The 144,179-nt window shown below is 43.2% G+C and overlaps 1 protein-coding gene across 2 annotated transcripts; it reads right to left on the bottom strand.

The window, feature by feature from the left end:
* Positions 1-36,741: 36,741 nt before the first annotated feature.
* Positions 36,742-109,887, bottom strand: LOC147440196 (ATP-dependent zinc metalloprotease). 2 transcript variants are annotated; one of them, XM_086529979.1, is made up of 7 exons: positions 109,326-109,887; positions 109,169-109,228; positions 108,826-109,074; positions 79,434-79,498; positions 37,651-37,727; positions 37,436-37,568; positions 36,742-37,337 (listed from the first exon to the last, which is right to left on the bottom strand). In XM_086529979.1, exons 1-7 carry the CDS (start codon positions 109,756-109,758, stop codon positions 37,170-37,172), a joined length of 1,185 nt encoding a protein of 394 aa, XP_086386105.1. In that variant the 5' UTR covers positions 109,759-109,887; the 3' UTR covers positions 36,742-37,169. The 2 variants fall into 2 exon arrangements, with proteins under 2 accessions (XP_086386105.1, XP_086386104.1); XM_086529978.1 differs by having other exon boundaries at positions 79,434-79,510; positions 109,326-109,882.
* Positions 109,888-144,179: the final 34,292 nt, after the last annotated feature.

Genomic DNA, 144,179 nt, shown 5'->3' with positions numbered 1-144,179 from the left:
TGTGAGTTAAGCACATCAAGGGGAAGCTACAGTGCAATTTTGAGCTGAAACAGAGCAAAAAGACATCCTACGCGTAGGATGTCTCCAGGGTCATAAAGTGGTCAAAATTCTACTTTGGCCATATAGGGAGGTTCTAAGTGTCTCAAGGATTCCAGAACTTTTTTCAAAAGTGAATTTGGACCTTGTTTGACCTATTTACCAAGCAAAGACAAGAATTGTCAGACATCCTACTCTTGGAGTGCACTAGAAGCTCTTGCAGCCTAAATCTTGACCTATTGGCATCCAAATTCAATTCTAAGCATACCATTGTGTTGCTGAGCACTAGGAGAATCTTGGGATCAAATTTGGACAAAATCTGAGCAAAAAGACATCCTATGCGTAAGATGTCTCCAGCTTGATTTAGGACTCCAAACCAACACATACGGAGTCGACTGTCAATGGAGATCTATAGTTGTCGACAAGTATGGACGAGAATACAGAGTTGTAGAAAGCACAAATCCACAGACTATACTAGAAAGAGGTGGATATTTGGTCAATGAAGGACCACAAATGCCTCCACCAAACACGAGAATTCCTATAGAAGTTCCAAGAAGAGAGCCACCAGGATTCCCTTCAAGAGCGATAACGAGAGAAGGATTGGGAGAGTCTCTGGTTAGACTTGTAGACAATCGGCGAGTCAGACCATCCCAAGTCCAGAAATGGGTAAACAGAAAATACTCCGGAGATAAAGATCTGAGAGATCACCTAGCGGCTTTTAGAAGAGTGATTAGAGCAGAGGAAGTTTCAGATTTTGCGACACAGTTTGCGGGATTTGTATTGACTCTAGAAGATGATGTAGCTACATGGTTCGACTCGGTGGAAAAATGGGATTTTGAGACCCTAGATGAGCTGTTTGAGGAGTTTATTGAAGAATTCTCACCAAAAGGCATTGCTCACAACACAGTCTCGCAAATCCATAGATTCAAACAAAAAGAGAATGAATCAGTACGCAAAGCATCATTACGGCTCAAAAGATATGTTAAGCTTTGTCCGAGAGCGGAATTACCTACGTAAGCACGAGGACTGATGCTGATCTTTATCCAGGGAATGAGACATGCGAGCCTTCAGAAGGATCTGCATATGATAAGGAGGATGACGCTAAACGAGTTGATCAAAGAAGCTTTTTATCTAGTGGATAATTGTGAGGCATACAAAGAAAACGACTTAAAGAGTCAAATAGATGACACATCCTCTCAGCACAGTGTTTCACAGATAAGTGAGTCCATTGCCAAGCCAACGGCACCTATTGATCAAGAAAAGCTTATCGACGACTTGGTCAAGAGGTTGATTCCTCTTGTAAGGTATAATTCCGGAGAGCCGAAGTGGTGTGAAATTGAGAGAAAATGGACGAACCATACGGGGGAAGAGTGCTATTATAGCATGGAAAATGCTAGGGAGAGGTATGTACAACCTGTTCCAGAAGCACCTACTCCACCTAGATACATTACGGGGAATGCGCCAAGACCAGTAGGAGTTTTAAGGCCACATGTTGTCTTAGGACAACAACCTCCACTGCCAGGTGCTAGAAAGCCAGTAGACATGAGATACATGCCAATGATGGAAGCATCAAATAAACCAATGACAGTACCAGCTACAATGTGGTATAGCAATCAAAGTGGGTACTACCCTTCGGAGCAACAAAATGTGAGAGAAACACATGGAGTGGTGAGGCCGGTACAACCTCCACCTCCTGGGTTTCAGTCGAAAGAAAGAAGGTATGAAATGGACGAAAGGACATTGCGATTCATTGCAAATAGCAGCTTATTTAGGTCAAAGCTTGCTTATAGCCAAGAGGAAATGCTAAAAGAATCTCCTCAACCAGAGACAGATTGTCACAAAAGTCGTGACAACCACTTGGTCAAACAATGTCCTCATACGGAGATCATTGAAGTAAATGCCTATTTTCTTGAGTGTGGCATCACTCACTGAAAAAACCAAACCAAATCAAGAAAATCACGACAAATGTATCAGGGATTGTTCAGCTACCTAGTAGCTCAGAAAATGAAAATGTCGTACCAGTTCAAGTAGTTACGAGAGCACAAGCTCAAAGGAAAGCTGATGAGAATCTAGAGACAAAGAACATGGAAAGTGACATGAGTCCAAAGACAGATGATGAACCAAAGACAGACGCACCTAGTCAAAAAACCAAGAGCAAACGAAATAGTTGGAAAGCTAGAAAGACTAGGATGAAAGCACACAGGTAACGAGAGCAAAAATCCCTAGCTGAGAAGCTTATCGAAGCTGAAAAGAAGATAAAACAACATGAGATGGTTAAACCTCTAGAAGAACCATCCACGGAGGAGAAACCGAGAAGTGCTAGTTCAGGAGGATCTGTGTTGGCAGAGAAGGTTAATGAGACATTAGATGCCCTCTTGAAAGCCTATGATGTGAGGCTCAAAAACAACCAAACCCAAGAACACACATGGATGACATATCCCTATGCAGAACTAGAAAAGCAAAAATTTGAAATGGGCCAGAAAATGATTCAAACAGCCCAAGCTTTACTAGAACCACCAGTTGCAAAACCTGAGGATGTGATCCGTGTCATGCCTACACAAGTAATCCCACCAAACCAGGAACTAAAAGAGACAGATTCTAGTCATGAGCACAGACCAAACCTCAAAGACCCAGCATTAGAACCAAGGATAGTAATGAATACCACGGATAACTCTTCCGAGGGATTTCACCAAGCTATACCTGAGGATTGTAAAGAGATAGATGGTCTTGACGAATTGTGGAAACAAGTTAGAGAGGCCAATGAATCCGATGACCTAAGAAGACGAGTAGACAAGACTAGTGATGAACGAGGAGTGTTTCTACCACCAATAGAGGAATTTGAGACTCGATCTCAAACGAATCTAGACGTGCAATCGTATTGGGGCGAGAAAGAATCTGTACAATCTATGGATAGTCAACCCCATTCGCTAAGAACACTACCATCCTACATGGGAGAGTACGAAACCAAGTCAGATGTGGTTGCAGTCCCATCACAGAGACTATCTCCCAACAAGGCCATCGATTCAAAGCGGCTAGTAGATATTTTATCTACCCCAGTCACCTGTACAATAATGTTAGTCGAGTTTCTCAGAATAAGACCAAACATGTGGGCTAATGTGGGTAAATTTCTAGAGAAATTTGGTGTAAAAACCCCAATGACTCAAATTGAGGAAGGCATCAAAGAGCTTGAAATGCCTCAACTAAATACTAGGCCAGTGCCATTAAACAAGGTAGGCGAGTATTACGAGGGAGAAGAGGGAAACACCACCCTTCCTGTGGAATTCAATAATGTAAAAACCATGGCAATCCTTGACAGTGGAGCTGGTGTGGGAAAGCCTAAGGAACTGTGGATGTATGGAGCTTCACAATGTGGTAGCTTGAAACGTGAGGAATATATCCTAGAGCGGGTTATAGAGGATATGGACTATATCCCAGAACCATTTCCTGAAGAAGAGTTAGAGCCTTTTGGATGGGAACACATCTTGGCTACTCTGGACGTGTGCGCCGTGAAGGATGCTCCCACAACAAAGTTTTGTGATGAAAATGGCTATGATGTCGTTCCTTATTTTGCAGTGAGTGTAATCCAAGAAAACGAAGAGAACCAGACATCAACAAGCTCTCAACATAAGGAGCAAACAAAGAAATGTGGAGAATCAAAAGATGAAGAAGACGACGAGTTCTATGACTCTGTAGAACACTTCGAGCTTCAAGAAGATCAACGACCCGGGAATCAATGTCATCGCTACACAAATAACGTGCATCAAAAGTGGATTCCAAAGTCCTCGGTGAAGACACAGCCACCACAAGCATCCTCATACATGGCTCCTAATAAGGATGCAAAGACTCAGCTAGGAGAAATACGACCAGAGCAACGAGCTAACAATGCTCTAATCAATGGGCTAGAAAAGTCCTCCAAGAAACTACCACCCACGAGCAAACAGACAGTAACTTTCCACTACCAGCCAAAAAATCAAGGGAAAGTACAAGAAGTCAACCTTGCTGAGGATAGTAGCGATAGTGATGAATCTTACGACATCCCCTATCATCAACTCAGGCCATCACTATCACCAACCCCTTCAGCAACAACCATGACAGGTCAAAAGAACAGGACAACAAGTCAAAGCCAAAAAGCTCGACAAATCTGGATACCAAAAAGCCAGATCGGCCAAAAACAGATATGGATCAAGAAGACCACTGAAAGATCTCTAATGACAAATCACAAGATCCAACACCAAAACAAAAACAAGGAAAGCGTGCACGAACGGGTAAGAATATCACAAAGTTGCAAGGTTTCACAACTCCGGTTTGGGCTCCAAATAAGTTGATTCAAGCACAAAAAAAGTCAGGAATTCATTTGGATTCCAAAACAACCACAGTATCAACTTTCAAAGCCTGAATCCCGTCACCAACCAAGCGTACAAGGGCTGAAGCAAAGACCACTGTTGACTCACACAACAGAAAGGTGGATCCCAAAGAAGTCTCTTCAAACACAAACGAAGCACGGGCAAGTATGGGTTCCCAAACGAGAGCCAGCAACAAAACGGCCAATAATCGCCAAGAAATGGGTTCCAAAGAAGAACAACAAAACTGCTGTAAGTGCATCATCGCTTGAATTCTTACAATTCTTCCTGTGATTACAGTACAGTTAGAAGAGAGCAAATCGCTTCAATCAAGCAACGATACAGGAGCATCAAAGACCGTTATATTGCTTAGAATAGGAAGCCTCGCCAACAAATGCCAATAAGCAAATTGCTTATACCCACATCTTGCACAACATAAATCTTTTCCATGCATTGACTGCGTATGCATAATAGGGCTACATTACAAGGCCTGCATAGGCACAAATTTTAATTGCCCAAGCCCAACACATACCCTTTGCGATACCCTGTCGTAAAGGATGACTCCAAATAGGAAGGGGGAAGGCATTCTGAATGCGGACCTAACATTATGACTATTAGAGGGCAATGTTTTGTGAGATGCATTGAATTTTTGCGTTTTATTGTGATAATTGTTTTGATGAAATTTAGAGTATATGCCCTCATAGTAGTGTTACAGAGGAGTATGGGGACAAAATCCATATATGAGCCCCTAGGGACATGTGTAGTGTACAGAGCATTTAGATTTCTATTTGAATGATTTTTCTTTTGTTAAGTTGTTTTAAGATTTTCTTTGTTTATTATTAAGAAAAAATTAAAAAATCCATAATCCACATGAAGAAAAGACTGACGAGAGGCCTGAGCACTACAAAGAGAAGAAGGTACAGAAAAACGATGAAACTTCATGAAGTATGTCTCAGCAGCCACTACAACAGCCGAAGAACTTGTCACAAAGTAGTGTCAACATGCAACCGACAAGTCATACAAGTCAGAGTCGAGTAGCTAAGCCACAAAATGAGTGAGGTGTTAGTCCCAAAGCTTCAAGTAATATTCTCTGTGGTCTAAGCGTCTTAGCTATTCTAGGTACTGCTTAAGCTGGAAGAGTTGAGCATATTTACGTTGTGTCGCTCATGCTGGTATAGGTGAGCAAAAGAGTCGAAGTCTAAGTACTTAAGTCTGGTGAAGTGAAGGAGAAGGTCCAAAAGACACTCACGTACTGAGCACAGTGAGATACGAGTGGAGAAACTTCTACATCGAAAACCCTTCTTGGAAAGGTGGAAGCTATTGAGACATCTTTTGATGTCACATGTGCTACATTTATTCCTCGAAACACCCATCATCTCCTTCTTTCACATTGCATGCTTTTGTTGACAAATTTCTCATATGCATATAGAGTGTCCCATAATTGGCACTTGCATCAGGCACTCTTTCCGTGTTTCACCCAAGAACTCACCTTTCATGAACATGTACTTCAAGTTCAACTGCTCAACTCCAATAAGAGCGTATACCAAAGGCATTTTTTCCCACCGTGTTTTTTCCCTTTGGTCATCCAGGTTTTAGACCCTAATCTAAGGACACCTATCACCATCCTCTTTTACGTATTCCTTCTACATCAACAATAAGTAAATGCTACTCAAATCAACTGACAAATGAATTGGAGCACCAATTTCATATCATAGCATACTTCTCCTCAATGGCGAGTCGAAGAATGGCCTACAATGACAAAGCTGCAGACAACACTAACAACATGATTGCACAGGAACAAAGAAGTCCCAAATGAAGAAGAGCAGACATAAAAGTAATCAAAGGATCTCAAAAGATGAATGGTTATGATGATAGATGTACGCTCTAATGGATCATAGTTCTTGTTGTGGTTCGACAAAGATACAAGCAGTGCAACAAATGAAGCCAAAACAACAGCAAAGTGTTGACCGCTGGGTCAACAACACAACATAACTCAAGAACAAAGAAGTCCTCAATGACAAAGAGCAGACATAAGGGTAATCATAGGATCTCAAAAGCTTGTCCTTGATAATGCGCATCGAATGCTCGGCAGGGTTTTGAACCTCAAATTAGAATAATTAAGTCCTGGATTCGGCCTGACAGACAGACTTTGCATTGGAGTGCAACTGGGCCTAAAGAAGTTAAGGGTTTAGCCATACAATTTCTACAAAATCCTTACAAAGTTGTTATTGGCTCACAAGATCAGAAAGCCAATCACTCAATTCTACAAATTGTAGAAGTTGTTTCTAAGAATCACAAATACTCCGAATTGACAGATTTGCTGGAGAAAGTGATGGATGGAGCTTTCTCTATCCCTGATGATAAGATTCAAGTTAAACAACATTGGGTTCTTTTTGAATTTAGATCTGGCAGTAGACCTATAATGACAGAAACAAATGCTGCAGCTCAGAGCGTGGATGTGAAAGACATAAAGTCCGTCATCAATTATGATTTTCTTGAATCATGTGAAGACTATGTACATCGGATTGGACGAACAAGACAAGCTACTGCAAAGGCTATAGTCTATACTTTCTTTACAACAACAAAACGACAGCAAAGACCACATCGCCATCGACAATCAGGTCATGTCGGGGACGACATGAACGCGAAAGGGGGGAATGTTGACCGTTGGGTCAACAACACAACATAACTCAAGTTTCGTACCAAAGTCTTATCTTTTGCGAGTTATGAAATGCTGTGGATTATGGCTGTAAACATCATTTGTAATGAGTAGTTATTCTAGTTTTAGAAGCCGGGGTGCAATGGCACTTCCAGATTGTAAATACAAAGCCATTTGACCCTTTCAACCCCATTTTTGGTTAAACCTAAGGTAGCCTTAGTATATAAGGTACCTAGGTCATTTATTAAAAAGACTTTTTATCATAATCAAAAACTTAGCGCTGCTGTCTACTGTGTGTGAGAGAGAAAGAGAGTGAGCGTGAGCTTCATCCTCTTGCTATGCCCAGCTCGCTCAACACATTGGAGATCCGGATACACCATTGTTGTAGGCTCGAGGAGAGCTACACGACAACGCCAAGCATTCCATGTGAGACGAAGCGCACACGCCGACGCATCTACGAGCTATTTGTGGCCGTAAGTGTATCAAACGATGTCTTTTTTTTGCGTGCTAGTAGTCTATAGAATCGTGACGACATAAGCTACGCATAGGTACTCATAAATCACAGTTTCGGGCACTTTCAAAATTCGGCTCTGTCATCCTACGCGTTTTTCGCAGATGGGTTTAGAGTGAGGGTTTTGAGTGTAGAAGCTTAGGGACAGGTGTATCCTAGTGAGGGGATGGTGTTCCTTAAGTTTTCTACGAATCTGGCATGATTAGGTGAGTTGCCTTCCGTATGTGTGTATGTGGCTAGGTGGTGTAGTTAAGAGCAGTGAGGTTCTTGATTGTGGTTTAGTTGGCCTTCCAGAGTGTTGTATGGGTAGGATGGTCTCAGCCTGACAAGCTACAGAGATTTCCTCCGTGTGCCTATCGTGTCATCTATGTCGTCGATTGACATTATGTTGATCTAGGTAGTGTTTGCATGCACTCCATGGGTGTGTGAGTTGCTCCCGTCCAACACTTAGCCTTGGCATTTTTTTGTATGTGTGTGTTTTGGAAAGTTGAGAGAGTGTAGTGAAACATTGCTTCTATTGATTGGGTTGAGCATAACCATCCGTCACATTTTGGTGCCATAATCACTATGATAAGAGTTTTTTTTCACTGTCGACTGTTGTGGGTATTTAGTATAGTTTGTAACTAATTTTTTTTATTAAAAAAGGGATACATTGATGTGTGCAATGTGGGATAGATTGAGAAAATGCATCTCCATCCCCTTGGATTTGATTACAAGAAAGTTTTTTTGAGTTGTGTTGCCCTAAAATTAACACCTGTGTGTTTTAGTGGCTAACTTTCCTATGCTAGAATCTCAAAATTTGCTTGACAGTTTGTCACCCTAAGATTGGTATTAGGTTGTGGCCTCGACACTACTGGCCGTCCCCTTAGTTTGTTAGCAAGCAATGTTTGGTCTAAGTTTTTTATTTTATTTTTAAAGGGGTTTTTTGATAAACCCGTAATGGTGGTGGCACTATTTGTTGGCTTGCGTTGAATTGTGTCTTGGAGGATATATATATATATATATATATATATATATATATATATATATATATATATATATATATATATATATATATATATATATAATTTTATTTTATTTTTTGATGCATTTATTTACTTTGACCTTGCATGATTTGGGGGAGAATAATTGTCAATTTAATTATCACTTACTACAATTAAAGTGCTCTTAAATTTTTCCTTTAATACCTAAATAACTCATCTCCTATGGAACTTACATTAATAAATAAAATACACATCCTGGCTCACATGATAAGGCATAATAGTACTTCTATCTGACATACAAAATAACCTATTTACTTAACTCTACTTACTTAACTTGCTTGCCTAGAATATAGCTTATGAATTACCTTAAGCTTGGAATGAATCAAACTAGCATATACCATAATGGAATGTAATTGTTTTTTTTTTTTTACATACTATATATGGATCCTTTTTACAAGACTAGTTTTTTTTTAAAAAAATCCCCATATGGGAATGGTAGGCTTCTCTACCCCCCAGGATACTTAAAAAACATAAATCAATTGAAAGCAATTGGTTTTGCATCATTACTTTAGAGAAACCACTTCTTCTCACTCAAATGTGTTTTATACTTTCCCCAGTATCATGTGCATTCAACTTCCGTTGTGTTGTTACTTCAAGCAAAAAAGACACAGCTTCTTGAAACATATCACCAATTACAACAATTTACAAGATTGACAAATCACATTTAGAAGAATGTACAAGATAGAGAGACAATTCGGAATATTTTTTATTACTTTCAAAAAGGTGAGTTTACATCATGCATCTAAGGAGTTCATAATTTTCTTGACCATTTCCTGGCGCCTATCTTGCGCGTAATGCAACTCCCCAGTTAAGAGGGATTGCGCTATGGCCTTTGGGTCAGTTGAGCCAATGGAAGCATGTATCCCTATCTGGGCAAGCACTTTACCACGGAAGCCAGTGCCAAATGCTGTGCATACAAGGGATCTACGCACTAGGAACACAAGATGCGCAGTTTGAGCAATGGTGCTCAAACACCAAAACTTGCTCAAAGCTTTCAACAACCAAGTCATAAAATGGACTTGGGGAATAAATTCATTATGGATAATGGCCACATCACCAGGGGGGAGTTGTCCTAGATAATGCGCAAGGGAAGACTGAGGTCCAAAGCCCGTCTGCTTGCCACCCGTCCTTGCAGCAAAATCATCAACCTCCATGACGTCCCGTCATAAACCAATGAAGGTTGAGAAAAAAGACAATGAAGGATAAAATATTAACATGAAAATTAGGATAGAGTTTACTTCCTGCTCCTTGTCATCCTCCTCCCTGTTGCCCTTTGCATCCAAGTCAATGCTCCCATGCACCGCAGCTACGAGCTTTGGATCATCAGATGGGAGGTTGCATAATCGCATAGACATCCTAGCGGCCTCAACCTTGGCTTGCATGGCTTGAAATTCTTCCTCAGCCACGTGCAACTGCTCTACTTCCAGGACCTCCGCACATACAACTGCAATAGTGTCAGCAACAGAGTCCCCAAGTGGCAAGAGCTTGCTTTTTAGGGCATCTGGTGTATTGTCTAAGGGACATTTGGTGTTGTTTCATAGCACGCTCAAGCATTCATCCATGCACAGGACAAATGCTTTCTCCAAATCATGCATAAACACATACTCCTCCCCATCCACTACCACTGAGGAGAAGCGGTTGATTTCTACCTCTGGGATAGCCACATCCGTCAATGGTAGTGGCACTGGAGTGTCACTAGGGCCAGCCACAATGATGGATTTCTCAACCACTTCCTCAAGCCCCCTGGGGTACTCGAGCCGAAGTGTCTTTCCTTTCGCTGCAAGGTTCATGGGGATAACCTCCTGCTCCTTGGTGTCCTTGATAAAGAACCCAACCTGAAGGTGTGGTAAGTGGAGCTCCTCCAAATCAGGTTCTTTGCTCACCAAGAAGATAAATGTTGCTAGCCAAGAAAGGTACTCCACCCCCAACTTGTGCTTCTTGAGCGCTGACACCCCAGGGGCTTGCTCGTCCAAGAAATGGCTTGCGTCGCTGGCAATTTCTTGGAATCATCGCAATCGCTTGGACCTTTGTGTATGTAGCGCAAAAGATCGCAAGGCACCCAGATCCCTGCATGGGGGGAGATAGATACGGAATATTTTATGATGTGCTCCTCCATGAACGCAAAAATCTCGGCAAATGCATCCATGTGAAGGGCAATTGTGGCGTCAAGGTCAGGGAGACGAGTAAAAAAGGTGTGGAGGTCCAACTTCCCTTTGTATTTGGTGTCCTCAAGGAAGGGGATGAAGCGTGACAAAGGGGTGGATGTGGGTGCAGATGCAGAGGCTGTGGAAGCGTCCATATCTAGCTTGGGGTGTAGATAGAGAATGGAGGAGCTCAAGAGTTGCAAAAGTGAAAATAGTGAATGAGTTATGCGGCCCCCTTTTATAATGGTCCCTTTTTTAAAGACATTAAAAAAAAAGGCACTTTCACCAAAAAATGATCTCTCATCTCAATGCGAAAAATTATATTCAAAGACATGATTTGCCGAAGCAAATCATGTTGATTACATCGGGGATCGTTTTCAAGATTGCAAGAGTTACAAAGTTATAAGAGGGATAGCATAGTTCCATCCATCCCCCAGTCCTCCTCGACCTTCAATTTGTCTTCCATTCTCTTCCCAATCTACGGACATTCATTACAATAAGCATCCAATGATCGACAAACTATGATGTATTGAAAATCTGGTGGAAGGATTCTCACCTTGTGACCTTGTAAACGACATTGCATCGTTGGGCATCTTCACTGCAATGTCAAATCTTGCAATAGCACCGTCTACACTCTGTAAGGGAGTCCACACTCCAAGCTTGCACATCGAACGATCATAATAAAATCGTATGTACAAGGAGGTGCGGGATTTCAAATAGCACATTCCAATACCTGAAGTTCCAACCTTACAACGGTACCTGTCCCCATTGTGCATGCCCTCCACAAAAGCCCAGTCCTCTTCTAAAAGCCTTCCTAATTCCTCATAATGCACATCTTTACATACAAGCATTGTGGTAGTCTCCACAAATCCAAACTCTTTAAAAATGTGCACAAAACAATGAATAGGCAAACACCAACTCAAGTCCACAGACCTAGAAGCTTCAGAGTATTTCAAAGAGTTTTGGACATCTATTATCATCTTTTGCTTGAAAGATGCTACCGACCACAAATCTGGCATCGGCCACTCCATACTTAATAAGGAAGTTACTTTGATGGGTTCAAGCGTTCCAAACTCTTGTGTAGAAGTAGGCACAATATAGGAGTGAGAATAGAAGAAAATCCTTCTTTGAACCATTTTGGTTGGGCAAAGATGTGCGAACATTGTTGCTCCAATATCCGCATGTATAGCATTGAATGTGCCATAGAGACTATGTAGTGACTGCTCCTCCACCGACGTGGATGGAAATATGACTATAAATGCATGGAAAATCTTAAGTATGAATCCATAATAACGTTACACTCTGATTTCACACCTAGCTTTGTATTCTCAAAACATGTACTTACAATGTGTTGGAAATCAAGGTGGTTGTTGCAATTGCATGCTTGACATTGAGAAAACATGTTGCACAATGGCTACGGTCCCCTTGTCTTTGCGGTTCTTGAAGCCAAGAATCTTTCCTTTACAATGATGATCCAAGTTTGCACGATTCCACACACGATCAGGGCCAATAGCACATGGTTGCATGTATACCCAAGCACCTTTGGTGAACTCTTGTGGCACCCACTCATCATCTATACCTCTGGTGTTGTGGCATGCAAGTGATGTGACCTCATCCTTTGGCCGCCTTTGCGAAGTAGAGTTGGCCATGGTTGAGCAAAGAAAATTAGAAGGAGGAGCAGGACCTTGCTTGTTGCTACAATGTAGGTGGGATAAAGTGATAGGAGAAGGTGGTTAAGCTTTGCTTGGTGTGGCAATGGGAGGAGAAGGTGGATAACCCTTGCTTGGTGTGGCAATGGAAGGTGGTAGGGGAGAAGAGAGGAGCTTCCTTGCTGCAGCAATGGAGATGGTGTAGATGTTAAGTATGGAGCCCTGATTTACCCTTTGTAATTTTCTGTGGTAAAAGCGCACATTTGTAAGGCCCCCATTATGAGGAGAAGCCATCGTGCGTGAAGGAAAATCACTCACCGGAAACCAAAATTTTCACGGACAAGAATCAGGGGCAACTTTAAAGGCCGGACGGAATATTATGGCCGGACGGCGGCCGGAATATTATGGCCGGACGGCGGCCGGAAAGTGGTCGGAAAACAACCGGTCGGTTGGCCGGTGGTCGGAAGTCAATGGCCGGTGGCCGGTGGTCGGAAGTCAATGGTCGGTAGCCGAATTCAATGGCCGGTGGCCGAATTCAAAAGCGGACTTGTCTTCTCAAGGACGGCCACACATGGGCGGATTGGAGGGTCCGATTTGGACTTATTCGCACAAGGGCGGCTACACATGGCTGTCTCTCATAAGAGAGGGCAGCCCTTTTGGCCTATAAAAGGAGGCCATTTCTACACACATTTCATAGTGTGAAGTTGATGCAACAAGGTGAGTGTGAGGTGGTGAGAGTGAAGCAAGGCGGGAGCTCCATTAAGGGTATAATCCCTTTGTAAACTACTTCTTGTTTTGAAGTACTAAAGCCATTGAGTGGCTGCTTTCCCGTGGACGTAGCCCACATTGGGTGAACCACGTATATCGTGTGTACTCTCTCTCTCTCTCTCTCTACTCTATAATCTCGTGTATATAAATCTGTCTCTCTCCATTAAGTAATCTACTCAATCATCTATTTAGCTACGTCTTATTTCCTAACAACTGGTATCAGAGCAAGGTTTGCTCGTAGCTAAATTATCTCAAGGAAAGGATTCCTTGAATTGAGTGGGAGTTATGGCGGAGGAAGGGAAGCTCAAGATTGAGAAGTTCAACGGCAAAAACTACCAACATTGGAAGATGCAGATTGAAGACTATCTCTACCAGAAGGACCTCTATTTGCCACTAGGCGGTCTTGCGAAGAAGCCCGCAACAATGGCAGATGAAGCATGGATTGTCCTTGATCGAAAGGCACTGGGAACAATCCGGTTAAGCTTGGCGTCAACGGTGGCCTTCAATGTTTCGGAGATGAAGACCACGGAGGACTTGATGAAGTCACTTGACGACTTCTACGAGAAACCATCGACATCCAATAAGGTATTTCTTATGAAGCGCTTGTTCAATCTAAAGATGGCAGAGAATGGTTCAGTTGCAGAACACCTAAATGACTTTAACACAAACATAAGTCAACTTCGATCAGTGAAAATCAATTTCGATGACGAAGTGCGAGCTCTCCTTATACTATCATCTCTACCGGATAGTTGGGACAGCCTTGTGATGGCTGTAAGTAATTCTATCTCTGGCACAAATACTCTTAAGTTTGATGATGTTGTGGGTGTTCTCCTAAGCGAGGAAATGCGAAGGAGAAGCACAGGAGAATCATCAAGTGCTGCACTATCAGTGGAAACAAGACGAAGGCCTAAGGAGAGGTTCAAAAACCAAAAGGGTTGTGATCGCTCAAGACTGAGCAAGTCACGAACAAAGTCAGTTCTTGAATGTTGGAACTGCGGCAAGAAGGGCCACGTCAAGAAGGATTGCTGGTCCAAGAAGAAGAAGGAGACAAAGTCTCAAGACAACAAGCCAACATCGGAGGCCAATGTGGCAGGTAAAGTAGAGCAAGATGCTCTAATTCTCTCATTAGACAATGTGTCTAATTCCTGGATAGTAGATTCCGGGGCTTCATTCCATGCGACACCACACAAGCAACATTTCCAAGACTACACCAAAGGTAATTTTGGGTATGTATACTTGGGAGATGATGAAGCTTGTGAGATTGTCGGCAAAGGTACAGTTTCTGTCAAAACTACTAACGGAAATGAATGGAAGCTTAAAGATGTTAGGCATGTTCCTTCTCTTCGCAAAAATTTGATCTCTACAGGACAATTGGACGATGAAGGTCACAACATTGCATTCGGAAACAAACGGTGGAAAATCTCAAAGGGATCTTTGGTGGTTGCCAAGGGTGAAAAAGTCGGTACACTTTACTTGTGTACTGTTAGCACGCAACCTTCAGCTTGTGCAACAACTACAGAAGTTGACAGTGCAGTGTGGCACTACCGACTTGGACATATGAGTGCCAAAGGAATGCAAATCCTTCAAACAAAGAAGCTTCTACCAGGTTTGAAAGAAGTGGACTTAGAGTTCTGTGAAGATTGTGTTTATGGTAAACAAAAGAGGGTAAAATTTCAAAAATCAAGAAATGAAAGAAAAAATAAAAAACTTGAGTTGGTTCATTCTGATGTTTGGGGTCCTGCAAGTACACCATCACTTGGTGGCTCATTGTACTATGTAACATTCATAGACGATGCGACTAGAAAAACATGGGTTTATGTCATGAAGAATAAATCCGATGTATTTTCCATATTTCAAAGGTGAAAAGCCTTTGTGGAGAATGAAACAGGTACCAAGGTTAAATGCCTCAGATCCGACAATGGAGGCGAATATTGCAGCCAAGCTTTTGAAAGCTTTTGTGCTAGCAATGGCATTCGGAGGCAAAGGACAACCCCAAGGACACCTCAACAAAATGGGATTTCGGAAAGGATGAACAGGACAATCATGGAACGAGCACGAAGCATGCGGCTACATGCAGGCCTACCGCTTGAGCTTTGGGCAGAAGCTGTAAGTACGTCTGTGTACTTAATCAATCGGTCACCCTCAACGGCATTGGATGGGGGAGTTCCAGAAGAGGCATGGACAGGTAAACCGGTGAATTATGCATTTCTCAAAGTGTTTGGGTGTGAGGCTTTCATGCACATAGATAGAAGCCTAAGATCAAAGTTAGATGCAAAGTCCAAAAAGTGTTTCTTCATTGGCTATGGAGAAGGAGACTTTGGGTATCGCCTATGGAATCCTGAAGATGGTAAAATCTTAAGGAGTAGGGATGTAATTTTTAACGAACAAAATATGTACAAAGATTACTTGGAAAGAAAACAAACAAAAGAAACAGGTGATGAGTACATGGAGCTTGAGGACGGTGAAGACTCAAGGACTGCAAACGGTGACAATGTGCAACAACGTCAACCAAATGAGGAGCCTCAACCTATTCCCCGAAGATCTACAAGAGCAAGTAGACCTCCAGAAAGGTTTGTTCCTTCCTTCAACCATCTCTTGATCTCAGATTCTGGAGAGCCGGAATCATATGAAGAAGCTATGCAACATGAATCAAAAGAAGAATGGACGAAGAGCATGCAAGTGGAGATGGACTCACTACATCACAACCAAACATGGGAGTTGGTTGAGTTGCCTAAAGGTAAGCGGGCACTTCAAAACAAATGGGTGTACAAGATAAAGGAAGAAAAAGGTAAGGAGAAAATGGTTTGCAGATTAAAGAAGAGCTTGTATGGTTTAAAGCAAGCATCAAGACAATGGTACTTGAAGTTTGATCGATGGATGTTGGATCATGGATTCACAAGATGCAACTCGGATCACTGCGTCTACACGAAGAATTTGGGAGATGGGAAATTCATCATCCTAATGTTGTATGTTGATGACATGTTGATTGCAAGTGCTAACATGCAGGACATCAAAGACCTAAAAGAGGAGCTGTCCAAATCTTTTTCAATGAAAGATTTAGGTGCTGCAAAGAGGATACTTGGTATGAAAATATCAAGGGACAGGACGAAGAAGACAATAAAGCTATCTCAAGAAGATTACATCAAGAAGGTACTAGAAAGGTTTGCAATGCAAAATGCAAAACCAGTTTCTACACCTTTGGCTGGTCATTTTAAACTAACGAAGGATATGTGTCCAAAGACACAAGAGGAGATAGCCTATATGTCTAAAGTTCCATATGCTGCAGCGGTAGGTTCTCTAATGTATGCTATGGTCTGGACAAGGCCAGACATTGCACATGCAGTGGGAGTTGTGAGTAGGTTCATGAACAACCCAGGTAAAGAGCATTGGCAAGCTGTGAAGTGGATACTTAGGTATCTAAAAGGGACAACAACAAATGCTTTGTATTTTGGAGGAACTGATATTTTTCTAGAAGGGTATGCTGATGTAGATATGGCAGGTGACAAAGATACTCGAAGGAGAACTACTGGCTATGTGTTCACGGTTGGAGGCACAGCAGTAAGCTGGGCTTCAAAGCTGCAGAAAGTGGTTTCACTTTCTACCACGGAAGCAGAGTATGTAGCAATGACGGAGGCAAGCAAAGAAATTCTGTGGCTTCACAGATTCTTAGAAGAGCTTGGATTCAAACAAGACAATTGTGTCTTGTACAGTGATAGCCAAAGCGCTATCCATCTAGCGAAGAACTCAGCCTTTCATTCAAGGACAAAGCACATTGAGGTAAGATATCACTTCATACGCACTCTTTTGGAAGAGGGACAACTAAAGCTAGGAAAGGTGCATACAAGTGAAAATCCTGCAGACATGTTTACAAAGGTGGTCAACAAGGAGAAGTTGAGCTTTTGCTCATCTTCAATCGGCATTCAAGGATAAGAAGCCACAATGGAAAGCAGTCACAGGTTTGGTTTGGAGATCAGTCTCCAAGTGGGAGATTGTTAAGTATGGAGCCCTGATTTACCCTTTGTAATTTTCTGTGGTAAAAGCGCACATTTGTAAGGCCCCCATTATGAGGAGAAGCCATCGTGCGTGAAGTAAAATCACTCACCGGAAACCAAAATTTTCACGGACAAAAATCAGGGGCAACTTTAAAGGCCGGAATATTCTTTTCGCCGGAATATTCTTTTTCGCCGGAATATTATGGCCGGACGGCGGCCGGAAAGTGGTCGGAAAACAACCGGTCGGTTGGCCGGTGGCCGGTAGTCAATGGCCGGTGGTCGGAAGTCAATGGCCGGTGGCCGGTGGTCGGAAGTCAATGGCCGGTAGCCGAATTCAATGGCCGGTGGCCGAATTCAAAAGCGGACTTGTCTTCTCAAGGACGGCCACACATGGGCGGATTGGAGGGTCCGATTTGGACTTATTCGCACAAGGGCGGCTACACATGGCTGTCTCTCATAAGAGAGGGCAGCCCTTTTGGCCTATAAAAGGAGGCCATTTCTACACACATTTCATAGTGTGAAGTTGATGCAACAAGGTGAGTGTGAGGTGGTGAGAGTGAAGCAAGGCGGGAGCTCCATTAAGGGTATAATCCATTTGTAAACTACTTCTTGTTTTGAAGTACTAAAGCCATTGAGTGGCTGCTTTCCCGTGGACGTAGCCCACATTGGGTGAACCACGTATATCGTGTGTACTCTCTCTCTCTCTCTCTCTCTCTCTCTACTCTATAATCTCGTGTATATAAATCTGTCTCTCTCCATTAAGTAATCTACTCAATCATCTATTTAGCTACGTCTTATTTCCTAACAGTAGAGAGAGAGTGTTGGAGTAGAGGATGAATGTGATGGTTGCAACCAAGGAGGGGTTGGAAAAGGGGTTCTAGAGAGAGAAAATCACTTTTTGCCTAAGGACTACTTTGGGGGGTTTCTGGATAGTAAAAAAATATTTTCAAAAGTTTTTTAAAAAAATTGAATTTTAGGGTTTTTGTGTACACGTTTTGATTTTTTGAGGTCAAAAAATGCTTTTTTGACCATAAAATAGATTTATGGGGGTTTTAAGAATATAAGATTTGAGTTTTGAAATTTTTAAAAAATTTCAAAATTTTGGGATTTTTTCAAAACTGGATAAAAAAGAAGGGAAGTTGGAGGTTCCATATGGCCCACTCCCCCCTCCCCTTCTCACTAAGTAAGAGCCCATTAAGAAGTGTTAGATTACTTTGTCCCCCTACATTTTTGAGGACATAGAGTGTGTCCACCACCCTCTTCTCATTGGCTGGCCTCTAATTAACCTTAATCCCAAAGGGTCCCTAGAGGGTTCATATTTCTCCTAATGTTGCCAGATGATCTCTTATTGACCTGGCATGTCTAGTTTGGTATTTTATGGGATAATATTGGCTTCTGAATTGTGTAGTTTGGTATTTCACTTTTTGAAGACCAACCTCTAATCTAATTTCGCCACGGCAGAAGGTTCTCCTTGAGTCTTGTCTTTGCTCGTGCAACATTACCCTCTGCCCTGTGAAGAGTTAGAAGAGAGATAACTTGAGGACCTTCATGGAGATCAGGGGTGAAGGATGACTCTGATTGTTCATATCAAAGGATTGTACTTCTCACCCAGTAATACGGAATCCTAGCAATATTTGATATACGGTTCTCTCTATGCAGAATCCCATTCAATTGCGGTTGGAATTTGAGCATATACTATGATCAAAGCACTCAAAGGAATGAGCCCAATTTACACCCTACGAGGTGATTTTTTAGCAAGAGGGGATTTTGAGGACGTTTTATGCCTTGTGAAGAGCACCATATTTGGCATGTATGTCCAGAGGCCAAAAAGATTATAGCTTGCAATGTTGCAAGAAGGGATCTTTTGGTGGACACTTTGCAATTGACAAAGAGCACTACTGGCATAAATAGGAAAAAACGATGCTCCTCATATTCCACCCTTCAAAATCTTGTCAAGGTCACTCTTTTTCTTGAAAATGTAGACAAGATGCAAACATAGGTCACTTCATGAAGACAAACCTCCTCTCCTTGTATTTGTTTCATTCAGTCCAGAGCTTGCTGGCTTTGTCTGTTGAAAGCTTTTCCTGCAATCAGCCCACAATAATTTTCACTTGGCCAAGGCCATCACAGTTGGCACGCGTGTCCACAAGGGCACCATCAAGTGCACTATGATGTTGTAACAGATTCTGGTTCTGTTCAAAATGATTCATAGTTCTTGGCCTTGCTCATTTTGAGCAAATCTTGGAATGTGGGAGCTTGTCAAGGACACTTAAAACCCGATGAAGAGCACCACTCCTGGCATGCATGTCCTTGAGAGCACCATTCAGCACAATATGATGCCAACAACCCCTGCCTCAACATCTCATTAGTAACTTTCTTTCTGCTTGAGTCATAAAACAGGCTTTGAGGGCACATACATGAGTCATACACTGAAGATCGATACCAATTTTTTTTTACAGCTAAGTTGCAACGCTACTGAACATTATCTCTCAATAAATAAGAGACCTTGTAGAAAATTGTTCGTAACGTTTTCACAATTGCACTATAGATAATTGCAAGTTTTATGTGCAAAATAATTTGCCTAAGAGTATATAAAGTATATGAAGTTCTACGTGCTCGATATAGCCATTTCAAGCATATCATTGTATACAAAGATTGTTTTTGATGTATTTTTGAGTTTTAGAAAGTGATACATTGCTTACCCTCTCCATTGAGGACTCAAGGTGGCAAGTCTAAGTACTTTGGTAAGCAATAATTATTGGATCATTTCAAATGTTCAACATTGTGCATAAGAAAAAAATTTATATTTTAATTCTTGAGACATAAGCATTTAAACTTTTCACGTAGATCAACTAAATCAAAGTATATGGAAACAAATGGGACACCTAAAATCTTGGTTTCAATGTCTCAAATAAATGTAAACTTTCCACGTTGATCAACTATATGTGTCAAAGTATGTGATATAGACACAATTGGGCCACGTAAAAACCTAATTTCAATGTTATTGCAGAGGACTCAAGATTTTCAAGAGATTTTACACAATAAAAAAATTCAAGAGAGGGTTCCAACAACGAGATTTAAGTGAGTTAGGGAGCCAAAAAAATATGTAGTTTCTTGGTTTCGACATATAAAGTCATTTGTAGTTGTCAAATTGCACTAGGATAGCCCCAATTTCATGAGAGGGCCTTTGGAAGGCCAAAATTATGCTCTCAGTTCAGCACTGCTCAAGTATGTAGTTATGTCTATAACTTGCAAGTACTTCTTGAAGGGTATTGCATTGTTTTGTAACCGTCTAACGCTTGGCTTTTACAAGCATTAAAAAGGTCATCTCTACTAAAAGATATGAGCATTTTATGATTTTTTTGGCAAAACATCTCTTAATTAAAATAATCTCTTGTGGTTTTTATACAACTTCTTTGCATCGCCTACTAATAGCTTATGTTATGGGGCTTAACCCTATCATAGTAGTTATGGAAGCTATATTTCAATTGATAGTAAATTTCTCTTTAATTAGATATTTCAATCACATTTTACTAGTCTTTTTTGAAAAATTACAAGCAGCAAGAAATTCGATAATAGCCTGAACATGAATCATGTTACCTTAACAACGTGTAATATGTCTCTAAAAGGGCTTAGTTAGATTTCATCTTACTAGTGAGATACAACCTTCACACCTCCTTCACAATGCATGTAGAGCAAAAAAAAGTAAAATTATTAGTACAACAAGATTAACCATTCTACCTCTTTGATTATGATCAAATACATTGATTTACTCAATTTCTTATTTTAAATTACACAATAAAAACTCATCGTGATTTTTAGTTGACTAGCTGCAATTAAACCTTGAAATTTAGTCCACAAAAATTCTTGCCATGATGCATTCGATTGTGTAGATTCTCTACAACGTTTGCAAGACAGTGGGCACCACTTATGGCATCGCCGATCACTTCGAGCTTCAATGGAAAGTTTGACTTTGCCTCTTCTTTGTGTAGATGGTGATGGTGATGGTGATGTAGAAGGAAGCTATACAACCTCTCCACAAGCTTTCTCTCTTGTGTGTGTAGTATGCAAGAGAAGGGGGGGTCAACTAAAGCAAGGAGGAGCAGAGAGAAGTTCCCCCACACTATGCAAGAAAGAGGTCAATTTTTTCTTTTGGCCCCTCATTTCAATTTCATAGGATTATCTCTTTTTGCATGCATTATTCCCAAATTAGTGCTTATACTATGTCATGTCTCATTTTTTCAATCATAAAAGAAATTTTTATGAATTCTAACACACATATCTCAATCACTCTATGCCAAGTCATGTGATTCCTGACAACTTACTCATAGAGCCCCATCATGTATAATCATTTTGTTATGGAGTCTCAAGGTAACAGATTATCACTCGTCGTAAATCCATACAACAGTTTAAAATACTCGCACTTGTGATCTATGAAATTCAACAATTTAAAATGCTCATTAAAAACAAAAGATATAAAACTTGAAACTCTATATTTTACTTGATGCATTTCTGAGGATCTTACACTTCCATTGTGATTGGCAAGGGCATCTCGTCAAATGAATGCCGAAAGAAGAAGAATTTCAAAGAGGCACTTCCTCCACAACTGTCTTTTACAACACCCAAAGAGTTCAAGGAAGGTCCTCAAAGAGTTCAACCCTCCCAAATCTTCCCCTCAAAAAGACAAGAAGAATGACAACAGGTTTGCACGCTTCTTTGAAGGAGGGATACCATGTAGTGATGACATTTCTACCATGTAGAGATGACATTTCTACCATGATCAAAGTGAACCTGAGGTGTAGAACGGTATTGCAAACTCAAGTGTCTCACGGTCATGACTTGGCTAATGGCAACAAATTCCCTGTCACTCCACTACCACACTATGTTCAAGAAAGATTTTGAACACAAGCCTAAAAAATGATTCCTCTCTTTTGTATCCTCGACTATAAGAACTTTAGCTCTCTATGCAAAGGGCTCCATCCCCCTCTTTTTGTATTATGTTTTGTGGTTTTTGCTTTCTAATATATCCTTGCTTGTTTGGTATGGAAATAAAAGAGATGTAAAGCCAAATGATGTGGATGCCACTCAATGGTACTTAAACACGCATAAAAAAGCACGCATGTACATACACATGTGCATTGAGGAGGAGGAGGAGGAGAACACAAAGTGTGGTGGTGCGTTGTCCTCAACACAACACTTAATGGGTTCCCTAAGTTTTTTATAACAACAAATAGTTGTTTAGTTAGTCAATGATGGAGCAAACGTGTATGAATAAATCTTACATTTTAGTTGGAGGAAATAAAGCAATATATAATTGGTTACATAATTGCAAATTTTGTAGGGGATGTGGAAAATAGGGTTCACTTTAGGCTCCATGTCACATTTACAGCTCAGTCAATCTCATGGATCTCTCAGTTAAAGCTCACATGTCTTTGTCTACCACCTTTGAATCTAAGCATGCACTTCCATACGAGGCCACTAAGAAATTCATTTGTCTTGTTCATCTAATAGCAGGCTTCAAATTCCTATGGTCCTAGTATTTATTAGAAGTTATTATAACATTGGTAATTTGATTGCATAGCACACTTATGGAAAAACAATAAGTGTTACATAGAATAAACATGCATCTTACTACTCTATACTTGAGAGAGAAGTGGTTATGTAGTTGTATAGCACATGGTAAGTGTTACATGGTAATAATAGATGCATCTTAGGCTCGTGCTTCTTGAAATAATTATATTATATTGGTACTATCTCATATAGCATGCCAAGAGTGATATTATATTGTATGTAGTGATGCGTCATAACCATTGACTTAAATAAATTGTTATCAAGGGTACTTTTTCTGTATACTGTTGTGACAAAGCAAAAAATCCTTTGTAAAGGAAATTGTATCTTAATTGCTATTTGTATATGATGCAACATAGAAATTTTTTTGTACATGTCAAGAATCTTTGTAACTTGAAAAGGGCTAACATTTCCATCATGAGATTCAAAAACATGCATTTACCCATTGACATGCATGCATTGTTAAGAGTGCTACCAAAGTTCTTGTTATTTGGTAGCATGTACTTTGATCTTCTTGGGCTCTATTATTAACATCTTTTGAAATAAACCTTGTTTTGAAATGCTTCATGATTTCTCATTGCATCTTGTTTATCTCTCCTCTCATAGATTGTATAGAGATAGAGAGTGAGAGAGCTTGAGCTCTTGCAAAAGAACACATGCACATTACAGAGCACACAGCATAGATGGAGGATAAAATGATAAAATAGCTCTAATAAGTATTTTGTACAACATAATGAAATGGCTATATACAACAAGCAATGTAAAACTATTAGTGGGAGAGCTAGAAAAATAGGGGAAATCACTCTTTGTAGGTAGACCATGTTGGTGAAGTCCATCAATAGTATCACTAGGGCTGCTCCTTGTGTCTGTTAATTTGTGCCAATTATAAATGTAGGCAAGATTCATCAATGCAAACCTTGTGTCTCCTAACTTGTGCCAATGATAAATGTAGCCAAGATTTATCCATGCAAACCATGTGTTATGCTTGGTATTTCAACATTCCCCATCAAGCTTAATGCCATCTATCATACCTCCAAGAATCACTTGAGATCATTGTAGTTTTTTTGCTCTTTGGTCATTGAATTTATTTGCAATCCGATCATTTGTTTTCAAGTACTCAAGGCTGATGTTTCCAGTGAAGATCATATCTTTGGTGAAGTAGTAGCAAAACACAATGTGCTTTCTCCTTGAATGGCACTATGAAAACCATCTCGATTGTATGATGTTGAAGTTGCCAGGGTAAATAACAGGTGACCTCTAACCCAGTACCCTCATATCTCCTAGTAGCATCTGCAACCATGATATCTGACATGTTGCCATTACAACACCCACGTACTCAGACTCTAGGTTTGCCAAAGCAACTATAGGTTGCTTCTCAATACTCCATGGAAGGAGTTGGACACTGTTAGATAGCTATTCTAGGCTGGTAGTTAGAGTTAGTTCAGACCAGATACGAGACTTCAAATCAAATAGTATACTGAAAGAAATAACTGGAACTGAAAAGAGATTGACACAAAAATTGGGAACTGAATTGGAATTGTATTAATCAGATCCATAAGTGTACATGAGTCAGAGTAACAAGTGAGCTTCCAGTTAATGAGAATTACAAAGTACAGCAGCTCTTGGCTTAAGATACAAAGATACTAGGCTTGGGATTGGGAACTCAGGGATCGGATCCCCAAAATGAAGTAATGGGTCCTATTTATAGTCTTCCTGACTAGGTTCTGACTAGTGGTTGCACATTGTATCAGTTATCGTGGTAGCTATCCATAGTTTACTGCTTCTAGAAGCCTCTAGTCCTGCCATCCATCTGCATTCTTCCTCCCCTTTCTTGAATTTTGGTATGTATGAAAATTTCTAGAAGTCAGCTGCTTTTATCCAGTGTCTGTCCATCTAACTTTATTACTATCTGGTGTCTTTTTTCTTAGGGGGTTTGTGAAGTACTTTGAAAGGCTTGGGAGCACTCAAACCGATGTTATCTTTCTGAATTATCCTATAGAGAGCTTCTTGCTCCAATAGTCTTTTCTAACTATTTTCATTTCTACTTCATATGGTATCAGTGAATTCCAAGTTTTGGTGTCAGGGTCATATCATGTGTGTTTGCCCCTAGTAAGCCTAGCCCTAGCCCTCACCAACTTATGACAATAGGAAGTTGTGTGCATCCATCCCTGAGGCAATGGATGATTGCATATAATCCGGGCTTCAAACAAAACTTCACCGATCTCTTTGAACTCAAGGTTAGAGGATGTTTTGTTAGCCAGGTCTTTCTCAGGAAGCTTTGAGGCTTCCATTGTTAGCTAAAGGAGTTGATTCGTAATTTTGATTAGTCGTCTGAGTTGCACTTTCTTCTGACCCATGAGTAGCTGAAAATTCTGAAGATCTTCAAGTAGCTCATTGTCCTGGTTCTTCTTCATAGCATCTTGCAAGACATGGTTCTAGGCCAAGCACTCAATAGTGGCTTCCTCATACCATTCTCTAGTCCATCTACTATCTGATGTATCGTTGCTAGTTGGTTGGCTCTGTGTGTGGCGGGTAGAGGGCTAGAAAGAATTGAGGAATCTCTTCTTCCTTTGCTGGAATGGCATAGAGAAGCACTGGGAAATCTGGGACAAACTCCAGAAAATTCATCACCATTTGATTCTCTTACAGCATCATCTTCCTAGTGATCCGAACCATATGAAACAAACTCTTTAGATGGAGTTCTTGCTCTCTAAATGTCATAATGCTTTTACTTCATCGGGACGTTATTGAGCATGAGCAATTCAATGGAATGTGTATGGCTAGGCTCAAAGTCAAATTCTATAATGACGTTCTTGCCTTTAGCATACTTGTGCTAACTCTAAGCTACCTATTATCCATTTGTCTATTTGGTTGGTAGGTGAGTCATGTTGCTAGGAGTTAGTACTTGCAGGAGTTAGTACTTGCAGGAGTTAGTACTTGCTAGGAGCTAGTACTTGCAGGTGGTTCTTAATCTTTATTTTTCCCATCTCTATCTTGGTCTGAACTTTGTCCCTCCTATTGATGCAATATCGCCTACTGTTGACCTTGGGGCATCATCCTTGTCATCGTCATCATTAGCATTTTTGGGATTGTATCTTCCTGGTCATCATCCTCCTTCTCATATTCTTCATCTTTGTTCTTCTTATTGTCCAAATACTCAGAAAGAGCCTCATTGATCAGTGTTGTAGAGTGTATTCACTAACTTTTTCTTGTAAATCATACTGGATTGATTCGATTAGATTTTCCAAGTCACTCAGATTTAATGTCAGATTGCCATCCTTATCCATTATCCATACTAAAGATGATAAATATACTTCTCCAATATGGCTTCTTTCATCACGTGATGATTTTCGTGAAGCTTCTTATAATTTGTATGTTTCGCATTCAGTATTGATTTGAAGGTTCAACTGCTTGCTGAGCAATCCTTTTCTCCTCCTCCATGACAGTGTTTCCATTGGTTGATTTATCTATCTTCTTTTGAAGAGTGTCCACTTCTCTGTTGTGTTATTGTTACTGAAGTTGTAAACTTAGAATCTGTTTGGCCCATTAAACGCCTTCCTTTTTTAGTGATTCCAAGCTTTGGATTTTTGCAGTTCTTCCTTTAAGGTTGTCCACTTTGATACTGGAAATGGATTCATGTGCTTCCATTATCTTGCCTATAGAATTTACGATTGTGTTCCTACATAGCTGTAGCACACCCTTGTGTAATGAATTTTGGATCTATCTTATCTCATAGACTATAATGGGAAAAGCATAGGGGAGTGAAACCCTATCCGGATTCCTCATAATCAGTCATCCTTTGAGTGGCTTTTTATGGAGGTGTTGAAGCTTATCCAGTTTGACAATTGGCATTTGACTAGTATTTGGGGGTGGTTCAGAATCTCTACCCAATGCTTGATTCTTCTCTCCATCTACGTGGGACATTGGCTCGAGCCTGATATGTGTTAGTATCTTTGCCAGTCGTCTCTTTAGACTCTTGTTATGCATTGGTATGTCCTTGGGCCGTATCTATTGGTGGCTCAGTGGTGCTTACTGGCTTATGTGTTCTAACCTAGAAGTTTTTCAACAAATCCGTTGTCTTTTGTTTTTTATTGGATGACCCTGTCTCTAGTAGGTTGATGGTCTCTTCGCATGAGTTTGTACTACCCCTTTTCCTTTCTTGTCTCTAGTAGGTTGATGGTCTCTTCGCATGAGTTTGTACTACCCCTTTTCCTTTCTCTTCTACTGGCGCCTTTGTGGCAATATCTTTTTTCTTTTTTCCTTTGTCCTTTCCTGCGTCTTCTGCTTCTGTGTTCTCAGAAGATGCTACTATAATCTTAGGTGCTCTCTCTTTTTTCACCTTGTCCTAGACCATTTGAACATTAGAATGCACTGGAGCCAAATTTGCCCAGTATAAGATCTGCCATACATACCAAGCTTTGAACATGCTTCTGGACTTAGCTTTGGAATTTTCTTGTAGCACATTGGAATATAAGAACTGGCTGATATTGATGTTGGCCTCTGAATCTTAAATTTTGGCCAATAGCATAGCAAACAACTTTTTATGAAAATATGTTGGGTTGTTTTTCAAGCTGATGGTTTCTACTGTGAACCGATATACTGAGATACATTCCTGTGCAGCCACTCAAATGCCTTGTGCTCCATCCTTTCTCTCATGCTTTGATTGTACCTCTTGGCACCTGTTATGCAGAAAATGGCACTAACAGAAATTCTGCACAAAATGACGAAATAGCTTGCATAGACATGCTTGTGGTGGAAACGGAGGCCGAAATGAGCCCGAATCTGAAATTTGAGCAGACCTGCAAACGCTCGCCTTGCGAACGCTCGCCAAACCTCACTGTAATTGGAGAAAGTGAGTAGGCATATGCTGGAGCAGCTGGCGACTAAGCCTAGGAGGACGTAACTTGCTCTGATATCAATTGTTGGAATTAGGGTTGCAGAGAAACACACACAACTTGGAGAAGACAAAGAAAGCTCAAGGCACACAATAGAGAGTGTGTTACTTGGTGTGCAATGGAAAAGATAGATAGCCGTAGAGTGATGGGCGTATATACAATGCACGGGGAAAAAACCTCCTAAAGAGGGAAAAAATGCCCCGGCGGTCCTAGTGTGTTCACATACATCACTACCACATGTATATGGTAACAATATTTGGATTGCCCAAATCTATCCATGGGAATACAGGAATATGGACGATAGTAGACAGGTTTAGCAAACAAGCACATTTCATACCTGTCAAAAAGTCTATCAAGGCCCATCAAATGGCAACCCTCTTTATATCACAAATCTTCAAATACCATGGCTTGCCAAAGTCTATAGTGTCGGATAGAGATCCTAGAATGATTAGATTATTGGAAGGGTCTCTTTGAGAATTTAAGTACAAGGCTAAACTTCTCTTTTTCCTATCATCCCCAAACGGATGGCCAAAGTGAAATAGCTAACCTAACAATTCTTGATCTACTAAAAGCTTATGTCACAGAAGTAGATCAAAATTCCCAATGGGAGAAGTACTTACCCTTAGTGGAGTATGCTTACAATAACACTATACATACTTCCACGGGAAAAGCACCTTTTGAGGTGATAGAGGGAAGATCAAAAAGTCCCCTGCTACTCAAAGTACATGGGAATATCTTCACCGCAAATGAATATAGCCGAGACCTGCAAGAATATTTTCAAAAGGTTAATAATGCTATATACATCTCTCAGCAAAGGCTAAAGGTTGCTGCTGATAAGCACAGAAGATCCCTAGCCTTTAAACAAAATGATTGGGTCTTGCTTAAGTTTTCTAAGGCTCGATTAAGGCACACAACGGGCAAGAATCCTACAGCACACCAAAAGTACTTTGCTAAGTTAGCAAAAAGGTATTATGGTCCCTTTCAGGCCAATCAACGAGATGACCTATAAACTCAAGTTTCTCGACCATTGGCTCATACACAATGCTTTCCACGTGTGCCTACTAAAGCCTTACAAAGGAGAGCCACCTCAAGAAACAATCATTGAAGACCCACCGAAGATCAAGGACCAAGAAGAGGTGATGCAACCCAAGTCCATTCTCCGACACGAAGACAAGGTAGTACGAGGCGGTAAGACTATCCGAAGATATCTTGTCAAGTTTAAAAATTATCCTTTTGAAGATGCTACGTGGATGCAAGGCATACAATCAAAGGATAACCTAAACCTTGTCAATGTTTACAATGATTCCCTAGAGTAAGCAAATCTAAATATGTATAAATGAACAAAGTTTTTCTCTTATAAGACTCTGTTTTTCTTTATTGTGCACGAATGTTAAAAAGTATGCATGCTTAGGATCATGTTTGTGGAGACGACGTCTCCCGAACACCAAGTGGAGTTTGTCACTCTACTATGGAAGATTGATATGGACTAATGTGAAGACATGCTTGCGGTAGCTAAGGCTCTTAAGCACCAAATGGACTAGTCATCCATTCTAGAACGGTGTCGCAGGGTAAAATAGGGATCTTCTATCCGCTAGCAAACGGACTAATGACTAGATTTTATCTTCTCTACCTCATAATCGACAATGACTATGATTTCAAGAGAGACGTAATGTCATAAAAACTAATATCTAATTCTCCCAAATGATTTTCTCATGTTAAACAGATCATTTAATATGGGGAAGTACCAGGGGAATAAAAGCTAGAATATTGGTAAGGTTGCCATACCGGTCTCTGTCAGGGATCCAAAGGAGAGAAAATAGCGATCCAAAGGGGGACAGTCTGCAAAAGAGCAATGTGCTTCAATGGGGCTTAAAAGACCAAGGTTCAGCTCCATTAATACTTCCATAGGCTAAAGTTCTTAAATTTAATTCAACTGTCCAATGGCCAAAGTAGGGGAAAATTGGATGGTCATGGGAAGACTAAAAAGTCTTCCCACATCCCTAGGAATGAGAGGCGGAGCCCTAATGGTAGGGGATGAGAGAGAAACACACACACACACACTCCCAAGCTCTCCCAAAAGGGAAGAATGGACACATGGCAGGATCCTAGGGCAATTGCCCACAATTTCCCCTCAAATCCTATTGAATGTCCATAGAGGTGGACCAATGAGAATTAGGCTAGAGTATAATTAGTCTAATCAATTTAAAAATGCTTGATAAAAGAACCAATAGAAATTAAGCTCCCTAAAAGACTATTGGACAGTCTACCAAGGGGTCCAATGAGCATCCAACAGCCCAATGGCTTGCCTGATTCCTATTGGCCAGAAGGCTAAAAGGTCCAATGAGAGTTTAAATGAATTATTTAATTACCTAAACCTCTCACAAAAGAGGAAAGGGAGAAACATGTCACAAGGCTATCAATTATGCTTCTAATTTGTGATTGGCTAAGCTTTGCATGAGCCAATGGGAAGCCAGCAAGAGAAAAAAGCAAGAGGGGTCGACCAAGTAGAGAGAGAGAGTGGGCATTTTTAGTCTAACACTTTGCTACACACACACACATACACAACTTACGTGTTGAGCAAGAACTCCATCTACTTCTCCAAGCATTGCGAAGTAGAGGCCTACACCAACAACTCTTGGCTATGGAATGCAAATCCTACCAAGAGCCAAGCTTCAATGGCATGCTCATCTCCTCTACCATGCTAATTACTAAGCTAAGCTATGCTAACTAGAGTGATTATGGGAGGAGAATACTCCTATTCGTAAGATACATCTTCTTCCTCTCAATCATCCTCAATCCCTGCTAGCTCTCACCATTTTTAAGGTTTGTGAGGTCTTGGGACTGACGCTAGGGACACTAGGTTTGTTTTTCAAGCATAATTTGGTGCATGAAGCTTCCATCTTCATTGCACCAACTAGTTTTGTCAAGGAACACAAGAATTGTATTGTACAAAAGTCTCCTTTGATGGGAGAAGCTATAATACAAAGCCTTTATGGAGGGGGGGACGCCTCCATGTAAATTCGTTCCTCAACTGTTGTCAATTGTTCTATTTCTCTCTCTTTTCAAGTAATGTCTATGCCAAATTATCTAGGTGTAAATTACTATGTTGCTTGCTCAAATTAAGTACTCTCTCTATGCTCATTAGGAACTTGTTCTTAATGAAATGCTCACTATGTTACCAATTTTCGTTACACACAAGTTACCAGTGCATTAAATGTTACACTTACTGTACCATTGGAGAATACCCAATCTACTTCATAGGGTCCTAACCAATCTATCTTCAAATTTGGCTTCTTTGGTCCCAACTTTGACTGGTAAAGCAATACCAAATCACCCTTCTTGAACTCCCTTACCTTGATATTGTTGTCATACCAATACTTCCTCATGTGTTGGACAACTTCCTTTTCCAATATTTCCCTCTGTCTAATCTCATCCAACTTCAATAACTCATATAATCTGCTCTTTAGATTTGATTATAGTACATTCCATGTTCCACAGTCATTCTCAGACTAGGGATGGAAAACTCTATAGGAACTACCGCCTCTTTTCCATACACAGTTCTAAAAGGTGTCATGTCAGTAGTAACCTTGTAGGTAGTTTGATAAGCCCATAGCATTGTGTGGAGTTTGGTGTCCCACTAGTGCGGTTCCTTTTGAGCTATTTTTGTGAGAATGGTCTTGATAGTTTTATAACTGCTCTCTACCTGGCCATTGCGCCTAAGATAATAAGGCATGGTTTTTTGGTGCTGAATTGAAAATACCTCAGTCAATATCTCGATGGGTTCATTGATAAAGTGTGTCCCTTGATCTGAGACAATCTCTATTGGGCATTTGTATCTACATATAATGTTCTCGTACAAAAATATAGATGTTGATTAGCAGTGTTATATTGTAGGGCCTTGGCTTCAACCCACTTGCTGACATAACATGTGGCCATAATAATATACTTGTTCTTCCTTAGAGTGATTTTCTTAAATGGCCCCATAAAATCCAGACCCCATTTCATGAATATCCCCAATGGATGTACTGGAGTCAGTGGTGTCATATCAATACCTGTTGGTCTGCCCATTTTCTAGCAATATCACAAGTTTTATAGAAGGATCTAACATTGGCCATTATAGTTTGCCACCATAATCCTGTTTGAAGAATCTTCTTATATGTGATGTCGATTGAAAAGTGTCCTCTTGCTTCTACATTATGAGCTTCAATAATCACTTACATATGTCCAGTCAACTGGCACATCTGCGAGATACTCCATCAATGCCTAGTATGTAAAGTGCTCCAGTAGTGAATGTAAATTTTAAACTTTTTATGATTAGTGCCTTCTTCTTATTTTGGGACCAATCGTCCAGAAAACTTCCCAACTAAAGGAAATCATAAACATCCTGCCACTCTAGGTCAGGTTCCTCTTCAACTGTGTTATGGAGACGGTGCAGACAACCAAGGCAGCAGTATCCTACCAAGACACACATGGGTTGGGTGAGCAAACAAGGCAAGAGTATTCAAAGGATACATCCATCATTGCATGGATGAGAGAAATAGCTAAATCCTGCAGGTTGTCCAAACTACTCCAGATTTGTGGACCTCCACAAAGGATAGAACAGCTCCGAATTGTTTACAAAGGAAATGTTTGTTTCGAGCTTCCTCCACCCAGTGCACGATAGTAAGAAAATGCTCGAGATGGAATCTGTGGTCATAGATTGCACAGTACGTTTAAGCTATTGTCTTGGAAGTCTTCAATGTTGGAGGGTAACATGCCCTTTTTACATGAGTGAAAGAAGATACAATGATGCATTCTTTCATGGTCATTTGGACAGACAAATTAGCATAGGTTATCCTGTTTAGCGATGGTAAATCTAAGATAACTATCCACTATTGTGAGAAAATTGTCACTTGTTTAGATGTTTGCAAATGCATGAACTATTATGTGATGCCAAAGGAAGCCACAATAACACGATTGATTATCCATCTTGGGAAGCAAGGCCATAATGTTCAGTCAGAAATCATTGGAGGAGGGGAGTGCTCGTGAAAGAAACCGAGCCCATCCTGATTCTCTACTCAAGAACAACTAGGAGGGAAGCCCTTGAAAAGGTGTGCAGTCTTGTTAGCACAATTCTAAAAATTGAGAAGGGGAGTCCTAGAAACATATATATATGTTAGTTGCTTGAAAAATGTTATTCCAATCTTTGACTAGTGAAGATGATTTGGAAGCCACTGATGTAGAATTTAACCATTTTCTTAAAGAAATGATGTCACTTGTTTAGAATAGGGGATCCAAAGGAATTGTATCAAATGAGAAAGCTAAGCAGGTTCATGTCATTGGTGATGGATATGACAATATACTATTGCTTCAGGAGCCACTATGTTTTGCATTCTTTCATGGAAATCGTATTCCTGGTCCGGGTGGACCCAAGGATAAATGTTGCGTGTTCAAAATGTCTACGAAAGGACCTACTTCAGGAGTTGAACTTGTCAATCGAATGAGGTGAGGAAAGATGGGAGATTTGAGAAGTGCATGGGTGCACTTTGATCACACTCACTAGATTGAAGGGGAAACCATGTCATGCTCAGTTTATGATCACGGGTAATTCAGCTCATGAAAACATGTTAAATAGAATATTTGGATATGAGTCACCTTTCTTATACTTATTTCTACTTTGTATACAGCATGAGAGCATTGCAGGTCATTGCAATATGTGAATGTAAAGAAGAAGATAAGGTGTCGCAAGTCTTGTTTTTGAGAAATTTGTATATAGTGATAAAGAGATGTGGGCATAAACCATCGAACTTTGCTAGATTCATGTCTGACGAAGCTGGAGGTAATTGGTTGGCAATACGGGCTCTATAGAATGGAGAAAGGAATAACGTAATGGAAGGGAGGGAGCGTTCATGCCTTTTCCATTGGGAGCACAGTCTACACAACATATTGAAAAACATGTCGCTACAGAGAGACAAATGCATCACATTGAAGCATGGCGCTTGGCAAAGACAACTAAAGAGGCCTCCTTTTTAGCTTTCAAAATACGAGATTGGTGGGTGCAAAATGTGACAGGAGATAATATAGAGGCTTTAGAGCGATGGTTTAATTGGTGGGAGCAACAAATTGCCCATTGGGAAGAAGCTAAACCAATGGTATATGCATGAAAATAGAGATTTACATATACATGTTTTTTTTTTAATTGTATTTAAAGGCCAGCAAGAGTCCTTGGGGAAATGCTCAAATTCCAAGTATAAACTTGCCGGAGAGCATCCATGCAAGTTGGTTGTGAGGTGAAGGTGGAAAACAAAAAATGTCGCTTTTTGATGCATGTGTTAGTGACGTTTTGAATGCATATAGTCAATGTGCATAAATATTGCGGTACACCACAGGGAAATTCATGGGAATTGGCCCTTCCATAAAGGAAATGATGGCGAAAGCCAAACAAAGAGAATCTCCAAATCCTACTTATGTTGCAAGTACATCGAAAGGCTTGGTTGTTGGCAGTCCTTTGTATGAGGAGCCTCTGATGGAAGGTAACAAAGAGATTGTGCAACGGAAGGAGAAAGCAAGTGTAGCCGATACAAGTTCACATAAACCTGGGTATGTAATGGAAGCAAAGCAACGCAAAACCAACGGCACACCAAGGAGTATATAATTTGTTAGAGAGGATAATGAAGAGATATATGTCCAGTGACAATGAAGCAGAAGAAAGCATTCCAGTGAAGCAAGGAGCGAATTCAGAAGGTGTATTCAAGAGGTCAAAGTTGCACGCAAAGAGTGGGCTTTACAAGGATGCCAACCAATTGCATAAGGAAATGTTTTGGTATGGAAGGGAATAAAAATTGTGGTAACAAATTACAGAGTCGTCACATGGGATTGGTAGCCCCATGTTTTTTATTTGAGCGAACCTTTAAAGACGAGAGGATTGCACAATGGATATAGTTCTGCAATCATGACGCAAGCCATACACAATAAGTACAACGGAAAGTTAAATCCTCTCCTATTGTTCCTACATTCTGGCTAGTGGATAATGGGACCAATTTATTTAAGGAAGAGAGTGACAACTTAGTCCGAAGTGGTTTTCAATTTGCAAATTTTGCAACACCAGTACAAAACATCAAGAACATGGAATTACTTCTCCCCATGGGCCCTTGGGAATTTTTTTGAATCCCTTCTAGTTATAGATATATGCTTTTCGATTCATATCTTGCAAAATGTTTGAGCACAAAATTAGAACTTTTAAAAACTCACATGTTTTTTGGTGTGTATCGTATGAGTAATGTCTTCTTTTTCTTTGTTAACATTTTTGTGTCGTTAGAAAAGGCTCCAAATCTAAAGTCAAAAAGTTCGCAAAAATGGTTTTGATTGCAAAAGCTCGAAATCAAAAGCTCACAAAGAAAACATACTCTGTCAGAACTGATGATGAGGCAGTTACCCATGGAGGAACAGAACCAGTACTGTTCGTGGTGGCTAGCTCTGTGCAGACCTTCAGAACGAGGGAGAAGCATCAACGAAGCGCAAGTAAAAAGAAATGTTGTTCTTGCTTTTTCAACTTCAACGTTGTTAAAGTATTTTTATTATCGTTTTTGCACGCATAACCTCATAGCGAGGCTCCTGGCCATGCAATTCGAGTTGTGGGCAATGGCTTTGATCATGTGAAGTGGCCACTTTTAGGCTCAAAAAACCACAAAACCTCATTAGGCTTACTAAGTAAAAATCATTTCTCTCTTAAAATTCCGAAACATGACCTTGGACAATGCTCTCTACGAGACAAGCAATCAACAATAGGAGACGACCCTCAACACACTATTTGGCACCTCTGTTTCTTGGGGGGGATCCACAGTCCCAAATCATTGTTGGCTGTGGACAGTTTGATTCATCTGAGGGAAAATATGAGTTGCGCAAGGTTTGACCTCACAACCTCCCCTTCAAAAGGATAATGTCTTACCACTACACTTGTTAGAGCGTTTTGTTCTGCAAGGAAAATGGTACCATTATATTAAATAGTTTTGGCCCGTCTGTGATCATAGTTCAGACCAAGTTCAAGTTTTCGCCGAGTTTACATCCAGTTCACACCGTCATAATGCAATGCAAAGTTCACATGTAGTTCACATGCAGTTTGCCCCAGTTTACACTTAGTTTACATCGAGTTCACATTCGGGATCAACAATTGTAATCTTCACAGACACTCCACGCCGATCACAGATCCCCTCTAAAATTGGGGTGTCAATTAGTAACAAGGGGAGTCTAGCTAAGGAGTCTAACCTCTTGGCTGCTGAGAGGGGAGATGACCTACGGACTCTAACCTCTTGGCATCCATGTCGATGAACCATGGATGCCTACACATTCTGTGGCACTACATGCACCAATTATCATAGCATGCTATTGTCAATGGCAGCCTAGCAAAGCGTCGATGCCGCTGTCTGTGATATGGGACTGGTTGGTGAGGTCCAGGGAGATAGAGGCAAGGACAGGCACTGGCAATGAGGTCTGCATCGGAAATGCCCGCATAGGAAGAGGTGGAGTGGCACAGGAAGAGGTGCGTGAGTGCAGCCTTAGCATCCACAGTGGCGTCCTTGCGGTGGGCCATAAGGCGGTTGTCAACGCCCTGGCAGCAGATAAGCCACAGTGTTTGGAGCTTCTTGAGAGCAGCTATAATATTGCAGGGGCAGCGACCGAGAAAGGAGACATCTGGCCCATAGGTGCTACTTTGGTCATACTGAATCCTCAAAGATGCAAGCAGCGGCCACGTTTGTAATCCCTAGCGCACCTCTCTAGCTCTCCATGGCCGGCCCTGGCCTCTTTGTAGGAAAATCACAGGGTGGTTCACAGGCTGAGCTGCAGATGGTACCATCACCTTGGCACAAGACACGCTGCTTGCCTATCAGCCTTGGCATCCACGTAGAATGGTGATCGCCTTCTGCAGCCTTGGTCAGATCGGCTGCTGCATCGGTTCAATCTTCAAGTAACCCATCTGCTGCTACTTACTAGAGGCTTGCTACTTTAAGGTTAAACCATCCAACCCTCTTGCTTCTTAACTTTTAAATGAATCATTCATTTAAAAGACATACCATATCAACTTTTTTGTTTGAAACAAAGCCTTCAATTACAAGATTATTCTGCTGCCATCTCCATGAGGGCAATTACACTTGGAAAGGGGGGACAAAAAACTGCCTTGCCAATCTGGTACGATACAACATAAATCAAATGACATATAAAAAGTCTTACTGGACATTAACCTTTGAGACAAGGCTATAAAATAATAATTGCTGCTGACAGGAAGAGATACAAAGGACAGCCATAGGCTTTGTGGAATATTCAAAAAATTTACAAGTGACTCAAGAACATGATGCCTAGTTGATTGCTGTTGCCATATTTGACAGGACGACCAAGGAGCATCAATTGCCGCAATCATGAAGTTTGAGGTGATGGTTTCTATTGAGACATTGTTGCGCTCAGTGAAGATAAAGATGATGATAAATCTTCCAATAACTGGTATCCAATCTGCCATTAACTTACAGCCGAAAAGCATGATCAACTGTGTGCCTCATTGTCGGAATCCGCACATGTAAAGTTATAGTTGAGCTAGGCTATAGTAGCATTTTCAGAAGAAAGCACGAACTCCAGATCTGTGACCACATTGCCAAAATCTTCGCCTTCATAAAAAGCTCTCACAACAGTATCTAAAGCTTTACGGTGGTCTCTCAAAAGCTTGTAGGATTGAAGGACAGCCCATCTTGCTTGATTGGACATCTGCATTAAGACAAGAATCACACATGGAAACCATACTTAAATCCTCTTCTAAAGCGCTTTTCTTTCACATAAAATCGTAAAATTCTAAACCAACCAACCTGTGAAGGAGACCAAGGAGGACTAAGAACAGACACAATGGCTTTGAAGAGATTCTCATCATTCTCACCACCTTCAGCCTCACCATAAACCAGAGCCTCAGCAGCAATTCCTGCGAAGAGAACCATGCTATACCTTCAAACAGGAAGAAGAAAGGAATTAGCCATTTGAGTGTGTAGAAAGATGGTCATCTATAAGAACTAAGATCAATAGCTACCTGTCAAATGATGCATTTGTCAGACGACCTTGTCGAAGCTCATCCTCTAGAGTGGCATCCCAAAATTGTGTTCCAGCCTGAGCATTTTTAAAATATAAATACAAGGCCCTCTCATTCAGAGATCTATCGTCTGACCAAATGCACACTTGACAGCAATTAGACTTGAATTTGAGAAAGAGAACGAGGGTGACAACAGCTACAAGACTTGAAGCACACATAACAATTAGACTGAATTTGAGAGATCATGGTGCTGAATGCTCCTATCAAGGCCCCAATAAGGTCTTTGGTCTAATGCACATCAGGCATGTGTTACAAAGCTCATAGATGTGTGCCTCCAAACCTTTTGGTTGTTCCACGCATTTCAGAAAAAGGAACGTATTTCATTCAGCAGTATCAAAGTTTTGGCCATCTAAAGTAATGGAGAAATGGACTTCCAAATGTAGGTTAAGAGTCAAGATACGAGAATCAAGGCTGAAACTACATAGATAATATGGTAATTCACATACACAATTTCAGGCCAGAGAACTTCAATGATTAAACAATGATAGCTTAAGTAACGGGAAGGCACCACGCACGCACCAACTGAAACGAACAGACTTTTAGCACTTCAAAATAATTGAACTAAAAGAGAGAGAGAGGATCCATGCGAGACACAGAGTGGCGGAGTTCCACTCCCAAACTGCACTGGCCCCAAACCCTGGCACCCCTTTCGATATTTCTTTATATTGCTTCAACTGGTTACAGGTTCTAGGGGCACTGCTTTGCTTCTCCACGGGGTAGAATGCCAAAGAGTGTCCCCTCTGTACATATTTAAAGGACCTTGGCCTCCCAAAAACATCTCACCTGAAAAGCAACACAACCAAAAGCGTCTAGTCCAAAAAGCCCACGCCCATGAGGCTATCCGTAGAGCACTGCCTGTCACAAAGTGATGACGTGGCATGCCCAACTGGAAGAGAAATGGCCGAGTGGACAAGAGAAACTAAAGAGCTGAACCTGAACAAACTTCAGAGCACCGACCGTGGAGCCTAAAACCCTAAAGACCAAAAGCTTGAACTCTGAGGAGGATTTGCGTAAAATACGCTGACATGCTGACGCGGCAGTTTGTACGGATGATGACATGGAAGAACATTACGGGATTTCCACGTTTTTCGAGGCTAGTGCCACGTGGCAAGCTGTACGGATTTCTGCAATTTTCATTGGCCGATTTTTGCAATTTCTAGTGCTAGCTTTTGGGAGCTTTTGGGGTTCAGTGCTTTTGGACTGATTGCTTTTCGGGGCTCGCTTTTGGGCATCCCTTGTAAGTTTAAAAGAGCCCTTGGGCCTCTCACTCTGCAAAGCATCCGGACGCACAGTCTAAGAGCAGAGGACCCTAGGGAGTTGTACCTTGATGTGAGGAATAATAAAGAAATACCAAAAGGGGCACCAATCTTTGGGGCCTGTGCTTCTAGGCAAGGAACTCCCTCATGCCATCTCTCTCTCTCTCTCTCTCTCTCTCTCTCTCTCTCTCTCTCTCTATGCCAAAGGAGCAGCCATCACTGTAGAACTCGGCCCACACTCATTCTACCACTACCGGCACTCTCATCGATTGGAGCTACGGAGATCCAGACGGCCACGATTGAGGAGAGGGGCTACATAGCATCGACGGAGACTACAACAGAGGATTTGAGCCATACTCTCTCGACATCCAGTTAAGATGAGGATGGATTCTAGTAGTAGTATCTTTATTCTAATTCTTTTGTACCCAGACATGGTATTAGATTCACCATTTTGTAACAGATTGGTCTCATAGGTCATTTTGGCCTTTTGAAGACGTTAATATAACATTCCATCCATCTCTCTCTCTCTCTCTCTCTCTCTCTCTCTCTCTCTCTCTCTCTCTCAAAGTTCAATCATTTTTTAAGTTTCTGTTCATGTGTTGCTATTGATTTCTCGCTTGGAGTGTCCAAGCTTATATATTGGTATCAGAGCTCACAAAGATTCTTCGATCCGATCCCTTTTGCAGCGCACACAGGTTCTCGAGGAGAATCTGACAGAGAAGTCAACATTTTGTTTGTGAAAGAATCTTCGTGTCCTTGCCTTTGACTTATTAACAACTCCCACCCTTAGTCCATCACACATCAGGCGCGCTCCCGTCTTCATCGCTCTATAACGGGCATTAAGCCATAAAGATACCAAGAGCACATGAAACCGGCCCGTGGGGCGGTAGGCTTTGGCTTTCACCCAAAATTCTTTGCTTTAGACACATGCAGAGAGAACGTGCAAAGGAAACCTGCGACGGGAATTAACACATAAGCACACACACAACTCGGAAGCTAGAATGCTCCAAGCAGACGCCGAGGCCCCAAAATTGGCGCCCCTTTCGGTATTTCTTTATAGTTTGAGAGTGTAAATTACAAAGTAGAGTCCTAGGAATTCTTTACCTGTCAGCTAGATACCACCTGTTTTGGCCAAATTTCGGCAACATAACAGCCCCAAAACTTGCGCGAAACCAATTCCCCTGCTGGAACTCACTTCCATTGGCATAAACCCTCTGATTCCTGCCCAAAAACAGTAAATCAGCACGCTGTATTTACTGGTTTTTGCCCTGTTTTCAGCCCTAAACAGTTCCCGAACTGTCCTCTGCCAATGGGGCACTGTTCCCAATGGTTTTGGCGTCCGTATGGTTGAAAAACAGTCAAATTACAGCGCATACACAGCGCTGAAAACGCACCTATTTGGTGAGGTTATGACCCTCACCGGTGCCTGCTTTTGGAGTAGCAGTTAGCTACTCCTGTTCCTGCTCAAGGAGGCTCTTGCCTCAGCACAAAAGCATGAAACCACACAACTGTACATCAGTCAAATGAAGAGCCCTCTTGTGGGGCATCACATAATTGCACGTAGGGGAGAGAGAGAGCAGTGTGTAGTGTGCAGGGCATCGCACCACACTGTGCATAGATTGGAAAGAAAGCACTCCATAGCTCTTAACATGTAAGAGTTCTTGCAAAATGAGCCTCCCAGCTTAAAAATCAGCGCTACCTCTTCATGCATGAGGAAAGTGCATTAAAATGTGCCACTTGGCATGATTACACGCATTTTCCCGTTTCGGGGTTGCCGCCTAAAAATCTCCCGACCGGTTGCCCAATTGACTTCGCGGCAGAGTTGTAAAATGTTCCCGTTGTCATTCTGAAGGTAATGACGCAAACACATTTCATGGCCCAAAATAGCAGTTCCCTAATTTTTAGGAGATACTTCCGTTGGGCTCCCACTGGTCATCTGACCATCTATCCTCATTGCGATCGCATCCAAAAGTGAAATGTGGCCCAACTGTCGCATCCAAAAGTGCAATCCAGCACGCCATGCACTCTGAACATCCACGGAATTCCAAGTAGCGCATCGCACCCTTCCAATGGCATGATATAAAATTCTTCCGTGTCTACATATGACTGAATATGCAGACGCAGCTTTCCAATAATGGGAGTAACATACTCTGAGTGGCCAGGACATGCCAACCCTGCCTCTGCCATGTACCCTATAGCTAACTCTGGTGAGATAAAGTTTGCTTTGGCACCTGGATCAAAGAAGATGAGTGCCGTCTGATCCCTAACTTTACCCCATGCCTTGCATAACTCACTGGCATCTGTGCTGGGCCTATCACCCACCATATCTGGCACCAAACGTATTGTGGGTTTAGGCTTCTTACCTTTTTGGTCCTCTTTATCATCTGAGTCAGCTGGTCTTTTCCTTTGTGGACAATTCGTTGCAAAGTGACCAGGCTGCTCGCATATAAAGCATTTATTCTCAGCCATTAGGACCTTCTTTTCCTCGAGCGACTTGCGCACACAAGGCTTCCTTTTCTGTTTCTTTGCCTACGCTCCAGAAGTCCCGGCTGAATCCTTGTCTTTGGTGGCCTTTTCTGACCCCTGTGACGCTTCAGGAGCCGTTTTCACAAAGGGCTTCTTCACTGAATTTTTCTTTTGCTGCCCTCCTTTCTCGTTGCTCGAAAACCCACTGTCCTCTCCTTTCAACAAGGCGAGACCAGTGTTAGCAACTTCCATAAGCTGGGTGAGGGTAGCCACTCTGTTCTTGGTACAGTAGTCCCGAAGCCCTTTAGGGCCGCCCACAGCAATACTTCTCTATCTGCTATATCAATGGAACAAATCTGTAGGAGGTCACTGAGAGTAACACTTTACAAAACCTCCGATTGTACTCCAGCAAGCTCTTGCATGTAGCCGAAGTAAGCTGGTGCCAATCTATCATGACGTCGGCTTCAAATTCATTGGACAGCCAAGCAGATGCAAACATTTGCTTGAAGTAGACCCAAGTGGCGAATGCATGTCCTTGCATTAACAATGTCATCCACCATGTAAGTGCATTGTCCTTTAAGAAAGTGACAGCTTTCCTTACTTTAGAGGCCGCTGTAAAATTCCCTCTTGCATAAGCTGTATCAAACTACTGAAGGAAAGTGAGAGCCTTTGCTTTATCCTCGAAGCCGCTGAAGGTGCTAAACTTTACAATTGCACCACCTTCTTTGTAAGCTTTCGGCTTTTCCAGTGCCCCCACTGTAGTAGGCATCATCGGCACATCTTGGCAATTCACATTTTGCGTCAGAGGTACCATATCTGGCTGCTGTCGAGAAAAACCAGCCATGCCAAACTGACTCTGTGGCACCCCAAATTGGCCCTGGTTGCACTGAAAACCTTGCTACATGTCGATGCTACCATACATGGGGTTTGGCATTATGCCTTGCATACCCCCAAACACTGTTCCTGGCATGTACGGCTGACTTCCAGGCGGATAACACAGATCCACCCCCAAAATACCCAGGATGTACCGTGGGTGGTGGAAAAAATGGGTGCATAGCCTGGTATCCACTTCCTTGTCCATTCAAGACAGCATGCGGACTCTGAAAAGTGGCGGGCTAAACTGGCATAACCTGTGGAATAGGCGTTCTAGCCACCTGCTCAAGACGGGAGAAACCTGTTTTGGAGCCCCTGGCTCCGCAACATGCGAGTGTTCCCTATCCTGCTGAGTCGCATGAAGTACTTGGACTTGAGCCTCAACAAGCTCTGTTCGCGGTGTGGGTTGCCTATTTTGCTGTTGCACTCGTGGCGCTTGCAAGAACTCCATAAACCTTGGGTTCAGCACTAGTTGCGAAAAGACATTCACCGCAGCAACTAACTGAGTCTTGAACGCATCATCCTCAGGTTGCCCAGTCATAAAGCCCTGTACTACTGGAGAGACATTCACATCAACAGGTGGTACAATCTGACGTGGCCGTGAGCTCTCGCCAATCTCGAAGACCATAGGAGTTTCTTGCCTGTCCCTCGAAGAGGAACCCTCTTCCATAATGCCCTTCCCTTTGTCCGCCATAGTGTAATCTCGCGTTCTTGTACTCTGTGTCTTTACCCAAAACAACCGAGGCTCGCTCTTTGAGAAAAAAGTGATTGATATCCTGGCAATGGAACCTTGAAACTGGCCCATGGGGAAGTAGGCTTTGGCTTTCACCCGAAATTCTTTACTTTAGAGACACGCACAGAGAACGTGCAAAGAAAACCTCCGACGGGAATTAACACTTAAGCACACATACGGCTCGAAAATTAGAATGCTCCAATCAAACGCCGACAACCTGTACGCCCCAAAATTGGCGCCCCTTTCTGTATTTCTTTATACTTTGGAGGGTAAATTACAAACTAGAGTCCTCGGAATTCTTTACCTATATCCAGCTAGATACCACCGATTTTGGCCAAATTTCGGCAGGATAACAGCCCCAAAACTTGCGCGAAACCAATTCCCCTGCTGGAACTCACTTCCACTGACATAAACCCTCTGATTTCTGCCCAAAAACAGTAAATTCAGCACGCTGTATTTACTGGTTTTTGCCCTGTTTTCAGCCCTAAACAGTCCCCGAACTATCCTCTGCCAGTGGGGCACTGTTCCCGATGGTTTTGGAATCCGTATGGCTGAAAAACAGTCAAATTACAGCGCATACATCGCTGAAAACGCACATGTTTGGTGACGTTATGACCCTCACCGGTGCCTGCTTTTGGAGTAGCAGTTAGCTAATCCTGTTCCTGCTCAAGGAGGCTCTTGCCTCAGCACAAAAGCATGAGACCACACAGCTGTACATCAGTCAAATGAAGAGCCCTCTTGTGGGGCATCACATAACTGCACGTAGGGGGGAGAGAGAGAGAGAGCAGTGTGTAGTGTGCATGGCATCACTCCTAGCACCACAGTGTACATAGAGTGGAAAGAAAGCACTCCATAGCTCTTAACCTGTGACACTTCTTGCAAAATGAGCAACCCAGCTTAAAAATCAGCGCTACCTCTTCATGCATGAGGAAAGTGCATTAAAATGCGCCACTTGGCACGATTACACGCATTTTCCCGTTTCACGATTGCCACCTAAAAATCTCCCGACCAGTTGCCCAGTTGACTTCGCGGCAGAGTTGTAAAATGTTCCCCTTGTCATTCCGAAGGTAATGACGCGAACACATTTCACGGCTCAAAATAGCAGTTTCCTGATTTTTAGGAGATGCTTCCATTGGGCTCCCACTGGTCATCTGACCATCTATCCTCATTGCGACCGCATCCAAAAGTGCAATGTGGCCCAACTGTCAGATACTTTCTGTTGGTGATCCCACCTTGACTTTATGCCTTTGTTGAGTTCACTTCCTAGTATCCACCAACTTGCTAAGTGCCAGGGGGGGACCTACATGATCTTGCACTGAGCCTAGACATCCTCTTACTATACGAATTCCACTGCCGACCCACTTCCCGTCTGCGGGTGAAACTACCATTCACATTGGCCATACAATGTCCGACCATTTGCAACTTCAAAAAGAGGGTCTCAAAAATAAAACAAAAATCATTGCAAAGAAACCAACAACTAAGGTTAGCAATTGCCATGTTCTCGTGACATAGTTAACAGTTGCCACGTCCTCGTGACAGCACACATGGGTTCTATCGAAAAATTTGACAAAGATGACATCTCTCAACGGGGAGGGGAAGAAAAGTTGAAACCGGCCGCGCAACATGAAGAAAAGAATGAAGAATTGGGCAAATTTTCCGCGGGGAAGTTTGCTATAGCATGGTACAAACGTCGACTGCAGGTTGACACGTGTTTCAAAAGATTGAGTACTCTAGAGACCCGAGATTTTCGAAACATCTAAAGACTTACCCGATGAATGAGATTCACTCGAGATGGGGTGAGGCCAATAATTCTCCTCTCAAGTCAGGAAGAAAGCTAAAAGGACAATCAAGTGCAGAAAAGTGGAAATTGTACTCACAGAAAGAGCTGGACAAAGCTCTTGAAAAGAAGATGAGCCAGATAATGAAAGGCTTGAAGCACTCTCGGAAGAAGAGGAAATTGGTAGATTTCCTTGGTTGTTTGGATCGGAAGTCGACTTTCAAGGTGGCAAGCAGAGGATGACCCAGACTTTTCTTCGTCTTCAAAGAGTTCTGACAGTTCGTCATCCTCTAGTTCTAGAGAGGATGAGAAAAGGCGGAAGAAGCCAAGAAAAAGCAAGAAAAGCAAATTTCTAGAAGGCATGTCAGGCCATCTAGCAATTCAGTGGAGGAGAGCTTGTCCTCTTCTGACAGCGACCAGATGAGCAAGAAGACCAAGGAGTTCAAACTTCAAGGAAGGGGGTTAGGCTCTCAGGTTTGAGGCGTTTTCACGCTACCAGAACACCGATCGAGCCCTTGAGTTTATACAGTAGTTTGACGTCGTCTTCTATGGAGGTTGGTTCTCGGAACACTCCAAGGTGCGAAGGGCGGCATCTTACTTGAAAGGAACTGCACAGACATGGTGGTCTACTCTGTTATAATGCAGAGAAGCACCTCCAACGTCAAGAAAATTCCACGTCAACTTGGGTATCATACGAATATGAAAGAGATGTCATCGCGGCTTGGCATCACTTGAGAATGACTAAGAACGATACATTGGATGACTGTTGCGAGAGTTTTTGAGATACTTATTTACCAATGTCTTTGTTTTGAAAAATTACTTTGAGGGACCAGATTGAGCGGTTTTGTTGTGGATTGCCAAAAGAGATTCGAGAGTATTGTCTAGAACAGAAGTCTGACTCTATTCAAAGACTTATGGGCATACTAAGCAAGGATTGGAATGCATGCCGGCTCATTGACTTATCCTACAGACAGGATAGTATCCACCTCAACAGGGCAAGAGTCTTTAAGTGAAGAGAATAAGTCAGGGCTTTGTAGAGAATAAAAACCAAGTTGTTGTGCTACTAAATGCTATATTAAATGCAAATTTTAGGCAATTATAACAATTTTTACCTCATGTCCCAAATTGAGGTTATTATCAATTCTCTTCAATAGCATGAGAAAAAGCTTAAGGGAAATCACCAAGAGGTAGCAGGAGCTTTTGTCATCACCACCAACTACTATATCAATATCACCAAATGAAACTTGAAGTACATACATTGTGAAAGGACAAATCACATTTTATAGGATTGCTTTGAAGTGAACCCATGTCACATATGTGGTAACAATGATTATGCTACAAAACATTGAAGACCTAAAGATATATGACCATGAGTAACAAAATCACAAAGAACATTACAAAGGTAAGGTCAAATAAAAAATTGACCTGATATTAAAAATTCCATTGACAAAGACATCCATGTGGTGAGATTAGTTTACAATAACAATGATGACGGCTCATCACAGGATTCCGGAGCAGTAAGGGAATCAGATGGTAGCGGACCCGAGGGTTCCGACGAACTAAGGAAACCAGATGCAAATTCATCACAGGATTTCAGAGAAGAACAAGTAGGATATGGACACTGCTTTTGCAAAGGTGCGTGAGGCTCTTGAGAAGTCTCAAGCACGGCATAAGAAGGCAGCGGACAAACATCGACGTGACTCGCAGTTGAAGGAAGATGACTGGGTGCTTTTACGATTTGAGAAGGCACGCCTACGGAAACGTTTCCAAAGTTGAGTATGCGATACTATGGCCCTTTTCAGATTCAGGACAAGATAATGATGTATCCTTCACATTGATGTTACCAAATACTTGGAAGATTCACAATGCATTTCATGTGAGTTTGTTGAGACCTTTCAAAGGTGAGGTTCTGGTGGACAGGGAGCCAGAGGAGTAACCCAAAGTGAAAGAGAGAAAATTATCATTCCCGAACAGGTCCTGGCTCACGAGAAAAGGAAAGTAAAAGGGATCAGATGATAGCGCATCTCAGGATCCCAACGATTGAGATTGACATGCCATTGGACAGGGACAGCTAGCGAGGCTACCCACAATTCCCAGTGCTCTAGGAAAGAAAGTAAAGGGAATTAGCAGGTAGATCAGAGAATTCCATAGATCCAAATTGAGGTGCCAAGGACAAGGAGGCCAGCTACCAACGGATCAAAGGGCACAAGAACAGAACAGAAAGGTAAGCTAGGTCCACCGGATAATTTGGTCAAGGGTACTTTTTGGCCCTCGATGCAAAGTGGATGGAGGAAGAGAACCTCGCAAATTCTCTTCAGAGAGAGCTGTACCTTGAAGCTTTTGGGCTATTAGTAGTGTCTATGCCAAAAGTTACCAATGAATTAGCGGGTTGAATCTGGTGCGGTGCAGACTGCACAAGAGGGGAGCCACTCCACTCTTTTATCACAGATTGCCTAGATTGAATAAATTCACTAATTTCTCTTTGAGATTTTAGGGTACTAACGGGCTGATAGAATTTTGCGGAATGACTTTATGAACTGTGTGCCCTGAATTGGAAATTTCCTTGATTGAACTGAAAGTGTGTGCTCTTTCATGTGTGTATTGTTAGTGACATGTAGAGAAAGATGAAATGTCTCAACATTTTGTCCGATGCATGATTTTGAACTTAGTTCATCTAGACATCTGTTAGAGATCGATGAGATTTGGATGCAATGGCTAAGTGAATGAGAACTGAATGAGATTTTAGTGCATAAAGATGTCCATCTGGATGAGACTACTAGATACTGATGTGAGTGCATCAAGAGTTCCGGAAGGATGAGATAACTACACAATGATCTAGGTGCATCAAGAGTTCTAGACGGAATGAGATGGCTAGATTGAATAATTGAATAATTGAAACACGATGTTCAATGTGAACTCACTGTATGATTATCTGAATTGCATGTTGTGTAGATGTATTGTTTTGTTAGTGACTGATGTCTTTATAGAAGTGCTAAAAAGTTCTTGTCCCTTGCTATTTTTGCAGGCGTAATCGAGGGCGATAACAATTCTTTCAAGAGGGGAGAATGTTAGAGCACCAGCTGTAGGGCCTAAAACCCTAAAGACCAAAAGCTTGAACTCTAAGGAGGATTTCCATAAAATGCCTTAACATGCTAACGTGGCAATCTGTACGGATGATGACGAGGCTGAACAGTACAGGATTTCCATGTTTTGCGTTGCTCGTGCCATGTAGCGGGCTGTACAGATTTTTGCAATTTTCCTTGGCTTCTTTTTGCAGATTCTAGCGCTAGCTTTTGGGAGCAGTTGCTTTTGGGGTTTCGTGCTTTTGAACCGATTGCTATTCGGGGCTATGCTTTTGGGCATCCCTTATAAGTTTAAAAGAGCCCTTGGGCCTCTCACTCTATAGAGCATCTGGACGTAGAGTCTGAGAGTAGAGGACCCTGAGCAGTTGTACCTTGATGTGAGCAATAATAAAGAAATACCGAAAGGGTCGCCACTCTTTGGGGCCAGTGCTTCTAGACAAGGAACTCCGCCGTGCCGTGTTAACTCTCTCTCTCTTTCTCTAGTAAAGTTCAATGATTTTGAAGTCTTTGTTCGTGTGTTGCTATTGACTTCTCCCTTGGAGTGTCCAAGTCTGTAACACTACCACATCATCATCATCCTCCGCAATTCGCGGGGTGATCTATTTAGGGCTGCCACATCATCATCTCCACACGATTTGGGTTTCTACATGTCTTTTAAAGGTTTTAGGCCCCTCGGTCAAGATCTACAAGTTGATAGGGTTAGGATTTTTAATCCTACCCCCTTTAGTCTTCACGTTAGATTTTTAGGGCCCTCAGCCAAGATGTGTAAGTTGGCTAGGATTAGATTCTAGAGTGCAACCCCCCTTCGTCTTCAATGGTTGCCACATCAACACTATGTGGCATACCTCCCTCTTGAAAGAAAAGTAATCATCCGCAACCACACCTGCAAAACTCGATCAAGTTAGTTCAAAAATCCGAGGATCAATCAAGTTTCTCATTTTGTATCGGAGATCTTGATATTCTCACGTAGGAAAGTCAAATGCATGTGGGCTGGTGCTGCTCAAGGCCACTCCACAATTGCTCCCAGGACCTAAGCAGGCTCGCAGCAAAGCAATCCTCCCAACTCCTGCTCAGGCGAACTCTGCGCATCTCTGTAAAGATCCAAGGGCCGAGCGTATAGGGCAAATGGCTAGAAAATCTATAAAGGAGGACATCCACCATTTGTAGGCATCATACTTTTTTGCAATCCCTTGACTACATCTTACGAAACTCGGGCACGAATCTGTAGCAGCAGCAACTCCTTCTAGGGCTTCTCCCCTGGAAGAAGTCCTCTGACCACAAGCTTCCCAAGGAGAGCTTTGCTCTGCCGTCGTGGGTCGATAATCCCTAACCCTCCCTGAGAACATGGTAAAGTGATGACCTGCCAAGACACGGGCCGACCGGTGTTGCGTCCTAACCACAAAAAAGTTCCTACTCAGCCTCTCCAGCTGGCTAATGCAAGAACTCGAGAAGATTCCCCAAGACGTGATGTACCACATAGTAGCCAAAGCACCTGGTAGGCTGGTTGGCCACTACAACCCTGCCAGCCAAAGAGAGCCACTAATGTAGCAGTTTCCTCCTAATGGAAAGGAGGAGAGGAGCAATCTACTACTTTGGAGACAGATCCAAACCAACCTGACAGCCCACAGAGTACGTGTCCCTGAGGGAATCCACCTAAAGCCCTCTCCAACTGACCAATCCGGTCCCTGCCAACCCAGAGAGCCACTGTCATTCTCCAGATGATGAGTGCTCTCGATGCACAACAAAACACCTCAAGAGCCTACTCACACCTGTGAAGATTGGCCTCCTGGCCCTCCAAGTACATGCCTGAGTCGTCAGTAAACTAAGCGTCCAACAACGCATCTCCCCAAATAGGCAGCTCTAATCCACGCAAACCACTGTGAAGTCAAACATCTGTTCATCGCCTCAACATAGAAAAGAAAAAGGAAGGGGGCAAGAGGGCAAGCCTGTCTAGCTGAAAGCGTGAGCATGAAGCGTTCCCCTCTTCCCCCTGCCAAAAGCACCTGACTGTGCGCACATCTGTAGAGAGATGACACTCCTCTGATCCATGTATCTGAAAACCCATCCTACGCAGAGTGCCCTCCAAGAAGTCCCAATCAACTCTGTCGTACACCTTCTCAAAATCGAGGAGGAGTATCACAAGATCCTCTCCTCGGACGTGCGAGAGTAGACGCCTCCCAAAAGGTGAAGATGTTGTCAAGGATACTGCGATCGTTACCAAACCTGGGTCTCATATATAATGCTCTCAAGTAGCAGCTGAATTCTCAAACTCAGAGCCTTTGCTAAGATCTTGTAGGCTGAGTTGAGAATAGTGATGTGCCGCCACTGCCGAATCTCATCCAAGGAGCCTCCCTTCTTGGGGATAAGGAATATCAGAACCTCACTCATGTTGCCAGTTGTCAAGCATCTCTCTACTGTACAGAATGTGTTGGTAAGCACGCATATCCTTGGGCTCTGTAGCAACTGACCCATCAGGCCTCCTCAACTAACAAACACTGGTGCGCACATGGCGAGGACCCACACTCTCAAAGAACTCGTTAGAAATTGTGTCTCTCACCTGGGTCCACAGATGCCTGACAATGGACGGCAAATTCATGGCGCCGCTCCTCAATGGTGATCAGCTCCTGTCGAGCCTGCTGCATTTCTCCTCCATCAAAGGACTATCAAGGCGGCGCTCTTGTATCCATTGTAGGGAAGCAATGCCCAGTCGGAGCCGCTTCTCCTCCTCCTTGGTTGCAGCCACCCAAACTCTCTATCCAAAGCGCCACGACCCGCTCTCTGAGCTCTATATCTAGTAGAATCCTCTAGGGGATGCGCAGCATGGCACTCCCACTCCTCTGTCTGTCTGCCACAGTAAGAATCATTGGCGCATGATCTGAAAAGGTAGTCCCTGCCAAAATGCATACAGATCCTCCCATGTCACAAACGTGGTCACTGGCGTAGAAGCGATCTATCTGAGATAGATTCACGCCCCCTACTCTACGGTCAGAACGAGAGAAAGATAGGATGTTTGAGGGTCGCACAAAACCTACGAAACATTTAAAATCTTCAAGGTCATACATAAACGCTCCCAAGTTGCCAACTCAACCCCGTGCACAGTAGCATGGCTGCCTCCAATCCTATCCGAGGGGTCCTCCAACATGTTGAAGTCCCCCCCCCCAACACACCACTGCTCGCCATGAGGCAAAGACTCCACAATGTGTTACCAAAACTCAGCTTGTACACTCACATGGTTGGACACATAGATGTTCAGGAAGCCCATGAGGCTACCGTGAACCTACAAAGTAACCTATTGGGCCCTACCTCGCACAATGATACCTCCGCCGACCATGGCCTGTTGCCATGAGTTTGCAATCGACACACACCCACCTCCCTGGATGCCTCCGAGCCCAAAAGCAACTGACTCATAACAGCCACGCAGATTCTGACCACAACGCCGAATGCGGCTCTCACAAAGATGATGCTCCTGAAGAATAAGTATATCAATCATACTTCCTAAACCCCTCACATTCCGTGAGACGAACCTAATGGGATCGATGAGAAAAGACAGATGTTGCAACAGCAGCCAACCTCGCAATCTTCGAGGCCGGACTAGATAAGGAGTAATCTGCATCCGAGCGAGCCCGAGATAGGCGTGTTTATCATGACTATCTAAACCAGGCCCAAGAAGAGCGTGCAGTCCGTAGGGCTACATCTTTTGTCCAGGAATCCTCGTGTACAAATACTTAACAAGGAGCACTCTGAGTGTTTGCAGAGAAGTATATCACAATGTGTCTACGTCCAGCAGAATCAGGAGGTGTCACACTGAATTTGCCTAGCGGCCAAAGAGTCTGAATCAAGTCTATCACACCCAGGTCCCTTGTGTGGTGTGAAAACTCTAGAGCCTAGACCTTGAGCCAATCGAAAACAATATGCAGAGTCCACTCCGTGTGATCTCTGCCACACAATGGGAAGGAGAAGCCAACCGCTCTGTCTAGAGCCTCAGTGCCTTTGGTGGCTAAAAAGAGAACGTATACTTTGAAGCAGGCTGCCTCGAGGTCGGGAGAGGGAGACAAAGAGTTCCCACCAGCTTATGGGACCCTATCCGATGGGACGCAAGTGACCTAAAATAAAGCAAGACCAACACACATACAAATTTCTTGCATAAAAGATGATGACGTGGCAGCTGTACGGACGCCCGCGATTTGCACTGGCAGTGCCACGTGGCAGTCTGTACAAAATTCCGCAATTTATGTTGTTGGCTGATGACTTGGCAAGTTGTACGGATTTCCCATGTTTTGCGTTGGTTGCTTTTGGGAGGCCAGATGCTTTTGGAACTTGAATGCTTTTCATGTAACTACTTTTAAAGGCCAAGGGCCTTTACATATGACCCATGGGCTCTCACTCTGGCAATCTACCCATAGAGGATGCAGAGCAGAGCCATGGGAGTTGTACTCGATCGAAGCAAAATAAAGAAACACCGAAATGGGCGCCAAGGTTTGGAGCCAATGCTCTCTTGAGGTGGAACTCCGCCACTCCCCGTCTCATGTGTCTATCTTTCTCAGTTCCGTTATTATTTGAAGTGCTTAAAGTTGTTCAGTCTCTTCTTTTCCGTTGGCACGTGTGGCCCATCCCCGTGTGACAAATCTTGATTCCAATAAATTTGAAAAATTTCAGCAGCAAACTAGGGCTTTTGCAACATGGGTCAAAATTATGTTTTGGGTGCTTTTTGCAAACAACAAATAGTAGGATAGAGGAACATGGAGTTTCAAGCATGGGAGATGGAAACCCATGCGAAGAACCACTTGTTTGAATTTTGAATAAGGTTTTAAACTTTGTTTGAGAATATTGTTTGTAACTTTGTTTAAAATAGAATTTATATGTTTTCAACTTGTCTTGGTGCCAATTAAAATTGCTTGATTGTGGTTTTGATGCTAATTTCAATTATATTTTGACTCTACATAGCTCATGGCTCGAGTCTTGATCCTGGGAGGAGTATTCATATGAATGTGTAATTAGAAATCTCTAAACAACGCAGACTGCGGTTTGGGGAGCGGTTAGTTGTAATGAAACCTTTGAACGACACAAGCTGCGGTCTGGGAAGTGTTTGGTTGTATCAGGCCATTGAATCTCATGGCCTCGACTTCAGTTCTCGAGGGGAGTATCATGGAAAATGTGCCTTTGAATTTCTTATGGCTTGGGACTTCAGTTCTCGGAGAGAGTATTTATTGGGGAGTTTATGTCTTTATGTCTTGTGACTGCACTTGTAATCATCTGTGTTGCATCGTGATGTGCCACCATATCAGCTCCATATTAGGTGAGATTGCCTGGGAATGTGATTTTAGTGCATCAAAAGACCCTTTAAAGAACAACGCAGTCTGGGTGTCATGGGCGCTTGAGATAACCTCTTGTTTGGAACCCCATGGTCAGCACACAACGAGGCCACTTGGGTGGTAGCAAGCCTCATGTTTCTTGGGGTCCCATGGCAAAGGGTCCAGCCCGTACTTTTGGGGACTGGCTGCGGTTTTCAAGCCTTCTCAAGGTGATTCAGAGCATCTAACTACGAGGCATGAGGGGGGTGTAGAGCATGTGTCAGCATCCCTTGTAAGAATAAATAGATCCGGCCTCAGTGTTCAGAGCATCTGGACGCAGAGTCTGAGAGCAGAGATCCCCCTCGAGAGTTGTACTTTGCTCAAGCATTAATATAAAAATAAATACCAAAAGGACGCCAGCTTTTGAGGCCAATACCTCTAGGCACGGAACTACACCGGGTCGTGTTGAGCAAATTGAACTGTGATTTAAAGTTGTGAAGTGCTTAAAGGGATTCTCTCGTGCGTCGTTCCCAATTTCGGACTTGGGGTGTCCAAGTCTGTGACAATCGTATCAAAGCACAATCAATTTCTCTTCAAGGTTTTGAGATGCTCCTAAGGCTTTAGCCTTTATTCAACAGTTTGACATAGCATTTTCTGGAGGCCGCTATACAAAGCACTCCAAGATTAGACGGGCAGCATCCTTTTTGAAAGGCAATGCACGAACATGGTGGTCCACTCTTCTGTTAAGAAAAGAAGCACCGACAAAGTGGTTGAAGTTTAAGAGACTCTTTATTTCTTCGTAGAGAGAGAGAGAGAGAGAGAGAGAGAGAGAGAGAGAGAGAGAGAGAGAGAGAGAGAGAGAGAGAGAGAGAGATTTTCATTGTACTTTTCTTCTTGCATTGTACCAAAGAGTGCCATGGCCCATGAAGTAGCTCGATTTAATGGTGATGGAATCGCCATGTAGAGCAGTGTAGATTGTGTAAATCTCTTCTCTACTTGTATGACACTCATTGCCAAGACTCCAAACTTTTGAGCATGGAGCCTGGCTCACTCAAGAAGACGAACGAGACATGATTACTTACTGGAATCATCTTCGGATGGTCAAGGTAACCCTTGGATACTTACTCTGAGAGATTTTGGAATGTTTTTCTACCTACCTCATCCTTTAAGAAGATTAGTTTCAAGCAACAAATCAAGCAATTTTGTTGTGGACTGCCCAAAGAGATACGAGACTACTGCTTGTTATAGAAATCTGAGTCCATACAACAGTTGATGGGACATGCTAAGCAAGGCTTTGCTATGCACTCGGGTAACTTGACTTATCCATTAGATGAACCTTTAACAAGTCATAAACCACAGAGAGACACGACCTCATTGAATAAATACCAAAAGGGGCACAAGCTTTTGGGGCCAATACCTATAGGCACGGAACTACTTCGGGCCGTGTCGAGTAAATTGAACTGTGATTTAAAGTTGTGAAGTGCTTTAAGGGAATCTCTCGTGTGTCGTGCCCAATTTCCGACTTGGAATGTCCAAGTCTGTGACACAAAGTGATGGTGCCGCTCCGAATCTGGATGGTCGCATCGTTCTTGTCATGCCAAGGCATACCCAAAAGAGCATCACAATTGCCCAACTTCATGATATGAAAGTCTGCTTTGCCATGGTACTTTTGGATGGTGACCGGAAGAGCACCAATGAGAGGTACAACTTTCTCAGTTTGCCTATGGCTAGCTCGACTTCTCTTCAGTGGCTCGATCGTAATCAAAATCCATCTGTTTCAAGAATTCGGGATGGATGATTGTGGCTCCTAGGTCAAAGAAGCCAAGTGCCTTGAAGTCATTTATCTTTCCATAGGCTTTGCATAGTTCATTGGAACCTTCAAGAGCGACGCCGTAAATGTCGGGGACAAATCCCATCACAGTTTGGCTCTCTTTGCAGGGGGTTGTTCTAGAGGCGTATCCCCTTCAGTAGAACAATTGTTGTGTGTCCTATCTAAAAGCCTTCAAAGCGCCGGCCTTCTTGTAGTAGGACGTCTCTGTAAGGATTCTAGGTGCTAATCCTTAATTAAGTACTTAAACTCATGATTAAGACTTAAGAAACTTGAACTGAACTCGGAAACAAGACTCAGAAGACTCTGTGTTTGTTTGATTGAAAGTGTGATACAAGGGCTCCTTATATAGGAGACGAACAGGTACATATGAAAAGGTATGACCCTTCACAAGGCGACACATCCTTTAGGGGAATAGACATGTCTTTAGGCGAATGGACACATCCATTCGATGAAGAGCCGCAACCATTGGTCGAAGGGACATGACGTCGTCGAAGGAGTGTGGCTGTTGGTGAAGAGGTATGACTTTTGGGCGAAGGGTTGTGACCGTTTGAGAACAAGAGTCCTCCCGGGTTGGTCCCACTTCGCATCTGCATCTGTAATGAATCAAAAAGAGTGTAGCAAGTCACAATCGTGACATTCCCTCCCATTTAAATTAAAACCCCGTGTTCAAATGAAAGTCATCCGCTTATCAAAGAACTCTTGAAAAAGGTTTGGGTACTGCTGCATGTCTTCATCCGTCTGCCAAGTTGAATCTGACTCATCAAGATCCATCCACTTAACAAGAAATTCTGTTGTGATCTTTCGTCTTGTCTCTTTTTTGTCAAGCATCAAGAATCTTTTCTCGAACAAGAATTATGTGTTCATCCTCAATTTCTGGCACATAAGAAGATAAGTCAAGAATTGTCACAAGACAGGCACCACGTGCCAATAGAAAAGAATAGACTGAACAGACTTTTAGCACTTCAATAACAACTGAACTGAAAGAGAGAGACGACACGCGACACAGAGTGGCGGAATTCCACCCCAGAGAGTATTGGCCCCAAACCTTGGCGCCCCTTTCAGTGTTTCTTTATATTGCATCAACACAGTACAAGTCGGTACTCCAGACTCTGCACCTTCTCCAGGAAGCATGTCGGAGAATGAGCCCTAACCTCTTATTTAAAGGCCCTAGGCCCCAAAAGTAGTTTACAGTAAAAAGCCTTCAAACTTAAAAGCATTTGGTCCAAAAGCAAAGCCAAAAAGCTGCTATCGTAAATCACGGAAATCCGTACACCCTGCCAAGTCATCAGCCAACGCAAAACGCAGAAATCCGTACAACCTGCCACGTCATCATGCCAACGCAATTTTTGAAAATCTGCCACGTCATCAATTTTTGCGTGTGTGCGGGTCCTGCTTTATTTTAATCCTTTATGTCACTTGGGGCCCCATCGGATGGGGTCCCCATAAGTTGGGAGGACTTCTTCTATTACTTGTTCTTCTTAGGGTTTAGGCCCCTCGGCCGGCATCTGTGAGTTGGCTCCATTCTTTAGGCTTTGACAAGTCAACAGTTTGTTACATGTCCCCTTCTTGAAAGAGAGTAATCGTCCGCGGTTACAACATATCTGCAAAACAACTCAAGCTAGCTCAAAAATTTTCGAGGGACAATCAGTTTGCTCTTTTTATTAAAGAGTTAGCTTCTCCTTTCGGCTCTTTTGACCAAGGAGTTAGCTTCTCCTTTCGGCTGTTTTGATCAAGGAGCTAGCTTCTCCTTTCTGCTCTTTTGATCAAGGAGTTAGCTTCTCCTTTCGTCCAAACCGGAACTCTTGATATTCCGGCATAGTAAAACTAGCCATCACACCCAGACCGTACTGATCTTCCACGGGTGTCTTGATGTACTCAAATTACATACCCAGGCAATCTCATCCAATTAGGAATATTCAGTGGTTGGCACATCACAATGCAACACAAATGCTCACATATGCATGTTACAAGACATAGAAACATATAGCCGCCGATGAACACTCCTCTCGCATAACCTAACAAGCTTCGGGCCGGGAGATATTCAACGACTCCCTCATCACTCCTCCCGTATAACCTAAAAAGGTCCAGGCCGGGAGATATAGAGGCCTTTTACAACCAAACGCCCCGCAGACCACAGCCTGCGTCGTTTGGAGGTGCTGAGAGTAACCACTGCTCAGACTTCTTAATACTCCTCCCGCATAACCATCCAGGTTCGGACCCGGAGTCATAACAACAATTATATTACAAGCATACAACCAAACGTTCCCCAGACATCCCGTCTGCGTCGTTCGGAGGTTCAAACAATAGCAAAGCAACATTGCTCACTACTCCACCCGGGAGTAAAATCACCAATTGGAACCAGTATTAAAACCAGAGTCAAACATCTCAAATCGGAACCAAAACAAGTTCAAAACAGATACTTTCCATTTCAAATAAATTTCAAACAAATTTTCAAACATTACTTTCTAGCTATAAAGAAAACAATAAAGAGAGTTCATTCACGGTTTTGTTCGGACAACCGAACTTTGAGGACGACTGGCTTGTCCTTCTGCATCACGGTGATGGTTCAGTTCCGAACCTGGAGAGTCGCATCATTCTTGTCGTGCCAAGGCATGCCCAAGAGAACGTCACAATTGCCCAGCTTCATGATGTGGAAATCAGCTTTTCCATGATAATCTTGAATAGTCACTGGAAGAGCACCAATGAGCGGTACTTCTTTCTGAGTTTGCCCCGTGGCTAGCTCAGCTTCAATTTCTCCACCTCTGCATCATACTCAAAGTGCATCTGCTTTAAAAATTCTGGATGGATAAAGTTCTCTATAGCTCCAGGATCAAAGAAAATAAGGGCTTTGAAGCCATTGACTTTGCCATATGCTCGACACAATTCATTTGTACTCTCAAGGCGTATGCCATAAATATGAGGAACTAGTCCAATAGCGGGTCTAGCTCTCTTAGCAGGAGGTGGCGTTGGGGTTCTGTCGAATTGGTGCGGGCGTCGGCTCCTCTGGTCTATCACTGCGTTTGGGGCAATTAGAATGATTATGCCCTGTTTGAAAGCATCCAAAGCATCAGCCTCTTGTAGTAAGGTGTCTCGTTGTTGAGGCGTCAAACGAGGCCTTTGCATTTGATTTTCACGAGACTCTCGAGAATTTGTTCGTTGTTGCCGAGAGTTGTGGTTAGCCGCCGGAGATTCTTCTGTGGTAAACTCTAGCTTTCCCTTCATCAGTTTGTAGCCGACCACGCATGGTCCATAAGTTCTTGCATGGTAGAGACTTGCTTGGATAGAAAATATTCCTACAATGGTGATGGTAGTCCAATGGTGTATCGCTCGCACTGGGCCTCCAAGGGAACAGATCTAAACGACACTGGAAGGTACACCTCGAGAAACCTTTGGTTATATTCGTCCATGGTTTCGGTGGCAAGCATTTTCAAGTTGCCCCACTCTGCCAAAATCTGAACTTCAAACATCGAAGTCATGTAACTACGTGCAAAAACTATCTTGAAAGCTTGCCAAGTCCTTGGAGCATGTTCTTGTGTCGCGATTGAACTCCACCATTGCATAGCATTATCTTTAAGAAATCCCGCTGCTCGAGAAATCTTGGATTCTTCTGTATAGTTCCCCAAAGCCTAGATGTTGTTGAATTGATGTAGGAACTGCAATGCTTTCTTGCGATCTTTCACCTCAGAGAAAGTGAAAAATTTGATTGTCGTGCCACCATCTTTGAAATCTTTGGTTTGGTAAGGCGCATATCCCGGGTATAGATAATAAGGGTATCCATATGGGCTCCAACCATTGTAGCCTGGTGGCGGTGGTGGTGGAGGTGGGGGCAATGGCAGTGGCAAGGGCGGTTGCACTAGATCAGGGTCAGATGGTTGCACCATATTCCTGAAGACTCCCCCGATTGGAACAGACGGCTGTGAAGGTTGCCGGTTGGAAGCTCTCGTACTTTCTGGTGCCGGAGGAGGAGGTACCACTTGGGGCATCAGAGGCGGTAACATATGTAGTTCAAAAATTGTTGAAAACTTTGCAGCATCGAAAGATTCTGCTGAGGATGCCGCGAAAGAATGTCGTGAAGCTCATTGAGCAAAAACTGCAAATAATATGTTGAATCCATGAATAATAAGTATTGGGTTCTTTATGGGTTATGCCCTGTAAGACACTGCGATGAAGACGGGAGCGCGCTCGATGCGCGATGAAGTAAGGGTGGGAGTGGCTGATAAGTCCGGGTTGGAGGGCAAAGATAACTCAAGTAAAATTCCAAAAAGCTTTGTTTGCTCTTTTGTAGGACCGGTATGCTTTCAGAAAAGCACACGCCTAATGCTCTGATACCACTGTCACAAGACGCGCACCACGTGCCAATAGAAAAGAACAGACTGAACAGACTTTTAGCACTTCAATAACAACTGAACTTAAAGAGAGAGACGACACGCAACACGCCTGATGCTCTGATACCACTGTCACAAGACGCGCACCGCCTGCCAATAGAAAAGAGCACTTCAATAACAACTGAACTGAAAGAGAGAGACGACACACAACACAGAGTGGCGGAATTCCACCCCAGAGAGTATTGGTCCCAAATCTTGGCGCCCCTTTCGGTATTTCTTTATATTGCATCAACACAATACAAGCCGGTACTCCAGATTCTGCACCTTCTCCAAGATCCATGTCAGAGAATGAGCCCTAATCTCATATTTAAAGGCCCTAGGTCCCAAAAGCAGTTTACAATAAGAAGCCTTCAAACTTAAAAGCATCTGGTCCAAAAGCAAAGCCAAAAAGCTACCAGCGCAAATCACGGAAATCCGTACAGCCTGCCACGTCATCAGCCAACTCAAAACGCGGAAATCCGTACAGCCTGCCACGTCAACATGCCAGTGCAATTTTCGGAAATCTGCCACGTCATCAATTTTTGCGTGTGCGGATCCGGCTTTATTTTAATCCTTTATGTCACTTGGGGCCCCATCGGATGGGGTCCCCATAAGTTGGGAGGACTTCTTTTGTTACTTGTTCTTCTTAGGATTTAGGCCCCTCGACCGGCATCTGTAAGTTGGCTCCATTCTTTAGGCTTTGACAAGTCAGCAGTTTGTTACAGGAATTGGCGAATCTCCTTGTATGTACTGTTTGAGCCAAGAAATGTGGAAGGTTGGATGAAGTTTCCCCCATGAGAGTGGAAGCTCCACCTTGTAACTGACAACTAAATACTTCTTTATTATTTTGAAAGGTCCATAGAAGCGAGGGCGCAACTTTGGAAAGACCAATTTCACAGTTTTGTAGCGATGAGGTGCTACATATAATAGGACCAAATCTCCTTCTTGGAAATCTGCATGTCGTCGATGCTTATTGGCTTGTTTTTTGTACTTTTGTTGGACATGAACAAACTTGTCACGTACTTGAATAAGTACATCTTGCATTTCTTGAACCAACTGATCTACTAGAGCTACTTTGTGTTAAAAAACAAAGTTTCTCGGTAAAGAGGAGTATGTCCATAAGCTGCTTGGAATGGAGTCATGCCAGTTACTAAATGAATAGAGTTAATGTATGCGAACTCTACAAGTGGCAAATACTCTTCCCATGACCCCAATCGAATTTATATGTAATGTCGAAGCTTTTCTTCCAAAATTTGATTCACTCTTTCTGTCTAACCATCAGTTTGAGAATGGTATGCTAAGCTGAATAGCAAATCTGTACCAAGAGGTTTGAATAGAGATGTCCAAAAAAATGTCCTGTGAATTTTGGATCTGTGTCTGAAACAATAGACTTTGGTAATCCATGTAATTTGAAAATGTGTTGCACAAACAATTGCACAACGTACAGGGCCGAAGCAGCCTACTTGCAAGGAATAAAGTGTGTCATCTTTGAAAACCGATCAACCATTACAAGAATCTGTGCATTGCCTTTTTGGGAACGAGGCAAAGTAGTGATAAAATCCATGCTCACACTTTCCCATCTTTCTTGAGGTACTGGCAAAGGATGAAGTAACCCTTGAGGAAGTTGTCGAGAAGTCTTCATTGTTTGACAAAAATGACAAGCTTTGACAAACCTTGATAACATCTTGTTGCATTTGTGGCCAAAAGTATGTTGCGGATAACAATCTTTATGTCTTGTTGATGCCTGGATGAGCAGCAAAAGGGACTTCATCATGATGTTCTTGGATCAAAATCTTCCTCAATGGCGACACCAATACACGAGGCATGTCCTGCTTAACAAAAACAAGAGAGTGATGTACATAGTCTATATACAATGAGTCTTGTTTATCATAAAACCATGGAATTCCTAAAATAACATCTGCTCTGTCCAGGCGCATGATGTGGAAATCCAAGTTCTCTTTGTAATCAGCCAGCTCGAGCGACAAATCTGGAACCGCATACATCCGTATACTCGCCACGAGCCATCTTCACGCGATACTCATGGTCATTGTCCCACGTCCGCAGGCTCAGTTTCTGCACCAATTTTGCATCCACAAAATTGTGTGAACTTCCATTATCAAGGAGTATAGTCACGTCATGACCATTGATCTTCATGGGGAAACGGAGAAGATCGTGCTTATCAAACACTTTGGTGCTACAAGTACAGTTAGTGCATGAACTGTGCGCTAAATGATGGATTTCAACTTGAACAACATCAGAGTTACCTGAGATCTCGTGAATCTGAACCGAAGGACGACCTTGCGGTTTCTTTGTCTTCTTCTTGGGGCAATCATTGATTTGGTGACCCGTCTGGCCACATCCGAAGCAAGCCCCCTTCTTCACTGCATCAGCAACTGAAGCATTTTTGGCTTTCTTCTTCTCTTGAGAAGATCTCGACAGTGATTTGGACTTATGCTGGAGTCGGGGTCGCTTCCTCGAAGCACCCTCACCGGATTGATGGTCTGCAGTTCTTCTCTTCTCATAGTTTTCTCCATTTATCAAATGGAACGTCCTGGCCTTTGCCACTGCATCCTCAACATCAATCGGAGCTTTGTCCTTGATCAAGGCCCAACGGTAATCCTCATGTAATCCCAGCAGGTACATGTGCACCGCGTGCGTAGAATCCACCTTGCAGAAGGTGAACGCCTCTTTGAAAGCTGTCGTATACTTATCAAAAGACGCAGTTTTCACCGAAAGACTATGCAGTTTGGCATAAGCTTTCAAAGGGTCCATTTTAGCGAAATCCCTCTTGAATTTCACACAAAAATCAGCCCACGTCGTAGGCTTCCATGTCATGTCGCGCCACCAGGTAAGCGCCTTACTACGCAGATAAAGAGGAATTGTCTGAATCCTCCATTCATCACGCTCCCCATGGAGATCAAAATACGTGGTCCACTAATGTAACCAGTTATTTACGGCCAGTTCCGTACACTCCTCTTCCCCTGAGAAATTTGTAGTTTTGTACGGAATCGTGGCGATCGGACCACCCTGTGAACGCCCAAAAGCAGCAATCTGCATCCGCAATTGCTGGAGATGGGTTTCGCCCTCGAAAATACGCGCAGTCGTCGACTGAGCCGTATTTTCTAAAGCGGTAAGCCAGGAGCTAAGCCCTTGCACGACCCCTTCGAGAGAGGCCAGGCAAAGGTTCGTCTAAACGTTCGCGTTTTCCACAGCGGTAACACGCTGGTCGAAACTCTGGAAAGTACTTGTGATCCATGTGTAGAGAGCATGCGTGAATGGAATTTGAATGGAATTTGAACATTACGTGGTGCGTCGTCACACTGCACATCAGAGCTGGAGGAATCCATGGCAAAGTGCATGAAAAACTGGAAGTTTCACACGAAACTGGGCCTTTTCTGCACTTTTCGGTAGCGAAAAGTTGAACTTCGAGGAGCTCTACGCGTCGGCGTGGACGTCCGAAGGCGAGCAGGTGATGGTGGGAGTGCGGAAGCGCGAGCACATGAGAGAGAGCAAGCTCGAGAGAGGAGCAGGAGAGCCAAAATTGAGTTCTCTGTAAGCTGTGCAAGTTTCTGTAAGTGAGTTTTTAATAAAACACAAGTTTCAGACCATGCTTTTAAAGAAACCCCAAGTGACCAGGCCACTTTCAAAAAAAGTCACGTAGTTAAGTTTTTAAAGAGGTCACTTAAATAAGTGAGAGTTAAAAAAAGACTCCAACGAAGGCTAACAAAAAATCCAGCGCTGGGCTGCCATACAGAGGTCGCATGGACAAAAATCCCCCTCGTGCACCCAACGTGGGTGCGTGTGCCCAACGCACTCACAAACGCCAGCGTGGAGCCCCGTTGGACAGCCTGCTGCTCGCGTTACTTCTCCACAGCCTCAGCGTTACCAAATTTCAAGGAGACTGCTCTCTCTCTCTCTCTCTCTCTCTCTCTCTCTCTCTCTCTCTCTCTCTCTCTCTCTCTCTCTCTCTCTCTCTCTCTCTCTCTCTCTCTCTCTCTCTCTCTCTCTCTCTCTCTCTACGCTTCGCACAGAGAACATTACACAGAAAGAGTATTGACTGTATGCTGAATTTCCATTAGAAACCAGCAAATTGAAAGGCAACCAGTGGATTTTCATCGAAAATCACACAAAAATCAGCAAATCTTTTATTCTGCTCGCAGTAAAACACAAAGTCAATAAAGTCACTGATTTTAAACACTCCAACCAATTAAAAACACTGATTCTCATCCAAAATCCGTAAAATAAGCATCAAATTTTACCTGTACATATGCTTACGAGAAGAAAATAATCAATTAAGTAGTTATTTCATTAAAACTTGCGTGAAACAGTGGTTGTCCGACTTAAACCAATCCGTAGGTGTGCACACAACCCTTCGTGCAGCCAAGCCGGCTCTGATACCATGAAGCGAACGAGGAGAATGGATCTCCCGGCTACACAGACCGCCTACAGACACGCGTCAGACGAACCACCCGACCATAGCCACCATCCGATAGCTCCCCCGTGCTGAGGCCAACGTCCGAGGACGTAGACGTACACATGTAAGACCGAGCGTCCAATACCACCCGGCCTCACCTCCTCGAGGTGACCTCGCGCACTCCTAGCCTCGCAGGCTAACCACTGGCACTCTGCCAGTGGGGGTCGATAACTGCAAATGAGGCCTTGGCCTCCCTTTTATAATAATGGCCGGCCACACTAGCCGTGTTCACACTACGTCCGCCCGGACACGGGACTCCCATCTCGACTGCATCTGGGCTAGATCCCCTCTCCTGTGAGCGGGACATAACGAGGCATGCGGCTTAAGGTATCTGCATCTGCATTTGCAAGGCCTGGCACGTATTGAATAATCATATGAAAATTTGCCAAGAACTCAACCCATCGTCCTTGACGAGGGTTCATCACTTGTTGAGTAAAAATGTATGTTAATGACTAATGATTTGTCTGCACCACGGAATCTGCGCCAAGAAGATAGTGTTTCCAAGTGCGGTAAGCATGAACAATGGCCAAGAATTCATTGTCATAAACTGGGTATCTCATTTGAATGGCTGAAAATTTGCGGCTGTGAAAAGCAATGACACGCTCATTCTGCATAACACCTCCAAAAGCACGATCTGACGCATCTGTCATTACCTAAAAAGGTTGAGTGGGATCTGCAATAGCCAAGACTGAAGTTGTCGTCAAGGCATGTTTAAGGACTTTGAACGATTGTTCTGCTTCTTCAGTCCATTGAAGTTTATCCTGCTTGGTAAAGCTCGGTCAAAGGAGTTGTAATATCTAAGAACTTGTGCACCTTGGTATGATTAAAATTTGCAAGTCCCAAAAAAGAGCGCACATCTGAGATGGTGAGCGGTAAAGGCCAATCCACAATGACCTCTATTTTCTTGGGATCTACTGCAACGCCATTAGCAAAAATAATATGACCAAGGTATTCCACCTGATTCTTGAAGAAATCACTTTTTTTCTTGTTGATGTATAGCACATTGGTTCGCAGAATTTGGAAGACAAGCTGCAAATGTTCCTTGTGATTAGCCATCGTTCGATTGAAAACCAGAATGTCATCCATATATACGATCACAAACTTGTCCAAGTAAGGTCCGAAGATTTCGTTCATCAGTGTCATGAAAGAGGCCGAGGCATTGATTAACCCGAATGGCAATACCAAAATTTCATAGTGACCATACTTTGTGCAAAAAGTTGTCTTGTACTCATCACCAATGCGAATGCGAATTTGGTGATACCCTGACTTTAGATCAATTTTGGCGTAAATCTTTGCTCCCAATAACTGATCAAATAACTCGTCGATGCGAGGCAAGAGAAACTTGTTTTTAATCGTCAACTTATTCAAAGCACGATAGTCGATGCGAAGATGCATAGACCCATCTTTCTTCTTGACCAACAGGACAGGAGCTCCAAAGGGAGTTTTGCTTAGACGAATATGACCTTTATCCAACAAATCTTCTAGCTGCCGTTGTATCTCTTGAAATTCTAAGTATGAAACTCGATAAGGGGCTCAAATTGGTGGAGGTTGACCGGACATCAAATCTATGGGATGATCCACTGGACGCCGAGGAGGCAAAGTTGTTGGTAGCTCGTCGAGAAACAAGTCTGGATGGGGTTGAAAGAAGGGTTGTTGCAAATAAGCAATGTTTGAGGAGGATTTAACTTCTTCTTTTGCACCGGGTTTGACACCTCGCAACATGATTAAGGCAGTAGCACAATCACGTTTTCGAACCAGCCGTTTGACGTGTAAAGCAGAGACCAATATAATGGGTTTTGTACTGAAAAGACCACGAAGCTCTATTTCCTGTTGCTTGTGAAAGAGCCGAATTGAGTGATCTCTGAAACTGATTATTGGATCATACTGAAATAACCAAGATTGGCCAAGGATCAAGTCGTAATGTGACAAGGGCATAACTGAAAAACCAAGTTGATCCTCGTAATCCTGAATCTAAAAATCCAGCTTTTCAATCCTTTTGTTGCACTCGAGAAAGGAACCATTAGCAAGTTCTACTTGGTAAGCCGCCTCGCTAGGTTGTGTTTGAAGGCAAAGTTTAGTAATTAAGGATGTGCTGACGAAATTAGTAGAACCCCCACTATCCACAAGAACATTGATTGGCTGCTTGCCAACAAAGCCAAGGAGGCTAAGAACCTGATTTGAAAGATCCACTGGAGCAGCGACATGATTTCAAGCATTTAACATTAAGGCACTCACCACCTTAGAAACTCGAACACAACGTGTGAAACCGGCCCGTAGGGCGGTAGGCGTTGGCTTTCACCCGAAATTCCTTACTTTAAACACACACACAGAGCACTTTGCAAAGAGAACCTACGACGGGAATTAACACTTAATCACACACACGGCTCGGAAGCTAGAATGCTCCGAGCAGACGCCGACAACCTGTAGGCCCCAAAATTGGCGCCCCTTTCGGTATTTCTTTATTCTTTAGGAGGGTAAATTACAAGGTAAGGTCCTGGGAATCCTTCACGTGTATCCACCTAGATACCATTTGATTTGGCCAAATTTCGGCAGCATAACAGCCCCAAAACTTGCGCGAAACCAATTCCCCTGCTGGAACTCGCTTGCACTGTCGTATACCCTCTGATTCCTGTCCAAAAACAGTAAATTCAGCACGCTGTATTTACTGGTTTTTGCCCTGTTTTCAGCCCCAAACAGTCCCCTAACTGTCCTTTGCCAGTGGGGCACGATTCCCAATGATCCTGGCGTCCGTACGGCTGAAAAACAGTGAATTTACAGCGCATACACAGCGCTGATTTTGCACCTGTACGGTGAGGTTATGACCCTCACCAGTGTGCTTTGGAGCAGCAGTTAGCTACCCCTGTTCCTGCTCAAGGAGGCTCTTGCCTCAGCACAAAAGCATGAACCCACACAACTGTACATCAGTCAAATGAGTAGCCCTCTTGTGGGGCATCACATAACTGCACGTAGGGGAGAAAGAGAGCAGTATGTAGCGTGCGGGGCATCACTCCCGTCACCATACTGTGCATAGAGGGCAAGGTAAGCATTCCATAGCTTCTGTACCTGTTGCAATCCGCCTGTGGCTGAAAATGGCGCCCCCTTTGATGATATGCAGCTCGTTTTTGCCTCCCAGAGTGGCAGAATCGCTCACAAGCTGACACGTCGCCCAGTTTCCGAGTTTGGGCTTTCCCTGCTAAAAATATCTCAACTGGTGCGTCAGTTGACTTCGCGGCAGTGTTGTAAAGTGTTCCCCTAGTCATACCGAAGGTAATGACGCGAACACATTTCGTGGCCCAAAATAGCAGTTCCCTAAATTTTAGGAAATGCTTCCGTTGGGCTCCCACTGGTCTTCTGACCATCTATCCTCATTGGGACCGCATCCAAAAATGCAATGTGGCCCAACTGTCGGATACTTTTGGTTGGTAGTCCCACCTTGACTTTACGCCTTAATTGAGTTCACTTCCTAGTATCCACCAACTTGCTAAGTGCGACGGGGGGACCTATATGATCTTGCTTTGAGCCTAGACATCCTCTTACCATACGAATTCCAGTGCCGACCCCTTCCCGTCTGCGGGTGAATCTACCGTTCACATTGGCCATACAATGTCCGACCGTTTGCTACTTCAAAAAGAGGGTCTTAAACAAATAAAATAAACCCCATTGGAAAGAAACCAACAACCAAGGTTAGCAGTTGCCACATCTCTGTGACATGGTTAATAACTGCCACGTCCTCGTGACATACCCCCCTCTTGAAATCGCAAACGTCCTCGATTGCATACCATAAATACACGCCACTGATGATCTTGTGCTATCAACACTCTTTTATCATCGCAGGTATCCGCAAGAAAGGTCGTAACATACATAGATACAAATGACTTAATGAGGCCTTCATACTTTTGCCATTTCCATCTATGGCACTGAATTCATATGTACATTTGATGTACTAGCTCTATCATTACCCCTCCTTTGCACACGTTGGGTTGGGGCATAAGTAGGCTGTAACCCAAAGGCTTCAAGGTAAAGCTGCAATACATTTGGTGACTCTGACAGTTCATGCTCTTCCATCCACTTTGCATCCATAGGCGGATAGTTCTTGAACTTCACCAAATAACGTCTTGCAACTTGTCCTTTAACTTTTCTGTCCTTATGTGCCAAAACTTGCTCAGGTACCAGGATCTCATCAAGTTCCTCAACTTCTGGCTGATCCTCAACTGGCATATCTTCTGGCACATCACCCACGAAGGGTCTTAGAAGACTCACGTGAAACGCATTATGAATCTTCCACGCATCAGGCAATTTCAGCCTGTAAGCCACATCGCTGATCTTGTCAAGCACTTGAAAAGGCCCATAGTAACGCATGCTGAGCTTAGGAAACAGCCGTTCCTTGCCCTTCATCTTCTTTAATCTTGCCGTTTCGAACCTTAAGAGAACCCAATCACCAGGTGATAGTAGCAATTCACGACGGTGACGATCAGCAGCCTTTTTCTGTTTCGCCTGAGTCTTCTCCAAGGCAACTTTAATCTTCTTATACATCTCATCCATGTTCTCAACATATCGATCTGCCTCAAAGATCTTGTCCTTTGTGTGCAAAATGGGAGGAACCTTTTTGCCGCCTTCAACAATTTCAAAAGGTGCTTTGCCAGTAGACGAATGCAGTGTATTATTGTACGCATACTCAAGCATAGGCAAATACTGTTCCCACTTGCCCTTATTATCTGACACATAGCATTTCAGCAGATCTAAGACAGTAGAATTGGCCTCTTCTGACTGTCCATCAGTTTGTGGATGAAAAGAAGACGAGAACTTGAGCGTAGTACCCATGTTCTCAAACAATCCTCTCCAGAACAAACTGGTCATGCGAGGATCACGATCACTGATAATCGATTGTGGCATACCATGGTACTTAAACACATTGTACATGAACAAGCGTGCCATCTGATCAGATTTTATCTTCTTCCTGACAGGGATAAAATGGGCCTGCTTGCTGAACCTGCAGATAATGGTCCATATACCATCATTCCCTGTTGGCGTCCTTGGAAGATCAAAGATAAAGTCCATAGCAATGCTTTCCCATGGCTTATCCGGAATCGGCAGTGGTTGTAACAACCATGGTGCCTTTTGCCTGTCAAACTTGACCTTTTGGCAAACTATGCATGTTCGCACAAAGGCATCCACATCTCTCCTCAAGGTAGGCCAATAGAAGAACGTCTCTACCGCTTTAACTGTTGCATCAATGCCACGATGCCCTGCATACGGTGGGACATGACTCTCTTCCATGACCTTATGTCGCACTGGCCTCGTGACACAAAGTCTGCCATGCATCATGATAAAACCATCTCTGAGGAGGTAGTGCTCGTGATGTTGCCCCTCTTGTAACTGTTCAAAGATCCTTGCAAAATCTTCATCAGCAGTATACTGTTCCTTCATGTCATCTAACTCATGATGATAAGGAATTGACACGGCTGAAATTTGTGGCTTTCTTGATAACGCATCAGCCACAACATTCTTCTTGCCTTCCACATGCATAATTTGGAAGTGGAACATGGAAAGAATGTTTGCCCATCGCATATGCTTTTCGGATAACTTTGACTGTGTCAAGAAGTATCGCAAGGTCTGATGATCTGTTTGGACAACAAAATCAGCACCTAAGAGGTAGTGCTTCCAGCTAGAAAGCGCATGAATAACGGCCAAGAGTTCTTTCTCATAGACTTGCATAGTCCTCTCTGGCCCTTGCAAAATTTGGCTTTCGTAGGCTACTACCCGTCCATGTTGCATTAGCACTGCTCCGATGCTACTGCCACACGCGTCACACTCGACCACAAATGACTTCCTGAGATCTGGCAAAACAATAACTCGATCTGAAGTCAACTTTTCCTTTAAGAGACTAAAAGCTGAAATCTCTTTTTGGGTCCATCTGAAAGTGACCTCTTTCTTTTGCAATGCGTGAAGAGGCGATGCTATCTCTGCAAAATTTCTGATAAACCTTCTATAGTAGGAACACAATCCCAAGAAGCTTCTGACATCGTGCACAGTCTTCAAGTCTGGCCATGTCTTGATAGCTTCGACCTTTGCGGGATCCATTCTAACACCATCCTTTGAGACTATGTGGCCCAGAAAGTGGATCTCTTCAAGGAAGAATTCACTTTTCTTAGGATTGACAAGTAACCTGTGACTGCGCAGCTCTTCGAACACAATGGTCAAGTGACGCCTATGCTCCTCTTCATTCTTCGAATACACAATCATGTCATCGAAGAATGTTCCAACAAACTGTTGATGCGAGCGGAAAATCCGGTCCATCATTCTGTTGAACGTGGCTGGAGCATTTGTTAGCCCAAACGGCATCACTAGAAACTCATAAAGAAGCCAAAACCCACGGCAGGTTTAGTGCCAGACATGGTGGGTGACAGGCCCAGCACAGATGCCAGTGACTTATGCAGGGCATGGGGTAAAGTTAGAGACCAGACGGCACTCATCTTCTTTGATCCAGGTGCCAAAGCCAACTTTATCTCACCAGAGTTAGCTATGAAGCTCGGCATCAAAGCTGAAGAAATGGGGTACACAGCAGAGGCAGGGTTGGCATGTCCTGGCCACTCAGAGTGTGTTACTCCCATCATTGGAAAACTGCGTCTGCATATTCAGTCGTATGTGGACACTGAAGAGTTTTACATCATGCCGCTGGAAGGTTGTGACGCCTTGTTGGGGATCCCGTGGATGTTCCGAGTGCATGGAGTCTTGGATGCCTACAACAAAAAGATCATTGTACAGCATAGGGGCAAAACTCACATCTTGGATGTAAAGCTTAAAGGAGAGTCAGTCCCTATTGTATCTGCTTCTGCTATCACTTCTGTAATAAAGAATCATCTTTCTGTGTACTTGATTTTTGCACGTGATGTCTCAGATAGGGATCAGTCAAATTTATCTGTGTTAGATAAAGAAAGGTCAGCATTTTTGCAAAAGTTTAGTGACTGTTTTTCTGATTCATTACCGTCGCAATTGCCGCCAGAGAGACCTGAGGACCATCGGATAGATTTGGTGCCAAGGTGTAGCCCACCAAATAGACCTCCCTACAGGGTTAGTGCGGCGCAGCAGAAAGAGATTATGGGCCAGGTTGAGGAGTTATTAGAGAAGGGGCTGATTCAGCCTAGTTCTTCACCCTTTTGCTCCCCAGTGCTCCTAGTGCAGAAGAAGGATGGCTCATGGCGCATGTGTATTGATTACCGTGCGTTGAATAAGAATACCATCAAGAATAGGTTTCCTATTCCTCGCATTGATGATATTCTCGATCGTTTAGAGGGTGCTGCAATTTTCAGCAAGATAGACCTGAAGAGTGGGTACCATCAGATTCGTATAAGCCCAGAGGATGTGCACAAGACTGCGTTTAGAACGACATTGGAACCATGAAACCGGCCCGTAGGGCGGTAGGCGTTGGCTTTCACCCGAAATTCTTTACTTTAAACACACACACAGAGCACTTTGCAAAGAGAACCTGCGACGGGAATTAACACTTAATCACACACACGACTCGGAAGCTAGAATGCTCCGAGCAGACGCCGACAACCTGTAGGCCCCAAAATTGGCGCCCCTTTCGGTATTTCTTTATTCTTTAGGAGGGTAAATTACAAGGTAAGGTCCTGGGAATCCTTCACGTGTATCCACCTAGATACCATTTGATTTGGCCAAATTTCGGCAGCATAACAGCCCCAAAACTTGCGCGAAACCAATTCCCCTGCTGGAACTCGCTTGCACTGTCGTATACCCTCTGATTCCTGTCCAAAAACAGTAAATTCAGCACGCTGTATTTACTGGTTTTTGCCCTGTTTTCAGCCCCAAACAGTCCCCTAACTGTCCTTTGCCAGTGGGGCACGATTCCCAATGATCCTAGCGTCCGTACGGCTGAAAAACAGTGAATTTACAGCGCATACACAGCGCTGATTTTGCACCTGTACGGTGAGGTTATGACCCTCACCAGTGCCTGCTTTGGAGCGACAGTTAGCTACCCCTGTTCCTGCTCAAGGAGGCTCTTACCTCAGCACAAAAGCATGAACCCACACAACTGTACATCAGTCAAATGAGTAGCCCTCTTGTGGGGCATCACATAACTGCACGTAGGGGAGAAAGAGAGCAGTATGTAGCGTGCGGGGCATCACTCCCGTCACCATACTGTGCATAGAGGGCAAGGTAAGCATTCCATAGCTTCTGTACCTGTTGCAATCCGCCTGTGGCTGAAAATGGCGCCCCCTTTGATGATATGCAGCTCGTTTTTGCCTCCCAGAGTGGCAGAATCGCTCACAAGCTGACACGTCGCCCAATTTCCGAGTTTGGGCTTTCCCTGCTAAAAATATCTCAACTGGTGCGTCAGTTGACTTCGCGGCAGAGTTGTAAAGTGTTCCCCTAGTCATACCGAAGGTAATGACGCGAACACATTTCGTGGCCCAAAATAGCAGTTCCCTAAATTTTAGGAAATGCTTCCGTTGGGCTCCCACTGGTCTTCTGACCATCTATCCTCATTGGGACCGCATCCAAAAATGCAATGTGGCCCAACTGTCGGATACTTTTGGTTGGTAGTCCCACCTTGACTTTACGCCTTAATTGAGTTCACTTCCTAGTATCCACCAACTTGCTAAGTGCGACAAGGGGACCTATATGATCTTGCTCTGAGCCTAGACATCCTCTTACCATACGAATTCCAATGCCGACCCCTTCCCGTCTGCGGGTGAATCTACCGTTCACATTGGCCATACAATGTCCGACCGTTTGCTACTTCAAAAAGAGGGTCTTAAACAAATAAAATAAACCCCATTGGAAAGAAACCAACAACCAAGGTTAGCAGTTGCCACATCTCTGTGACATGGTTAATAACTGCCACGTCCTCGTGACAACGTGCTGCTTGCTTGCCTTTGTTTGGGACAGGAGGTTGGCCATGGATAGGTTCTGAAATTGTGGTCTCCATGTGAGAATTATGGCGAGGATTTGAAGGGTTTGGCTTCTTGGGGCACTCATACCACCTGTGCTATCCATTGCAAATTGTGCATAATCCTGGACGGTTGGAGTGGAAGGTTGAAGGAGCCGACGAAGAGGCTTGCTGCCCAAGAGAAGTATCCTGCCAGAAATCACGACGACCATTCCTGCAATGATTGGGACGATTGTGTCGTCGATTTTGATTATTTGCAGAAGATGAGACTCTGGAAGTGGCTGCTTGTCCAGAAGATTGGGGTCGAAAAGAATTTTGTCCTGCAGAGTATTGTCTCGAAGATTGAGGTCCTCAGAAAGAACGTTGATTCTGACCACCTTGTCATTGATGATTACGTTGTGAGGAGCCTGCAGAATTGGAAACTCGATCGCCAAGAAGGAAACTTCTGAATGGGCGCCGATTATCGCCGAGACGCTCAACATAAGCGATTGCAACATCCAGTGTGGCAGGGTTAAATTTATGGACATCATCTCGCAGGGAAGGCTCCAGTCCGTCAACAAAACTGTGGAGTTTGTCGGAACGACTGAGAGTCTCTATCTCAAGAGTTAGTTTCTGAAACTCCGAGATGTACGCGGCCAAGGAACTAGTTTGGCTCAGGCGGCGGAGAGAAGACTGGGCGTGAAAAACTGCATTTGCAGGCTCAAAAGCCTTGCAAAGGACGCACCGGAATTTGTCCCAAGTAGCGGTGATCTTTCCATCTTTAACTCGTTGACGCCACCAAAGGAATGCAGTATCCTTTAGCAGGGAACTTGCCAACGCAACCTTCTTACTTTCAATGAGATCGGTGTTTGCAAAATAAACATCCATCTTGAAAAGCCAATGGTCCAATATGGCTCGAGCAACTTTGCATCGATTTTCTTTTTCTGTGTTGCATTTATTATTTTAAAAGGTACTTTAATTCTGGATTGTCTACCTCGGGTTCTAGAGATTCGACATGCTCAAGAACTGACTCTGCTACGGAGGAAACCAAATGTGTAGCTGGCTGCGTCCTCGAAGAAGAAAATGCCTGTAAGACATCCAAACGGGATGCCATCGATGCAAGACCGGTGGAAAGCGCCTCTTGGAGAACGGACATCTACTCTCTAAGGATGGCTATCGGATCGTCAGGTGGAACAAGAGCACTGTCTGTCTCTGACATTCTAACAGCTCAGACGAAATATCTCGGAGAGGCTGGAGAGGTGTGGTTGCCGTAAAAAGGCGAAGCTGCTGCTAATGTTGCGTCGAACTCCTCCAAGAAATCTTCTCCAAGGTCCGAATCCTCTATATCTTCCACCTCATTATAGGAGGTCTGTCGTCTGGGATTAAAGGTGTAATCTAGAAGCTGCAACTTGTTGTGAACCCGAACTAGAGGCCGCTGTCAGATGATATCGTTCACTGTATCCACTCGGCACTCCGTCAGAGAATAGGCCAAGTGAGGGTACCGTCCCAGAATGTGCTCGAAATGTGGCAAATGAAGAGGTCCGCACGTAACAAATATGTGCCACCCCACCAAGACCTGTAATCGAGAGGCATGGCGATGGGTAACACACACCAGATAATTCTGCGGCAAAATTGTTGGCTGTAGTGCAGGAACACGAGCAGGTGCGGGCGCCAAACTTGATGAATCAAATCCCATTGGCGGTGTGCTTGGTTCAGGAACCGTTATCTCTTCAGGAAGAGGTGCAGGTTATGGAGACGGAGAATTCAGAATGATAATCACTTCCGGTTCGTGTGCGGGTTCCGATTTCGGGGTATCTGGAATGACGATCACTTCGTGAGCAAGAGGAGGATTTTCCGGCAAGATGTCTTCGGAAACCTCATCTATGTACGAGAGAAAGTGGATTGGAACATCGAAGGCATCGTCGGCCATGATGGCGACAAGTCCCGTGGGCGCACCAGTTGACGGCCAGAATTTGTAGCGTTGGAAGGTTGCAGAAGAGCATTCGGCAGCAACTTCTCACGCTATTTCCTCATTGCGCTGGCTGGAGTGGAGTTTTTTTTTAATTTTTGGTACCAAGAGGGTGCCCGCTTGCAATTATTGGACGGCCGGCCAAACCCTTTAAAAATTTAATGGGTGGCCACTTAAAAGCAAAACTCCAACGCTGGTTTGTTTTAAAAAACGATACGCTGTGTTGCCTTGCGTAGAGGAAATTGCCGAACAGGAAATTGCCAAACGATGCCACTGTGGGTTGCAACGTGAGTGGTGCCGGGTGAAGGGGCATGCTAGGTGGACATACCAGGGGGATGCGACTCTTCATGGTAAGAGGTGTAACCCGTCCACGCGAAGAGGCACCTCCTGATGGAGAGGCATACTCCAGGATTGAAGCCGGTATGCCTCGACACCCATCTCCGTCTTCTGCTTTACTTTATTTATTTAGAAGAGAGGTTTCGGGTTACCTCAAGCTGTCCATCTTTCTTCTGCTTCCATGCAACTCCGGGAAGGGGGGGAGAGGGTAGCGGCAAGGATGAGAGGCTCACAACCTTTAGGTCCCGGGGAAAAAAAAATTGCTCCGATACCACTGTAAGGATTCTAAGTGCTAATCCTTAATTAAGTGCTTAAACTCATGATTAAGACTTAAGAAACTTGAGCTGAACTTAGAAACAAGACTCAGAAGACTCGTGTTTGATTGATTGAAAGTGTGATACAAGGGCTCCTTATATAGGAGACGAATAGGTACATATGAAAAGGTATGACCCTTCACGAAGAGACACATCCTTTAGGCGAATAGACACATCCATTCGATGAACAGCCGCAACCATTGGTCGAAGGGACATGACTGGTCGTCGAAGGAGTGTGGCTGTTGGTGAAGAGATATGACTTTTGGGCGAAGGATTGTGACCGTTCGAGAACAGGAGTCCTCCCGGGTTGGTCACACTTCGCATCTGCATCTGTAATGAATCAAGAAGAGTGTAGCAAGTCACAATCGTGATAGTCTCGTTGGTGTTGAGTCAAACAAGGTTTGCTCACTTGAGTCAAGTTGTAACAAGCATCCCGAGGAGTGGTGCATTGTGGTCGAGGATTTTGAATATTGGTCGGTTGCGCTTCCGTAACAGATTCCAATTTTCCTTGCATAAGTTTGTACAACCACAACATGGTCCATGAGTTCTCGATAGTAGATACTTTTAAATACACAATATTCCTATAATGGTGATGGCAACATGATCGTATAGCGCTCGCATCGATCCTCCAAGATAATCAGCTTGAAGAAAGACACGAGAAGGTAAACATCCAAGAACCTTTGGTTGTAGTCTTCCATGGTAGACAATATTCCTATTATGATGATAGCAACATGATTGTATAGCGCTCACATTGATCCTCCAAGGTAACCAGCTTGACGAAAGACACAGGAATGTAAACATCCAAGAACCTTTGGTTGTAGTCTTCCATGGTTTCTGTAGCAAGCATTTCCACGTTACCCCATTCTGCCAAAGGCTGTACTTCGAATAAGGAAGTCATGTAGCTTCAGGCAAAAATACTCTTGAAAGCCTGCCAAGTCCTTGGCGCATGCGGCTTGGTAGCAATTGAACTCTGCCATTGCATAGCATTATCTTTGAGAGATCCTCCGGCTCGGGAGATCTTTGATTCTTCTATGTAGATCCCCAAGGCATAGATGTTCTCAAACTGCTGCAGGAACTGCAAGGCTTTCTTCCTATCTTTCACTTCAAAAAAAGTGAAGAATTTAATTGTACTTCCTCCATCCTTAAAATCCTTCAGTTGATTTGGTGCAACTCCAAAATGTGGATAATAATAGGAAAAACCATACGGACTCCAACCATTGTATCCGGGTGGAGGTGGGGGAGGTGGTTGGTGGCAACGGCGGTGAGGAGGCGGTTGCATTGGGTACACATCAGGAGATTGAACCATATTCCTGAAAACTCCCCCGATCGAAATCGAAGACTGGGTAGATTGTCGATTTGAATCCCTTGTGCTTTCTCGAACAAGAGAAGGAGGAACAACCTGAGGCAATAGAGGAGGCAACATGTAATTCAAGTAATGTTGAAAGCTCTAGAGAACTAAGAGACTTTGTTGAGGATGCTTTGAGAGGATGTCGTAAAGCTTGTCAAGGAGAAATTGCAAACACTCTATGGAATCCAGAAATGCCATCTTGGTCTGTCAATTCTTGAGAGGACCCGTATGCTTTCAAAAAAGCACACGACTGAAGCTTAGATACCACTGTAACAAGACGAGCACTACGTGCCAACTTAAACGAACGGACCGAGACAGACGCTTAGCACTTCAAACAACTGAACAAAAAGAAATGCTTTCAAAAAAGCACACGACTGAAGCTCTAATACCACTATAACGGGACAAGCACCAGGTGCCAAGTGAAAAGAACGGACTGAGACAGATGCTTAGCACTTAAAACAACTAAACAGACAGAAAGAGAGAATTCAAAAGAGACACGAAGTGGCGGAGTTCACTCCTAAACAGCAATGACCCAAAACGATGGCACCCCTTTCGATATTTCTTTGTAATGCTTCAATAGGGTACAACTTTGTGCCTCTGCTCTACATCTCCCACAAGGTAGAATGCCAGAGAGAGAAACAACAGCACATATTCCAAAAGCAGTTACATGAAAAGCAGTTTGTTCTAAAAGCATCTGGTCCAAAAGCTAGCGCCTAGAGGCCTGCTCATACAATGTTGCCACATCATCAATAGCCAATGCAATTCACGGATTTTCATACACCCTACCATGTCATCAGTTTTTACACAAGTTTGGGGTGTGAGTGTGTCCTGTTTTATTTTAGGGTTTTAGGCCTCTCCACCGGTTCTTGTAAGTTGTCAAGGGTTAGGATTTTTAATCCTAACTCGTTTATTATTTGGGCCACTCCGTGGAATTTGTAAGTTGGTAAACCCTCTATGCTTCTCCTCCTTTTGCTAGGGTTTAGGCCCCTTGGCCAGAATCTGCCCAGGGAGTCCTAACCCTCTAGGTCTTCAATGGCTTGACACGTCAGCAGTCTGTGACATTGACTGCCCCTGACCCTTGGCTTTTCAATTGTCCGCGACCTTTGCTTTTCGTTTATCTGACCTTTGGTTGTAATCACTTCCGGCGAGTGATCGGAAGCAAACAAGGAGATAATTGCAATCTACACACTTAGCAACACTTTAGTACTTCAAAACAACTTGAATAACAGAGAGGGAAAGAGAAAATCCACGCAAGACACGGAGTGGCAGAGTTCCACCCGTAGACAGCACTGGCCCCAAAGACTAGCGCCCCTCTCAGTAATTCTTTATTATTAATTCGCAAGGGTACAATGTCCGGGGCTGTCCTCTACTTCTCCATGCGGTAGAATAGAATCCCAGAGAGACCCTTGTTTACATATTTAGAGGCCAACCTTTGGCTTTTCAATTGTCTAACCTTTGGCTTTTCAATTATCCAATCCCTTGGCTTATAAAAAGGAGGGTGCCCCATTTGTAGGGCTGATTTGTGGTATGCGCCTCACTTTTAGGGCTGATTTGTGACACGTAGGATTGCCTGTTGGCACTTTATTGGTCATTCTAGAAGATGTACTTTGCAACTAAAGTCCTTGAGGCACTCTTTCTCTCGGTTTGTCCGTATAGTGTGGAGGGTGGTTTGTTGTTTGCTGATCAGAGCGGGCATTCATGATGGATTTGTGATGTGGAGGGCCGTTGCATGGCTTTTGCAATTTCCAGGGTCACACACCTTTGGGTTCTCCGATAGATCCAATCTTCATGCTTACTTCATTGGGATATGGACCGGGCACACTGTCAGACCTCTCCTGACAAAGTTTTTACTACGACGTGTGGCATCACTCTCTGGACCATGAGAAAGGCTAGTTGTGCTCGCATTCAAGCCTCACAGTCTTCCCTTACATCCACCACTTTGACAGCTATTTGGACTGAGTTTCTCCATACTCTTTGCAGCCAGTGGTATACTTCAGCGAATCAGCAAGCTCCTCAAGGGCAGCACAGAGGCATCAATACTCTTCTCTCCAGACATGGGCAAGATCTTCAGTCCTTTTCAGTCTAGACCATGGGCACATCACATGGCATTACACACCTCCACAGTGGTTCATTTTGCATTCTTCATACAGACCACCTTGATGTATACATCGCCCTCACATTGTTTTCCCTGTCTTGTACAACTTTGGCGCATTAACTTACATGGGCACAACGCATGGTTTAGCCATATTTAATGGCTTGGCAAGATGCTCATTATCAGAAAGTTTTAATTTGCCACCACTTTCACATTGGTGCAAGTATGGCGCATTACATGTTTGTCCATCTAGCACTTGCCTATTCATGACTTATGGGTTTGGAAGGGGAGGGTCTCACCACTTACTCACTTATTCATGGTTTATGGAATTGGAAGGAGAGGGAGGAGGCAGAGGCGGAGGTATACTCTTAAGAAAAGACATGGAGGGTGATATTGAGGATCTCCCTAATCTGCTGCTATAATACTTAATTCAATAAAGCCAAGAAACTCTACATAAAGAAAGAAAGGAGATCCACTTAGGGATTTGAACATTTTGCTACAAATTCCTACTGTTCTACGTTTGAAACAAGACTAATAAAGCATTGTGTCATGCAATACAGCATTGTATCATGCATTTTCAAGCATACAAACTGCCAAAGTTGAGTACATCTTTTAAGAGGCCTTACCTGACCTTGAACTCCTAGCCTCATGGCTTGTACAGGATCCAAGATAACACCACGTATAGGACATCCTAGCAAGTAAGCTGCCAAAAAGTATCAATCAACCATGCTCAATGTGCATTCTTACCTACTAAGTCGAGACTGTTGCAGAATGTTAAAAGAGAACATTTCTTGTTTTCCATGGGAAGACAAATGCACACGAAACACAAAATTCCTTAATTTGGGACACAAATTGGATGTCATAATTGTATTTACTTCATCCACTTGCGTATACTCATGTTAAGATGAACCTTAACTACTGCAAAAATAAACACTATGATGTGATACAATTCATACGACTCGGAACATTAAACAAGTTCCATAGCAAAAAAACAGCTTCGGTGCACACCACTTATTATTTTCAGAAAGTGACTTTCATAGCCATTTGAGAAAACAAAGCATAGAACCTAATGTGGCTCTGAGAGGGAGGCTGAATGAATGGGGGATAAAAGTGTCTTAATAGATACCTAGATGAATGTAGTAAAGGCACAAATTCACCTTGCAAGGAAATTGCAAGCCATGGTAGTCACCCATAAGACCGTATAACCTTCGGCTTCATTGTGTGCAGTATCGACTAAGTACTAAGAAATCCTACTAACATCAATAGTGCCCCGTAGCGGGTGTGGAGCCCGGTACCGATACAGGCTCCCACACACACACACCCCAAACACAGCGAGCATGCACCAGCAAAAAGACCTGCATACTGAGTTGTGCCTATTAGAGTTTAACCTCCTCCCTGTTTTGGTTTCGGTATCTTCACATGACGGCTTGTTTTGCCATGTTATGCCCTAATAGTCAAGTTGGCTATGAACACACCCCTCACCCTAGCTAGCCTTGGGGTTAGTGTTTGTCACAAAGTGATGACGTGTCTGCCCGAGAGCATGCGGGAAACCCTAACCCTGACTGCTGCTGAAAACCCTAATTCTGGAAACCCTAACCCTAAAATCTGCCAGAAACCCTAACCCTAACCCTAACCCTAACCCTAAAAGGGCAGCAGGCTGAAACCCGGAAAAAGCGCTAACATGATGATGTGGCACCATACGGAACTTTCCGGATTTTGCGCTGGGAAAAAAGCAGCTTTTGCTCAACGCAAATTATGAGAGAAAGAGAGAGAGAATCTCTTACTTTATTTTAAAAACTCAAAAGAGCTTGAGAGAGGAAAGAGCCTTTGCTTTTATTTTTAGGCTTTTGATTTCAAGCTTTTCGGGGCTCTGCTTTTGGCATCCCTTGTAAACATTAAATAAGTGGTTTGGGCTCCCACTCTGCGCAAAGCATCTGGACGCAGAGTCTGAGAGTGAGACCCGAACCACTCTTGTACTTTGAACTGATTAATACATAAAGAAATACCGATAGGGGCGCCAGTCTCTGGGGCCAATATCTCTAGGCATGGAACTCCGCCGGGCCAGTGCAAATCTATTGTGAACTATGAACTGTTTTGAAGTGGTTATTTGGTGCAGTCGTGATTGATTCTCGACTTGGAGTGTCCAAGTCTGTTACAGTGGTATCAGAGCACGGCCGATTTCTCTTCTATAGGAAATCCGATCCGAAAAAAAAATTATGCGGCACCTATGGCTTCACGCAAGGGTCAGTCGACTCCCTCTGCATCCAAAGATGTGGGCAGGGATCACAACGAAGATTCCGGCAGAGTATGGCCCTCCTCGGCCTACTCAAGCAAAGCAACAACAGATGAAGCCTCGTCAATTGATCAGCGATGCAATAAAGATGATGCTCAGTTTTGCGAAGGACCCAAAATTGGCAAAATATATGAGCGAAACTTCTTCTCAGGAAGTGCGCGAGCAATGGCAGAAAACCACAACACCACCCTCCTGAAACCCGCTCTCAAGAAACCTTCTGCTCACGAAGAAATATTCAGAGAAGGAATTAGCAGAGGTGGTTGATGCACGGATTGCTAAGCTCTTTGACGCGCAGAATAAAGCTAAAAAGCACGGCAAAAAGCAAAAGAAAGGCACTAACTTCCCGGGTTATTTGGGTCGTCAGTCGACATTTGATAAGGCTAAGAAACAGAAGAAGCGTGTTCGATTTGAAGGAGTACCCAGTTCTTCTTCTTCTTCTTCTTCTTCTTCTTCTTCTTCTGATAGTTCTTCTAGCTCTTCAGATTCGAGCGAAGAAGACAAAAAAGGCAAAAAGCGAAGAAAGAAACAACGCTTCAGAAAGGGCAAGAAAAAGGCAAAGAAGTCTAACTCTCGCCCAGTGAGTGACACTTCTACAGGGACTCGTCTACAGACAGTTCAAACTCCGATGACGGAAAATTTTATGCGAACAAGAAGAATTTTTATAAAGTCAACCAGTATGACTTTCTGGAAGATAAAAGCAAGAAATTCCGAGAGTTTAAGGAAGGTGGACAGTCCATCAAATTTGACAATTTTTCAAGATACAAAGATGCTTCGAAGGCTTTGTCTTTTATACAGCAGTTCGACATCGCTTTCGCGTGAGGACGCTACTCAGAGCACTCCAAGATTGGGAGAGCTGCCTCTTATTTTAAGGGGAATGCTCGAACTTGGTGGTCCACGCTTCTTTTAAACAAGACTGCGCCAGTTAAATGGCTGAAATTTAAGAAGCTTTTTATTTCTTCTTGGTTGACTCAAGAGTATGAACGCGATATAAGAGCTGCTTGGAACCATCTTCGGATGACCAAGAGAGATAGAGATACAGTGGATGCTTATTGCAAGAGATTCTGGAGCTCTTTTCTACCCGCCTCTTCATTCAAGAAGATCTCGTTCAAAGAACAGATTTGAGCGGCTTACCTTGGGTCTACCTACAGAGATCCGAGATCACTGCTTGGAACAGAAGTCAGCTTCTATTCAGGAGTTGATGAGTCATACGAAGCGGGGTTTTGCCATTCACTCTGGCAGTCTGACCTACCGCACTGATGAGGTCATGACACAACGGGCCGAACAAACTTCAGCGAATGAAAGTAGAAAGAGAAAGAGCAACCCAGGAAAGAAGGATGCACGACCCAAGTTTACTCCTGAGGAGAGAGCTCGCTTCATCAAGGAGGGGAAGTGCTTTGGATGCGGGGAACATGGACATATCTCCGCGAAGTGCCCTAACAAGGCACCGAATGAACAAGATGAAGAAAGGCCAGAAAGTTCTAAAGCAGCTGAGAAACGTGGCAGAAAAGGAAGATAAAAAGCAGAATTGGTACCACATGGCGTGGGAGCTGAACCGAATCAAATGAATGAAAGTACAAACTTTGCCGCTTTTGGGGAAAAGTGAAGGATCAGAAAGCTCTTTTGAAGGAGCCAAGGCCAACTTCTTTTCACTTGGAATTGGCCGCTCGATTTGGAACTACGCTCGGCAGGCCGAGGCCACACGGGGAGATAGTTCGAGTGGCACCCGGACAGGATGTTGCCATTACACCAAGCATTGGCAAACGTCGTTTGCAATGACAGGGATGTTCAGGGCACGCAAGTGACGTTCTCCTCGAAATCCCTTGGTACCACAAGAACTACGCCGTGGATAACTACCGGCCGAGAATGCGACTTTGACAAATGAAGGGCTCAGACATTGTACTTGCTGAACTTCAGTTTTTTTACTCATTCTTTTGGGAGAGAATGAACGATGGATAAAGGTCAAATATGTTTTGACCTGAACAAAAGAACGCCAAGATTTTTTTTCTCCACACTCATGCCGATTGCTTTTTAGAGGGCCTGAAGATCATACCATTGATCTGATACTTGGAAGCACACCACCGAACCGGCCACCTTACCGTGTGAGCCAAGCAAAGAATGAAGAGATTATGAACCAAGTGAAAGACCTCTTGGAAAAGGGTCTTGTCCAGCCTAGTACTTCACCGTATTGCTCTCCAGTGTTGTTGGTTTTGAAGAAAAACGGATCTCGGAGAATGCGCATTGGTTATAGAGCTCTCAACAAAATCTCCATCAAGAACAAATTTCCGATTCCTAGGATCGATGATATACTCGACAGATTACAGGGATCCTCGGGCTTTAGCAGGATTGATTTGAAGGTGGATATCATCATATCAGAATCACACCGAATCACACCGGGAGACATCTACAAGACAGCTTTTCGGACGACTTTTGGGTTATTTGAGATTTTGGTGATGCCTTTTGGCTTAACCAATGCTCCTGCGACATTTAATCGGATGATGGATAGGATTTTTTTTCGAGAGTACAAGCTATTTGTTGGCACTTTCTTTGATGATATCATTGTTTTCTCCAAGAATGAGGCAGAACACAGAGATCATCTGCTTCAGGTCTTTCAGGCATTACAAGATCACAAGTTAGTGATTAATGCAAAGAAAAGTGAATTTTTCCTACCAAAGATACACTTTTTGGGACACATTGTCTCAGCAGCAGGAGTGCAAATGGATCTGGCCAAGATAGAGACTATCCGTGATTGGCCCGATTTGAAGAATGTCCATGAAGTTAGAAGCTTCTTGAGACTGTGTTCGTACTACAGGCGGTTCATTCGAAAGTTTGCAGAGGTTGCTTCCCCTTTGCATATCTTGACACAGAAAGGAATCCCTTTCTCGTGGGGATCCACAGAAGTGACTGCCTTTCAGACATTGAAAGAGAAATTGACTACAGGACCAGTTTTGACTTTGTCGGACTTGCAGAAGTCATTTGAAGTATATTGTGATGCTTGTGGTCATAGTCTGGGTGCGGTCTTAATGCAAGAAGGCCATGTCATTGCTTACGAGAGCCGATTGTTCTCAAGGCCAGATATGACAGCATAGATTTATGAGAGAGAGCTTTTGGCGGTTATGCATGCTCTTACTCAGTGGCGGCATTACCTACTCGGAGCGGATTTTACTGTCTTTACAGACCATCAGAATTTGCGCTACTTCTTGTCATAGAAGCAGCTTTCGGAAAAGCAGATGCAGTGGGCGAACATCTTATCATAGTTTCACTTCCAGATCGTCCATGTGCAGGGACAGAAGAATGTGGTGGCAGATGCTTTGTCTCGGAACAGTTGGTTCTACCTATTTCCGCGATACATCATAGGAGCTTCGAGGATATGGTTGACCAGTATGCCACAAATACAGATTTTGCAGACGTTTTCACACAGATACACGATGGGGAGACAGTAGTGGGATATTTCATTCGGGATGGCTACTTATGAGAAAAACCATGTTGTGCGTTACACAGCCGTTGAGGGAAAAGGTTATGACTAAATGCCACTGTCCGCGGCATTGCTACCACCATGAAAGGGGTAGAGAGACTTCTTTTGGTCGAGACTCAAAAAGGATATGAAAGAGTTTGCGCACAGTTGCTTAAGTATGCCAGAGGGTCAAGTTTGACAGCCATAAAGCACAGGGATTGTTACAGCCTTTACCCATACCCACCCGGCCCTGGGAAAGTATTGCAATGGATTTCATTTTTGATCTCCCGAGAACACAGAGTGGTCACAAAGGTATCTAAACTGTTATTGATAGATTTAGCAAACAGGCTCATTTCATTCCAGTGAAGAAGACAGTCAAGCCGGATCACTTAGCGAGACTGTTTGTGGCCCAGATTTTCAGAATACATTGCATGATGGGACGATTGTCTCCGACAGACCCAAGATTTACGAGTTTGTTTTGAAAGGCAATTTGGGAGAACATTGGCACGTGGTTGCAGTTCTCGTCATCGTTCCACCCGCAGACTGACGGGCAATCTGAGATTGCAAATTCAGTGGTTCTAGATTTATTGAAGTCTTATATCTCGGATGAGAAGACTCAACGGGAAAAGTACCTACCTTTGGTGGAATTTGCCTACAATAACACGATACACTCTTCAACAGGGAAGGCGCCATTTGAGATTGTTGAACGTGCTGCGAAGGTTCCACCCTTCCTAAGCACGAAAGATAAGATTTTTGAAGCGGATGAATATACCCAAGACTTAGATACGGCTTTTGCCAAGGTTTGCGAGACTTCGCAGAAATCTCAATAACGACAGAAAACGGATCACCATCGTCGCGCTTGAAATTGAAGGAGGATAATTGGGTGCTCTTACGTTTTAAGAAGGCACACCTGAGCAAGAAAAAGGGAAAGGACAGGCTTTTTCCAAAGCTTAGTATGCGATAATACGGACCTTTCCAGATCACTGACAAGATAAATGATGTCTCCTTCCGACTGAAACTGCCTGATACTTGGAGGATTCACAATGCATTTCATGTGTCTCTTGAAACCTTTTAAAGGTGATGTGCCTAATGATGGGGAGCCTGATGAGCAACCCAAAGTGGAAGAAAAGGAGGAGATCCTTGTTCCTGAACAGATTTTGGCACATAAGGATACGAAGAAAGGTAAAGTCCGAAGGCGGTTCTTGGTCAAGTTCAAGAATTACCCTGCATTGAATGCGAAGTGGATGGAGGAGGAGGACCCAGCAGATACTCCTCGGATTGTGAAACTTTACCTCGATGCTTTTGGTTTAGCATAGTCTACTCCAAATGGAACCCAGAATTCAGCTTGACCGGAGATCTGGTGCAGTGGGATGCACAAGAGGAGAGTCACTCCGCTCCTTTGTCAATAGATGCCTCGATTTTGATACTAAAGTCACTGATGTCTCTTTGAGCTTCAGGGATACTGAGAGCTGACAGTATTCTGTTGAATCACTTTATGAACTGGAATTCCTGATTATGATACTGATTTGTTCTTGACTTCTTTTAAGTGCAGGAACTGATAGACGAAATGACTGCAGCATTTTGGTCTAATTGATCTCGAATAGACATGGGTGCAATAGGGGTTAGTCAATCGGACATCGATGAGGTCCCGATTGGATCTAAATGCGATTGCTAGCTACGTTGCCGATAAATCATGGTCTAAGATCCGAATGAATGTTGAGTGTCATGTGATGTCCTGTGATGTCCTGTGATGGACTGTCGATTGGTACATGTGCTAGATGTGTGTTCCTAGTACGTAGGTACTAACAATCAGTGTCTGCTAAGACGGTTTATGGCCTCTGTCTGTTTTGCAGACGTAATCGAGGGCGATTACGATGCTTTCAAGAGGGGGGTATGTCACAAAGTGATGACGTGTCTGCCCGAGAGCATGCGGGAAACCCTAAACCTGAATGCTGCTGGAAACCCTAATTCTAGAAGCCCTAACCCTAAAACCTGCAAACCCTAAAATCTGTCAAAAACCCTAAAAACAGCAAAAAAAAACCCTAACGCTAAAAGGGCAGCAGGCTGAAACCTGGAAAAAGCGCTAACATGATGACGTGGCACCGTACGGAACTTTCCGGATTTTGCGCTGGGAAAAAAGCAGCTTTTGCTCAACGCAAATTATGAGAGAAAGAGAGAGAGAGTCTCTCTTGCTTTATTTTAAAAACTCAAGAGAGCTTGAGAGAGGAAAGAGCCTTTGCTTTTATTTTTAGGCTTTTGATTTGAAGCTTTTCGGGGCTCTGCTTTTGGCATCCCTTGTAAACATTAAGTAAGTGGTTTGGGCTCCCACTCTGCACAGCATCTGAACGCAGAGTCTGAGAGTGAGACCCGAACCACTCTTGTACTTTGAACTGATTAATACATAAAGAAATACCGAAAGGGGCGCCAGTCTTTGGGGCCAATATCTCTAGGCACGGAACTCCGCCGGGCCAGTGCAAATCTATTGTGAACTGTGAAATGTTTTGAAGTGGATATTTGGTGCTGTTGTGATTGATTCTTGACTTGGAGTGTCCAAGTCTGTTACAGTGTTACCGGGTTGGACACTTTTGTTTCCACGGTGCAAAGAAGAAACAGATAGGCTTCGTGGTGTTGTAGGGTACATAATGTCTAGAGCTGAGCAAAATCACCATCAAGAACACGTTTCAACTTTCCAGTATCCAGGGTCAATGTCCAAATAGACTATGGGAGAGTTTCTACCGAATCTATCTCTGATCTCCCGAGGACTCAAGGTGGGTATGATGGTATCTGGACTGTTGTGGATAGGTTCAGTTGTCAGAATAGGAAGCGGAAGATGCAATAAAGACACGAACTGGCCTCCGATCGGGTGGACACCTTGACTTTCGATATGGCTCGACTCCAATAAGATTGTCGTGACATTAGAACACCAACAATGCCACATACATGAACAAGGAAACCGTGGAGAAGAGAGATCACTAAGGTAAAAAGAAACGGGACATCTGCGAATGAGAGAGAGAGAGAGAGAGAGAAAGAGAGGGAGAGAGATCTGGGAAAGGCTCTCCATACTGATCACAACGCCGCATACACAAGTGTCCTGATGAGGTCCGGCATAAATGCTACATGCCCTCGATGGAAAGCTCCTTGACACACAACACTGCTACTAACACTGCAAACTACTCCTACACACGAGATCTTTGGCAACAACTCGGAACCAACCGAGCAAGCACAGGATCAACAAAGGTAAACCACCACCTTGCAAAGGGAAGACGTGCCCTGAGGATCATCAGATCTAGTACTGCTGTGCTGGGTGCATGAAGAACAGGCTGCAACATAGTGGAAGGACCTCCAGGAGCTGATTGGCTTCCCCTCGTGCTGCGTGTACTCTCTGTCTAGCTGCTCCTGGCTGGTGACCAAAACTGCAAATCTGGGAGGCTGCCCAAAAACGTTAAGGCTGCCCCCCTCTGCTGCTGCCTCTCCTGGACGACTCCTAATGCATGCCCCCTAGGGCACCAAAGGGAGGGCGCCCCCCTTTGGAAGTGAACTGCAATGCAATAGGGAATCATATATAGGTCCCAGCTGGGGAATGGGACCCATATATAGGTCCCATGCCCCAGCTACCAACCCACTTTTGGCATCCCACAACCCAGTAAAAAGCCAAAAAAACGGGAAAACTAGGAGAAGAAGAGCAAAGGGACCCCTAGGGCCCTGGGAAGGCAAAAACAGGTGGGGGGAGAAATACCTAAGCCTGCAAGGAGCCTACATGTCCATGGGACTTGTCAAAGGTGTAGTGGAAAAGGGTAAATCGGGTGATGATCTCGTCTGCAATTGCGAGCAAGCCTCCTCTCGAGACCGGGCAGCCAATGGATCTCCGACCTATCGCGATAGATTTCCTCGTACACAAGCTCCTAGCACAAACCACCCACCGTACGAGCATGGCAACCACCTGCAAGCAATCACGCGTCGTGTAGGGTGTCTACACGGGAAGGAGCGGGAGCGCTAGAGAGAGGAAGAGAGATCAATGGTGATAGAAAAAATTCTAGAGAGAGCCGCACACACCAAAACGCTAGAGAGATGAAAACGCTAGAGAGAGAGTGTGTGTGCCCAAAACGTTGGAACTTTGCACTGAAGTTCTTGGCCAATTCAAAGATTACTTTTCATGCATAAAAGTCATCATTGCACTAGTGCACATAATTGATTGATAAATGAAAAAGTTCTCTCTCTTTTAGTGTTTCGTGCAATCGAGGACAATTGCTTTGATTTTAGAAGGCAAGATGTAACGGCTTTTAGGGTTAGGGTTTCTCCGTCGAGGTCATAGGTGCATCTGATCACTGCATTGTTTGGCCAGTCACAAATTCACTCACCCTAGAAAGGTGGTCCATACCAATCTCTATGTCAAAGTCAAAATCCCCTGAACCCTGATAGTTCCTCCGAGTGGTATTTGCATATGTGCATGGCACTAGGAACATCCGAGGACCTTCGGGTTTTGAACTAACTTGATTGAGTTTTGCAGATCCCATCCGAAGCGTCTAAAAACACTATAAGAAAATGGACTCACTCAAGAAAACCAACTTTTGAAGTCTCGCTGAGTGGGTCAACTTATACATGGGTTAGGAATTTTAATCGTAACCCCACCCAACTTACAAGTCTTTGCCGAGGGGCCTAAATTAATTTTAAAAAAAGGCGCACACACAAAAACAAGAAAATTGTGTAACATATGTTGACGTGGCAGGCTTTACGGCAGTTTTCGCAAATTGCGTTGGCAGATACTGACGTAGCAACACTGTATGGACAGCCATGAGGCGCTTGCTTTTGGTACCAAATGCTTTTAGACTGCTACTTTTCATGTACTGCTTTTGAGTTTGGGCCAAGGCCCTTTAAAGTTATAAATAGGGATCTCTCTCTAGAATTCTACCACATGGAGAAGTAGAGGAGAGCCCCAAGCTTGTAGTTTTGCGACATAATAATAAAGAAATACCCAAATGGGCGCCAACCCATGGGGCCAGTGCTGTCTAGGGGGTGGAACTCCTCCATTCTCTGTCTCGCATGGATTCTCTCTTCCCTTTTCCTTAGAGTTGATTTGAAGTACAAGCAGTGTTGTCAAGTGTGTAAATTGTAGTTTTCTCTGTGTTTCCGCCCGATCACTCGCCGAAAATAATTACAAACGGTGCTCATGACGGCCTTCTTCTAAGGCAAAAAAGTTGGGAGGTTGCGAAACCAAAGTGTATCCAGTGGACGGATCCTCTGCTGGGGTGTCCATGGTAGCTTCGTCATCGGCTTGATCTTCCTACATATGTCCATTATGAGCTACAAAGAGGGTGTTAAAGTTATAGCATCTCACGCGAATAGTCCAATGTGATCCCAATATTTATTTTGGATTTAGGTATTTATTTTACTTATTTGTCAAAGTCTTGTAGGCAATTTACTAAGGGGGGTACTTAAGGGCCCCCAGACTAGTATATACGCAGCACCTTGCCCCCACTGTATAATCACTAATTCATTGCCTAATTGGTTGGTTCAACTCTCTCTCTCTCTCTCTCTCTCTCTCTCTCTCTCTCTCTCTCTCTCTCTCTCTCTCTCTCTCTCTCTCTCTCTCGTGTATTCTCACCATTGCTCTACGCTTCCGCATCGTCAACTTTGACCTCTCTCTATCACTCACAAAACCTTTTGTCACAAACTGCTTACATGTTAAGCCACTAGAGACCTAAGGTTGGGAACCCTGGCCCTAACCCTAGCCAACCTGGAGATCCTAGCCAAGGGGCCTAAACCCTAGCAAGAGGAGCAGTAAGAGAAGTAGCAAAAGAAGAAGTTCCCACCAACTTATAAAGTTTTGCTGAGTGGTCTAAATAACAAATGGGTAAAAATATTAACACCCAACCGACTAACCAACTTGCAGATCATCGACCAAGGAGCCTAAACCTTAAAATAGAGCAGACTCACACACACACACACACACACACACACTGAAGACTTGCGTAGAAGATGCTGACGTGGTAGGCCGAAAATTGCGCTAACCTGTTGATGACATGGCAGTTGTCACAAACTGCTGACGTGTCAAGCCGCTGAAGACCCAACGGGTTAGGGCTCCCCGAGCCTAACCCTAGCCAACCTGCAGATCCTGGCCGAGGGGCCTAAACCCTAGCAGAAGTAGAAGAAGATGAAGTTCTCACCAACTTACAATTCCTCGCCAAGTGGCCCAAGTATTAAAGAAAGGTTAGGATTAAAATCCTAACCCTCAACAACATATGGAACCCCGTCCAATGGGGCATAAAAATAAAGCAAAGACACACAAGTAAACTGGCCTAAGAAGACAGATTTGTCGTAAATTGTATTGACCTGTTGATGACGTGGCGGTTGTACGGACCCCCACGTTTTGCACTAGCTGATGACATGGCAAGCTGTACAGACTTCCATGAATTGTGCAGGCAGCTTTTAAGACCAGATGCTTTTAGGATCTAATGCTTTTCATGTAAACTGCATTCAAGGGCCTTCAAATATGAATTGTGGGCTCTCTCTCTCTCTCTGGCATTCTACCACATGGAGATGCAGAGCAGAGCCACAGATGTTGTATTGAGTTCAAGCAATTTAAAGAAACATGGAAAGGGACGTCAAGGTTTGGGGTCAGTGCTCTCTTGAGGTGGAACTCTGCCACTCCGTGTCTTGTGTGTTGTGCATCTCTTTTCGTTCACTTATTTAGAAGCGTCTAAAGTCTGTTCAGCTTGTTCTTTTCCGTTGGCACATGGTGCCCTCCTGTTACAGTGGTCTTAGAGCTTCAGTCATGTGCTTTTCTACAAGCATACCCGTCATTCCAAGAGGAGACAGAGCAAGATGGCTCTTCCAAATTTCACCCAAAAAAAAAAAAAAAAATCCCTTTTCAAGAGAGAGAGATCCAAGGAAAGCTTTACAATTCTGCAGCAGTTGAGCAATATCTATGCCATGGGGAACTTCTCAGATTCCAGAAGGATCAAAAATCTTTCGAGCCACCTCTTTTTTTAGAGACGATGCCATGCACTGGTGGATGTCTATAGCTACCAAGCTACACACTCCAAGGACTTGGCAAATTACATGACATTTGACATCTTCCTTCGGAGTGCAACATATGGCAAAGTGAGTATCCCAAAATGCTTGCCACGGAAACCCTAGTTGTAAGGTGCAACGGAAGTGAATGTTGAACTTTGCTCAAGATGAGTGCTCCAAACTGTGCTGGAGGGTTCCTTTTACTTACGAAAGGGAGAGCCTTCCGTTCTTCAGTGAGAGTGTGCAAATGATCACAAACAAAGTGAATGACACTGTGAATGAAGGTGTTGAGACTGAGAGAGAGAGAGAGAGAGAGAGAGAGAGAGAAAGAAAGAAAAGAAAGAAAGATTTTTAACGTCTATGTCAGGCCGATTTCGGCCTATGAGACAAATCAAATGTACATGGTGTGTATGTCATCCGTCTATCGGAAAGACAAATGAAACAAAACTGATACAAAACTGAACTGAATGTAGGTAGTGGAGTATCTGAGGAGGGATGGAGCTCTATCTCTAGGGGTATATGCATGTCTATATGCTCAAGGTAGTACAATCATGAGAATGCATCAAGCTATCTAGCTCCATCCTGTACTAATGGGGGGATGTAAGATGTGGTACATGGGCGGGTCTGGTGCCAAGGCTACCCGGATGAAAGCTGTCAAACCCTCCTCCAAGGGCCCCACTCTCTATGGCGCGAGAGGTCTATGCTATTAATTGCATAAATCTGGTACAATGGTCTAGATGCAATGACTTGAGGACGATGTCGACGACAATGATGACGACGATAAGACGGGCTGAAATCTGAAAAACGCCAGGGGCTGAAATCTGAAATCTGCAATCTGCTAACTCCTGAATTCTAACACTGTCAGCGAGGACGGCGGTGGGGATGACGATGTGCTGAAAACACAGATGCTGAAATCTGCCGGACAGCGGGCTGAAACTGAAAACGCTGGCTGACCTGACCATGCAGCGAGGATTTGTTGCAGGCAGGTGAGATCTAGGAGGTTTGGGGCTGATCTTGCGGAGTCTAAGTGATGAAAACTGAAAACGCTGATGCAAAGGCTGATCTGGCGCCGGCAAACTGCAAAACGCTGAGGCTGATCTGCAACCTAAAAACGGCAGGGTATCTGTAGCAAAAACGCTGGTCCTGATCTGGAATCTGCAAAACGCCAGGGCTGATATGGGATCTGCAAAACACCAAGGCTGATCTGGTACTGTTGAAAACTGTCATGGTAGGCTATATGGACTTCCGTGAATTGCGCCAGCAGCTTTGGCGCATGCTTTTGGAGATCAGATGTTGTTGGACTCCATGCTTTTCATGTAAACTGCTTGTAGATGGCCTTGATGTTTTTCATGTACACTGCTTTTAGATAGACCGGGGCCTTTAAATACGTGCAATGGTGCTCACTCTGGCATTCTACTCGGTGGGTGAAACAGAGCAGAGCCACACGCATTGTACTTGGTGGAAGCAATATAAAGAAATACCGAAAGGGGCACCATCGTTTGGGGCCAGTGCTCTCTTGGGTTGGAACTCCACCACTCCATGTCTCGTGTGTAGTGTTTCTCTTTCAGTTCAGTTGTTTTGAAGAGTCTAAAGTTTGTTCAATATGTTCTTTCCCGTTGGCATGTGGTGCCCTTCCATTACAATGGTATCAAAGCTCCAATCATGTGATTTTCTGAAAGCATATCGGTCCTCCTAAGACAGGACAAGGAGAAACTGATCCCGGAAGAACTTGCACAAGTTGTGGTCGAGAGGGCTAAAAAGAAGTTAGGATTTTGAAATCTTAACCCAATAATAACTTAAAGAACTTATGGTGCACCGGTCAAGGGGCCTAAAACCCTAAAAGACAAAAGCTTGATCTTTGAGACAGAAATCCACAAATTGCGTTGCTGATGATGACGTGACAGATTGTACGGATTTCACGTTTTGCGCTGTTGGCATTTTTGGGCAGCTTTTGTGTGTAGATGCTTTTGGAATTTAGCGCTTTTGGAAGAAGTGCTTTTGGGGCTCTGCTTTTGGGCAACCCTTGTACTATTTATAAGCACCCTTCTTGGGCCTCTCGCTCTGCGGAGCATCTAGACGTAGAGTCTGAGAGCAAAGGACCCTTGGGAGTTGTACTGTTGCGACTCGTAATAATAAAAAAAACCCGAAGGGGGGGCGAGTCTTTGGGACCAATGCTTCTGGGCACAGAACTCCGACATGCCGTGTCGACTCTCCATCTCTCTTTCTCTCATCAAGTTTAGTAAGTTTGCACTTTCTGTTCGTGTGTTGCTATTGATTTCTCGCTTGGAGTGTCCAAGCTTGTAATAGTGGTATCAGGACTCAGAAAGATTCTTCTTTAACGAAGGATCCGATCCCTTCTGCAGCACACATGGGTTTAATATTTTCGTCAAAGAATCTTTTTGTCCCTGCCCCATACTTACTAGCCACTCCCACCCTTAGTCCATCGCGCATCGAGTGCGCTCCCCTCTTCATCACTCTGTGTTAAGGGGCACCCTGAAATGCCAGCCACGAACAAACTTCCGACGGGGTGTAACCGGCCCGTAGGGGGGTAGGCGTTGGCTTTCACCCGAAATTCTTTACTTTATACACACACACAGAGCACTTTGCAAAGAGAACCTGCGACGAGAGTTAACACTTCAACTCACACACGGCTCGGAAGCTAGAATGCTCCGAGCAGACGCCGACAACCTGTAGGCCCCAAAATTGGCGCCCCTTTCGGTATTTCTTTATTCTTTAGGAGGGTAAATTACAAGGTAAGGTCCTGGGAATCCTTCACGTGTATCCACCTAGATACCATTTGATTTGGCCAAATTTCGGCAGCATAACAACCCCAAAACTTGCGCGAAACCAATTCCCCTGCTGGAACTCGCTTGCACTGTCGTATACCCTCTGATTCCTGTCCAAAAACAGTAAATTCAGCACGCTGTATTTACTGGTTTTTGCCCTGTTTTCAGCCCCAAACAGTCCCCTAACTGTCCTTTGCCAGTGGGGCACGATTCCCAATGATCCTGGCGTCCGTATGGCTGAAAAACAGTCAAATTACAGCGCATACAGAGCGCTGATTTTGCACCTATACGGTGAGGTTATAACCCTCACCAGTGCCTGCTTTGGAGCAGCAGTTAGCTACCCCTGTTCCTGCTCAAGGAGGCTCTTGCCTCAGCACAAAAGCATGAACCCACACAACTGTACATCAGTCAAATGAGTAGCCCTCTTGTGGGGCATCACATAACTGCACGTAGGGGAGAAAGAGAGCAGTATGTAGCGTGCGGGGCATCACTCCCGTCACCATACTGTGCATAGAGGGCAAGGTAAGCATTCCATAGCTTCTGTACCTGTTGCAATCCGCCTATGGCTGAAAATGGCGCCCCCTTTGATGATATGCAGCTCGTTTTTGCCTCCCAGAGTGGCAGAATCGCTCACAAGCTGACACGTCGCCCAGTTTCCGAGTTTGGGCTTTCCCTGCTAAAAATATCTCAACTGGTGCGTCAATTGACTTCGCGGCAGAGTTGTAAAGTGTTCCCTAGTCATACCGAAGGTAATGACGCGAACACATTTCGTGGCCCAAAATAGCAGTTCCCTAAATTTTAGGAGATGCTTCCGTTGGGCTCCCACTGGTCTTCTGACCATCTATCCTCATTGGGACCGCATCCAAAAATGCAATGTGGCCCAACTGTCGGATACTTTTTGTTGGAAGTCCCACCTTGACTTTACGCCTTAATTGAGTTCACTTCCTAGTATCCACCAACTTGCTAAGTGCGACGGGGGGACCTATATGATCTTGCTCTGAGCCTAGACATCCTCTTACCATACGAATTCCAGTGCCGACCACTTCCCGTCTGCGGGTGAATCTACCGTTCACATTGGCCATACAATGTCCGACCGTTTGCTACTTCAAGAAGAGGGTCTTAAACAAATAAAATAAACCCCATTGGAAAGAAACCAACAACCAAGGTTAGCAGTTGCCACATCTCTGTGACATGGTTAATAACTGCCACGTCCTCGTGACACGGGGGAGTTTGCCAGAGCGAAGTACAAATGGCAATTGCAAATTGACACGTGTGTGAAAAGATTGATCAAGTACTCCAGAGGCCAGGAATTTGCAAAACACCTAAGGATTACCCGATTGCTGAGATTCACTCAAGATGACATGAGGCCATTGATTCTCCTCTCAAGTCGGGACGAAAGCTAAAACGACAAACAAGTGCAGAAAAGCGAAAACTGTACTCACAAAAAGAGCTGGACAGAGCTCTTGAAAAGAAGATGAACCAGATAATGAAAGGCTCAAAGCACTCTCGGCAAAAGAGGAAATCGACGGATTTCCCCGGTTGTTTAGTCTGAAGTCGACTTTGGAGGTGGCAAGTAGATCCAAGAAGCATGCTCGTTTCGAGGATGACACGAATTTTTCTTCGTCTTCACAGAGTTCCGACAATTCGTCGTCCTCTAGTTCCAGTGAGGATGAGAAAAGGCGAAAGAAGCGGAGCAAAAGCAAGAAAAACAAGAAAAGCACATTTTTGAAAAAGTCTAGAGAGGCCATCTAGCAACTCAGAGGAGGAGAGCACGTCCTCTTCTGACAGTGAACAAATGAGCAAGAAAACCAAGGAGTTCAAGGAAGCGAGTCAGACTGTCACGTGACACATCCAACACTATGTGTCCATGGACAAGCTACTTCATAACAAGGGTTCCGTCAGTCCAGTCAATCTAGATTAGCAAGTATTATGGCACTTTTGTGAGTGTGTTCGTAGACCGTGCATTCCCAGGCACTTAGTGTAGATGCGTATCCTCTGGTTGCACACAGCATGATCATAAGCATTCCCATCAGAATCCTTCACGGGAATTTTCCAATGCATTTAACCTAGTTTCCCTATTTTTGACATTTTTCACTTATTAATTCAAGTGCCTTTTGTTGAAAAGTAGGTAGGGCAAATTGAGTAAGTTTGTATATAAGCAAACCTAGGCTAGCACTAATTGGTAGAAGAGGCGGCAGGAGCACCTTGCTCAACAGGCAACTTCTCAGCAAGATTGTCACAAAGTGATGACGTGGCTACGTGAGTAGAAACTGCCAGAAACCCTAATTCTTGCAAACCCTAATTTCTACCAAAAACCCTAATCTGCAGAAACCCTAATTTCTGGAAACCCTAACCCTAACTGCTGGCTGAAACCCCAAAGTGGCTGAAACACTAAAACTGGCGGCTGAAAATGCCACATGGCAGCAGTACGGATTTCCAGAATTTCCGGCGTGACTTACGGAAAGCAGAGGTGCTTTTTGGGCTGCAGAATTTACACCAGGCAGCTTTTTGTGGGCATTGCTTTTTCTCTACGTAAATCCACAGAGAGAGAGAGAGAGAGAGAGAGAGAGAGAGAGAGAGAGAGAGAGAGAGAGAGAGAGAGAGAGAGAGAGAGAGAGAGAGAGAGAGAAGATCCCATTGCTTTATTTTATTTTTGCTCTCTTGAGAGAGAGAGAGAGAGAGAGAGAGAGAGAGAGAATTTTGCTTTTGAACTGGAAGCTTTTAGGGCTCTGCTTTTGGGCATCCCTTGTAATCTTTTAAATAAGCAGTGAGGGGCTCACTCTGTAGAGCATCTGGATGCAGAGTCTGAGAGTGAAACCTTAACCGCTCTCTTGTACTTTGACATTGATTTAATACATAAAGAAATACCGAAACGGGTGCTAGTCTCTGGGGCCAATATTTCTAGGCACGGAACTCCGCCGGGCCAGTGCAAATCTATTGTGATCTGTGATTTGTTTTGAAGTGGTTATTTGGTGCTGTCGTGATTGATTCTTGACTTGGAGTGTCCAAGTCTGTTACAGTGGTATCAGCGCACGGCCGATTTCTCTTCTACGAGAAATCCGATCCCCAATTTTTTTTCTGCGGCACCTATGGCTTCACGCAAGGATCAGTCGACTCCCTCTGCATCCAGAGATGCGGGCAGAGATCACAACGAAGATTCCGGAATAGAGTATGGCCCGCCTCGACCTACTCAAGCGGAGCAAAGAGAGATGAAGCGTCGTCAATTGATCGGCGATGCAACAAAGATGATGCTCAGTTGTGCGAAGGACCTGAAATTGGCAAAATATATGAGCGAGACTTCTTTGATGAGCGCGGAGCGGTGTGTGCAAGTGAAAGAGCACGCGAAGAAGTCCAAGGTGTGCACCTTGGAGAGGGGCGAGTGCAAGCAGGAAGCAGGGCCCTAGCAGAACGAAGAGAGAGAGAGAGAGAGAGAGAGAGAGAGCTACTCGTTAGCTGGGGGGAATGAGTGAGTGTGTCACAAAGTGATGACGTGGCGGACAGCAAAAACCCTAATTTCTGCCAGAAACCCTAAAATTCCTGCAAACCCTAATTTCTGCCAAAAACCCTAATTTTCGGAAATCACAGAGGCTGAAATTTTTTATTTTTTGGAAAATGATGAGCGACGCAAATTTCGCTTTTTCTCTACTTAAATGAGAAAGAGAGAGAGAATGCTTTTGCTTTCATGTTTTGACTCTCTGTGAGAGAGAGAGAGCAATTGCTTTTGATTTGAAGCTTTTGGGGCTCTGCTTTTGGGCATCCCTTGTAACCTTTAAATTAGTGGTGAGGGCCTCACTTCTCAGAGCATCTGGACGCAGAGTCTGAGAGTGAAACCCTAACCGCTCTCTTGTACTTTGATGATTGATTAATATAAAAAGAAATACCAAAAGGGGCGCCAGTCTTTGGGGCCAATATCTCTAGGCACGGAACTCCGCCGGGCCAGTGCAAATCTATTGTGATCTGTGAATTGTTTTGAAGTGGTTACTTGGTGCTGTCGCGGTTGATTCTTGACTTGGAGTGTCCAAGTCTGTTACAATGGTATCAGAGCACGGCCGATTTCTCTTCTACGGAAATCCGATCCCCGAAATTTTTTTTCCACGGCACCTATGGCTTCAGGCAATGATCAGTCGACTCCCTCTGCATCTGGAGATGCGGGCTGGGATCACAACGAAGATTCAGGCAGAGAGTATGGCCCGCCTTGGCCTACTTAGGCGGAGCGGCGAGAGATAGAGCGTCGCCAGTTGATCAACGATGCAACAAAGATGATGCTCAATTTTGCCAAGGACCCAAAGATGGCAAAATATATGAACCAGACCTCTTTGGAAGAGGTACAGACGGAGTGGCAGAGAACCACAACACCACTCCCGAAACCCGCTCTCAAGAAACCTTCTGCCTCCAAGAAATATACGGAGAAGGAACTGGAGAACGTGGTTGATGCACGGATTGCTCAGCTTTTTGACACGCAAAAGAAAGCCAAAAAGCACGGCAAAAAGCAGAAGAAAGGCACTGTCTTCCTGGGATATTTGGGTCGTCGGTCGACATTTGACAAGGCAAAGAAATTGAAGAAGCGCGTCAAGTTTGAAGACCTACCCAGTTCTTCTTCTTCTTCTTCTGACAGTTCTTCTAGCTCCTCGGATTCGAGCGAAGAAGACAGAAAAGGTAAAAAGCGAAGCAAGAAGCAACGCTTTAAAAAGGGCAAGAGAAAGGCAAAGAAGGCTAAATCTCGCCCAGAGACTGACAGTTCTACTGAGGACTCGTCTACAGACAGCTCAGATTCCGATGACGGAAAGTTTTATGCGAACAAGAAGAATTTTTACAAAGCCAACCAGTATGACTTTCTCGAAGATAAAAGCAAGAAAGTCCGAGAGTTTAAGGAAGGTGGCCACTCGATCAAGTTTGAAACTTTTCAGGATACTCAGATGCTTCGAAGGCTTTGTCTTTTATACAGCAGTTTGACATCGCTTTCGCGGGAGGACGCTATTCAGAGCACTCCAAGATTCGGAGAGCTGCCTCTTACTTTAAGGGGAATGCTCGTACTTGGTGGTCCACGCTTCTATTAAGCAAGACTGTGCCAGTTATGGCTGAAATTCAAGAGGCTTTTTATTTCTTCTTGGTTGACTCAAGAGTTTGAGCGAGATATACAAGCTGCTTGGAACCATCTTCGGATGACCAAGAAAGATACAATCAATGCTTATTGTGAAAGATTCTGGAGCTTTTTTCTACCCGCCTCTTCATTCAAGAAGATCTCGTTCAGAGAACAGATTGAGCGGTTTACCTTGGGTCTACCTACAGAGATCCGAGATCATTGCTTGGAATAGAAGTCAGCTTCTATTCAGGAGTTGATGAGTCATGCGAAGCGGGGCTTTGCCATTCACTCTGGCAGTTTGACCTACCCCACAGATAAGGCCATGACACAACCAGCCGAACAGACTTCTGGGAATGAACGTAGAAAGAAAAAGAGCAACCCAGAGAAAAAGGATGCACAACCCAAGCTTACTCCTAAGGAGAGAGCTCGCTTCATCAGAGAGGGGAAGTGCTTTGGATGCGGGGAACATGAACACAATGATAAAAACGACGACAGGTCTGAGAGTTCGAGAGCAGCTGAGGAATGTGGCAGAAAAGGCAGATAGAAAAGCAGAAATGGTACCACATGGCGTGGGACCTGCACCGAATCTAATGAATGAAAGTACAAACTTTGCCGCTTTCGGGGCAAAGTGAAGGATCAGGAAGCTCTTTTGAAGGAGCCAAGGCCAACTTCTTTTCACTTGGAATTGGCGGCTCGATTTGGAACTACGCCCGACAGACTGACGCCACAGGCGGAGGTAGTTCGACTGGCACCCGGATGGGATGTTGCCATTACACCGAGCATTGGCAAACTTTGTTTGCAATGACAAGGGTGTTCAGGGCACGCGAGTGACGTTCTACTCGGGATCCCTTGGTACCACAAGAACTACGCCGTGGTTGACTACCGGGCCGAGAAAGCGACTTTGATAAATGAAGGGCTTAGAGATTGTACTTGATGAACTTCAGTTTTCTTACTCATTCTTTTGGGAGAACTGAACGATGGATAAAGGTTGAATATGTTTTGACCTGAAGAAAAGAACGCCAAGATTTTTTCTCCACGCTCATGCCGATTGCTTTTGAGAGGGCCTGAAGATCATACCATTGATCTGATATCTGGAAGCACGCCACCATATCGGCCACCTTATCGTGTCAGCCGAGTACAGAATGAAAAGATTATGAACTCAATGAAAGACCTCTTGGAAAAGGGTCTTGTCCAGCCTAGTACTTCACCGTATTGCTCTCCAGCGTTGTTGGTTTTGAAGAAAGACGGATCTTGGAGAATGTGCATCGATTATAGCACTCTCAACAAAATCACCATCAAGAACAGATTTCCGATTCCTAGGATCGATGATATACTCGACAGGTTACAGGGATCCTCGTGCTTTAGCAGGATTGACTTGAAGAGTGGATATCATCAGATCAAGATAGCGCCAGGAGATGTCTACAAGACAGCTTTTCGGACGACTTTTGGGTTATTTGAGTTTTTGGTGATGCCTTTTGGCTTAACCAATGCTCCTGCGACATTTAACCGGATGATGGATAGGATTTTTCGAGAGTACAGGCTATTTGTTGGCACTTTCTTTGACGACATCATTGTTTTCTCCAAGAATGAGCCAGAACACAGAGATCATCTGCTTCAAGTCTTTCAGGCATTACGAGATCACACGCTAGTGATTAATGCAAAGAAAAGTGAATTTTTCATACCAGAGATACACTTTTTGGGACACATTGTGTCAGCAGCAGGAGTGCAAATGGACCCGACCAAGATAGAGACTATCCGTGATTGGCCCGATTTGAGGAATGTCCATGAAGTTAGAAGCTTCTTGGGACTGTCTTCGTACTAGAGGCGGTTTATACGAAAGTTTGCAGAGGTTGCTTCCCCTTTGCATACCTTGACACAGAAAGGAGTACCTTTTTTCGTGGGGACCCACAGAGGTGACTGCCTTTCGGACATTGAAAGAGAAATTGACTACGGGACCTATTTTGACTTTGTCGGACTTGCAGAAGTCATTTGAAGTATTTTGTGATGCTTGTGGTCGTAGTCTGGGTGCGGTCTTGATGCAAGAAGGCCATGTCATAGCTTACGAGAGCTGTTTGTTCTCTAGGCCGGAGATGACAGCACAGATCTATGGGAAAGAGCTTTTGGCGGTTATCCACGCTCTTACTCAGTGGCGGCATTACCTACTCGGAGCGGATTTCACTGTCTTTACAGACCATCAGAGTTGGCGCTACTTGTCACAGAAGCAGCTTTCGGAAAAGCACATGCGGTGGGCGAACATCTTGTCACAGTTTCACTTCCAGATTGTCCATGTGCAGGGACAGAAGAATGTGGTGGCAGATGCTTTGTCTCGGAAACCGTTGGTTCTGGCTATTTCCGCGATACATCACAGGAGCTTCAAGGATATGGTCGATCAGTGTGCCACAGATACAGATTTTGCAGATATTTTCACACGAATACGGGATGGGGAGACAGTGCTGGATACTGCCTTCGCGAAGGCTACTTGATGAAAAAGACTATGTTGTGCGTTACACAGCCGTTGAGGGAAAAGGTTATGACTGAATGCCATTGTCCACCTTTTACGGGTCACCGCGGCATTGCTACCACCATGATAGGGGTAGAGAGATATTTCTTTTGGCGGAGACTCAAGAAGGATGTGGAAGAGTTTGTGCGCAGTTGCCTGGTATGGCAGAAGGTCAAGTTTGACAGGCATAAGGCACAGGGATTGTTACAGCCTTTACCCATACCCACCCGCCCCTGGGAAAATATTGAAATGGATTTCATTTTTTTTTCTCTCTCGAGAATACAAAATGATCACGATGATTTTTCCGATTACATGGCACGTCTGAGACGATTCTCTCCGACAGAGACCCCAGATTTATGAGTTGGTTTTGGAAGGCAATTTGGGAGAACACTGGCACGCAGTTGCAGTTCTCGTCATCGTTCAACTTGCAGACTGACGGGCAATTTGAGATTGCCAATTCAGTGATTTTAGATTTATTGAAGTCTTGTATCTCGCATCAGAAGACTCAATGGGAAAAGAACTTACCTTTGGTGGAATTTTCCTACAATAACACGATACACTCTTCGACGGGGAAGACGCCATGAGAGATTGTTGAAACTGCTGCGAAGGTTCCATCCTTCCTGAGCACGAAAGATTAGAAATTTGAAGCGGATGAATATTCGCGAGATTTGGATACGACTTTTGCCAAGGTTCACGAGACTTTGCAGGAGTCTCAAGAACGACAGAAAAAGGCAGCGGATCGCCATCGTCGCGACTGGAAACTGAAGGAGGATGATTGGGTGCTCTTACTTTTGAGAAGGCACGCCTAAGAAAGAAAAAGGGAAAGGAGAGGCTTTTTCCAAAGCTTAGTATGTGATACTACGGACCTTTCCAGATTACTGACAAGATAAATGATGTCTCCTTCCGATTGAAACTGCCAGATACTTGGAGGATTCACAATGCATTGCATGTGAGTCTCTTGAAACCTATTAAGGGTGATGTGCCTGATGATGGGGAGCCTGATGAGCAACCCAAAGTGGAAGAAAACGAGGAGATCCTTGTTCCTGAACAGATTTTGGCACATAATGATACGAAGAAAGGTAAAGTCCGAAGGCGGTTCTTGGTTTAGTTCAAGAACTTTCCTGCATTTGATGCGAAGTGGATGGAGGAGGAGAACCTAGCAGATACTCCTCGGATTGTGAAACTTTACCTCAATGTTTTGGTTTAGCATAGTCTACTCCAAACGGAACCCAGAATTCAGCTTGGCCGGAGATCTGGTGCAGTGGGATGCACAAGAGGGGAGTCACTCCACTCCTTTGTCAACAAATGCCTCGATTTTGATACTAAAGTCACTGATGTCTCTTTGAGCTTCAGGGATACTGAGAGCTGACAGTATTCTGCTGAATGACTTTATGAAATGGAATTCCTGATTATGATACTGATTTGTTCTTGACTTCTTGTGAGTGCAGGAACTGATAGACGAAATGACTGCAGCATTTTGGTCTACTTGATCTCGAATAGACATGGTTGCAATAGGGGTTAGTCAATCGGACATCGATGAGGTCCCGATTGGACCTAGATGTGATTGCTAGCTACATTGCCGATAAATCATGGTCTAAGATCCGAATGAATGTTGAATGTCATGTGACGTCCTATGATGTCTAGTGATGTCCTGTGATGTCATGTGCTGTGACTGTCGATTCTGTACATGTGCTAGATGTGTGTTCCTAGTACGTAGGTACCAACAGTCAGTGTCTGCTAAGACGGTTTATGGCTTTTGTCGGTTTTGCTGGCGTAATCGCGGTCGATTACAATGCTTTCAAGAGGGGGGTATGTCACAAAGTGATGACGTGGCGGACAGCAAAAACCCTAATTTCTGCCAAAAACCCTAAAATTCCTGCAAACCCTAATTTCTGCCAAAAACCCTAATTTCCGAAAATCGCAGAGGTTGAAATTTATTTTTTTTTTAAAAAAAAAAATTGGAAAATGATGAGCGACGCAAATTTCGCTTTTTCTCTACTTAAATGAGAAAGAGAGAGAGAATGCTTTTGCTTTCATGTTTTGACTCTCTGTGAGAGAGAGAGAGAGAGCAATTGCTTTTGATTTGAAGCTATTGGGGCTCTGCTTTTGGGCATCCCTTGTAACCTTTAAATTAGTGGTGAGGGCCTCACTTCTCAGAGCATCTGGACGCAGAGTCTGAGAATGAAACCCTAACCGCTCTCTTGTACTTTGATGATTGATTAATATAAAAAGAAATACCGAAAGGGGCGCCAGTCTTTGGGGCCAATATCTCTAGGCACGGAACTTCGCCGGGCCAGTGCAAATCTATTGTGATCTATGAATTGTTTTGAAGTGGTTATTTGGTGCTTTCGCGGTTGATTCTTGACTTGGAGTGTCCAAGTCTGTTACAGAGTGAGTTTTTAATGAACTCACATTCCCTTTATTAAAATGTATAGGACCAATTTAAAGTTAGTGGCCAAGTTCAACGTGAACTCGGCCAAAGGTTAGTAACCTTTAAAATATACATTAAAGGGGGCCATTTGGGCCTTTAACCCAACAACCTCCCACTTAAAGGCATAAATGTGTGACTCCCACCATCTCTATACATAGATGATGTTGTGCTTTGGATAAGCACTTAGTGAGAGCATCTGCTGGATTTTGTGATGTATGGACCTTAACCAATGTAATAAGGCCATCCTCAAGCACTTCTCGTATGAAGTGATACCGCACATCGATATGCTTTGTGCGTGCATGAAACATGGCATTCTTTGCCAGACATATGGCACTCTGGCTATCACAACCAAACATAGGTGCCTTGGCAAGCAAAACAAATTCACTGCATAGGCGTGCTAACCAAATAGCTTCTTTAGAAGCCTCAGTGGCTGAAATATATTCAGCCTCTGTAGTAGACAATGCAACGATCTTTTGCAATCTATAACACCATGAAACAACCCTAAACCCTAAACAACACCATGATACATAGCCACTTGTGGATTTCCGTGTATCCACATCACCAGCCATGTCAGAGTCACAAAATCCCTTTAACTCCAATGGTCCTTTACCATAGCAAAGGCATTTATTTTTAGTCCCTTTCAAGTTATAGTTACTCGGAACGACAACGAGAACGGGAATGGGAGGGTCCGGAACGGGACGGGAACGAGGAGGAGGAGGGGGGGCGGAATGGGAACGGGGCCAAAACGGTCCACCTAGAGTAAGGCTTGAATTACCTCCATTCAACTTAGTCCCAAATAAACTCCTAAACAACCCCAAAACTGCCCCCAAATTTGCCCCCCTAACCTGTCCTCAAACTGCACCAAATATGTTCCCCGAACAACCCCAAATCTGCTCCCAAAAGCCCACTTTTTTTCCCCCAAATGCCTACTTTTGCCTGTTCCGCCCCGCGTTTCGCCGTTCCGCCTCGTTCCCCCCATTCCGGAACACCGTTCCGGTTACACCCCGTTCCAGAACGGCGTTCCGTTCCCATCTCCGTTTCGGGAATAGGACTCGTCCGGAACGCAGTTTCGGAACGTTTGAACCGTGTTCCCCCCGTTCCCTGTTACACTGTTTCAAGTACCTCATAATGGACTTCACTGCATCCCAATGCAACCTGCTTGGATTAGCCATAAACCGGCTCACAACTCCCACTGCATGGGCTATGTCAAGCCTAGTAGCAACCATAGCATACATAAGTGAACCACAAGCTCAGGCGTAAGGCACACTTTGCATGTCATTGGCTTCTTCCTTTGACTTAGGACAATCATCCTTGGAGCTTTTGGCATATGGCTTTAATGGCACACCAAGAGGCTTTGCTTCAGCAATGTTAAATCTGTCCAGCACCTTTTCAATGTACTTTTCTTGCGACAAATACAATAGGCGCTTGTCTCTTTGCCTTGTAACACGCACTCCAAGTATATGTTCAGCTGCCCCAAGGTCTTTCATTGAAAATGCAGATTTCAGCTGCCCTTTAAGAGCATCAACAGTGCTTCTTTTCTTTGCAGCTATCAACATATCATCAACATAGAGCACAAGAATGATAGGGCTGCCATCCTCATCACGTTTGGTATACAAACAATGGTCTGCATGGCTTCTTTTGTAACCATGTTTAAGCATAAAGCGATCAAACTTCTCGTACCACTGTCTACATGATTGTTTCAGCCCATACAAGCTTCTATTGAGCATACATACCATATGTTCCTTGCCAGGAATAACAAAACCCTCGGGTTGCTTCATGCAAAAGCTCTTCTTCCACATCACCATGCAAGAAAGCGGTATGTACATCCATTTGGTCCATTTCCAAATCAAGAGCAACCACTATGGCAAACAATACACGCAAAGTGGTCATCTTCACAACGGGAGAGAACACTTCCTGAAAGTCTATGTCCTTGGTTTGAACATATCCCTTTGCCACAAGCCTTGCCTTATACTTGGGTTTTGCATCAACACTCTTGATTTTATACACCCATTTGTTAGGAATAGCCTTCCTTCCTTTGGGCAATTCAACCAAATCCCAAGTATGATTAGCATGCAAAGCTTTAATCTCTTCCTGCATAGCAAGCTCCTACTTGTCGCTGTGCTCACATGTCTTTGCCTCTTTATACGTAAGAGGCTCTCCCTCATCTGTCAACATAATGTAATGCAAAGAGGGATCATATCTGCTCACAGGCTGTCACAAACGGGAGCGCATAACAATATAAAATATACTCTGATAAATAGAATTTATCACTTAATATTGAAGCCAAAGGATATAGAGAGAAATAAATAGAGAGAGAGGGTGAGAGAGGGTGAGAAGATCGACACAGTACTGGGACCAGAAGATGGGCTGGTCCCCCCCCTTAAAGAGAATCCTTTATTAGGGAGAATCTTTTTACAAGCACAAGAACCGGAGAAAAACCCTCCGTTCTAATTCTCTGTCTCGATGGTCGTTCCTTCCCGTAAGGGAAATCCGAGAGACGAGCTCTCAATCCTTTTTCCGTCTGTACTCGGAGTCGAGACTCCGCAGACAATTTCCGAATTCCCAAGCATAGGCCGAAGCCTTCTCGCTTCTCCTTCGCGATGAAGTACCTGCAAACACGCGACAACAATTCGTATGGTGAATCCACAATAGGTACCTGTCGCTCTTGCGCGGGAAAAGCGACTTCCGTGCTTCGTAGTGTCGCGATCTCTTGCGTTATTTGGCGGCAGAGTCTTCTCTTGCTGACGTTGGTAACTCCTTTTCAGTGAGGGCATGTTGCTTTTCTAGCTCCTTGGCCACGGCACGAATAGCAAATTTTGTCTGGACCACTGATGCTAGTGTGGTGCAAGCCATTGATATTCCAAGTGGCAATATGTAAATCCATGTGTCAACCAATGATAAATCTGAAACCTCAAAGGCATACATCAACCATGACAGCTACAAGACTGAAGATCGATATTGAGCTCTCTTGATCCCTTGCCGAAGCCGTGCATCCTCATCACGAGGTAGTGGTCGTAGAAGCTGTCATGTGGCAAAGGAGCGAGCAGTTGTAAACCAAGAACTAAAGTGGTCAAAAGAGCATCCCAGTGTGGAGACTACTGTCAACTCCGACCATACTCGTATGGTGCGAGGGATCGGGGTAGTATGGTCCACAGGTAAAACCAGTGGTAAACAATAGCAGTCCTCTATATGTAGCCATTGTATAGTGGAAGGGAAGAAGGGGCTGGTGAAGATTGCAGAGGTGGGAAGTCAGTCTCCATAGCCAAAGGTGAGGTAGTCTTGGGCGGATGCCACCAAGCCGAGGGTATGTCCACCGTCCGGTAGTGGTTGAATCGACTGAGAAGCTGAAACCTATGAAACTGTCAGGGAACCAAGTTGTCGAGGTGGTGGATGTGGTGCTGCAGGAGGCGGTGTCCCCCTAAAAGGTATGGTGACGAGGGGCTTTCTGCCAACCCTCTGCTACGTCATGAGGTGGGGGATGTTGTGGCTCAAGGCGACGAGGAGGGTAGAAAGGGCAATCTCACCATGTGCCCAAACTGATGGCACATGAGACACTGATCTGGGCGTCTCGTAACCACCCACCTCTGTAGACGAACTTGCTCTGAGGTGGGATTGTGAAGCCGTACTGTATCTGGAACATTGGGTGTCATCGGGTGCGTAGACCTGTATACGAGGTGTGCCAATGTTTAGCCAATTAAACTAGTATAACCACACCCCACCTAGCGGCTACACCAGTGACGACCTATAAGATGGACCGGCAGCAATGGGAAGGAGAGAGTGACCAGAAGCGATCAAACTCCTCCTCAACGTCCAAGTCTGGTGTCCAACGCACTAAAACCAACAGCTAGGTTCCTAAGACGATAGGAGAGAGACTCAGCGCAGCAGTCATCTGAAAGCTGCACCTAAAAGATGCCATGGCCTAGCATGATGAGCTCCACGATGCTGCCTTCGCAGCCACAGAGAGCAAACTGGAGCCATTTCTAAACTGTGCCACGTGAAGGGGGGAGGTCCACCATGCGCCCAACCAATGATTGGCCCAGGTAATGTTCGGTGGCCACCTCGATACTGGCTAGGTCCTCCATAGTCAAGTCATATGTCCACGTGAAGGGTGCATGGGCAGTCATTGTGACACCCGGTGCAGGAGTGGTTCTCTCTCTCTCACATAGAGAAATAAGGTGAGCCATACCATCCTCTTTGGAAAAGCAAGCATGCTTTGAATTTTATAAAGATTTCAAATGGAAGTCTATCAGTAACTTTAATACATCTGCATCTATCATGAATCAGTGCAAACTAAATGCTCAATCAACAATGTACATTTGTCATCTGCACCCTTAAAAATTTCAGCTTCTTTGAAGCAGACGTTATCAAACATGAAGTTCGTCAGTGGCATTAAGACATATATTATTCACAATGAACACACTTATGACAATCAGAAATCAGAACAAATTCGTAACATATATTACCTACGAGAACATGACCAGCTTCATGAGTGAACACGCGCCTTTTGTAAGGGGGCCATGAGACCAAGATAGCAGCAAGGCCTGTGCCCCCTAGGTAGACAGCATCTAGCACACCAAACGCCAAGATTGAAGCCAAAAAGGGTCGAATGTCTATCCCATTGTTGACCAAAATGTTGAAAACCACTATTGAACCCACCAAAAGCAACGAAGGAGTTCCAGCTAAGCCCCACTTTTTGGGTGACAACTTGGATGCTGCATTTGAACCGGATGTAGGGTCATTACAATAGGCTTCACAACTCACATTATTATTTTCCTTATTTCATATTCATATTTTCAAGAGTCTTACCATCCAATCCAGTTGCCTCCAGGAAAGCTGCCGGTGTTACATCTCTTGAGCTTTCAGCAGCTGCGACAACAGAGAGGAGCACAATCCTGAGTGAGTGTTCAACAAAGAGCACAAAGAGGAAATTGCAATAAGTAAAGGGAAAAGGAGGGACACGTACTGATATTCTTGCATTTCCCAAAGCCGGGCAACAATCCTCTATTCTGAAGAAATTCATACGTCCTGGCAACAAGCGTCATGTCAGTCGCACTGATGCAAGTATCCAGCACATTCCTAAGATCTTGAGGGGGGCTAGGAATGATGATGTCCTCCTCCTCCTCCTCCTCGGCTTCTTCCTGCTGCTGCCCTAGGTCCAAGAAAGAGGGTTGCTCCCTCCATTTTTCCATTATCTGCACACTCTCCAGAATCCCCAAGGCCCTTTTCAGGTCCTTCTTCCGCACGGCCTTGCCATACTCCCTCCACACCCTCTCGCCTATCCTTTCCTCCTGCTTGAAACTGGCGAGTATTCTTCTCGTATACTGTTGTTTTGTGCATGTCCACCTTGAGCTCGTCTCGAGGTTGAGCAATCCGGCGACTGACAACGCTGCTGCCATTTGTCGCAATCATGCATATTACTGCTGCTGGTGATCGACCTTGAAATGAGTGTGAACTTTTTTGGCCTGCCCGAACCCTTCACACTCGAAGGCCTTAGAACTTCCGACACTGACAGTTCAGGTTGACACCTGTTTTTCCTGTCAAGGGCTAATTTATCTGTCAAAACAGGTGCTTCAAAAAAACTTCCTGTCATTTGACATGCTAGAATCTTGAAATTGTATGTCATTTTTCGTGATTATATCCTTAAATTTACGTTATATATGGCAAAATATGTAAGTTGATCGCATTACACCAAGCATATGAAAGGGGGCTTAAAAAATTGTCTGTCAAAAGAAATTTCTACTATGCCTGGCAATTTTAGGCCTTGCTCTGACTAGACTTAGAAGTTAGGATGCACGGCACCCACACAAGAGCCTCGTCCCACCTAGTAGTTTCACGCTTTGCAAGAACTAACAAAAGCAATTTTGTTGTGTGTTTAAATAGGAGCACGACCAAGGCATTTGAGCATTACAAAAAGTGTGCTTGGAAGCAATAATATGTAGCGCATATGTTTATTGGCAAGGTATTGTGAGTTCAAAGCATAAAAATAGTATTATAGCTGCGTATTAACGCACGAAAGTATTGTTTGCAGATTTATTATCTTCGCAACTGAGGACGGTTGCTTTCCAACGGAGAGGTATGTTATGGGATTGATATTTTACTATTTATTGCAGTTGACAGGTGGAAAAGACTGGACCGAGCTAAGCCTATGCGAATGGAAATATATATATTGTACATTTTATTATTCAAGTGCTCTTTTATGAGCTTTGGCCATTTATGACCGGCCGGCCAGTTTGTACTCACATTTGACCATTCAAGAAATCTATAAAACAAATACGTGCAAGAGGGAAATGGTCACTTTTGCACGGGGGAGATTGTACCCAGTGTTGTGTGTTTTCTTCTCTCCTCTCCTCCCTCCTCTCTCGTCGTGCCGGCATAGCACTCCGTCTAGAAGGTGCGCCTGTAGGCTTTCTTTCTCTCTTTCTCGCTCTCTATCTCTCTTTGTTCGCGTATATCGTCGATTATGTGCTCGCGGACGCGTCAGGTATGAAAATCTATCCTTTTATTGTCTGTAGCATGTTATTTTACATATTTTGCAGGGACGCCACGTCTTCCATTTGTAGCAGGCTCTGATATCACTACTACAGTCGGAAGGCGCGGTTGCCCTGCAAAATACGTAAATAACATGTTGCAATCCATGAAAAGCACAAATCGGCATACCTCGCACAAACCCGTAGCGCGTATGCAATGCCGTACTCGAACAAAGAGAGACATAGAGTGGTAGAGAGAGAAAAGAAGGTTGCGAGCGCACCTCCTAGAGCGGAGTGCTACGCCAACACGACGAGAGAGAAGGGAGGAGAGGAGAGAAGAAGAACGCGGACACTGGGTGCAATCTCCCCCCGTGTAAGAGTGACCATTTCCCTCTTGCACGTATTTGTTATATAGATTTTTTTAATGGTCAAATTGGTTACAAACTGGCCGGCCGGTTATAAATGGCCAAAGCTCATAAAAGAGCACTTGAATAATAAAATGTACAATGTATATATTTTCATTCGCATAGGCCTAGCTCCTGCTACAGCCGGAAGCCTGGTTGCCCTGCAAAATACTAAAAAATAGCACATAGCAAGACATACACGACTAAATCTACGTACTTGCCGACTCGCACAAATCCATAATCGAGCACAACACAAATAGAGAGAGACAGAGAGTGGGAGAGAGCAAGAGAGCGCGTACAGGCACACCTCCTAGAGCGGAGTGCTACGTCGGCACGTCGAGAGAGGAGAGAAGAGAAGAGAGATGAGAAGAGCAACGCAGACATTGGGTGCAATCTCCCCCCATGCAAGAGTGACCATTTCCCTCTTGCACGTATTTAATTTATAGATTTCTTGAATGGTCAAAATGAGTACAAACCGGCCGGCCAGTCATAAATGGCCAAAGCTCATAAAAGAGCACTTGAACAATATATATATTTACATTCGCATAAGCCTAGCTCGGTCCAATCTTTTCCACATGTCATAGCTGCAATAAATAAGATATCAATTCCATAACATACCTTTCCATTGGAAAGCAACTGTCCTCAGTTGCGAAGATACAAATCTGCAAACAATACTTGTCAAAAACAATGAAATTAAAAGAAAAATCCATAAAATTAGACAACATTGCTTATGCTTGTCGTCATCCACATACTACCTATTCTGGTGTCCCATACCACTAGAATAAGCAGTATATATCATACCCAAATGAATCAAGATATCATTGGTCACACTCATCATTGTATAAACCAATTGTCATCAATCTCAAGTTCACTTCCGTAAATACTATCGCGACAGAAAATCATCATATACCAATTCCACATCCAAATCCAAATATCCTTCATTTTGCAGTATACCCGGGTAACAAAATCATACCAGTTGCAATGGTGGCCAGTCACTACAGCATGATTTTGTGATCGGTGTTGCCTAAACCGGTGAATCTACACCAATAAGACGTGCTGCCTACACCGACGAATCTACACTAATGCTGCCTAAATCGGCAAATCTGCATTTACCATTGTAAATCTGTAAATTTTTTTAGTGTGCTGCCTAAATCGGTGGATCTGCACAGATAACTGCTGTTGCCTAAATCGATGAGTCTACACCAAGATGAGCATTTACACACTGCCTAAATCGGCGGATCTGTGTACATGTGACCAATGGACTAAACAAGACATAAAAAGACAAAACATGTACTACATGTGTGACACCACATTGGAGTGTAGTTGAGTAGTAGAGTACTTACAAATTTTTGTTCACTAACTCAAAACACCGCAACTCATATGAGCAGCTGCATAGCTTAATGCCAAATCCTCTCAATGGAAATTACATGCAGTGCAAGCACGAACTTTAGGGATTCTTAATTTCATATGCCATATGAGAAAGAAGTAAAAGTTCAAATTGTCCAATGGTATTATCCTTATTGCAAGCTGCTTGACGTTGTGTCCTTAAATATATGCACCAACAAAATAAACTTCCAAGCAAGTAGAGAAAGTGAGTATTATTGTAGGAGTATGTTAAGGGATGTCATTGTAGTATATGCAGACAAGATATGTTGCGTAATTGATGAGATCTTAAGAAATATGATAGCCATAGATATATATAAGAATGGATTCATTAAGGAGAATTAAAATACCGTGGAAAACAACGATAAATTACGTACCTGGAGGTGGTTTGCAGAAGTGACTAGTATCCAAATCGGCAAATGCTAAACAATTTCTTGAAAACAAAGGTCAACAGCAAAATCCATCATGTGAGTAATGTTATGCAAGTGTGAACAAACCAACTTCAACTCATACTGATGGGTGTCAGATATCGGGGAGGTGAACTGTATATGTGAATAAGTGTTTAAACCATTGATGTTTGTCGCAAGAAAATTAGAAGCTAGTAAAATTTCACCAGTGTTATTGAAAGTACTTAAAATAGCAAAACATCGGCTAGATTCCATGCTTTCCTTCACGTAAATCGGCAAAGTTTTATAAGTTTTAGTGTGAATACTTGAAAACCTTTGAGTTGTGACCTAAAAACAAAACAAAAAAAGCTTAGGGTGTGCCCTTATTGTCTTTAGTTAGAAAAATTATTTTTGGTAAGCCCTAACTCGATCAACAAACATTGCTATAATAAAAATAGTATTAACGTACGAAAATTAAAAAAAACACATATTGTAGTCGGTTTACAGAGAAAGTGCCTCACATAGTGTGACTATCCCTTGCATGACTAATGCGGTCCCCTCCGACCCCCACAAGTACGAAGTAGGATGGGGATCTTACCCCCTCCTCCCTTCTACAAATTCGAATGTTACCCCCCCTTGGATTCATGTGTGAATAAGCAAGACTTGACATTCAAATGTTTTATAACCATTACCCCCTCTCGTGTGGGGGGTACCTTAGCCTTAGGATGGGTTCGAACGAGCCCAACCGCATTTTTTTCCTTTTTCTTTTGCCGCCAGCTCGACAGGGCAAAGGCAGGATTATGATAAATGTATAATTCAATGGGTGTGCGCCACAAGGAATGCATGCCTCTTTTTTCTTCTTTGCCATCGACCCATATGAACCCACACTTATTGATGCATCAACTTTTGGGAAGAGTGATAGCGATGGTTTTGTGTGCACACGTGTAATTGAACCCCAATGGAGTAGAGAAGGTTATCCCACCCCTTGGCCAATATGGGTATCAAAGATTTGGTTCAAAGGTTTTGGCATCAGCTACTGATCGGTTAGGGACAAGAATTGAAAATCACCAACTACAAATCGGCTAAAATTTGTTGTGATAATCTCATAATGTGACAAGCTTTGAAGTTATTTTGGATTTGCTCAATAAGGTATGGCTATGAAGCTTTTACAAGAAGATTGCATGAAGCTAAGCTTTAATTGAAAAGATACGTTTCATTAACATATCCAAAAGTAATTTTGGATTTCTTTGAGAAGGTTATCCACGAGAAGTTCAACGCGGCAAGTTGCTTATAATCAAGTGGAAGAGAGGAAGTCTATAAAGGATCTTGTCTCTCGAAGGCTATTTGGGAACCTTTGCTTACACACCAAAGGGTGAAGACTTACAGATGGTACCAAATATGGGTGCTCTGGGCTCTGAATGACTTTTCTCTTTATAGCACAAGCTAAAAAGCCCCCCTACAGCAGGTTACAAGTCCCTTTCCTCCTCACATCGCTATCTTTGGTTCTGTACCTTTGATCGAGGTTGCTCGGGATAGATTTATCCTCCTTGATCTATTGTTACCATATACATGTGGTAGTGATGTGTGTGAACACACTAGGATCGCCGGGGCATTTTTTCCCTCTTTAGGAGGTTTTCCCCCCCGAGCATTGTATATACGCCCATCACTCTAGGGCTATCTATCTTTCCATTGCACACTAAGTTACACACTCTCTATTGTGTGCCTTGAGCTTCCTTCGTCTTCTCCAAGCTGTGTGCGTTTCTCTGCAACCCTAATTCCAACAATTGGTATCAGAGCAGGTTGCGTCCTCCAGGGCTTAGTCGCAAGCTGCTCCAGTACACGCCTGCTCACTTTCTCCGATTTCAGTGAGCTTTGACGAGCGTTCGCAGGTCGACAAATATTTTGGGATAGCTCGTAGAGCTTGGTCTGCTCAGATTTATATTTGGGCTCATTTCGGCCTTCGTTTTCACTACAGGCAATATTGCACAGGCTATTTCGTCATTTTGTGCAAAATTTCAGTTAGTGCCATTTTGTGCATAACAAGTGCCTTATAGTCTTTTACGGTTTGTGCTATATAGCACGTGTTGTTCCCGCTCCGTTTCTCCTATTTTTGGGCAGTTTTCTCATCAGGTGCAACATTTACCATGGCTGACAACAACAACACAGATGTGTTCAAGATGTTTGCTGTTGAGGACACGTTGGATGGGGACAACTACCCTATGTGGGCTTATATGATGCAACAGGTTCTTGTGTCAAAGGGCGTCTGGAACATTGTGCAGGGCATTGATGTACGTCCTGGTTCTGAGGATGTAGGCGATGTTGAGGACATTGCAGGTCTTGCTACAAGGATTGCTGTTGTTAGAGTTGTTTTGCCTACGGCAAAACAAGCTCGTTGGGATGTTAAGGATGCGCAAGCTCATACATTGATTGCGTTGTCTGTGAAGCGCACCATGGTTCCTCACATCCGTTCAACAAAATCTACAAAACAGGCTTGGGATATTTTGGCTGGTCTTTATGCAAGTCGCAATGAGGCTAAAATTGCTTTGCTGCGTAAAGAGCTGGAGTCGAAGATTATGCATGAGGAAGATGATATGGACACTTTCCTTGCTAGTGTCAAGGATATCAATGAGCAACTTATTTCTGCAGGTGAAGTCATTTCAGACAGTTCCCTTGTGCAGACTGTTCTTGATGCCTTACCAGATTCCTACCAGACTTCTGCAAGTACTTGGAGACTGATGACCCAAGGAAATCCTGAAGTTGTCAAGTTTGATGCATTATGCACATTGTTGTTGCAAGAGTCACTTCCTACCAAACTTCTGCAAGTACTTGGAGACTGATGACCCAAGGAAATCCTGAAGTTGTCAAGTTTGATGCATTATGCACATTGCTGTTGCAAGAGTCACTTTCCAGAAAAAACAGGACTAGGCAGCGTGCAGTTGAACAGGCTTTTATTGCTTCTCAAAGAAAAGGTGGTAACAGTAATGCAACCACTTCATATGGTTCTGCTGCGCGTGGCAAAAATTATGTTCCTAATGCTTCTGCTGCTGGTAGCAATTTGTCTGGAAATTCTGGTGATAAGGGCAAAAGGAAGATGCGTTGCCATTATTGTAAAGCTAATGATCACTTGATCAAGTCGTGTCCTAAGTTGAAGGCCAAAGAGGCTAAGAAGAAAAATAGGCTAGGTCCACTGCAAATGCTGGTTCCACTACAAATGCAGCCATTGTTGAGTCTTCTGTAAAAGGAGATTTTAATGCTGATATTAATGCAGAATGGGCTTTTAGCGCAGAGTGCACTTACAATCCTGCTGTCCATGATGCATGCTTGTCAGTTTTGCTACAGATTCACATGTGTGGTATTTTGACAGTGGTGCTACAAAGCACATTACCTCACATCGTGAATTGTTTACCTCTCTCGAGTCTGTCCCTCATGGGAATTCAGCCACTTGTGCCAACAATGCCTCTTATTCGGTTCAGGGAGTTGGAAAGATTGTGCTTACTACTGCAAATGGAAATTATTTCACACTTGTTGATGCACTTTGTGTACCTGGGATCAAGAAGAATCTCTTGTCTGTATCCGCACTTGCTAGACTTGGACTTGTAGTCAAATTTGTGGATGACAGATGTACAGTTCATGATCTCAGTTTTGGTGATGAAATTGTTGCATCTGGCCTTTTGTTCCATGGGCTGTATAAGATCACTTTGTATGATAAGTGTGGACAAAATTTTGCAAATGTTGTTGCAGATTCAAGGGCTATTTCAGATGCAAAACTTTGGCATGCACGTTTTGGTCATTTGAATTTTGCCAGTTTGCTGCGTTTGCAAAAATCTGATATGGTTGCTTCTTTGCCACCTCTTGAAGCACCTGTCAAACATGTTTGTGAAGGCTATATTTTGGGTAAGATGCAACGTTCTAAGTTTCCAAAGGATGGTTCAGTTCGGGCCACATGCAGGTTGCAGCTTGTGCATAGTGATGTTTGTGGGCCCATGCAAACTCTGTCCTTGGGCAATTACCTGTACTTCGTGACTATCATTGATGATTACTCCAGGCATGCATGGGTATTTTCGCTTAAAGCAAAGTCCGAAGTTTTTATGTGCTTCAAACAGTTTCTGGCTATGGCTGAAAATGTCTCAAAATGTACTATGGGCACCCTCCGTTCCGATCGAGGGGGGGAGTATATGTCTCATGAATTTAATGCATTTCTGGCTAGTCGTGGGATAAAACACCAATGTACAATGCCTTATACACCTCAACAAAATGGTGTTACTGAGACGAAAAACAGGTCACTGACGGAAATGGCACAATGTATGGTCAAAAGTCAAGCTTTGCCGCATTCTTTTTGGCTTGAGGCCGTCATGTGTGCCACTTATGTACTTAACACGTGTCCTATGAAAGCTTTGCATTCTATTACTCCATATGAAGCATGGCATGATAGAAAGCCTTCTATTGAGCACATGCGTGTTTTTGGCTGTTTGGCATATGCTTTGGTGCCACAAACACAACGCAGAAAATTGGATGATAAGGCTGTGAAATGTAATTTTTGTTGGTTATAGTGCTGAAAGCAAAGGTTACAGGTTGTATCATCCGCAAATAAAACGTATTCTGGTTTCACGGGATGTAGTGTTTGTGGAAGATTCTATTCAGCCCTTGCTGTCATGTACTAGAGACAGTACTGTAAGCTCACAAGACATTTATGACACTTTGTTGCCTCTTTTCAGTGGTGGAAATATGAATGTAACTTCCAATGAGGCAAATGTACAGCCTATGGGGGTTTCTGAAAATGTTATAGATCAGCCTATTACTGATGCAGATGTACGTGATGTACTTGATGGGCTGAAAATGAGCAGGCTAGAGGTATGCCAAAATGGCTGGTGCACACTTTGCGTGACAGTAAATTGGATGCACCTTTGTCTAGCCGTACTCGTTCAGGCTCTCGCCATGCATCTTATGCATCAGCTTGTTATTCTTTGGCTGTGTTTAGCTTACATGATGTTGAGGAGCCTCTGTCTTTTGATGAAGCACATAATTCAAAAAATTGGATAGCTGCCATCATGCAATTAGAATATGATGCACTTATAGAAAATGACACATGGACTTTATGTGATTTGCCTCCTTGCAAAAAGGCCATTGGTACGAAGTGGGTTTACAAGTTGAAACGCAAGCCGGATGGTGAGATCGATCGCCATAAGGCTCGACTTGTTGCAAAGGGTTATGCACAGCAAAAAGGCATATATTATGAAGAGACTTTTGCTCCCACTTGTCGTATGACTACTATGCATTTTCTATGTGCATTGGCAGCTCATTTTGGTTGGGATGTACATCAATCAAACATTGTTACTGCTTTCTTGAATGGTGACATATTTGAGGAAGTTTATGTAACGCAGCCTCGCCGTTTTGTCATAAAAGGACAAGAGGACAAAGTGTGCGGATGTAAGAAGGCTTTGTATGGGTTGAAGCAATCTCCTCGTGCTTGGTATGAGAAGGCTGACACTCATTTGGTCAAACAAGGCTTTCGTAACAGTCCAACAGAAAGCACATTGTATGTAAAGCGTGAGGGTGATGTACTTCTCATTGTGGTTCTTTATGTGGATGATTTGCTGATCACTGGACCAAATGAGAGACATATTGTTGAATTTAAGGCTGATTTGAATGCTACTTTCAAGATGAAAGATTTGGGTTTTTTGCATCATTACTTGGGTATAAAGTTTAAGTAGTGTGATGGTGGTATTGCCTTGTGTCAGAAAAGTTACATAGAGACATTACTATGTAAGTTTGGACTTGAGGATTGCAAACCTATTGCCACTCCCATGGAAACAGGTTTGAAGTTGAGTCTACATGAGGCTGGCGATCCTGTTGATGTCACTCTTTACCAAACTGTTTTTGGATGCCTCATTTATGTATGCAACACGAGGCCAGATATTCAGTTTGCAGTCTCACAGGTCAGCAGATTTATCCATAGCCCAGGGTCTAAGCATTGACAGGCTGTCAAGAGGATTTTCCACTACCTTAGTGGCACTTTACATCTTGGCTTGTTTTATCCCAAGGGGGGATCATTGCCGCTAGACTTACATGCTTTTTCGGACTTAGATTACGCTGGTTGTTTTGACACGCGAGTGTCCACAAGTGGTTTTTGTTTCATGCTTGGTAGTTCATGTATATCATGGTTGAGCAAGAAGCAACCTACTATGGCCACTTCGAGTTTTGAGGCTGAGTATAGGGCAGTCTTCACAGCTACGGTTGAGTGTGTATGGCTCAGACGCCTTATGGTTGATTTGGGTGTTGGACAGGACACTGCCAACACTATCTACACTGACAGTCGGAGCGCATTGGCAGTTGCGAGGAACCCAATTTTTCATGCTTGCACAAAGCACATTGAGGTGCATTACCACTATGTCAGGGAGAGGCTCTCAGCAAGAGAGATCATCTTGGCTTATGTGCCAACACAGCACAACCTTGCAGATCTTTTCACAAAGGCATTGTCTCGTGAGAAGCTTGAAGCTTTCCGCAAAGCTTTGGGCTTACTCCCCTTTGTGGACTGATCATGTCCTCAGGGCATGGCACTTCCCTTTACTCATGTGCCAGCTCTCGTTCACCGCATCACTCCAGGGGGGATTTGTTACCATATACATGTGGTAGTGATGTGTGTGAACACACTAGGACCGCCGGGGCATTTTTTCCCTCTTTAGGAGGTTTTTTCCCCCGAGCATTGTATATACGCCCATCACTCTAGGGCTATCTATCTTTCCATTGCACACTAAGTTACACACTCTCTATTGTGTGCCTTGAGCTTCCTTCGTCTTCTGCAAGCTATGTGCGTTTCTTTGGAACCCTAATTCCAACATCTATATCTTTGACTTGAGATAATTAAATAGCGATTATCCTTACTCTTTTATAGACTTCTTTCCTTTGGTCCCAAGCCTTTGATCTAACTAAGTCTCTAAGCACTTTATTCAATTCCTCTTATTCTCTTTTAATTTTTCCATACTTAAGTGGCCGAATAAAATACATTTAGAAGGTTAGAAATTAATTTTCATGAGAACTAGGCTTTGTTGCAGGTAAAGCAATTGCTCGGGTATACTAGGCGCTTCAAGATGGTGCACTATGGTGCAAGTGATAACATTAAATATTTGAATTGATACGAAGAAAATTAGATGAAATACTTATCTAGAGAAAGTGTTGTATGTTGGAAAGGTGTTCACCAATACAAATTAACTTGAGAGCTTGTCAAGTTTTGATAAGTGCATGTACATGTCTTAGGGTTGGGGGGAGCTCTGCAGCAAAGGCTATTGCAGCATGTGAGGTGCAAGGGGCAGGGGGGCCATAGCTTGGCCTGCGGGGGCAGGGCGGTTACTCAGCGACCGGGTTGGAGTGACAGGCGAATGTGGTGGTGACACCCTTGCGAGACTGGTACCCCTGGGGTGGAGGGCCCGACAGCCCCGACTAGCTTTCATCTGCTCCTTATGTACCGCCCCCTCATTTTTGGGCATGGTGGAGGTCGCCTCTCCATGCCTTGTGCAGAAATGGAGAGGGGTTTCAAGTGCATCTTTGCCCCTGTTTGGCGAGGTGGGCGACGTTGGTGGTAGAAATTTGGCATGTTGGTGGCATCGTCAATAGGGGAGGAAGGGGCGAGGCACCCCTCGAATGCTTGTGATCTCTCTTGGACCTTGTTTGGCCGCGCGGGAGGGGGCGTTTGTGGAATAGATCACTTTTGGTCTCCATTTGGCCTTGAGATGTGGGCGATTGTGGGCATTGCCTTGGATGTGGCAGCATTCTCGTTAATGATGGCTTCTCAATTCATCAACTACTTGGTGTTTTCTCTCGACTGCTGGTCTAAAGGTGCTCAGTATGGCTTTTTCTTTTTTGGCAGTTAGTTGTTGTTTAAGATGGTTGATTTATGTTTTGGTTATTAGCCACTGAACGTTATGGTTTTGGTATGTTGTAATGGGTTTGGGGGCTCCCTGTAAAAGCCCCCAGGACGGTACTCTGGTATTTTTTTTGGAACTTCATGGCTCATCCTGAGCATGGTGGTTGTATGTTTTTATTTTTCTAATTGATCTCAACTTACTCATTTCAGTGAGTATGGCAAAACAAAAAAGTGTATGTACATGTCATTTTGGTAGGTAGCAACTCTTATTACTGGCTTTGATTTAAGGGGCAAGTTGTTATCTTGGAAATCAAAAATTTAAATCGACAAAAATTTAAGCTTCAAATTATTTTTTTCTCACTTGACCAATATGTGGCTTGGGAATTCTGGTTTCAAAAAAAATTTAGATGTTGCGATTTTCTTTCAATATATGGAGGTGTCACAATTTAATAAAATAATTTTTGAGAAGATTCTACAGAATGTCCCCCTCCCCACCCTTAATACCTTGTCGCGATCCGTCATCCTCCCTCCCCCTTGCTCTGCCTTGTTCATCTTCTCCCCCTGAGTCCGGCTTCCCCTTACATGATTGCCATGCTTTCCCCTCCATGCTACTGACATGCACACAAAACTAGATGGCGCCCATGGCGTCTGTCTCCACCCCTCCCTAATTGTTGCATAAGCAAGACACAACCTTCCTGCTCAATCGAAGGTTTTGGGCATAGCCCCCCCCCCCCCCCCCCCCAAAACCACGTGCATTCCCTCGTGCCTGTAAATCGCCCTAAAAAAGGTTGCTCGCTCATGCTGCCTAGGACACGCTCTATCCTCTTTTGGTGCCTACGTCAGACGGGAGCAACAAGCTACAATGTCTAGTTCTGTTTTGGATCCTACACCATTTGTCGTGAGTAGAGAGAGAGAGAGAGAGAGAGAGAGAGAGAGAGAGAGAGAGAGAGAGAGAGAGAGATCCAAATTGGAAAGGGAGATGCATGGCCTCCACGTAACAAATGCCCCTCTTCTCTGGCGCTGAATCGACTGCATCTTTTTAGATTCTTACTTAATTTTGAATAAAATTCAGATGGTAGCCCCTACTTGCTAACTTACCGAATTGTTTTCTAGCTTGAGAAGATGTCAAGCCTTCCTATGGTAAAATCCGTCAAATAAAGTAGAGGGTAGGATTTAAAGGCCATACTTTGTAAAAGAAAGTGACCCTTTTATTAATAGAATTCAAAAGCATGGTTTTCTACAGATGGTAACGAGTTGGGAAGGGGGTTAATTAGAGCAATTATAGGAGTCTAAAAATAGAAACTAACCGCATAAATTTCAAGCAATCAAATCTACTCATTAGACTCCAAGTATGAAGTCTAGAAAGCCTTAGGGTAAATTTTAACTTACTAGAGATAAAGTAAATTAAGGAGGTTTTGGGACAAGCTTCTTAGAACCTCCCAAGGACTATTCTGAAGATTTTTCACAGGAGATGAAGCACTTAAGTCCAAGGATAAATCTTATTTTACGAGTCTATCCTAATTTAGCAAGTAGACTCTAGCCAGAGTCAACTTCTTAGAGCCTCCAAAGGATAGTGCAAAAGTCTTGCACACATGAGCTAGTTAAATAAAAGGTAAGTCTATGGTTTTTAATTGATGGAAGGGAAAAGAAAAAGACTAAGGTTAGATCAGTCCTTCCTTATATTAGAAAGTTATGCTAGTCCTTCTCTTCTAAATTTGGCTAGGCCACATGTCCAAAGTAGCTTTCATTTGAGAGCTTTCGGGAAGTTGGAAAAGTGTGTATGTGTGTGTGCACTTACCAAAGATAAGTCAAAAGGGAAGAGGCAAGTTGTACAAGATTAGCAAGGAAGGAAGGAACATCTATTAGCATAAGCATTGAGTTGCACTACATGTCTTCATTTGTCATTGGTCCATGCACTAGCATTCCATTTGAGAGCTTTTGGCAAGTGGGAGATGAGAAAAAAGAGAGGTCTTGTGGGATTTTCTCTCTCTCTCTCTCTCTCTCTCTCTCTCTCTCTCACTCAAGTGCCCCCTTGTGGCAAAGCAAGTCTTTCCTCTCTCCCTCTCACATGGGATCTCAAGAGAGGGTCTCTATGCGCAAGCTCTTGGCTATGGATGCAAATCCAAGCAAAAAGATACACGAGAGTTCTTCTTCTTCTTACTACTACCACTACTATTCTAGCTATGCTAAGAACTTGCTCGTGGAGTAATTATATACCAAATACTAATTCTTTGCTTAAAAATACTTCTTTTCACTCTCATCTACCTCCATCCCAACCACAGTTCTTTCTGAAAGATTGGAGTTGTTCATTGCAATAGGGTAAGTGGGACTAGGATTTATTATCACAGTTGGCATACCTGTTTACAAGGTGCAGGGAACATCATCAAGAACTATGGTCTTAATAATGGAGTCTTTTTAGAATTACCTGTAGCTTAACCATTATTGCGCTATTGGTTGCTCGATAGGAATTGGTGTCAGCTTAGCACTATTAAACCCACTCCACTACTCTTTGCATTTAACAATATTCTAAACCACTAGGGTAGTTACTTGAGTGCTTATTTTTCAAGGGTTAAGAGGAGAAGTGGCCAAGGTTTTGGAATTCCAAGGAAAGAGCTAGCATACACATAAAAGAAACCCTAATCATGGCATAGCATAATCAAGAGAATATGATTAATATTGACAACTTGGATTTAGCACATGGTGTGACCACTGATGATGGTTGAAGAGATGTCAACTATCTTGTTGGGAATCTTCAAGAACCTATGGGAAACCTACTTTGCAAGAGAAGGTTCAAAGAGGTTTTTAATTAATGGAAGGAAAAAGCAAAAGACTAAGGTTAGATCAGCCCTTCCCTATTTGGAAAGGTTACTCTAGTCCTTCTCTTCTAAGTTTGTCCAGGCCTCATGTCCAAAGTAGCTTGCATTTGCCTTATGGGAAGTTGAACAAGTGTATGTGTATGTGTGTGTGTGTACACTTGCCAAAGATAAGTCAAAAGGAAAGAGGTAAGTTATACAAGATTAGCAAGGAAGGGAGGGACATGTGTTGGCATAAGCATTGAACTGCACTACATGTCTTCACTTGTCATTGGTCCATGCACTAGCATTCCATTTGAGAACTTTTCGCAAGTGGGAGATGAGAAAAATAAGAGGCCTCGTGGGATTCTCTCTCTCTCTCTCTCTCTCTCTCTCTCTCTCTCTCTCTCTCTCTCTCTCTCTCCCTCTCTCTCCCTCTCTCTCTCTCTCTCTCAAGTGCCCCCTTGTGGCAAAGAAAGTCCTCTCTCCCCTCTCACATGGGATCTCTAGAGACGTCCTCTACGCTCAAGATCTTGGCTATGGATGTAAATCCAAGCAAGAAGATACATGAGAGTTCTTCTTCTTCTTCTCTACTATTCTAGCCATGCGAAGAGCTTGATCATGGAGTAAGCATATACCAAATACTAATTCTTTGCTTAAGAAATAATTATTTTCACCCCCATCTACCTCCATCCCTACTGTAGTTCTTTCTCCTCGCTAGGGTGTTTAGGGCTTGGGAAGGAGGGTTACACCATTGAATCATGAAGCTCATCATCTTCTTGATTTGAGGAAAGCTATGCAAGAGCACCATCTTGTATTATAATCAAATCTCTCATTGAGAGAGAGTTATAATACAAAGTCCTTTTGGAGGGGGGACCAACTCCAAGCAAATCCAATCATCAACGAGTTGTTACTCTTAATTGTGTTATTCTATTCAAGTCATGTGCATGATTTGATGTTCTAATGTGTGTAAATGGTGAAAAGAAATAATCCTGACACAATTTCTAGTTCTCCTCTAAAGAATCCTCTTAAGGGAGAACTCACTTTCATAATCTATGAAATAAAATACTAGATTCTTTGACAGTAGTGAATAGACTCACATGTTGCGGTGAACTAGAAAGCACCTTGCTGCATGCGTCAAGCATAAGACTTTGACAAAAATAGAAAAATTAGCCAAAACTACCTTTCTTTTGAAGATTTTTTATGATAGAAAGGATGCTTGCAAAGTATTTTCATGGGTGAGACAATTGGATGACTATTTTCATGATGAGCATTTTCTAGAGTGGGACATGGTGAAGTGTGTTGCTAAGCCTTAGTGGTAGCCCCTTGATGGAAGCCATGAATCAACCAGGGAAGCATCCGTGTATATGGAAAGAATTTCAAAAGCTCTTTAAATGCCAAAATTTGACTACATAGTATAAACCAAACGTATGTAGACAATGGGATCTTATCAAGAGAAAAGTAGGAATGCGAGGACAAGGGTCCTGGGTAGGGTCCTGGGCAAGGGGCAATGAGCCCACATGGCATAATGAAAGAGGACTTAATAGCAAGGGTTATATACCTAATGGATGGGTGGAGACTCTTATGCCATAACCCAAGTCTTACATTGATACCAGAGCTATAGCAAAGGCTCTTAGAAAAAAGGTCCTGGGTAGGGTCCTAGGCAAGGAACAATGAGCCCACATGGCATAATGGCAAGAGAACTTAATAGCAATGGTGTAGACTCTCATGCTATAATGTCAAGGTTGGAGACTCTTATGCCATAACCCAAGTCTTACATTGGTATCAGAGCTATGGCAAAGGAAGGAGGAGAATGTCTCTCCCCATACTCTCCAGATTCTCTTAGGATGCTAAATTGGGCGTTTTCTATTTTTGAAATATATGTATATAGAATTTGAGTTTTAAAATTCTACTATATGCCTTACTAAATCATTGTGGCCTCCAACTTTGAAAAAACAAATCTCTTAGATTTCACACCAATTTTGAGTTAATTTGCATAAACTGACAAATGGTCAAAACATGCAGTTTTGGCCTTTCACAATTCTGGTAGAGAAAATCAATGTTGCCATAGTTGCATGCAAGTGCGTGAAACTTTTGTAGTATTTTCCAGAGCATGCTACCAAGTGACGGAATTAATTTTCATTATGAAGAACATGCCACATGCAACTCCAAGTTTATGGAAAGGTTATGATATGCATATCGATGTCAAACCTCTTCAAGCATGGTTTGGATAACAAATTTTTGTTTTGTTCTTTTCTTACTCAAACGATGTAATTTTCATGGCTCATAGCTCTTCTTTTAGTATCTAAGCTCTGGTGGTAATCTTTTTTGCAACGACATGGCCAATACAACCTCTATCAGGTATCTTGATGTTTTGAATTATTCTTATAAGGCTTTTTTGCTTTTACAAGAAATTTGTTGGGATTTCTATTCGAGACAAAATCATACTATTATGAATTGGCAAGATTGATGCTTTTGAAACTGTAACATTTTGGCAAGGCCAATCTATGACCATCCACATCAAATGAGACATATTTCATACGTGGAGGGTATTACTTCTCATGGACTTTGGCATTGGCACCATACTTCATATGTGTCATGACGGATCTTGCAATGCTAATCACTCTAGTTCTTTGAGGATCAATGCAACACTCTCTTTTTAGACAACTATGTGCCCAAGGTTGTCTAGATATGAGTATGATTATGCTTGCAAAAGTGGCAAGACAAGAAAGTATGACAACCTTATGAGTGGTTGTATACAAGAACCTAGGGATGACATTATGTCCTACCATATTATGGTTATCTTTATAAAAATGGTTATTATTTATGCATAGAATTAACAATGCATTTTTTTGTAATCTTTACTTGTTGTGCTTTTTAATAGGTGCATCAAGCCATTATCCTTATGAAGTGTTTATGCTATAAACATTCTAATTTACTACTACATATTGACATTTCCTCAATTTCTTAGTGTGATTAAAAAACATTTCCTCACTTTTTTTTTGAGGATGAGAACTCTTCTCCATGGGGGGAGTAGTGTGAGGATAAGGGTCATGGGGCAAGGTCCTAAGCAAGGGGCAATGAGCCTATATGGCATAATGGCAAGGAGGGGTCTTAAAATCTACTTTATATAATTAATGGATGGGTGAAGACTCTTATGCCATAACTCAAGTCTTGCAAAGAATGGGAATGTGCAAGCATACGCAAATGGTTTCTAGAACTTTCTAATCCAATTGCATGCAGTTTAACATGCTAGCATGAGGATCTCAAGCTATATTTCATTTTTTTCTGGTTTAGCAGCACCACTAGGTGCAAATGTGGATAGGCTTAATCCTAAAAAGCGTGTAGAAGCAATTTCTATAGCTCTCAACAGTAAAAAGAAGAATGGTGGACATTGGCCTTCAGATGCAACTAATCGAGAAAAAAGGCCCAAAATTAATGTAATTTTAACAGGTCCAAAGCTTTCAAGTGCTGGCAAAAGGGGTTGCCGAAAACTCCTTTAAGCTTTACTTACACAAAACTTACACCATCTCTCTCTCTCTCTCTCTCTCTCTCTCTCTCTCTCTCTCAAACACATACACAATCAAGAATACAACACTTCCTTGCTACACACACACACACACACACACACACACACACACACACACACACACACACACACACACACACACACACACACACACACACACACACACACACACACATGTGCCACTTTCATATGTGGCTTACTATTCTGAAAATGGATACTTTCTGATATTTAACACTACATGGATGGTAGGTATAGTTAAAAAGGTTTTAAGTAGGACATGGATAACAATTGATATGTTTTTTGACACCTGTAATATGTATTCAAGGCGAATGAATATGTTGTCTTGTTTATATGGATGCAGGTGAGGACACTATCTTTACTTATGATCTTTTTGGTTTAACTGTTATCCATCACTATCGAACCTAGCCTCTTTCACTTCATAATAAGTTGTTCTTGACTATCTTATATGCAAAACACTAGAATGATACCTCATTCTCACTATGATGTCAAAAATGAATCAAAGACCGAGTTATTTTTATGCTTATCATTTTCCTTTGTCTAAAGCCAACTTCTTTTGAGCTGCTATGTTCTTTTGTGTATAAGTACAAGTCCCAAAACAACACACACACACACACACACACACACACACACACACACACACACACGTAAAACACAAAGTGTAAGGAGACGTAAGAGGTGTAGTATATGGAGATGGTGACCACATTTTGCATACAAAGAATATGTTAGATAAGGATATAAGAGAATCATGCAACTAATGGCTTAAATATAGCCCCCAAATACACTACACCTTCTATATTTTGGGTAATTGATATATACTAGAAAGTAAAACTAGTACCAAAATTTTAGACCCCTCTTTATACATATAGTTTTCATGAAACCATAAAAGTTGGTTGGCAATTGTCTCCCATTTTGTCTATAAAAATGAGCCTCTGTCAGCTTTATTGATCCAAACATTAAAATTTCAACCTTGCAACCTTCTTCTCAACTTTCAAAATTTCACTCTACACACAAACATCAATCTCACAATTAGTTAACCACTAATTTAACGAGACAACAATAGAGTACTTAACCATTACAAAGCCAAACTATCCCATACCTATGCTAATACTAACCATCTGCACTATGGAAACCTGGAGAGGGGACAATAACATAACATCCCTCTTGCCAAGGATATAAAGTGTCCTGAATAGCTCAATAGAGACGACTGGTCTGTGAGCGATGAAAGGTAGAGAGAATACTTTGGAAATTACGAAGTAACTTTTTAATCATCTAACAGTCATATTCTCTAAGGTGACCCTTAAAAGTCAAAAGATATCTATTATAGACCATGCCAATGCATGTAGTGGTAGTCTCATAGCCAACAATCTGTGTAGGTAAAAGTTGCTCTTTTTGATTTACAATTGCAAGTGGATCTTTTTTTAATAGATTAGATGAGAGGATAAGGGTCCTCAAATAGGTCTTAAAAATTTGATGTGAAAGGCTTAATGAATATGCCAGTGAGATGGTAAATCTAGCCTAAAAGAGAACTAAAATTTTAAGAGGACCATATAAATAAGAAGCAAGTTTCAAAAAATCATTAGTGCCCTCACTTTTGATTTTACGCTTTTCAATACATATAGCATAGAATAATCTACTTCCTTGAAAACATGTGCTTTATTATGCATATTGATATGCTTAGTGTATTATTCATGTGAGTGCTTAATGATAGATTTTACACTGTCATAAATCTCATGAAAGTCAATGGCAAAATTATGAGAAAGCGGTGTTAAATAAATGAGATGCAAGTGTAAGAAGTGAATAACTATTTACAACTTCAAAAGGTGACTAATAAGTAGTGAATTGAGTGATGTTATTATATGCAAATTGTAAAATATGCAGATAGTCATCCTATACCTTTAGTTGAGAATTCAAATAATGTTTTCAAGCTTTTGATGCATGTACAATTGTAGTTAATTCTTTGTTGTAATGTATTTTAGATTCAAAAAGCTTTACAAAAGTTTCATATACTTTTGGCACCCTAAGGTCCCAAGATGCACCTTAGAACAATTGCATCGGCACTTTTATAGGTTGCTTCACCCTTTTGGCACCCTAAGGTCTTGAGATACATACTATAGCCATCTTCGTAATCTTGGTTCTTCCACTCATTTTTCTCTCTTTAAAATGACCGATACTAGAGAGAGAAAATCATATAAGTAGATCACAATTAAATTTGGTGACAACATGTCTAGGCACATGGAGAATGCACAAGACCAATAAAAGTGGAATTTTGCAACCAACTTGAAGATTTTGATATTGAACAATGTATATAAAAGATACATTAGACCACATGGCATGCATATCCTTATGTCCTTGATGATGTGTGTGCAATCCCAAGAGATTTGGAACCATAAAATTCAAAGAAAATTCCACAATCATTAGACTCTGATGAATAATGATTTTGATATTCAAAGTGGCTTAAACTTAATGAGTGGGTGCATCAAACAATGACCAATCAGTTGGTGATGAAAAACCTAGATTATGAAGAACTTTGATGACTTTATAATAAGGTTGGAAATTTTGCACTAGCAAATGATTCTACACATGAAGATAATGCCCCTAATAAGAGGTTTTGGATAGATTTGGACTACTGGTGGTGGATGATGATTGGTGCTCCATTTTGGCTTGAAAACTCTAAAACTAGTAGTTTATTTGGCTTAGTGGAATTTTGTAATCACAATGATGTGCAACTTGGTGAACATGTTTGGAAAAACTAGTAGGAAAAATATGTGAAGTGGTAACCCTCATTTGCAAATAGAACACTAAAAGAAAACTTGGAAGTTGAATGTTGCCCCTGAGGAGCATTTTTGTTCCAAAAAGAGCTTGATTTGTAGATATTTGCCCTTGTGTAGCACCCTTGTGTCCAAACCGACCGCAAATGATATCAATGATCATAGTCCAATGTATACAAACTTTTGATGATGTGAAACCCCTAGTTTTAGCCCAAAAACTTAATATCACCATAGTAAACGAATGGTCAAAATTTGGATTTTTTCTCTTTTCTTGATCCCTTGAGATGTTTGGGATCCAATTATACCTTCATGGAGAATTTTTGAAATTTTATCGTCTTTATAAATTATGCTCTACTCAAAGGACACTAAAATGCACTACACGTCAGTGCATCCGTTTTTCTATCTAGTGCTTTATTTACCCTATAGGTCCACAAACTATGATTTGAATTGATTCAAAATAGTATGATACATCTCAATTGCTTCAAGTAAAGGTGATTGTTGGTGACCCTTACAAAAGTATAGAAGTCCAAATAGAATCTGTTGGAGTTAGGGTTGCAAGAATGCACACAAAACTTGGAGATGGAGAAGAAGCTCAAGGCATACAATCAAAATAATATTATTAAGTGTGCAAATACAAGATAATTTAGCCCTAGAGTAATGAGCGTATATAGAAAGCCCGTAGGAAAAAACCTCCTAGTGAGGGAAAAAAGTGCCTCGACGATACTAAGTGTGTTCACACTCATCGCTACAATATACATGTTAATAAATTCCCCCTTTGGGAGTGATGCACTCAATAAGAGTTGGCACATAGAGTATACGGAAGTGCCATGTCCTACAGACATGATTAGTCCACAAAGGAAAATAAGCCCAAAGCTTTGCGAAAAGCTTCAAACTTCTCACCAGGCAATGCCTTTGTGAACAGATCCGCAAGGTTGTCTTGTGTCCACACAAAAGCCAAGCCAATCTCTCCAGTTGAGAGCCTCTCCCTAAGATAGTGATAATGCACCTCAATGTGCTTTGTACGAGCATGAAAGATTGGGTTCCTTGCAACTTCCAATGGGCTCTAACCGTCAGTGTAGATGAGAGTGTCAGTCAACTCCCAAATCAACCATCGTAAGGCGTTTGAGCTCTAAACACTCAACCATAGCTATGAAAGTTGCCTTATACTTAGCCTTACAATTATATGCGGCCACATCACGTTGCTTCTTGCTTAACCATGATAGGCATGAACTACCAAGCGTGAAATAAAAACCACTCATTGGCACTCGGGTGTCATGACAACCTGTCCAATCTAAGTAAAAAAAACATGTACATCTGGTGGCAATGATCCCCCTTGGGATAAGACAACCCAAGGTGTAGAGTGCCACTCAAGTAGCAAAAGATCCTCTTAACTGCCTACCAATTCTTAGACCCTTGGCTGTGCATAAATCTGCTCATTCGTGAGACTGCAAACTGAATATTAGGACTTGTAATGCATACATAAATTAGGCAATCAACAAATGTCTAGTAGAGGGTAACATCTATAAGATCTCCAACATCATGTAAATTAACTTCAAACCTATTTCCATAGGAGTGGCAATGGGCTTGCAATCATCGATTTCAAATATGATTAGCAAAGTTTACACCTATTTTGCCTAACTTAATGCAATACCCTCATTACATTGCTTAAACTAAATGCCTAAATATTGATAAAGAACTCCAAAATTGATGTCTCAAATGTGGCATTTAAATAAATCTTAAATTTAACAATATGTATATGTTATTGGGTTGCCATGATGGACGTCTATAGCATAACTATTTGACATTAACATACTAATGTCAATACTTACGGAAGTGACTTGGATGGGGCACATAGACTCTTTGAGGGTTCCAATCCTCAAGAAGTGAACCTAAAAAGCAAACACGTCAACTCAACAAGAAAATCACCACTCCGAGATCCAAAAATTTGTCTATGACCTTCCTCACCGCTCTTGGTCATCACGTTATTTCAATGACTAAACGGACTCAAATCATCTTGAAACTTTAAGGGAAGCTACATTAGGTCTAAGGGAACAAGTCTACAAAGTCTGGTGGATAAGATACCAAAATCACAATCCATCATGTACCATGTCATAAAAACTACAACATAACTACATAAACAGGTCGACCTAAGGTCTAATAACACTCTCAAAATGTCAGAAAACAATGATTAAAGCACTCAAAACTGAAGATAAGACTTGGAGAAGTTGTGAGCGGGATGAAAACACACACAGCGCCTCTATAACGACCCGACACACACTCTTGGGAAGATACACACACACACACACACACTATGGGGCACCACTCGGCTTAGACAACACACCTGGCCGAGACAGGGAACACACCTCTGGAGTGAGAGGAGAGAGATTATCCACTTGCCCACTCCACACACACACACACACACACACACACACACACACACACACACACACACACACACCCAAAAAACTCAGCTCAAAAGAGGATAATTGCTGATGTTTAGATACAATTGATCTTGGGCCAACACCAATGGGTCAAACAGCTCACACAATATGGGTAAAAGATACCAGATACAATCACAAACTGGAGCAGAAACTTCGCTCATAGGAGAAACTTACACAGTCAAAACAGCAGAAAAACAGGGAGGAATTTGGCAGAATGGACAGCGCCATCGCGTCCAGAACGGCCCAAAACCCCAGTCTACAATGTCAAAGTGCTCAAATCCGACCTCGGATGAGCAGTTTACGGCCAAAACAGGCTCCAAAAACACCAAAAACACACCTGCGGCTGTTCCTCCTCTCTTCTCCACATTTTTTCTGGTCTTCTCTCTGTTTTTTCAGTTCCCACACTTAGCTTTATTAGTTGGGCACCCGTGGCCTTTTAGATGACCTCAAACGGACCCCGAGCAGGCCAAAAACTGACCTCGCAGTGCATAGTTGTCACCTTTTTGCATCATCCGCACACCTAGCACTCAGTTTTTTCAAATAATGCATCCCGCAACCACGTGAAGTGGACCCAAAAAGTGGTCCTAATGATGACCTTTCTGCATAACTCTCACAAGAAAACACCCACGTTGTGTCCGTCCTCATCCGCGTGGAAATATTGACCCCGTTCGCCCTCCTGACGCCACTAGATGCCATCTAACGCACCTGCTTACTTCATGTCGTCGGCCCGCGGATAGCTTCCTCGAGAAGTTTTAAGTGCTACCAACTCCTCATTATTGTAGAAAAAACACACTGGTACTGGTAATAGTGAAAATCGATGCACTATGTACACGGTGTCCTACCTATACACATGTGGGCCCCACGTAACCACCTGGCTATGGAAAATGGGAAATCCTTTATTCGATGCACCATGCATGTGTATGTATATATGCGCAATCCCTTGCTCCAAAAAACTCATGACATAATTTGCCCACCCCCTAGCCTGCTAGAGCATTCATGCTCATCAGCAACACTAGTAGATGCTCATTCCACCTGGATCAAAAGGCCAAAGGCATATCGCCTGATTCACAAGAAGCATCATAACACCACACCTACATTTGTCAACAATCAACCAAAATGCACCATAGGCATATCCAACTAACACATCCGCCCTGTCTGGAGTTCCAAAAGCATAAATATTGCATGCCACATTCAACCCAACCGATAGAGACAACTCAAGTGACTCATCACCTGGCATCTTGGCTTCACTAGCCATAGCAACAACCTGCAAATCATGCACCCAAGTAGCTAAAAGCATTGTGTGAAGGTAAAGTTGTTGATATCCAAAGCACAAAAGTATCCCCGCAGCACACATATCCCTAGCATAGGCATCCACATAGCTGAGATTGGACTCATATATGCCAAACCCTTTCTCATCATCATAAGCATACTCATCATCACACATAACTTTATCCACATCATAATCATGGCTAGCACCACTATCCATAGCTTCTAGCATGGGTTCATCATTCTCCAAGAATACAGATCCCTGCTCTAAACCACAATCATGCTCACAAATCGGTTCAATCACTGCACATACATCAAAATATGGCTTCAACACAGGCTCCACATCCAACAAATCCACAAAATGGCTCTCAACCTTGCCCTCTTCCCTAATTTCCAAGGAACTAGTATCCAAAGATACGTGCTCATCATCAATAACCTCAACCTCACACTCACACCTTGAATCACAAGGTACACAAGTAGCCAATGCATCCTCTTCAAGACTTTTCAATCCTGTATCCAAAGCATTACTCACCTCTTTAGGCTCTTCCATAAACCTGTCAACCTGCAAGACCTCTTTACGCTTCACAATAGACCTTGGGAAGAAACGAGAAACATCATAGGATAGGCTACTTTTCACCTGCTTAGGATTAACTTCATCTTCCATGCCAAATCCATCTTGCACATGCATACCTGTACTGATACCATGTTCCTCAAGACGCTTAAACTTCCATTCCTTGTGCTTTGCAATGCATACTGCATCTTCAAAATACTCGGGCCTCTTCAACTCAACCTTGAACCGCAACCAACGTGACAAACCATCAACAAAAGAACTTTTCTTCAATGAACAAGGGGGGGTCTCATCCTTAAGAACAACACACCAACGAGTCCATAAATCTGTAAAACCTTGTACATAGGCATCAACACCTTGACAAGAACCTTGCTTAAGAGCATTGAGCTCATTCCATACTGCATTTGCATCTTCAAAAACTTGGAAACGCTCTAAAAAAGCTTCTATAAACTTGTCAAGACTCAAACCATAAGAAGAAGCCACTGCTTCTTTAGCTTCCAAATCCATGAACCAAACACGGGCCTCATCTTTCAAAAGCAATCCAAATAGCCTCAAAATCTTGTCCTCATCACACATTTTGTTGCTTATGCATGCCACCTCAACTTGCTCCAGAAATTCTTCCGCATCTTCACCACTTCTTCCATGAAATTCCAGATAAGAGAAAGCCATGGCTACCCAAGTTACAATGCTTTGAGAACCCCTTCGAACACACGTGCAAGAACCCAAGACTTTTGACTACCCAATCCCCAGAAACTTCAATGGAGCTGAACTTTAGATAAGGACAAACACATGCACATCAAATGAGTTTTCGTAGTTAATCATTGGAATTACAACAGGCAAAGGACATTCCAGGATCTCTCTTAATCTTCTTGGCCCGAACATAAAGACTATGCGCTGCTGGAAAAAAATCTTCATGGACACATGAACATTTATCTGGATTCTCTGAGTTAAATGAAAAGGAGTGAATTGAGGGCCATTTTGATCATCCATTAAAGCCAACCATGAAGCTCCCAAGAAAGCAAACCTGACTTATCCTCTGATTTTGTCAGAATTTCAGAAGCATAACAGCATAAATGGCTCAAAAGACCAAAAAACTAGCCATCATAACTATCTTCCAGAAATGACTATCTTCCAGACCAAGTCTCAGAAATGGCTGGGGCTGCCAAATAAAACCATATATGGCTCCACAAAGGCGTACCATGGTAGTTTCCACAAGTAACGTGCAATCCAATAAAAAATGCGCTCAAACAGGCGCCAAGTGATGCATACCCACAACAACTGCAAGTGACACCCACTTGCCAATGTATCACTGAACTCCAGCTACCTGTACCTGTGTGAATCACCTGTACCTGTACCTGTACCTGTACGTGTCCCTGTAACGTGTAACCTATAACCTGTACCCTGTAATCTGCAACCTGCAACCTGTAATCCCGAAGCTCAAAGCTCGAAGCAGAAGGTACTCGAAGAAGATCCTCAGTGGGGGCGCCAAAAGAATGTGAGCGGGATGAAAACACACACAGCGATAACGACCTGACACACACTCTTGGGAAGATACACACACACACACACTATGGGGCACCACTCGGCTTACACAACACACCTGGCCGAGACAGGGAACACACCTCTGGAGTGAGAGGAGAGAGACTATCCACTTGCCCACTCCACACAAACACACACACCCAAAAAAATCAGCTCAAAAGAGGAGAATTTATGATGTTTAGATACAAATGAGCTTGGGCCATCACCAATGGGGCAAACAGCTCACACAATATGGGTAAAATATGCCAGATACAATCACAAATTGGAGAAGAAGCTTCATTCATAGGAGAAACTTACATAGCAAAAACAGCAGAAAAAGGGTGAGGAATTTGGCAAAATGGACAGCGCCATCGCGTCCGGAACGGCCCAAAACCCCAGTCTACAATGTCAAAGTGCTCAAATCCGACCTCGGATGAGCAGTTTACGGCCAAAACAGGCTCCGAAATGAGCAAAAACACACCTGCGGCTGTTCCTCCTCTCTTCTCCACGTTTTTTCTGGTCTTCTCTCTGTTTTTTCAGTTCCCACACTTAGCTTTATTAGTTGGGCACCCGTGGCCTTTTAGATGACCTCAAACGGACCCCGAACAGGCCAAAAACTGACCTCGCAGTGCATAGTTGTCACCTTTTTGCATCATCCGCACACCTAGCACTCAGTTTTTTCAAATAATGCATCCCGCAACCACGTGAAGTGGCCCCAAAAAGTGGTCCTAATGATGACCTTTCTGCATAAATCTCACAAGAAAACACCCACGTTGTGTCCGTCCTAATCCGCGTGCAAATATTGACCCCGTTGGCCCTCCTGACGCCACTAGATGCCATCTGACGCACCTGCTTACCTCATGTCGTCGGCCCGCGGATAGCTTCCTCGAGAATTTTTAAGTGCTACCAAATCCTCATTATTGTAGAAAAAACACACTGGTACTGGTAATAGTGAAAATCGATGCACTATGTACATGGTGTCCTACCTGTACACATGTGGGCCCCACGTAACCACCTGGCTATGGAAAATGGGAAATCCTTTATTCAATGCACCATGTATGTGTATGTATATATGCGCAATCCCTTGCTCCAAAAAACTCCTGACAACGTGTAGTCACAAACCACAACAGATTTTGAAGTGCTTACACTTGAATGAAGGAGCAAGAGACAGAGAACACAATGCAATTCTCAGAATGGAATGTGGATTACCCAATCATGAGAAAAGTCGATTACAAGTTTGAGCAGAGTAGCCGTTTGGTTGATAGTTGTACAACAGAGCTCTCCTTTTTCCAAAAAGATAATGTCAATTGTATACCCTTTCAATCTAAGGCTTTTGACCTTTATACCGAGGGCTTTCAAAATGGCCAACGACCAACTACTTTGGGCTTATCAAATGTTACATTTCAAAGTTTTACAGCTTTCAGATTAAGTACATGGATGATTTACAAGGTTCTCAGAAAAACTTGATACAACCCATCAAAATTGTGGCTTTGGATAGTGTGTCTGACTAGGAGGGTGCTTGCAAGCTACATCGGCCAAACACTCCCCCCTTCCTAGCCGTTGCACGTCCTTGTGCAAGTTGGAGAAGATTTTAGTAGTCAAATTGGCGATTCTCCAGAGACTTGAGGATATTGTTGAACTTCGCTGCTTTTGCCATTATGCCTGTTTTGACTAATAAATCTTTGAGTGGGTTTTTTGGTAGTGTGCTTTGGTAGGCAACATGTCATGCTTGAAAATCCTTTTTCATTGGGTTGAAGATGGTTGAATCCGTCTCAAAAAAGCCCGTCATGAACGCCTCCTCAAATGTCTTCATGTAATGTAAGGGTAGGAACATGATCCTAGTGTACATACCCATAATAACATTCTTTGATGGTGCCTCTGTCTCTAAGTTCCAGCTGATGCCTTCAATCCCTTCAACGAACACTTCCCATGGGTGCTCTACTCTGTCTATATCATCAAATTCATCTAGCATGTCAAATCCAGTACATCTCGTAGCAGGTTGATGGTAGCCCTGAGTGTATAAGATTTGTGGGTTTGTGGTTGTGTATAGGTTTGATAATAATAGGGTAGTTTAGCACCAATGGTCTCTTCCTCTTTCACACTACATATGTCTCCTAGGATCATCTTCGTGGGATGGGGAAATAGGTTGGGTCAATCCGTAGGTGGTGGGGACCATTTTTGTAAGTGGTCTCATCCTGAGGCTGCTTTTCAAACCACTTCTTGTGCCATAAATCTTGGCTCTCTAGGATGAGTAACACCTCTTCTTTGATAACTACCACCCCTTCTTAATTTCCTTGTGCATTGAGCTCTAAGCCTGAGAACAACTTCTTCTTCCATAGGTTAGCCTCTTCCTTTAAAAGTGTCAGTGCTAGCATTTTATGGTCAAAATTCTTTACTTGCTCGTCTGGTTTGATCATGAGTAGAGTTGTAAATTCCAAAACTTTAAGCTCATATAGCATGTATTCATGTGTTACTCCCTCATGCATGTTTGCAATCCACTGTCTAAGCTCGTCTTGAGCATCCACTGCCTGCCTTTCTTCTTCCAGATCTTGCATGCCTCCCATGGTGGAAGTGCCAAGTACGTCAGTTAAGAGCGATTGATCAACACCTTTGGACTCAATGTACTGTGTTTGGGTGATTGGTACATGAGCCTATGTTTGTGAAGTACCACCCAAGTCCACAACTTTAGCTTGTTCTATTTTCCATGCATTTTGGCTTGTGCCGTCAAATCCACTTTGGCCTTGGCGAGCTGTTCTTGTAATGCTTTTATCTACTACTCTTTCTGTGCATTGGTGGTGAGCATGCCCGCCAATAAGAGTTGTCTTTGCAGTTTTTCTTGCTCCAATTTTGCTTTGAGTGCTTTTATATCACCTGCTGAGCACGTTGAGAGGTAGATTCAAGTTGTGTAGCATCTTGATTGGCCAGAAGGGTGTACTTTACCATATCATAAAAATCACAAAGCTTTGAGGATCGTTTCTTTTCTCTTTCTGAACCTATTCAAGTGCTTCCTTCTCCACTTGTGATTCACTATTGGCTTCAATTTGCTTTTCTTTCTCTTTTGCTAGAGCTGTCTGGAGATTCTCCTTGTCCTTCTACAAATTGTTCACTTGTTGTTTAAGAGATGCTATTTCTTGGTGTGCTTGTGCTGCAAAAGCTTTAGCTTCTTTTGTTTCTTCAATCCGAATGCAAATCACCACCTTGTGATAGTTGAATTGCAGCTCTATCATTTCCTAGGTTTCTTTGATATCAAACTTTTCCATAATCCACAGAGCCACAATCTCATCTGCTAGCTATAGAGAGGGGACATCTCTCCTCAATTGGTCCTCTTGTCTTTGGGAGGTTTTTGTAAACCCTTCAGCCTGTGTAGGAGTTCTTTGAGTGTCGGCAACTTCTTCTTGTGTTTGAGATGTAGTTGCTCTTTATTGAGGCGGTCTTGAGCTTCTTGTTCACCTTGAGATTCCCAATTCTGTTGTTCATAAAGGACTTTAGTATGAGAGAGAGGTAAAGTAGAACCTTGTCTTTTTCCTGGTGCATTGGCAGGAGGTGAAGAAGGTAGCTTCGTCGAGGTTTTCTCCCCCATTTTCTCTACTTCCTTGTCCACCGATAAAGATGAAGCCAATGTGCAAGTCAATGTGGCCCTATTATGCTAATGGAAGAAATGCATGGGGTAGCACTATGTTGTGCAAGATGTGGGTATTGAATTGGTGGTTCAATGGTTTTTCCTGGCAAGACTCCATCTATACTACATCGTTTGAACAAAATCGATTGAAGATGTCACCCTCTAGCTTTGATTTTGGTCTATGGCAATACCTTTGGCGTGATTTTTGTTGTCTTTGGCTTCTTGGGTACCCATGTGTACGTGATCGTTGTGGTTGATGGAGATGAGCTGGTTGTCCAGTCGGATGTTTTGATCTCCATTGCCAAGTTGTCTTTGTTGGTTTTGGTTGGTTGGGTTGTGTTTTCATTGGATTCCATTGATACTTGGGTGTGCTCGCATTAGGTTTTTGCTTTCGTTTAGGTTGCCACTGCCAAGTATAAGTGCACTGAGGTTGGATTTTGTTGAAAGACTTGATCGTTTTGCTTTGGTAGCTACTTGTGGATTGATTGGCTTGGGTATCCATATTTGCTTAGGTTTGTTGGTGATGATTGACTTCTTCACCCATACTTGTCTTGTGGATTGTCCGTTGAAGTGTCGTGTAGGCATATGAATCATCATTGGTTGGTTAGCTGCAACAATGGGTTGTACCTCCCTCATGTGATTAATTTGTGCCAACAGAGTGACATAAGAGGTGCCACCAGTATGAGCTTTAATGCGTCCTCTTGCCAATCCAGAATATGCTTTTTAAGTCCACATCCAAGGAGCACCTAGGACGACTGCTTTGTTGAGCTCTGTGTCTGCCATGACATGAAACTGATGTAAAAATTGATGGTATTCAAGAGTGATTGACGAATTGGCTTGGCCTAGGCTGACTATCTTTCCTCGGTTTGCAGCCTTGAGCTCTATCTAATTTGTCATTAATGGTACATCTATCACCTTCATGTACATAGAATATTTGATGCCATTGGCTCTAGCTCTTGTGCAAGGGCTTGCTCTGTCCATCCATCTGGAAGTTGTATTGTAAAGCATACATCCATACCTCCAAGACAATTTTGCTCGATCTAAATTGCTTTGATTTGAGGAGGTGCCATTGCTGATTATGGTTGAATATGCAAGTTGTTCTGTCGTCCCTTGTGCTTAAAAATTTCTCAATTTAGCTTCCTCGTGAGCCTGTGCTTGATTAGCATGGGCTTGCTTCTTTCTTTTAGCTGCTTCGTGGATCTTTTCTAGCATTTTGGCTGTTAATGGAGAATGATACTTCTTCAACTTGTAGCCACTAATCCAATTGGGCATCTCTTCTCCCTCTAATGTTGCAAGCTTTATGGATCCACTTGATGGTATGTCATGAATCACAAAGGGGCCATTCCCTCACCTCTTTAGCTTCTTGGAGTGTTGTGTCAGGGTATCATCTCCTTTTTTGAACTCTTTATTGATTACATGCTAATTGTGGAACTCTTTCATACATTTTTTTGGGCATAAATGCCTACAACAACTCGTAAGTGTGTCTTGTCTAGACTTTCAAGAATATCCAGTCTCTCTGAAAGTTCATGACCTGTCCACTCTAAGTCTTTTGGCTACATTGAGCTCGGAATCAAGAAGTTTATGGCCAATATAGCATCAAGTACAAACATCAAGTTAAAAGGCGTTGTTCCAATTGATGTTTTGTTGGCTACTCAATATGCCCATAAAGCTGAATGTTTCTTTTGGTCCCAATCAACTCTTGATTCACTCGGTATCTTTGTGAGCACCATGCATAGGATTTTGTTTGTGCTTTCAACTTGCCCATTAGCTTGAGGGTGGTAAAATGTTTATTTACGATGAATTACCATGAACTCATCTAGCAAAAATTCAATCATTTCAACGATAAAGTGAGTACCACTGTTGTTAACTATCTCAATCGGTAGCAAGAATTCAATCAGTTCATTGATAAAGTGAGTACCACTGTTGTTAACCATCTCAATTGATATCCAGATCTTGCAAAGATATTCTCATGCAAAAAAAAAGCTGTCATTTTTGTATTGTAGCCTTTTCTTTGACCCATTTGGTCAGATAGTCTATGGCCACTATGATATATTGAGCATGAGGACAATATACAGGAGGTGTTATCGTCCCTACAAAATCTATGCCCCATTTAGCAAATGCTCTTGTCCCCATCATTAGTTGTAGAGGCATTTGATCTCATTGCATAGGTACTTTTTTTCGTTGGCATTTGTCACATCTCTTCACATACGCCTCCTCATCCATGAACAAGGTAGGCTACTAGATTCCTGCAACAAGAATTGCTTTCGTCGTTGTTTTGTCAGCAAAAAAATGTCCACCTGCTTGCCTTGCATAAGCTTGCTCTAGAATCAAAATGTATTCTCTTTTTGTGGCACACGTCCGCAGCTGATCGTCCTTTCCTATCTTGTAGAGGTGATCCTCATTCACCACATAATTTTTTGCTTTGCCTCGAATGGATTTTATTCTCGCTTTTCTCAACCCCTCTGGCAAGGTTCCTGTTGTTAGGTAATCCATAACGTATGAGCTCCACTTAGGTGCTACCATGATTCTAAACATTATTGCATGTTCTACAGGTGCCTTAGTTGCATAAATGTTGCATGAGCTAATGTAGTCATCATGAACACTTTTCCACTTTAGGCCAGTATACACCTAGTCTTCTCACTCTTTGATATGTTTGTGCTTCCCCATTGTGAATTCCAATATTTTGCACATGAACCTCACTCAAGTACATGTTTCTCTCATTTGGCTCTATACATAGCCTCAATATACCATCATTTCCTTGCTCGTATATCCTTCTAGCTATTACACGAGTGTTCTGGTATCCCCAATGATAATTGGTTGCCTTAGTCATGAGCCAATGTGAGAAAGGTATGACATGTTCAATCCACCTTGGTACCATCTCAATGTTAAAAAAGTAAGAAACTGAAAAATCTTCATCAACCCCAATGGGTGCTTCTCCATGAGTCAAGCTCGATAAATGGTCAACCTCTGATGTGTTGCTCCCTTCTTCACCACCATTGTGAAATCAAACTCAAGCAATATAATAAACCATCTAGCAATGTGTCCTGTATTGCAAGGTTTGTTCACCAAGTACAACAGTCCTTGATGATCTACAAAAAATACAAACTTGTTTGCGACGAGAAGGTAGTGTCTAAACTTCTAGACCATTCCTAACCCTTTTCTTTTTGTGGTCGTGTAATTCTTTTCAGCACTATTCAACTGTCTACTGGAGCATGTTGTTCTCTCCAGGATGTGCTAAAGTGCATCCTATACCATAAGCTGATGCATCAATGTGAACATGAATAAGTCTTTGTCCAATCAGGACTTTCAGAATTGGAGTAAAAATCAACCTCTGTTTCAATGTCTCAAATGCTTCATCATAGTTTTTGGTCCACTCAAATTTTGTGATAAGAGAGTAGAGAGGTTTGGCAATAATGGCATATAGATGAATCATCTATAGTGTCCACAATGGCCCATAAAGGCTTGTACCTCCCTAACTTTTGTAGGTCTTGGTAGAGCAACAATTACTTGAATCTTCTGAAGATCCATAGAAATCCCGTTCTTGGACATGATGCACCCTAAAATTTTTCTTTGTCCTACCATCAAGACACATTTCTCTTAATTCAAACAGACACAATAGGTTTTTCAATTCTCAAAGATATTTTTTAGGTCCACTATGACTTCTAAACCCCATAATTTGAGCAGAGCCTACTCACTTTCTTGAAACACATACTTTTCTATTTTGCTGTGTGGAACCATACCTAAAGACTCCTTAATGCTCTATGACTCTGTTGTCATCTTGTCCAAGGTTTCTTGCATGCACTGTGATTTTCATTTTCTGCTCATGCATGACTCATACAAAGAAGTTTTGGTTGAAGTTGACTTACTTGTGGTAGCTGTCGTGAACGAGTCATTGAAAGAGTAGCCTAGGTGTGTCAGGGATGGTGACTGTTGAAGGAGTTTGTCTACGCAGAGAAGAAGCAGGTAGTTATGGACTCAAAGCATGCTCTTCAGGTTGAGAAGCAAGTGGCACAAGAGGTTGCAAGTAAACTGTGGATGGGCGAAACCATTGCATAGCTATACGTATCCTTGCCATAAATGCTCCACTAGCTACCCACCCTTGATCTTTGCGCTCCGTTTGTGATGTGTCAAACATGCATTGCTTGTTCGATTTATCATTATTGGTGAGAGTCCTTTTGAGATTTGCTGCATTTCCCACTTGCGAGACTGGCTGGCACTATGAATGGTTCGATTGTCTCCAATTGAACTGATCGGATGCCTAGAATTCGCACTGGTATTGGAACTACTGAGTCTAGTTGAAAGGCCAAAATTGGTATTGGTTTTGACTCCTCTACTAGTTGCATAATTGAACTGACGTAGAACGAGTCCAATAGTTCCACTTATGTTTCTGGTTCTGGTTTTAGTTTGGGTTCAACTAAACCCTCTTCTGCTCTAGAATAATATAACCTAATCTTAGCACCATTGTATAGTCCACAAAATAGTAGACCCGACAAATCTTTGAGTCTCACTGTCCCGTTCAAGAATACCCAATCTACCTCATAGGGCCGTGACTAAGCTCTTTTCAGTTCAACTTCTTTGGTCGTCCCAGTTTGGACTGGAATAGTAGTACTAAGTCACCTCTCTCAAACTCTCAAACTTTGATCCTACTGTCATGCCAATTCTTCCTTCTTTGTTGCACCACTTCTTGTTCCAATAAAGCCCTTTGTCTTATCTCATCCAACTATAGCAGATCATCCGGTCATTGCTTCAAGTTTTGATTGAAATCAATCCCATGCTCAACTGCCAGTCGTAAGC

This window comes from Adiantum capillus-veneris, chromosome 15 (assembly GCF_014529385.1).
Source record: "Adiantum capillus-veneris isolate H3 chromosome 15, ASM1452938v2, whole genome shotgun sequence".
Taxonomy (NCBI): domain Eukaryota; kingdom Viridiplantae; phylum Streptophyta; class Polypodiopsida; order Polypodiales; family Pteridaceae; genus Adiantum; species Adiantum capillus-veneris.
Note: the sequence above shows the minus strand (reverse complement) of the source record. Positions and strands in the feature narration are given on the sequence as shown.

What these genes read in the sequence shown, in the direction of transcription:
- LOC147440196 (XM_086529978.1), bottom strand. Translation starts at nt 109,758, where the DNA reads ATGGCAGCAGCGTTGTCAGTCGCCGGATTGCTCAACCTCGAGACGAGC. An exon ending in GGAGGCAACTGGATTGGATG is followed by an intron (nt 109,075 to 109,168) that starts GTAAGACTCTTG and finishes GTTCAAATGCAG; the next exon opens with CATCCAAGTTGTCACCCAAA. An exon ending in GGCTAGGAGTTCAAGGTCAG is followed by an intron (nt 37,728 to 79,433) that starts GTAAGGCCTCTT and finishes AAAAATGCTCAG; the next exon opens with GCTGGAACACAATTTTGGGA.